Source organism: Globicephala melas, chromosome X (assembly GCF_963455315.2).
Source record: "Globicephala melas chromosome X, mGloMel1.2, whole genome shotgun sequence".
NCBI lineage: Eukaryota > Metazoa > Chordata > Mammalia > Artiodactyla > Delphinidae > Globicephala > Globicephala melas.
In genome coordinates, this window is record NC_083335.1 from 106,089,865 (window position 1) to 106,192,987 (window position 103,123).

At 39.0% G+C, this 103,123-nt stretch overlaps 2 protein-coding genes and 1 pseudogene across 2 annotated transcripts; 2 read left to right on the forward strand and 1 right to left on the reverse strand.

Annotated features, from left to right (window-relative positions):
* Positions 1-24,868: 24,868 nt before the first annotated feature.
* On the reverse strand, positions 24,869-40,884 carry EIF2S3 (eukaryotic translation initiation factor 2 subunit gamma). Its single transcript, XM_030851416.3, has 12 exons — positions 40,749-40,884; positions 40,133-40,196; positions 39,011-39,138; positions 38,799-38,920; positions 36,594-36,688; positions 35,155-35,313; positions 34,065-34,199; positions 32,466-32,560; positions 31,901-32,045; positions 29,818-29,987; positions 29,267-29,439; positions 24,869-25,284 (listed from the first exon to the last, which is right to left on the reverse strand). The coding sequence occupies exons 1-12, from the start codon at positions 40,815-40,817 to the stop codon at positions 25,221-25,223; spliced, it is 1,419 nt and encodes a 472-aa protein (XP_030707276.1). The 5' UTR covers positions 40,818-40,884; the 3' UTR covers positions 24,869-25,220.
* Positions 40,885-45,520: 4,636 nt separating this feature from the next.
* LOC115849814 (guanine nucleotide-binding protein G(I)/G(S)/G(O) subunit gamma-5 pseudogene) lies at positions 45,521-45,835 on the forward strand (annotated as a pseudogene).
* A 6,980-nt stretch (positions 45,836-52,815) lies between these two features.
* KLHL15 (kelch like family member 15) lies at positions 52,816-88,597 on the forward strand. Its single transcript, XM_060293084.1, has 4 exons — positions 52,816-52,859; positions 53,430-53,621; positions 64,852-65,563; positions 80,020-88,597. Exons 3-4 carry the CDS (start codon positions 64,859-64,861, stop codon positions 81,127-81,129), a joined length of 1,815 nt encoding a protein of 604 aa, XP_060149067.1. The 5' UTR covers positions 52,816-52,859; positions 53,430-53,621; positions 64,852-64,858; the 3' UTR covers positions 81,130-88,597.
* The last annotated feature ends 14,526 nt before the right edge of the window (positions 88,598-103,123 follow it).

The following is a 103,123-nucleotide window of genomic DNA, read 5'->3' on the forward strand; positions in this document are numbered from 1 at the left end:
TCCCTGGTCAGGGAACTAGAAAAAAAAAAAAAAGAAAGAAAAGAAAAAATAGGAAAAAATGTATGTAAGAGCACAAATTAATAACAGAAAACAAAACAGTAATCAATAAAACCAAAATCCTGTTCTCTGACAAAACTACTAAACTAGAAAAAACTCCGGGAAGTCTCCTTATCAGAAAGACAGGAGAGAGTGAGAAAATAAACAATATTAGGAACAGAAAAGGAAGTATAACAAACAGTAACGGCAGATATTTTAAATAACATATGAGAATACTATGAATAACTTTATTCCAGTACATTTGAAAACTAGGAAGACATGGAGAGATTTCAAGAAAAATATAAATTACCAAAACTGGAACTGACAATCAAATGTCTTCCATGATAAGAAATACCAAGCCCACAGTTTCACTAAAATGTTTTACCAAATCTTCAAAGGAAAAATAATCTTTCTATATTAAACAACATATTTCATAAAACAGAAGAAGTGGAAAAGTTACTCAGCCCATTTTATGAGCTAACATAACTTGATATCAAACCAACAAAATAGTAAAAGAAAATAACATTTTAGATCAATCTTGCTGATTAATATGCATGCAAATCTTCTGGATAAAATAGTAACAAACCAAATTTCAGCAGCGCATTAAAAAAAGTAATGTGCTCTGACCAAGTAAAAGTTTTTGAGGAACGCATCAAGAAGAGTTCAACATCAGAAAATCTAGTAATATGATATTTTATAGGTTAAAGGCAAAAATATAGTCATTTCATGAGATAGAGAAGAGACGATGAACAATTATTCCCTACTTAAAATAAAACAAAATAGGAAATTCCCTGGCAGTCCAGTGGTTAGGATTCGGTGCTTTCACTGCCGTGGCCCGGTTTCAATCCCTAGTCGGGGAACTAAGATCCTGCAAGCTGTGTGGCGCAGCCAGAAAAATAATAATAATATAAAATAAAACAAAATAAAAACCCTTAAGAGAATTAGAATTAAAAGGAAACTTCTTTAACCTAGGAAAAGAAAGTTATGTTTTAAAAAAAGACTACAGTAGAGAAGGGAAGGTGGAAGACAAATCCTTTCCCAGAAAAGCAACCATAAAGTTGGATAAAATTGACAAAAGCCATTTCAGTGTTCTAGAAATCGACCGAAGAGGGGAAAGGGAGGGAGGACACAAACTACCAGTATCAGGAATGAAATGGGATATGATTACAGACCTTGGAGACACAGAAAGGATGATAAGGGATACTACAAACAATTCTACACACAAAAACTTGACAACTAAGAGGAAATGCACCAATTCCTCAAAAAAAAAAAAACCTACCATAATGCACCTAATATGAAATATATAATTTTAATAATCCTGTAACTCTGAAAGAAATTGAAATTTTAATCTTAAAAATCCCCCCAAAAGAAATCTTGAGGACCAGATGCCTTGATTAGAGAATTATACCAAACTTTTTTTTTTTTTTTTTTTTTGCGGTATGCGAGCCTCTCACTGGTGTAGCCTCTCCCGTCGCGGAGCACAGGCTCCGGACGCGCAGGCTCAGCGGCCATGGCTCACGGGCCCAGCCGCTCCTCGGCATGTGGGATCTTCCCGGACCGGGGTACGAACCTGTGTCCCCTGCATTGGCAGGCGGACTCTCAACCACTGCGCCACCAGGGAAGCCCTTATACCAAACTTTTAAAGAAGACTTAATATCAACTACATACAATCTCTTCCAGAAAACAGAACAGGGAACACTTCCCAATTCATGTTATGAAGCTAGTATTTCCCTGACTAAAACAGTACAAAAAATGAAAACTACTGCCAATATCTCTCATGAATACAGATGTAAAGTCATTAATGATATTTAGCAATATATAAAAAGAATTACATAGGTTCTAGTATCAGAGTATATTTAAAAACCTTCTACAACTCAACAACAAAAAGACCCACTTAAAAAATGAACAAAGGACTTGAATAGACATTTCTCCAAAGAAGATATACACATGGGGACTTCCCTGGTGGTGCAGTGGTTAGGAATCTGCCTGCCAATGCAGGAGACGTGGGTTCGAGCCCTGGTCCAGGAAGATCCCACATGCCGCAGAGCAACTAAGCCCGTGCATCACAACTACTGAGCCTGCGCTCTTAAGCCCGTGAGTCACAGCTACTGACCCCATGTGTCACAACTACTGAAGCCCCCACGCCTAGAACCTGTGCTCTGCAACAAGAGAAGCCACCGCAATGAGAAGCCTGTGCACCACAACGAAGAGTAGCCACCGCTCGCCACAACTAGAGAAAGCCTGCGCGCAGCAACGAAGACCCAACGCTGCCAAAATTAAAATAAATAAAGTAATTTAAAAAAGATATACACATGGCTAACAAGCATATGACAAAATGCTCAACATCATTAATGATTAGGAAATGCAAATCAAAACCACAATGAGACACCACTTCACACCTACTAGGGTGGCCATAACAACAACAATAGCAAAACATAAAATAACAGGTATTGATGAGGATGTGAAGAAACTTGGACCCTCCCTCATAGATTCCTGGTGGGAATGTAAAATGGTGTAGCCACTTTGGAAAAGAGTTTGGCAGTTCCTCAAAAAGTTAAAACGTTGAATTACCATATGACCCAGTAATTCCACATCTAGGTATATACCCAAAAGCACTGAAAACAGGTGTCCAAACAAAAACTTGTACGTGAAAGTTCACAGTACCACTATTCACAATAGCCAAAAGATGGAAACAACCCAAATGTCCATCAACAGATGAATGGATAAACAAAATATGGCATATTATTCAGTCATAGAAAGGAATGAAGTACTGACATGCTATGACATGGATGAACCTTGAAAACATTATGCTAAGTGAAAGAAACCAGACACGAAAGGCCACATACTGTATAATTCCATTTATATGAAATATGCAGAGCTGGCAAATCCATAGAAACAAAAAGCAGATTAGTGGTTGCCAGGGGCTGGGGGAAATGGGAATGGGAAGAGATTGTTTAATGAGTATGAGGTTTCCTTTTGAGTGATGAAAACGTTCTGGAATTAGACAGTGGTGATGGCTGCACAACACTGGGAATGTACTTAGCAACAACTAATCGGGCTTCCCTGGTGGCACAGTGGCTAAGAATCTGCCTGCCAGTGCAGGGGACACAGGTTCGAGCCCTGGTCCGGGAAGATCCCACATGCCGCGGAGCAGCTAAGCCCGTGCACCACAACTACTGAGCCTGTGCTCTAGAGCCCGCGAGCCACAACTACTGAAGCCCGCGAGCCTAGAGCCCATGCTCTGCAACAAGAGAAACCACGGCAATGAGAAGGCTGCGGGCACCGCAACGAAGAGTAGCTCCCGCTCGCCGAAACTAGAGAATGCCCACGTGCAGCAACGAAGACCCAATGCAGCCAAAAATAAATAAATAAAATAAATACATTTTTTTAAAAATGCATAAGAAAAAACATTAAAAAAACCAACTAATTGTACACTTTTAAATGGCTAAAATGGTAAATTGTATGCTATGTGTATTGAATATTTTACCATAATAATTTTTTAAAAAAGAATCATACACCATGACCAAGAGGTTTATTCTCTGGATGCAAATCTAGTTTAATATTCAAAAATCACATCAACAAGCTAAAGATGAAAAATCACATAACCATATCAATTGATGCAGAAAAAGCATTTGAAAAAAGTCAACACCCATTCCTCATTAAAAAAATCTCAGAAAACTAGGGATAGGAGGTAACTTCTTCAACTCGATAAAGAAAATCTACAAAAAAACTTATAGCTAACATTATACTTATTGGTGAAAGACTGACTGCTTTCCCCCTAAGAACAGGAACAAGGCAAGGACGTCTGCTCTCATCACCTTACTCAACATAGTACTAGAAGTCCTAGTCAGTGCAACAAGACAAAAAAAAAAAAAAAAGGCAACTTGTTTGTACACAGAAAAATAAAACTGTCCCTATTTGCAGATGACATGCATGTCTATGTAAAAACAATCTATAAAAGAACTCCTAGAACTTATAAGTGAGTCCAGCAAGGATGTAAGAGAAAAAATAAATGTATAAAATCAACTGTATTTCTACATATTAACAATGAACTCATGGATACCAAAACTTAAAAGACAATACCATTTACAATCAGTCCAAAAAAATGAAATGCTTAGGTGTAAACCTAACAAAACATATATAGGACTTGTATGCCGGAAACTACACAGCACTGATGAAAGAAATAAAAGACAAATAAATGGAGAGACATTCTGTGTTCATGGATTGGAAGACTTAACAAAGAAAAGATGCCCATTCTCCCCAAATTCAGATACAGGATTAACATAATTCCCATCAAAATCCTAGCAATATTTTTTATAGATGTAGATAAGTTTATTCTAAAATTCATACGGAAAGAAAAAGGAACTACAATAGCTAAATTAATTTTGGAAAAGAGGAATACAGTGGAATGAATCAGTCTTATTAAATAGCTACAGCAATCCAGATTGTGTGATATTTGCAGATAGACATAGATCAATGGACAAAATAGAGAACCCAGAAACAGACCCACACAAATATGCTCAAATGATTTCTGACAAAGGTGCAAAAAGTAATTCAGTGGAGGTAGGAGAACCTTTTCATCAAATGGTGCTCGATCAACTGAACATTGATAGGCAAAAATATGAACCTCAACCTAAACCTTATACCTTACACAAAAATTAACTCAAAATGGATCATGGACTTAAATGTAAAACATAAAACTATAAAACTTTCAGGAAAAAAAATAGAAGAAAATCTTCAGGACCTGAGACAAAGTGTTCATACACTTAACACCAAAAGCACCATATAAGGAAAAACGGATTAGCTGAATTTCATTAAAGTGTAAAATTTTCCTTTGTGAACAACTTTAACTAGAAGATGAAAAGTCAAGCTACAGACTGGGAGAAAATATTTGCAAAGCACACATCTGACAAAGGATAGTATTTCAAACTCAACTGTAGAAAAGTAAATAATCCAATTACAAAATGAGGAAAAAACATGAACAGACATTTCACCAAAGAGGATATACAGATGGCAGATAAGGCCATAAAAAGATGTTCAATATCATTACCGTAAGAGATGCAAATTAAGACAACAATGAGATATCACTACACACTTACCAGAATGGCTAAAATAAAAAACAGTGACAGGGGCTTCCCTGGTGGCGCAGCGGTTGAGAGTCCACCTGCTGATGCAGGGGACACGGGTTCGTGCCCCGGTCCGGGAAGATCCCACATGCCGCGGAGTGGCTGGGCCCGTGAGCCATGGCCGCTGAGCCTGCGCGTCCGGAGCCTGTGCTCCGCGACGGGAGAGGCCACAACAGCGAGAGGCCCGCGTACCGTAAAAAAAAAAAAAAAAAAAAAAAAGGGACAACATCAAATGCTGGTGAGGATATAGAAAGACTGGCTACCTTCCTGGTGGGAAAGTATAATAGTACAACCATTCCAGAAAACAGTTTGGCAGTTTCTTGAAAAACTAAACATGCAACTACCACATAACTCAGCAACTGCACTCCTAAGCATTTATTCTGGAGAACTAAAAATTTAAGTTCACACAAAGACCAGTACATGAACGTTTATACCAGCTTTAACTGGAATAGGCAATAACTGGAAAAAACCAATGTCCTTCAATGGGTGAATGGTTAAACTATGATATATCCATACCACGAATTATTCAGTAATAAAAAGAAATGAACTACTAAACTATTTTTTTATAATTGCTTTACAATGGTGTGTTAGTTTCTGCTTTACAACACAATGAATCAGTTATATATATATATATATATATATATATATATATATATATATATACATATGTTCCCATATCTCTTCCCTCTTGCGTCTCCCTCCCTCCCACCCTCCCTATCCCACCCCTCCAGGCGGTCACAAAGCACCCAGCTGACCTCCCTGTGCTATGCGGCTGCTTCCCACCAGCTATCTACCTTACGTTTGGTAGTGTATATATGTCCAAGCCTCTCTCTCCCTTTATCACAGCTTACCCTTCCCCCTCCCCATATCCTCAAGTCCATTCTCTAGTAGGTCTGTGTCTTTATTCCTGTTTTACCCCTAGGTTCTTCATGACATTTTTTTCCTTAAATTCCATATGTATGTGTTAGCATACGGTATTTGTCTCTCTCTTTCTGACTTACTTCACTCTGTATGACAGAATCTAGGTCTATCCACCTCATTACAAATAGCTCAATTTCGTTTCCTTTTATGGCTGAGTAATATTCCATTGTATATATGTGCCAGATCTTCTTTATTCATTCATCCAATGATGGACACTTAGGTTGTTTCCATCTCCGGGCTATTGTAAATAGAGCTGCAATGAACATTTTGGTACATGACTCTTTTTGAATTATGGTTTTCTCAGGGTATATGCCCAGGAGTGGGATTACTGGGTCATATGGTAGTTCTATTTGTAGTTTTTTAAGGAACCTCCATACTGTTCTCCACAGTGGCTGTATCAATTTGCATTCCCACCAACAGTGCAAGACGGTTCCCTTTTCTCCACACCCTCTCCAGCATTTATTGTTTCTAGATTTTTTGAAGTTGGCCATTCTGATTGGTGTGAGATGATATCTCATTGTAGTTTTGATTTGCATTTCTCTAATGATAGTGATGTTGAGCATTCTTTCATGTGTTTGTTGGCAGTCTGTATATCTTCTTTGGAGAAATGTCTATTTAGGTCTTCTGCCCATTTTTGGATTGGGCTGTTTGTTCTTTTGTTATTAAGCTGCATGAGCTGCTTGTAAATTTTGGAGATTAATCCTTTGTCAGTTGCTTCATTTGCAAATATTTTCTCCCATTCTGAGGGTTGTCTTTTGGTCTTGTTTATGGTGTCCTTTGTGTGCAACAGCTTTGAAGTTTCATTAGGTCCCATTTGTTTATTTTTGTTTTTATTTCCAATTCTCTAGGAGGTGGGTCAAAAAGGATCTTGCTGTGATTTATGTCATAGAGTGTCCTGTCTATGTTTTCCTCTAAGAGTTTGATAGTTTCTGGCCTTACATTTAGGTCTTTAATCCATTTTGAGCTTATTTTTGTGTATGGTGTTAGGGAGAGATCTAATCTCATACTTTTACATATACCTGTCCAGTTTTTCCAGCACCACTTATTGAAGAGGCTGTCCTTTCTCCACTGTACATTCCTGCCTCCTTTATCAAAGATAAGGTGACCATATGTGCGTGCATTTATCTCTGGGCTTTCTATCCTGTTCTATTGATCTTTCTGTTTTTGTGCCAGTACCATACTGTCTTGATTACTGTAGCTTTGTAGTATAGTCTGAAGTCAGGGAGCCTGATTCCTCCAGCTCCGTTTTTCGTTCTCAAGATTGCTTTGGCTATTCGGGGTCTTTTGTGTTTCCATACAAATTGTGAAATTTTTGTTCTGTGAAAAATGCCATTGGTAGTTTGATAGGGATTGCATTGAATCTGTAGATTGCTTTGGGTAGTAGAGTCATTTTCACAATGTTGATTCTTCCAATCCAAGAACATGGTATATCTCTCCATCTATTTGTATCATCTTTAATTTCTTTCATCAGTGTCTTCTAATTTTCTGCATACAGATCTTTTGTCTCCTTAGGTAGGTTTATTCCTAGATATTTTATTCTTTTTGTTGCAATCGCAAATGGGAGTGTTTTCCTGATTTCACTTTCAGATTTTTCATCATTAGTGTATAGGAATGCCAGAGATTTCTGTGCATTAATTTCGTATCCTGCTACTTTACCAAATTCATTGATTAGCTCTAGGAGTTTTGTGGTAGCATCTTTAGGATCCTCTATGTATAGTATCATGTCATCTGCAAACAGTGACAGCTTTACTTCTTCTTTTCCGACTTGGATTCCTTTTATTTCCTTTTCTTCTCTGATTGCTGTGGCTAAAACTTCCAAAACTATGTTGAATAAGAGTGGTGAGAGTGCGCAACCTTGTCTTGCTCCTGATCTTAGTGGAAATGCTTTCAGTTTTTCACCATTGAGGATGATGTTGGCTGTGGGCTTGTCATATATGGCTTTTATTATGTTGAGAAAAGTTCCCTCTATGCCTACTTTCTGCAGAGTTTTTATCATAAATGGGTGTTGAATTTTGTCGAAAGCTTTCTCTGCCTCTATTGAGATGATCATATGGTTTTTCTCCTTCAATTTGTTAATATGGTGTATCACGTTGATTGCTTTGCATATATTGAAGAATCCTTGCATTCCTGGAATAAGCCCCACTTGATCATGGTGTATGATCCATTTAATGCACTGTTGGATTCTGTTTGCTAGTATTTTGTTGAGGATTTTTGCATCTATGTTCATCAGTGACATTGGCCTGTAGTTTTCTTTCTTTGTGACATCCTTGTCTGGTTTTGGTATCAGAGTGATGGTGGCCTCGTAGAATGAGTTTGGGAGTGTTCCTCCCTCTGCTATATTTTGGAAGAGTTTGAGAAGGATAGGTGTTAGCTCTTCTCTAAATGTTTGATAGAATTCGCCTGTGAAGCCATCTGGTCCTGGGCTTTTGTTTGTTGGAAGATTTTTAATCACAGTCTCAATTTCAGTGCTTGTGATTGGTCTGTTCATATTTTCTATTTCTTCCTGATTCAGTCTTCGCAGGTTGTGCATTTCTAAGAATTTGTGCATTTCTTCCAGGTTGTCCATTTTATTGGCATAGAGTTGCTTGTAGTAATCTTTCATGATCTTTTGTATTTCTGCAGTGTCAGTTGTTACTTCTCCTTTTTCATTTCTAATTCTATTGATTTGAGTCTTCTCCCTTATTTTCTTGATGAGTTTGGCTAATGGTTTATCAATTTTGTTTATCTTCTCAAAGAACCAGCTTTTAGTTTTATTGATCTTTGCTATCATTTCCTTCATTTCTTTTTCATTTATTTCTGATCTGATTTTTATGATTTCTTTCATTCTGCTAACTTTGGGGTTTTTTGTTCTTCTTTCTCTAATTGCTTTAGGTGCAAGGTTAGGTTGTTCATTCGAGATGTTTCCTGTTTCTTAAGGTAGGATTGTATTGCTATAAACTTCCCTCTTAGAACTGCTTTTGCTGCATCTCATAGATTTTGGGTTGTCATGTCTCCATTGTCATTTGTTTCTAGGTATTTTTTTATTTCATCAGTGATCACTTCGTTATTAAGTAGTGTATCGTTTAGCCTCCATGTGTTTATATTTTTTACAGATCTTTTCCTGTAATTGATATCTAGTCTCATGGCGTTGTGGTCAGAAAAGATACTTGATACGATTTCAATTTTCTTAAATTTACCAAGGCTTGATTTGTGACCCAAGATATGATCTATCCTGGAGAATGTTCCATGAGCACTTCAGAAAAATGTGTATTCTGTTGTTTTTGGATGGAATGTCCTATAAATATCAATTAAGTGCATCTTTTTTAATGTATCATTTAAAGCTTGTGTTTCCTTATTTATTTTCATTTTGGATGATCTGTCCATTGGTGAAAGCGGGGGTGTTAAAGTCCCCTACTATGAATGTGTTACTGTCGATTTCCCCTTTTATGGCTGTTAGTATTTGCCTTATGTATTGAGGTGCTCCTATGTTGGGTGCATAAATATTTACAATTGTTATATCTTCTTCTCGGATCGATCCTTGATCATTATGTAGTGTCCTTCTTGGTCTCTTCTAATAGTCTTTATTTTAAGGTCTATTTTGTCTGATATGAGAATTGCTACTCCAGCTTTCTTTTGGCTTCCATTTGCATGAAATATCTTTTTCCATCCCCTTACTTTCAGTCTGTATGTGTCTCTAGGTCTGAAGTGGGTCTCTTGTATTCAGCATATATATGGGTCTTGTTTTTGTATCCATTCAGCCAATCTGTGTCTTTTGGTGGGAGCATTTAGTCCATTTACATTTAAGGTAATTATCGATATGTATGTTCCTATTCCCATTTTCTTAATTGTTTTGGGTTCGTTATTGTAGGTCTTTTCCTTCTCTTGTGTTTCTTGCCTAGAGAAGTTCCTTTAGCAGTTGTTGTACAGTTGGTTTGGTGGTGCTGAACTCTCTCAGCTTTTGCTTGTCTGTGAAGGTTTTAATTTCTCCATCAAATCTGAATGAGATCCTTGCTGGGTAGAGTAATCTTGGTTGCAGGTTTTTCTCCTTCATCACTTTAAATATGTCCTGCAAGTCCCTTCTGGCTTGCAGAGTTTCTGCTGAGAGATCAGCTGTTAACCTTATGGGGATTCCCTTGTGTGTTATTTGTTGTTTTTCAGTTGCTGCTTTTAATGTTTTATTTGTATTTAATTTTTGACAGTTTGATTAATATGTCTTGGCATATTTCTCCTTGGATTTATCCTGTATGGGACTCTCTGTGCTTCCTGGACTTGATTAACTATTTCCTTTCCCATATTAGGGAAGTTTTCAACTATAATCTCTTCAAATATTTTCTCAGTCCCTTTCTTTTTCTCTTCTTCTTCTGGTATCCCTATAATTCGAATGTTGGTGCATTTAATGTTGTCCCAGAGGTCTCTGAGACTGTCCTCAGTTCTTTTCATTCTTTTTTTTTTTTTATTCTGCTCTGCAGTAGTTATTTCCACTATTTTATCTTCCAGGGCACTTATCCGTTCTTCTGCCTCAGTTATTCTGCTATTGATCCCATCTAGAGTATTTTTCATTTCATTTATTGTGTTGTTCATCGTTGTTTCTTTCGTCTTTAGTTCTTCTAGGTCCTTGTTAAATGTTTCTTGCATTTTGTCTATTCTATTTCCAAGATTTTGGATCAACAGGAACTTTGATTCATTGCTGATTGGAAGGCATAATGGTGCAGCCATAGGTAGACTGCCTATTTCCTCTTCATTTGTTAGGTCTGGTGGGTTTTTATCTTGCTCCTTCATCTGCTGTGTGTTTTTCTGTCTTCTCATTTTGCTTATCTTACTGTGTTTGGGGTCTCCTTTTTGCAGTCTGCAGGTTCGTAGTTCCTGTTGTTTTCGGTGTCTGCCCCCAGTGGCTAAAGTTGGTTCAGTGGGTTGTGTAGGCTTCCTGGTGGAGGGGACTAGTGCCTGTGTTGTGGTGGATGAGGCTGGATCTTGTCTCTCTAGTGGGCAGGTCCACGTCTGGTGGTGTGTTTTGGGGTGTCTGTAGCCTTATTATGATTTTAGACAGCCTCTCTGCTAATGGATGGGGTTGTGTTCCTGTCTTGCTAGTTGTTTGGCATAGGATGACCAGCACTGTAGCTTGCTGGTCGTTGAGTGAAGCTGGGTGCTAGTGTTGAGATGGAGATCTCTGGGAGATTTTTTCCATTTGATATTACGTGGAGCTGGGAGGTCTCTTGCGGACCAGTGTCCTGAAGTTGGCTCTCCCACCTCAGAGGCACAGCACTGACTCCTGGCTGCAGCACCAAGAGCCTTTCATGCACACGGCTCAGAATAAAAGGGAGAAAAAGTAGAAAGAAAGGAAGAAAGAAGGGAGGGAGGGAGGAAGTAAGGAAGGAGGGAAGGAAGGAAAAACAGAAAGAAAGAAGATAAAGTAAAATAAAGTAAGATAAAATATAATAAAGTTATTAAAATAAAAAAATAATTATTAAGAGAAAAAAGAAACGGATGGATAGAACCCTAGGACAAATGGTGGAAGCAAAGCTATACAGACAAAATCTCACACAGAAGCTTACACATACACACTCAGAAAAAGAGGAAAAGGGGAAAAAATCATAAATCTTGCTCTCAAAGTCCACCTCCTTAATTTGGGATGATTTGTTGTCTATTCATGTATTCCACAGATGCAGGGTACGTAAAGTTGATCGTGGAGCTTTAGTCCGCTGCTTCTGAGGCTGCTGGGAGAGACTTCCCTTTCTCTTCTTTGTTCTTACAGCTCCCAGTGGCTCAGCTTTGGATTTGGCCCCGCCTCTGTGTGTAGGTCGCGGGAGGGCGCCTGTTCTTTGCTCAGACAGGACGGGGTTAAAGGAGCCGCTGATTCGGGGGCTCTGGCTCACTCAGGCCGGGCGGATGGAGGGGCACAGAGTGCGGGGCGAACCTGTGGCGGCAGAGGCCGGCGTGACGTGGCACCAGCCTGAGGCATGCTGTGCGTTCTCCCGGGGGAACTGTCCCTGGATCACGGGACCCTGGCAGTGGCGGGCTGCACAGCCTCCCCGGAAGGGGGGTGTGGATAGTGACCTGTGCTCGCACACAGGCTTCCTGGTGGCGGCAACAGCAGCCTTAGCGTCTCATGCCCGTCTCTGGGGTCCGTGCTTTTAGCCGCGGCTCACACCCGTCCCTGGAGCTCCTTTAAGCAGCGCTCTTAATCCCCTCTCCTCGCACACCAGGAAACAAAGAGGGAAGAAAAAGTCTCTTGCCTCTTCGGCAGGTCCAGACTTCTCCCCGGACTCCCTCCCGGCTAGCCGTGGCGCATTAGCCCCTTCAGGCTGTGTTCATGCCACCAACCCCAGTCCTCTCCCTGCGCTCAGACTGAAGCCCGAGCCTCAGCCCCCAGCCCCGCCCACCACGGCGGGGGAGCAGACAAGCCTCTCGGGCTGGTGAGTGCCAGTCGGCACTGATCCTCTGTGAGGGAATCTCGCTGCTTTGCCCTCCGCACCCGTGCTCTCCTTCGTGGCACCGAAGCTCCCCCCCTCCGCCACCCGCAGTGTCCGCCCGCGAAGGGGCTTCTAGCATGTGGAAACCTTTCCTCCTTCACAGCTCCCTCCCACTGGTGCAGGTCCCGTCCCTATCCTTTTGTCTCTGTTTATTCTTTTTTCTTTTTCCCTACCAAGGTACGTGGGGGGTTTCTTGCCTTTTGGGAGGTCTGAGGTCTTCTGCCAGCGTTCAGTAGGTGTTCTGTAGGAGTTGCTCTACGTGTCGATGTATTTCTGGTGTATCTGTGGGGAGGAAAGTGATCTCCATGTCTTACTTTTCCGCCATCTTCCCAGAAGCCTGACCTACTGAACTACTGATACACACAACAACTTAGATGAATCTCCAGAGAACTATGCAGAGTTAAAAAAAAAAAAAGAAGCCCATACCCAAAGGTATGATTCTATTTATATAAACATACTTGAAATGACAAAATTATGAAAACGGAGAATATATTAGTGGTCACCAGGGCTTAAGGACTGAGGGGGAGGGAGAGCAGGAGGAAAGCAGGTATGGCTGCAAGAGGGCAACATAAGAGACCTTTGGTGATGGCAAAGCCCAGTATCTTGTCTATGTCAATGTCAATATCTTGGTTGCGAAATGGTATTATAGTTTTGTAAGATATTACCACCAGGGGACACTGCATAAAGAGTATATGGTTATCTCTCTGTATGATTTCTTAGAAAAGCATGTGAATTCACAATTATCTCATAGTAAAAAGTTTAACCTTAAAAACAGGATGCTATGGGGCTTCCCTGGTGGCGCAGTGGTTAAGAATCCACCTACCAATGCAAGGGACACGGGTTCGAGCCCTGGGCCAGGAAGATCCCACATGCCGCGGAGCAACTAAGCCCGTGTGCCACAATTACTGAGCCTGCGCTCTAGAGCCTGCGAGCCATAACTACTGAGCCTGCGTGCTACAACTACTGAAGACCACGCACCTAGAGCCCATGCTCTGCAACAAGAGAAGCCGCCGCCGCAATGAGCTCGTGCACCGCAACTAGGGAAAAGCCTGCGTGCAGCAACGAAGACCCAACGCAGCCAAAAATAAAATAAATAAATTTATAATTAAAAAAAGGATGGTATACAGAGAAAACAGTGCTTACAGGGAAATTTATAGTTTCAAATGCCTATATGAGAAAAAAGATATCAAATCAATATTCTATCTAATATTTAAAGAAGAAATATTACCAATCCTTCACAAACTCTTTCAGGAAACAGAGGAGGTTAGAACACTGACCAATTAACTCTATGAGCCTAACATTATCATTGCCTGGTATGGACCAAACAAAGCCATCACAAGAAAAGAAAACTAAAAATCAGTACCCCAGGAATTCCCTGGTGGTCCAGTGGTTAGGACTCTGCACTTTCACTGCTGAGGGGCAGGTTCAATCCCTGGTCGGGGAACTAAGACCCTGCAAGCCCCTTGATGCAGCCAAAAAAAAAAAATCAATATCCCTCACAACATAAATGCCAAGAATCCTTAACAAAATATGAACCAAGTGAATTAAGCAACATAAAAAGGATCACACACTATGACCAAATGGGATTTATCCTGGGAATACAAGGTTGATGTAACATCCAAAAATTAATTAATGTAATACACTGTGTTTAAAAAGAATAAATGACAACACATATTCATCTCAATAGATGCAGAAAAAAGTATTTCACAAAATCCATCACCAATCCATGATAAAAACTATCAACAAACAAGAAATCAAAAGGAGCTTCCTCAACCTAAAAAACCCACAGCTAACATCATACTTAATGGTGATAGACTGAATGCTTTCTCTCTTAAGATCAGGAACAAAACAAAGATGTCTGCTATTGCCACTTCTATTCAACATTGATCTGGTCATTCTATCCAGTATAATAAAGAAGAAGAAAAAAAGTTAAAGGTAACCAAACTGGAAAGGAAGATGTAAAACTGTCTTTATTTGCAAATCATATGATCCTATTAGTAGAAAATCCCAAGGAATTCCCCAAAAAAGATTAGAAACGATAAACGAGTTTATCAAGGTCACAGGATATAAGATCAAAATATGAAAATCAAAAATCAAATAACCCAATTAAAAAAATGGGCCGAGGAGCTGAATAGACATTTTTCCAAAGAAGACACATCGATGTCCAACAGGCACGTGAAAAGATGCTCAACATCAAGAAACATCAGGGAAATACAAATCAAAACCACAATGAGGGGGCTTCCCTGGTGGCGCAGTGGTTGAAAGTCTGCCTGCCGATGCAGGGGACACGGGTTTGTTCCCCAGTCTGGGAAGATCCCACATGCCGCGGAGCGGCTGGGCCCGTGAGCCATGGCCGCTGAGCCTGCGCGTCCGGAGCCTGTGCTCCGCAGCGGGAGAGGCCACAGCAGTGAGAGGCCCGTGTACTGCAAAAAAACAAAAACAAAAACAAAAACCCACAATGAGATATCACCTCACAACTGTCAGAATGGCTATTATCAAAAAGACAACAAATAACAAGAGGTGGCAAGGATGTGGAGAAAAGGGAACCTTTGTGCACTGTTGGTGCAAATGTAAATTGGCACAGCCACTATGGAAAACAGTATGGAGATTCCTCAAAAAACTAAAAATGAACTACCAGACAATCCAGCAATTCTTCTCCTGAGTATTTATCTGAGGAAAATGAAAACACTAATTAGAAAAGATAACATGCATCCCTATGTTCGTTGCAGCATTATTTACAATAGCCAAGATACGGAAATGACCTAAGTGCCCATCAATAGATAATGGATAAAGACAATGTGGTATATTTTTAAAATGGAATATTACTCAGCCATAAAAAAGAATGAAATCTTGCCATTTGAGAAAACATGGGTGAACCTAGAGGGTATTACATGAAGTAAAATAAGTCAGAGAAAGACAAATACTGTATGCCTTACATGTGGAATCTAAAAAACAAAACAAACAAACATAATAAAACAGAAACAGAGTTATAGATACAGAGCACAAATATGTGGTTGCCAGAGGGGAGAGGGGTAGGTGGAGGAGACAAATAGGTGATGGAGATTAAGAGGTACAAACTTCCAGTTGCAAAAAAAATGACTCGCAGGTATGGAATGTACAATGAGGGGAATACAGTCAATAACCATGTAACATCTCCATACAGTGATGTAGCCTAACTAGACTTATTGTGGTGATCATTTTGAAATGCATAGAAACATCAAATCAAATTATGTTGTGTAACCAGAACTAACATAGCACTATAGGTCAATTATACTTCAGAAACAAACTCTTAAAAAAAAAAGAGATCAGATTTGTGGCTACAAGAGGTGGGTGTTGCGGGGAGGGGGAATTGGATGAAAGCAGTCAAAAGGCAGAAACTTCCAGTTATAAGATGAATAAGTACTAGGGATGTAATGTAAAGCATGATAAATATAATTAACATTACTGTACATTATATATGAAAGTTGTTAAGAGAGCAAATCCTAAGAGTTCTCATTACAAGGAAAAATATTTTTTTCTATTTCTTTAATTTTGTATCTATAGGAGATGATGGATATTCAATGAATTTATTGTGGTAATCACTTCAAGATGTATGTAAGTCAAATTATTATGCTGTACACCTTAAACATGTCAATTATATCTCAATAAAACTGAAAAAAAAAAAAGTAAGATCAGGAGTTTCCTGGTGGCCTAGTGTTAGGATTTGGTGCTTTCACTGCGGAGGCCTGGATTCGATCCCTGGTCAGGGAAACCTCCCACATGCTGCATGGCGCAGCCAAAAAAAAAAAAAAGATCATATCAACTGCAAAAGAAAAAAAAAATTTTTACATATGAGCAACAAACAATCCAAAATTGAAATTAAGAAAATAATTCTATTCACAAGCATCAAAAATAACTAAATATAAATTTAACAAAAGAAGTGCATGACTTGTACAGTGAAAACTAACAAAACATTACTGAGAGAAATTAAAGAAAATTTAAATGGAGAGAATTCAATATTAACGAAATGGAAGAATCAATATTATCAGGATAGTAATTCCCTCCAAACGAGATCTATAAATTTAATGTGATCCCTATCAAAATTCCAGCAGGCTTTTTGGGAGAAATTGACAAGCTAATTTATATGGAAATTCAAAGAACTTAGAATAGTCAAATCCATTTTGAAAAAAAGAACAAAGTTGGAGGATTTCTCTTACCCAATATAAAAACTTAACTGTAAAGTCACAGTAATCAAGACAGTGTGTCATACAGATCAATAGAAAAGAATTCAAGAAATCAACCTTTACACCTATGTCAACTGCTTTTCAGTAAAGGTACCAAGACAATCCACTGGAGAAAGGATAGTCTTTTCAACAAATGGCTTGGGACAACTGGATACCCATATAGAAAAAAATGAACTTAAATCTTTACCTCATACCATAAAAATATTAACTCAAAACAGATCAGATTTAAACGTAAGAGCTAAAACTGTAAAACTTCTAGAAGAAAACATAGGAGAAAAAAAATCTTTGTGAGCTTGGGGTAGGCAAAGAGTTCTTAGATATGATGCCAAAAGCATAATCCATAAAAGAAAAAAGAAATAAATTGGACTTCATCAAAATCAAAAACTTCACTTCAAAAGATACCACTGATAAAATCAAAAGACAAGCCACAGAAACAGAGAAAATATCTGCAAATCATATATGTGATACCAGATTTGTATGGAGAATATACAAAGAACTCTTACAGCTCCGTAATAAAACAATCCAATCAAAAAGTAGGCAAAAGATTTGAATACACATTTCACCAAAGAAATATGAATGGCTAGTAAGCACATGAAAAGATGCTCAACATTGTCATTAGGAAAATGCAAATTAAAACATTGAGATACCACTGCATATCCACTAAAATTGCTATAATAAAAAACAGATAATACCAACTGTTGGAAAAGATGTGGAGAAACCAGAAGCCCCCATACATTGTTGATGGGAATATAAAATGGTACAGCCACTTTGGAAAACAGTTTAGGAGTTTCTTAAAAAGTGGAACACAGACTTACCATACAACCTAACACTCTATTCCTCGGAATCTACTCAAGACAAATGAAAACAGGGCTTCCCTGGTGGCGCAGTGGTTAAGGATCCGCCTGCCAATGCAGGGGACACGGGTTCGAGCCCTGGCCCGGGAAGATCCCACATGCTGCGGAGCAACTAAGCCCATGTGCCACAACCACTGAGCCTATGCTCTAGAGCCCACGAGCCACAACTACTGAGCCGATGTGCCACAACTACTGAAGCCTGTGCGCCTAGAGCCTGTGCTCTGCAACAAGCCGTGACAATGAGAAGTCCACGCACTGCAACAAAGAGTAGCCCCCACTCACTGCAACTAGAGAAAACCCGCACACAGCAATGAAGACCCAACACAGCCAAAAATAAAAACAAACAAATAAATAGAGAAATGAAAACATATATCTACACAGACTTGAATGCTAATGTTCATAGCAGGTTTATTCTTAACAGCCAAAAAGTGGAAATAATCCAAATGTACATCAACTGGTGAATGGATAAACAAAACATGGTTTTATCTTTACAGTGTAATACTATCCAGCAGTAAAAAGAAACAAACTACTGAATCTCAAAAACATCCTAATTAGAATTCAGATGCCAAAAGACTATGTATTGTAGGAGCATGAGAGAATTTTCTGAGGTGATGGAAATGGTTTATATTTTGTTTGGGCTGATGGATACATGGGTGTATAAAATAATCAAAATTCATCAAACTGAGCACTTGAGATTTGTGCATTTTATTAAATGTAGATTATACCTAAATAAATAAAGATTTGTTTGATTCTGCTATGAAAGTCCCAAGTGGAAAATGCTTGGCCTTCAGTGTTTATATTAGAAAGAAGAAAAGCTAAAAGAAAATTAAATAGTGAAATAAATCCAAAGAAAGTAGAAGAAAGGAAATAATAAAGGTAAGAAATCAATGAAATAAAAAGCACAGGAGGGCTTCCCTGGTGGCGCAGCGGTTGAGAGTCCACCTGTCGATGCAGGTGACACGGGTTCGTGCCGCGGTCCAGGAGGATCCCACATGCCGCAGAGCGGCTGGGCCCGTGAGCCATGGCCGCTGAGCCTGTACGTCCGGAGACTGTGCTCCGCGACAGGAGAGGCCACAACAGTGAGAGGCCTGCGTACCACAAAAAAAAAAAAAAAAGAAAAACGCACAAGAGACTCAACAAAGCCAAAAACTGGTCCTTTGAAAAGGCCAATACAATTTTTGAAAAAATAGTCCATGAGGCATAATAGTAGTTGATGAGAAACTTTTGAGACAAAAGATTGTTGGAATAGTGCTTTTGAGAATAAAAACCACTGGACTAATGGATTTTGTTGTATTATTATTATTATTTGTGTTACGCGGGTCTCTCACTGTTGTGGCTTCTCCCGTTGCGGAGCGCAGGCTCAGCGGCCATGGCTCACAGGCCCAGCCGCTTCTTGGCATGTGGGATCTTCCCGGACCGGGGCACGAACCCGTGTCCCCTGCATCGGCAGGCGGACTCTCAACCACTGCGCCACCAGGGAGGCCCGGGTTTTGTTGTATTTTATACAACCCTTTGGAGAAGTTTGAAGATGATTTACAAACCATAAAGTCCCTAAGACTTACGAGAATTTGAAAGGGATAAAGATTTTCTTTAAGTTTGAGCTATAATCTGCATCTTGCCATCATTAAATGAATTCCTGGTTAATTGAAGCTCCTACTGCGATATTCTTGACATACCTATCATTTATAAAGGGTTGATTTTTAACTCTTTTGGAGTATACTACTTAAAACTATGATTTCTGCTTAGTCTTTTTATATGTTTGTTGTAGGAAATATATTAGTCACTGTATGCTTGTAATAGCAAATTATATTTTATAGAATGTATTTATTGTAGGAATATAGATTACAACGGATATACCAGCCTGATAGTGATAAACTTTAATGTATAATTTCACTATTATGTAAGTGGCATGAATTCACTTGCTGGTCTTGGCTTTCCCCAAAAAAACTTGTTTGAGAAAATAAACTTGTGATTCTAACAGATTCAGTGCTATCACCGACAAGGAGCGTGTTCCTTTGACACTCCTCTCGATTCTTTTTGCTAAGGTGGGCAACAACCAATACTGTATTATGAATTCTCAAAGCACTTTAAGTCAAAGAGATTATTCCCTCTCAGGATTTTCATAAAATACCTTTGGGGCCAATATTTTCACCTTTCATTTTAACCAGGGCTGAATCAAAGGTGGCTTAGAGTTTTATTTCATAACAGAATAAATGTACCACAAAAGCTACTTCATGATCCCCTTTTAACTAACATTTCAGTGTCCTACAATTGCTGCCATACTAAACAATGCTGGAATAAACATCCTTCTACATAGGTCTTTGTGAACATGAGCAAATATTTCGTTATGATACATTCCCAGATGCGGAATTCTGGGTCAAAGGGTGAGATATTTTAAATCTCGATAGATGTAATCAAATTGTCCTCTTTAGAGAATGTACCAGTTTATACTTCTCACCAACAATATATCCTCACCAACACTGGCTGCTATAAGTCCTTTTAATTTTCGCCAATTTTAATGAGTGAATCACATTGTTCACGTTTCTTATTACTAGACAGGCTGAACACTTCATAAATGTGTATTGGGTACTTGCATTTCTTTTATAAACAGTCTATACATATTTGCGAGCTGGATTTTCCCTGTTGCCAAAGAGCTGAAGTCAGACATATTGTTCAATAATGGTGCTTTATCCTCCAGAATAGTGTGATTACCCTGCTGCTCAATGTTTGTAAACACTCCCTTAAATGCAAGAATTAAGAGGAGTATTTGTCTAAGTTCTTCCTGAACAGTGATATGATCCCTGAGTATGAAAGTCAATGGCTCAGCACAGAACTAATTTTCTCTGCTCTGGCAAGACCCTACCTTATAAGAGTCACTGGCAGCAGCACAGCCCTTCCCTGTTGTGGAGCCTGAGGCACAAAGAAAACTCTATGGAGATGAGATGCCATGTCTGCTCCTGCCTGTGGGACTTCACTGCCACTAACTTCCATCTTTGCCCAAATCAAATCAGTGGCACTCAGTGTGCTCACGAGTCTACATGAGTCCTCTTCCTGCTAATCTTTAGCCCATCTAAACTGATGCAATATGTATTTTGTCCCATTTCTATTCTATCTTACTGATTTGTACTAGGAATATTAATCTTTCACATTTCATGTAAGTTTTAATTATTTTCTCTCAACCTATCATCTTTTAAATCTGTAATCTCCATGGCTGTAAGTTTTGAACTTTTTATGTTATCATCAGATCTACCAACTTTTCCTTTAGGCTTTTGGGTTTGTTTTGCCTTCCTCATCCAAACTATTAAAATAATCCCCTAAGATTTCTTTGTTCATAATTTTGTCTCAATAAAATATCTTAAATAAGGTTTTAAATAAAAGATCTTTTATCCCCAAATGGCTCACGATTTTGACTAAAAAAGTCTATTCTTTTTCTCACTGACATAAAATGCTGCCTATAGCATGTATTATTAAAATTTTATATCTGGTTGTAAAGTTTGTTCCAATGATTGATCTACTTCTGCATCAATACCACACTTCTTATATTGTGGCTTTATCATATGTTCTAAAACATGTCAACTCTCCCGTCATATTCTTTTAAACGTTTATTTACTATTCCCCCCAAACCCCGTCAAGAACGCTTACATTTTTATTCATTCACTTATTTATTTACCTGTGCTGCGTGGCTTGTGGGATCTTAGTTCCCCAACAAGGGATTGAACCCGGGGCCTCGGCAGTGAGAATGCAGAGTCCTAACTAATGGACCGCCAGGGAATTCCGGTTTATTTACGATTCTTGTGAATCTTACTTTTCCAAATCTTTAATATCAACTGGACAAGTTCTTTAAAAAACCTTATTGAAATTTTTATTCAGAATGCACTGAATTGGGCTTCCCTGGTGGTACAGTGGTTAAGAATCCGCCTGCCAATGCAGGGGACACGGGTTCGAGCCCTGGTCTGTGAAGATCCCACATGCCACGCAGCAACTAAGCCCATGCACCACAACTACTGAGCCTGTGCTCTAGAGCCTGCATGCCACAACTACTGAGCCCGCGCGCCTAGAGCCCGTGCTCCACGACAAGAGAAGCCATCACAATTAGAAGCCCGCACACCACAAGAGTAGCCCCCGCTCGCCACAACTAGAGAAAGCCTGTGCACAGCATGGAAGACCCAACACAGCCAAAAATAAAAATTAATTTAAAAAATAATAAACTATAAAAAAATACACTGAATTTATAGGTGGAAAAAAAGGAGTCATCTGTACAATACTGAGTATTCTCATCTAAAGAGTATTGCCTATTTTCTCATTACTCATATGCTCCTCTCGTCCTTCAACAAATTAGTTTTATTCATGTATAGTTTGCATAATCTTGTTAAATTTATACCCGGTAAGTTTATACCCATGGCATTTTCTGATTTGTGTGTCTGTGTGTACATGTGTGTGGTATAAACTAATTAGTAAATTATTTAGTAAACTAATAATTTTTGCATGTTTATTTTGAACTGTCACCTCACTGAACTCTCACAGCAGTTCAAGTTTTTCAGTTTCTGGGTTGTATTTTCTAGGCAGACAATCTTATTCTACCTTGTAAGTAACGTTCTGTCGCTTCCATTTCTATCTCATTTGCTAAGCCCCAGAGAACAATATTGTAGAATTCAAGCGGTGGCTGATATTCTTGACTTGTTCCAGACACTAATGAGAATATAGAGAAGCCAAACAATAATATGAATTCTGGTGCAATGCAATTGATGACTACTTCCCAACCCTCTGAATTTACCCTTGTTATTTCATTAACCTCACCACCCCACATTTTACCCAGTTGAAACTTTATCCCACCTACAGCATTACGGAAGGATGTTACTGTGCTCCAATGTTTCATCATTAAAAATGATTCCGATAGTTCTCTAAGTACCTTATATCAAGTTAATAGGGTCCTTCTCTACATTACCTACTTTTAAAAAATTTTGAATTGTATCAAATACATCTTCAAGGTATGCTTTTTCCTTTCCACCTCTAAAAGCTCCAGGTACATACAAGAATGCATTACTCTTTCAATAGAATGCTGGACTTAAGTTACTAATATTTTAGTATGGATTTTATAACTGTGTGAGAATGGTCTCTAGTGGTTTGCTTTTGCTTTGTTTTTGGTAGTGTTCTCTCCACGTTTGGGCAGCAAGGATATAATAATTTTGAACAATGAATTAGAATGTCTCCTTTTTTGCTTCCTTTTTTTGTCCTACATTCTGGTACAAATTAAACAACAGGAATTACCCATTCCTTGTATTGTGAGTTTGTGGAAACTTCTGCAGAGGAAATTTTTTAATAACCTCAGTTTCTTGATTATCAATATTTTAAGGGTATCTGCTTCATCTCTGGTAATTTAAAAAATTTTTATGTATTTCCAGAGAAGCATCCGTTTCCTTTCACCATATTAAATTTTTCTAGAAATAGAATTTCAGAAGTTTTATGGGAGTGCAGCTATTTGCACACTCTTATTAAAAGAAAAATTCTTTTTTGCTCTGCAAAAACCAAAAACATACACACACATCATCATCATCATCTTTGGAGGTTACATACAAAGAGTGAAATAGTAGAGTGAGCTTTCTAGGTCAGCCTGGAAATCATTTGGAAGATGTCAAAGCTACTGTCCTGATGCCCCCCATTCCTGTGAGATGAACTTTATAATTTATCAGAGTGGTGCATAGCATTCTCTCTTACAAAAAGGTTAACTCTGGCTGTGTTGAGAACAGACTGCAGTGGAGCAAGTGTGGAAGTGAGGAGTTGTTACAGGGCTATTCAAGGTGAGAGCCACTGGTGGCTTGGACTAGGACAGTAGCAGTGCAGATGGTGAGAACTGGTCAGATTCTGAAAATACCTTGACAGGAGAGCCAACAGGATTTACATATATAGTGTACTTTCATCAATAACCTCGCATTACAGGCAGATTCTCAACCAGGTACAACTTTTGCTGAGAATCACTGTTCTATGAAAACAAGGCCCACTGTTTTCATATTTGCATATTCCCATTTACACTAAGCACAGTGCTTTGCAAATTTGTTGAAATTCATGTGGATGTTTGAAATAGAAAAGACTTCTGGTTTCAGTTCTGACGTGAGATCAATTACAATAAATTAGTGAACTTGGGTCTTATGTTACTCCAGAATTTCTGGTAGAAGGTGCTTACAAAACACATGGGGACATGTTAGACATAAAATTAATGTTTGGATTAAAACCTTGTTTCATTTAAGTGTGTTCTCCATGCTATAACACAACCCTTCAAAGTCAAGGAAGTACGTAACATTAATATGTTTCCCCAAAACTTATAAACTTACGTAACAACCAGAGCCACAGCTTTTAAACGTCTACAAGGCAGCATGTCCAATGCCCAAAAGAGCACAAGGTTGCAACTGTGGCATCAAGTCCCACATTAAATGAAAATTTAAGAAAAGCAAACAAGAGTATTATCAGACTACCAAACCTTAGTAAGATTCTGTTATTTGATACTCCTACTTCTCAACTCTCTAAATTTGTTACTCAACACAGGGGAGCTTTAAAAATTAATGCCTGGGCTCCACCCAAAGCCAATTAAAATCAGAATCTCTGTGGAGCATCTATCGTTTTTTAAGCTTCCCCAACAATTCTAATGTCAGCCAGAGTTAAGACCCACTGCTTTAACAGAATTTTATGAAACAAAAATAAACAAAAATTAAAATGCATAACACAGGAAAAGTGCAGGAACACGGAGAATAAGTTAAAAGCGAAAGGGCTCACCCTTTTGCTGTATAACATTTTTTTGCCTCCTGAAAGTTCCAAAGATTACTAATATTTGAATCTACATCATAACCTTATCAATTAAGCAGTTAAGAAAAAACATAAAATAAGGACTGGAAAAGATCTTTGTTACTTAACTAAAATCATCTGGTGTTAACAGTACTTTCCAATGGGGGAATGCTGTAGGGCTTCGGGCATAAAGCAATGCAGAAACAATCGCAGGGCATCACGGGGAGAGGATGAGAACTTCGGGCTCTAGCTTCCTGTGTTCTAGTCCAGAAAAAGGGGAGAGAAAGGAATGTCCATGGGAACAAGCCCCCATGCCTGAAAGGACAATTTTATTTGAACCTATTAATTTGTCACTCAAAAAGATAAAAGCAACATAAAATATGAGGTAAAGGGAAGTTGGTCTTCAAGAATTTGTCTTCAAGTTTTTACTGATAACAATAATCCTTCAAGCCTGGAGCTACTCAAAGACGAATCATGAAAAATAAGAAGAAGAATTTTATTTCAAACAGATTCAGTGGTATGTGTGCTACAGCAAAGGCTGGTTGTAGCAGTTTCCTTTCAAACCTGCACTGATGTATAAATTAGATGTTATTTGGGAATGGTTAATTTCTGGTAAAATGTAGATTCAATCCAACATTATGCCAATTTTTACATTTATTGTAGACCCTATTTTAGTACTAGAGGTTAAATTTTCATCACCAAAAAATGAGAATAACCTTACAGCTACTCCTAAGGTAATGAGCTGTGAAATTAATTCCTCACTATTGCTTTGAAAATATACCCCTAGGTTGTTAAGAGAAATTCCGACTTCATCCAAATCTGTTATTTAATTCTTCAGTCATCATCTACTGTTGGCTTGATTGTCACTCCTCTTCTTATTTGACCCCAACCAATTAAACTGCAAAATGAAAATAAAAGAAATCATGAATTTTATATCCATTTCATTATCATTACCACATAATCACATGACATAACTAGTTTTACTTGCCTATCTAAGTCTAAATTTGTTTACAAAACCTGCTCCTCCAGAAAGAAAGCTCACATTATCTTCTTAGACCCAGAGAGATGGGCTCTAGCCAGAAGGAATGATAGGAAAAGCAAACAAAAAGGTGCTAGTATAAATATGCTCATCTTCACTCTTATCAAAATATACCTGCCCCTCAGAACCACTGATGAAGCAACTTCCAGTCCGCCCAAGGAACCATGCTCATACACAAACCACCTCAGTCTGATTTTTTTTTTTAAATTTCATTCTCTTTTCCTCTTTGAAAAATGTTTTTATGTTTTGTTCTGTTTTGTTTTTTAACCATTCACAGCACTTCAACAGATCACCATGGCTTGCTTTATCATGACTTTAGCTAGTAAAGGAAATTAAGAGAAGACCTAGAGGACTAGATAATCTATAAACAGATTACTCTCAAGAGCAGAGGGATTTCTGCTCCTTCTCTCTTTCAATGTCTGCTCTAGTCACTGGTCAGGCCAGACTGCTACCTCAACTGTAGCTTCTAGAACAGAACTTACCTAAGCATGGGTTAAAAACAACAAATCTAAAGAATGTAAGGATCATTCAGATGCTTCCATTTCTTTTAACATACTTGCTAATTTTTAAGCAACGTATAAAATTTCATTTGGGTAGAATCCTCTTACAATATTAGTAGACAGGGACCTCACTGGTGGTCCAGTGGCTAAGACTCTGTGCTCCCAATGCAGGGGGACCGGGTGCGATCCCTGGTCAGGGAACTAGATCCCACATGCTGCAACTAAGAGTTCACGTGCCACAGCTAAAGCTCCCGCACGCAGCAACGAAGATCCTGTGTGCCACAACTAAGACCTGGCGCAGCCAAATAAATAAATAAATATAAAAAAAAACAGTACACAGACACAAAAAGATCATTCCTTTCTTTTAAAATACACTGTAAATCAGTATGTCTATAACAGCAAATAGTATAATCACACAAGAGAGTAAAATCAAGCAGGCATAAATCACCACAAAGCAGAAATGATTTACTTAAAAGAGAACAAAAAGTTTAACTCTGTTTAAATTAGAGAGTAATAATTCATATCTTCTGAACAGTAAATGGTGAGAGACCATCCTGAGGCACTGTACCAGGGAAGCCTTAATAAGGGAGGTAGGTAATGAGAAAAAAACAAAGCCAAGGGTGATTTGAGTAATTATGGGGACAATCAGGACACAGAACAGTCTAATTTAGAGGGTTTATATGAGACAAAGCAGGAGAAACTTAAAATTCATTCAAGCAGGCTTCCAGAAAGGTCCTGAATATCAGAAAGTAGTGGGAAGCTACTAAAAATTACTGAGTACAGCATGAAAAAATGTTTTACGGAGATTAATTTTGACTGAGTACTTAAGTAACAGCGGAAGAGGCAAATTCGGAATTTTTTGCAATAACTTTTATGTGTGAAATGATGGTGGTATGGGCTATAATGAGGTCACACAGAATAGAAAGGAAACAGTAGATTCAGTAACTAACCAGGAAAAGAGAAAAGAGACAGGAGTCAACAATATGTGCATGTTTCCTAGCTCTATCCACTCGAAGCGTCCCGAAGCAACAGCACCTTAGGAGCAGCAAGCACACCTAGCACCCGTATCTGCATTTCTAATACCATTTTCCACTAAGAGGAACCAGGGCCCCCTCAGGAGAAATGACCAATTCTAAACTGGAGCAGGGGAGAGGTACAAGATGATTCCAGAACATCTTGTGCCACAAAGTAAGGAACTGTCAAAAAAACAAAAACAAACCCAATGGGGAAATATTGAGGCTTGCGCAAGTCCCAACCTGTCCATGGGGTTGCTATCTGCTTCGTAAAACAAAGCAGAGGGTTTGTCTTCTAAGAAAAGTCATCTTCTCTGAAAAAGCCTCTTATGTAGTTGGCCTTGGCATCTTCCCAAGGTAGGAGGGCAGGGACTGATTCTGGGTTTTCAGTTGAGGTAGAGAAGACAGTGGCTATTACCAGAAAGTCCAGAGCGGGATGCAGTTACCTGCAGAATGCATCACTGCTAACCAAGCCTGGGTTTCATGACAGTCATAGAAATGGATTCCTTAATAAAATACTAGGTTAAAAAAAAAGAGGAGAAATGTCAAAAGGACATAGGAGTCACCTAAAGGGTCTCTACTGGACAAATCCTCGACAATTTGGGTATCAAAATAAATAAAAACAGGTTATCACCTCACACCAGTCAGAATGGGCATCATCAGAAAATCTACGAACAACAAATGCTGGAGAGGATGTGGAGAAAAGGGAACCCTCTTGCACTGTTGGTGGGAATGTAAATTGATACAGCCACTACAGGTAGAACAGTATGGAGGTTCCTTAAAAAACTAAAAATAGAACTACCATACGACCCAGCAATCCCACTACTGGGCATATACCTGAGAAAACCATAGTTCAAAGAGTCATGTACCACAATGTTCATTGCATCACTGTTTACAATAGCCAGGACACGGAAGCAACCTAAGTGCCCACTGACAGACAAATGGATAAAGATGTGGTACATATATACAATGGAATATTACTCAGCCATAAAAAGGAACGAAATTGGGTCATTTGTAGAGACACGGATGGATCTAGAGACTGTCATACAGAGTGAAGTAAGTCAGAAAGAGAAAAACAAATACGTGTATTAACGCGTATTCGTGGAACCTAGAAAAATGGTACAGATGAACCAGTTTGCAAGGCAGAAATAGAGACAGAGATGGAGAGAACAAACTTGGCGGGGTGGGGAGGTGGTGGTGGGATGAATTGGGAGATTGGGATTGACATATATACACTAATATGTATAAAATGAACAACTAATAAGAACCTGCTGTATAAAAAATAAATAAAATTCAAAAATTCAAAATAAATAAATAAATAAGAACAGTAATGAATCATAACCTACTGAATAAAATAGGATGCCATGAGTGCGTATTATAACTAGATAAGTAAATAACGGGGCAGAAAGAATGACAAATGATAAATGAGGAGTGGTGGAGCTGGGGGATGGGGATCACCATTTTGTAAACACTATAATCAAGCTCAGTTCAGACAAAAATCATCAGTGGATGCTAAATCCAGCGGGGTGGGATTTGATGAGGAGCAGGCTATTTGCATAGAGTCGCCCCACAGAACGCTTATTTGCAAGGGTAAAAAAGAGTAACCATATAGTGGAGAAACTGGCTAACACCTTAACTGCATGATCAAAATTAACCTCAACAAGGAGGAATCAGATATCACGTGTCTCTGGCTGCGACTCCCTAAGGAGAGAATCACCACCTACACGAAAGTATTCCAACCAAGAATACGTAACCTAAACCTAATCTTAGGAAATACCAAGTAAACCCAAACTGAGCAGCAGTCTAGAAAGGAACTAGCTTGTATTCTTCAAAATTGCCAATGACAAGACAAAGAAAGGCTGAGGAAGTTCCAGATTAGAGATCAAGAGACATGAAAACTAAATGCAATGCGTGATCCCAGACGGGGGACACAGAGGACATTACTGGAAGAAGTGATAAAACTGGAAAAGACTGTAGATTTCAGTATTTTAACAATGTTAAACTTGTTAAGTGGTCATATAAGAGAATATCCTTGTTTTTAGGAAACATTCACCAAAGTATTAAGACATCAAGGGGCAACCTATTCCTCAAATGGTTCAGAAAAAGATAAGGGAGATATTAAACCTAAGTTCACTGGTTTTCACATAGGTTGTGTCTATCACAAATCAGGCCTAGAAATACAGATTTCTAAGTCAACTGAATAAACAGTTGAGACTTGAAACCACAGTATAGTAACTGTTGCGTTCAAGGTAAAGTGTGTTTGTGCATGTGTTAAGAAAACTGATTCTGTCTTTTTTATTAGACACTGACAAAGGCTAATAAACTTACCGCCAGTGTTTCTCAACTCTTCGGCTAAGTGCAATTTTTTCTCCTACTTCTGTGCACACAGGATTAGTCAAAACAATTTTGCCCAAATCAGCCTTGACTGCACTAACTCTTCCTCCTGTCGACAGGGATCCTATGTTCACCATAAGCACTTCATTCTTAGACAGCTTTTGCACCTAGGGAAATCAAGGGGGGAAAAATAAACCCCAAAATCAAGAAAATGCTTTCCAAATAACTGCTTATTTTCCTACCACCTTGCCAACAAAAGATGTCAGCAATTTTCCATCTCTGCCAACCTGAGCTCAGCAAGACTTTTTAAAAAAATCACATGGATAATAGGAATTATCATGTCACTGTCATACATGACATGCTGTTTCCTGTTTTGTTTTACTTTGAACTGACTGCCATACAGAAGTTCTCAATTTTCAGGAAGTCAAATTTATCTACCTCTTCCTTTTTCTTAATCCCATGTTAAATGAAAAGAAATGAACCTCGAAACTGGTCTTAACTTCACTGTCACTTTTTTTGGAACAGGAATTACAGAAAGCACTTACTTTTGCTGCTTTCTTGTCTCCTTCAGTGCGTACACCTAGAAGCCGTCTAAGCAGGAAATAGGAAATTTCCAGTTCTGTGAAGATCTCAGGTAAAGCTCCAACTGCACCAAGTACCTGCCCCACCATTCTGTCAGCTCGGCACAAAGTGGGGTCAATTTTCGTTCCAACTCCTAATACAAAATAAGATATACATTTTATTGTTCAACATTTTATTTCCTATAAAGCTGTTTACCCAAAAGACTTAGTCAAACAAGTACAGCATATACCTATACATTTTAATACACACTTATATTTTCATACTCATGTATTAGCTACATAGATGTGACAAAATACCTGTTTTATCTGAAGAAACAGAACTGTAAACTCATGGGTTAGTTGGGCATTTGAGAACAGAAAGATTCTCTTGATTTAAATTCTAAGCAAAGGACAAAAAGAGCTAAGAGCCTAACAAAAAGGAGCCTGAATATCCTTAATGAAGGTTGAAAAGATACGAAATTCATAATGAGTAGTTTTCAGGATATTTGCCTGCCATTTCTCCCCTGAAAGGCTGATCAAAAAGACAGCTTAAAGACTTTATATGATTCCTGGGATCCACTTCAAAATATTTTATCTGTATGTCTTTCAAGGAGAAGAGGGAAGAAGATACAAAGATGAGGCAAGAATAGTAAAGTAGGGTTTCCCTGGTGGCGCAGTGGTTGAGAGTCTGCCTGCCGATGCAGGGGACATGGGTTCGTGCCCCGGTCCGGGAGGATCCCACATGCCGCGGAGCGGCTGGGCCCATGAGCCATGGCCGCTGAACCTGCGCGTCCAAGCCTGTGCTCCGCAGCGGGAGAGGCCACAGCAGTGAGAGGCCCGCGTACCGCAAAAAAAAAAAAAAAAAGAAGAGTAAAGTATTGGGAATTCCTGGCGGTCCAGTGGTTAGGAGTTGGTGCTCTCACTGCCATGGGCCCAGGTTCCAGGGAACTAATATCCCACAAACCGCGTAGCGTGGCCAAAGTAAAAAAAAAAAGAGTGGTAAAGTATTAACTGTTGAACCTGGGTGGTGGCTACATGACCACACATTACACTACATTACACTATTCTCTCTACTTTTATGTTTGAAAAGTTCCGTAAGTTAAATTTTAGAAGTCTCCAGAGTTTCCTTGTTTACAAAACAAACAATAAGGATAAAATTATACATGGTAAACTCCTGATTACAAGATACAATAGAAAAATGAATTATATAGCCAAACACCAGAGAACAAAAAGACAAACTCCTTCACCAAACGTTTTCTTCTTTAATCCAAAAGTTATAATACCTCTAATTCTCACTGTATCTTGCCTTTTCCTGGGTATCTGGTAATACACTATTGTATGAGATGAGAATATCCATAAATTATCTCAGTAATACCAACATAATGGAAGTTATCTTCTTTAATTCCCACCTTAGTGTAACTATGATCTGACATGATCCAGCTGACACTTGTGGGTAACTCTCCATTTGCAAAACATACATTGAAAAAAACAAAAACAAAAAACCACCACCACTCTACCCCCAAAACCATGTAGGCTAAAAAGAAAAGTATAGTTAGGTATTTTAAATGATAGGACATAAAACTTACTTTGTTACTGCTAAAAAGGAGCTACTTTAAAAACTAAACCAAGGGCTTCCCTGGTGGCGCAGTGGTTGAGAGTCTGCCTGCCGATGCGGGGGACACGGGTTCATGCCTCAGTCCGGGAAGATCCCACATGCTGCGGAGCGGCTGGGCCCGTGAGCCATGGCCGCTTAGCCTGCGCGTCCGGAGCCTGTGCTCCGCAACGGGAGAGGCCACAACAGTGAGAAGCCCGTGTATGGAAAAAAAAAAAAAAACGAAAAGACAAAACTAAACCAAAATTCTCCTTTATGTTTAAAATTAATTTTTACAAACACATGAAACCATCTTATGACCTAAAATCAACAGCTTAACCACATATCTTCCTCTACCCCATTCAATTATTAAACATCAAATTAAAAATCTATACCTGTATGAGTAATATGTTTCTCATGAAAAGTACCATGAATATCCACAAATTAAAAACGTAGGGATGAGAGAAAAATCTTTACCAATAAGACCTCCTGGAGCAGCATACTGAAGATCATTATGCTCTGCGAAAAGTGATACAATTTTGGAAAAGATGGGTTTACACATGAGCTTTCCTTCACTGTCTTTGGAAACAATACCAGGTCTGACTTCTATCTCCTGGCCCACCTGTAAAAATATAAATTAGTGATTAGAATTTGTGGGACAACACGATTTCCATTACATACAAAAAGTCCTAACAGGAAGACCACAAAACTGAAAAGCAATCCTTTCTCTATTTCGAAGATCACTATTTAAAAAAAAAAGATATGGGAGAGATCTTCAAAACCAGAACCATCCAAATGTTTCAAACTACCTACCACACAGGCCTATCACCATATAAAATGTGCTCCATATTCACAGAAGCCTATAAAGTTAGAGGTCAAACACACTCAAAAGATATAATAGTAAACAAAGAAGTCTATATCAAGTACTAGACACCATGAAGAAAAAAATTATTTTTCAATTTGGAGTGTTCATACTATTTTCCTAATTAAGACAAGAGAAAAACAAACAAAATAAAAACACAACAACCAAAACCTAGTTTACCTTTAATACTCCTTTTAGAATACTACCACCAGCTACACCCCCCTTAAGGTCATCAACTTCACAGCCAGGTTTGTTGACATCAAAGGATCTAATAACTAAAAAAAACAAAACAAATTAAAGCCAATTCTATTCACATTAACTTCAGAAAAATCTGATTAAGTTAACTTCTCTAAAATAGTAGACACGTAAGATTTATACAAGGGGGACTTTGTGACAAAATCTAATATTATTCCAACTAAGTATACTGCAACCTTAATTACAATGGAAAAAGTGGAAATAACTTAAAAGTTCATTGATAGGACGCATATTATGGTACACCCATAGTATGGAGTATCACGCAGCTATTAAAAAAGAACGTTAGAGCACATGTAATGATGTGGAAGGATAACCTTCGTATATTGTTAAGGAAAAAAGAAAAAACTAGCTATGCATAGTATGATCCCACTTCCACAAACAAAAACTAAAACAAGAAATGTGTATATGTTTATACATGATGATATGAACAAAGAGAAAGGTGCGGGAATAGTACACACCAACTGTTAACTTTGGTTACTTCAGGGCTAAGAGGCGAGGCAGGGAGAGTGTAGACCTTTGTCTTCATATACCTCTATATTATATGATTTCTGCATTAAAAATGTAGTTTTAAAACTTCAAAACAACCCTAGGATTGGACTTCCCTGGTGGTGCAGTGGTTAAGAATCCACCTGCCAATGCAGGGCACAAGGGTTCAATCCCTGGTCCGGGAAGATCCCACATGCCACAGAGCAACTAAGCCCGTGCGTCACAACTACTGAGCCTGCACTCTAGAGCCCACGAGCCACAACTACTGAGCCCACGAGCCACAACTACTGAGCCAGTGCGCCTAGAGCCCATGCTCCGCAATGAGAAGCCTGTGCACCACAACGAAGAGTAGCCCCGGCTCGCCGCAACTAGAGAAAGCCCACACACAGCAACAAAGACCCAACACAGCCAAAAGATTAATTAATTAATTAATTAAAAACGAAAAACAAAAAACCCCACAACCCTAGAACTATGTGACCTGCACTTCGGTCCTGAGAGCAGTGATCATTAACAAGGGGTACACATCACAATCACCCAAGAGAACCCTTCCCACAACACACAGAGGGGAGGCCTGGATGAAGGGAGGGGTTCAAATGTCTGTTTTGAAAAGGCTCCTATATCTATGTAGAAATCATGAGTTTAGATGATCAAATTATACCAATATTGGTACTATGCACTTAAATAAGTTGAAAGAGATGAAAATCTTCATTAATGGTACAATGAAATAATTTGTATGGAAATTCTAATATCCTGCTCCTGACTAAAACATAATTCCATACAGAATAATGCATTACTCCATCTCAATCACATAACATATCACATACCAAGCACAAAAAGACCAGAAGTTCCTTCTGTATTCGAAACTTTCTCTCATCAGTAATGCAATCTAGTACTGCTAATACAATCTCAGAATTAACTGAGTTCAAAAAAAATTTTATGGAGATTGTAATTTATTATCACCTCTGCAGAAATCATTGCTAATTCCCTTAAAGAGGAATCACCAATGTGGAAAAGATGAGACAAAATCCTACCACTTACCAATAAGTCGGGGTTCTGAAGTAAAGTCTCTTGGGGGTACTGGAATTTTCTTTACTATGTACTCACAGACAACTTCAATATTGTATTTTAGCTGAGCAGAAATTGGAATAATAGGAGCTCCTTCTGCTACTGTACCTATAAGACAAAATTCAGAAAGATCAAAATTCTTGTTTTACAGAACTTGTTCTTTACATATTATAGGAAACAGTTAAGATTACTAAAATAGATGCCTAAACATCCCCAAATACCAGCAACAGGTAGAAAATGATAATTCTTTTTAGAAAAGTGTCAGTATTCTATGTGTTTTTGCTCCTGAAAATGAATACTATTGCATTTAAGGGGAAAAAAAGTCAAAATATATTAATAGATATATTTAATACACCAAAATGATAAAACTGCTCAAAAGAAGAAAATACTAACACTTCTAAGAAAGAGCACTTTACTAGTTGAAAGATTTCTGATAACATGTAATTAACTTCCCAATAAATGTCAAGATAAATTATAGACTCTGCTAATCAAAGACTGATGGCATATATAGTATTTGCTCCTTATTAATTAAATGTCAAACAGGCTGGTGAAAGAAACGGACCAAACACAATGAGGTTTTAATCAAAATGATTTATTCTTTTTTGTTATGAGAGAACTGGGTGCATAGGAAATCAACCTTTCTAGCAAGAAAAACAAGGCTAAGAGAGGATCAAATGTCAATAATAAGATGTCTTCCCTGAAATGAAAAACACTGCTGTTAGAGGAAAGGAACACTAAAAGATAAAATAAATCATTGTCAGTTTCAATTCTAAAAGTAGCTACTCAGTAAGAACAGTGTAAGACTGAAGGTTTTTTTTAATGGATTTTTTTAAAAATTAATTAATTAATTATTTTGGCCATGTCGCGTGGCTTGCGGGATCTTAGTTCCCTGACCAGGGATTGAACCCACTCCCTCGGCAGTGAAAGTGCAGAATCGTAACCACTGGACCGCCAGGGAATTCCGAAGACTTATGGGTTTTTTTTGTTTGTTTGTTTTTTTAAATGCTTTTGTTTATTTTACTATCACTGAGGAGGATTTTTATTAGATATTATGGCTTCTTACCTTGTACAAATGCAAGGATCTGTTCATACTGTTCTTTAGCCTGGCTTTCTTTTACCAAATCAATTTTATTTTGTAGAATCAAAATATGTTTCAGTTTCATGATTTCTATAGCAGCCAGGTGTTCAGAAGTCTGGGGCTGAGGACAAGACTCATTACCAGCTAAATGATAAAGAATAAAAAAGATGCATGAGAATTAACTAGAAATATCTGTCAGAATAGGCAAATCCATAAGAGACAGAAGGCAGGTTAGTGGTTGCCAGGGACTGAGGGAAAGGGGGATCAGAGTGATTGCTTAATGGGCACCGGGTTTCCTTTTGGGGTGACGAAAATGTTCCAGAACTAGACAGTGCTGACACTTGTAGAACACTGTGAATGTACTTAATATCACTGAATTGTATACTTTAAATGGCTAAAATGCTAAATTTTGTGTTATGTGTATTGTACTACCAAAAAAACACTAGCTGACATCTAAAAAAGGAAACGCTTGAATGCCCTAGCCCTACTCAAGGCAAAAGTCCTGGATCGTTGCCGAGCATCCACCTTTGCCCCTGCTTCATCCACTGTGTCTGGATTCACTGGAGCCTCCTGATCATTTGGCTCTCTTCCCTGGTCCTAAGCCAAAAGCTTGGACTCAACAAGTTTGACATCTCAGGGTCTGCCCTTAGCTTTTGCTCAGGCATAAGGAAGAGCCCTCTGGCTCTGTCTAGTCTTAGAGACGTTCTGGCCCAGTCAAGCTCCTGAGAGGCAGAGAGTAATTAAGGGAAGACACTTAACACAGTCCATGAATTTCAGCTACTATCAGAGGCTACTCCCTAACAAACCGAGGGAAGAACACTAAAAACAACCACTGGTATTATAAAGAAATAGGTATGTTTTTTGGGCATCTTAATGACCATCCTAAGTGATGATGTTCAGGTGTCCTGTACTATATCCACTCGGCATACTTTTAAAAGTTATATCCCATAGCAACAAAATCTCGACAGCCCACATAAGGAAGGTGGCACAACACCAGCCTTGAAAACCCCAATTCATCTAGACTTCAGCACTTATTATGAATGAGATTTGCATCTAAATAAAACCATTATACACCAGTGTTGCAGTAGACAACTCAAAGATGCACACAAAAAAATACATGCACTTTTACATGTAAATATAAAACTAATAAATCATTTCATGTGATCTAAGGGGAGAAAATGCACTATTGATTTTTTCAAATATATACTACCAAAAGAATTCTCACAAGACATCTGCCCTAGGTCTATTTTTACTATTTTGTGATAGTTGGTAGACAAGGATATCATCCTGGTTGACATGTTAGTTCCCATTTCCGTCACCTTTAGGTACTGGATGTGGCCCTTAAAGGCCTTAGTTTCCCTTTAAATAGTCCATCTTGGATTTGCTCCACAATGATTTGTCCAAACCAGTTCTGACGTATTTACCTATCAACAGAAGAGCTGCATCCATCACTGCGGCACCATTCAGCATAGTAGCCATCAAAATATCGTGGCCAGGACAGTCAACAAAGGAAACATGTCTAACAATTAAAAAACAGCAATCAGTCCTAAGATCAATCAATACTTCAACATTCAAGTTACAGATTTCCTAAAATTAAATCCCTTTATATATAGAATATGAATATTACATATAAATATGAAATAAGAATATGGAAATAATTTTTATTTCTGTAAAGTCAAGTGGTTACAGGACTTGGTGTTTCTAGACCTCAGAAATAAGATTACCTACTGGCTCAATTATACTTCAAAAACAAACAAACAAAAAAACTCATAGAAAAAGAGATCAGATTTGTGATTACCAGATCTGTGGTTACCAGAGGTGGGGGATGGAGGAAGGGGGAATCAAATGAAAGCAGTCAAAAGGTACACACTTTCAGTTATAAGATAAATAAGTACTAGAAATATGACATACAATATAATATAGTTAACACCACTGTTTGTTATACATGAAAGTTAACAGAATAAATCTTAAGAGTTCTCATCATAAGGAAAAAATTTTTTTTCTACTCATTTAAGTTTATATGATGATGGATGTTCACTAAACTTATTGTGATCATCATTTTACGATGTATGTAAGTCAAATCATTATGCTGTACACCTTAAGCTTATACAGTTCTGTATGTCAATTATATCTCAATAAAACTGGAGGGAAAAAAATATGAAAAGAACAACAACAAAAATTACCTACTGGCTGAGAGTAAAATCACTGCAGATCATTACAAAGCAAATGAAATTAGCTATGTGTAGAAATAACTGGATACAAAAACTCCCAAATCCAATTAAAGTGAATATGGTATAAAGTATATACTGGGAATGTCATTGATTTGAATGCTAAACCAGTGTTAACAGAATGGGCAGTGCCATCTGAAAAAATTTGCCAAAAACTTCTCTAGCATCTTGAAAAGCTGGAATTGCCCATCTGAAGTGCAGATGGCAGCACCATTTAAACAAAATTATGCTACTCATTCGGAATCATTATTTTTAATAATTGTATGCTCACACTCACGATCTAAAATAGGGGCAGCAGACTGGCCCACTGCCATAACCACTCATGCACATCATGTCTGCTTTCACAACACAATAGCAGAGATGAGTAGTTGCAAAGAGAATCTATGGTCTGCAAAGCTGAAAATATTTACTATTGGGCCCTTTGCAGGAAAAGTTTGCTGATATCTGATAAGGGCCACAAGTAGGGCGAGGCAAGTGAGCCACTCGCCCTAGGTGCAAAATTTAAGGGGGTGCCCAAAAAAACCCAGTAATCAAAACAAACAATATTTAAACTTAATATTTAAAAAAAACAAAGTTCATGCAAAACATCCATGATGAACAAAATATCAAAAATTTAAATGAAAACAGGATCAGCAACAATGCCACGCCAAAAGCAAATCAACCAAAAAACCCCAAGTGATAATGAAAAGGAAAACACTAGTAGTTTGAGCTGTCAAGGAACTGAGATCCCACAAGCTGCACGGTGGGGCCAAAAAAAAATTTTTTTTAATTTAAAAATAAATAAATAAATAATACTATTTATCTTGATTACCGAGGCTCTTTTTCTTTTCTTTTCTTTTTAAAGCTTCTCCCTCCCCTTAAACTTTGGGCTTCATTCACCTCTCCCTAGTCCCAGCTCTGCCCCAATCTACAATTTCTTTGTGGAATATCCCCAACCCCCATAAACATCGCTGGGTGGATGACAGTATCCTCTAATAAAGAATAAGTATACGCAATCATATTCAGAAAACAGATGGGTAACAAGCCCATGTATTTAAAAAACGTGATTAAGAATGGCTTTGTTCTCCTCTAAGAAACAGAAACAACACCGTTTAAGAGAAATTTATGAGGTCTGGCAAAAAGAATCCTTTAAATCCAATGAGCCGTGTTTCCCTCCATTTCATTCTGCTTATGTGATACTTTTCCTTTGGAGAACTTACATGTACATCTCTTAATGTAGGTTTAAATACTTGACTTTTCAAATTATTGTCATTATGGACAAGAAAAACAAAATAATGCAAAAATAAAGCCATTCAACAATTAGGTTCACTGTTTAAAGTCTCAGTTAAATATTTCAAAAAGCACAAATCACACAACAACAAAATATGAAGTGTAAAGTGTTTTTAGCAGAAAAGAGGTCACCTGACTAATTTGAAGTTCCCTTTGGTCCCTGGAATATCTGTAGGAAACTCATCGGGTGTACTACTTCCACAGGATCTGTAACATTCTGGCCGAGGACAACTTGGGTCGTCAAGTTTATAAATCTAAAAGTTCCAATGAAAAAAAGACTTGGATTTGTTATCTGCACATTCAACAATTAAAGTTAGTTTCTAATTTCACTGTACACAGCTCACCTTAGCATTAGCATAGCCAAGTTTGATTGTAATATTTCTTTCTAGTTCATTTTTGAACCTGACAGTGTGAACTCCAGAAATAGCTTTTACAACCGTAGACTTCCCATGAGCTACATGACCAATTGTACCTATAGACAAAGTACAAAAAATTAATTCATGTGCATTCAGTTACACAACATATTTTTCAGTTTTAGAGTAGAAAACCCAAAGCCATAACTCACTGTAAACATCAATGGAAAACTAATAGTGACTTCAATTTCTCCTCCTACACATCCTCGATTACAAAAAACTTACTCTGATACAGGACTGAGGAGAACTTTCCATGTAACCGACAACCTTGTTTTAAACCATACTCAGCATAATAAAAGCCATCCATCTTATGTTTTTACTCACAGAAAAGAATGCCTTCATTTAAAATAAACACTTGGTAAAAAGTACATGAAATCTTGTATATCAAGAAACTTTCCAGCATTTTCAGAGTGAAGTAAATAGGTATGAGGAGCCCTCACACAACAAAAAGGAATCCATGAAAACAAAGAAAACAACTCAGGTATCATTACGGTAATGCTGTCAAGGGTAGCACATATCTTATAAGTTGTTTTTTTTTTATCTTATAAGTTTTTAACAGCCTCATTAGTAGAGCCTTACTTTTAACTAGGCTTTACTGTGTTGTTTGTGCAGACTCTCAAATACCCCAAATTTACAATCAGTCAACATAACTTCTTCTCTAAAGTTCTATGTGCCAATTAAGAAAAAAAATTATCTAGTTAGTAATAGCTTATATATCAAACAAAACTTCCGCAAACTCTGCCCTTGCAATAACCCTGTGTGGCAAGTACAGTCGCGTTTCCCTCTTTTCTTTAAAATGCTACGTGACTACAATCACCTTATGCTGTTAAACTTTTCTTATGTATTTATCGCTTCTTCTCACCTAGTCTGTAAGCTAGGCACGCGCAACATGGGCTTCCCAAAAATATCTAGCAGGTGCTTGGCTCGCAAGAGCTGAACATGTTTATTGAATATCTGCATCTTCATGTAATTCAGGCAATCACACAAAGGGAGAGGTTAAAATTAGTGGCCCGAGATCAATTAAGTCAGGTCTCCAAGTTATTCTTATCTTACCTATATTAATTGTGGCCTGTCTGCTGATAACTTCATGTGAAAGTGGCGTCAACTTGGTAACATCCTGCAATCAAACATTTTTATTTTAAATCGCTGTACATAAGACAAATCACAACTTTGACTTTACATTTGCTACCTACAGCTCTCTACCATTTGAATAGCCCTCTTCTACTTCTAAAGCGCTTTTTCTGTACAAGCAACCTTGCATTCTGATGACTGGGAAGCCCTAAAAGTCCTTCATCGTTACACACTGCCTATGGGGGATGTGGAAGCTTGAGGTCCCCCAACCTTGAGAGCATTAGCACTAAGGACAGTGTAGATACTCCCTTCCCAGACCTTCCGAACTAAAAAGCCTTAATGATACTTAACACTGTGACTTTCCAGCCGAATGATTCGGGAGGCTCGGGGTCTCACAACCGCATAGCCTCATTCCCAGCTCGCATACTAGCAGAGAAGCATGGGGCGGCGCGAGCACGACTTAGGGCGCCGGGCTCCGGGTCTCCCTCCTAACCCATGCTCCCGACAGCCCGGCACTGCCTCGTCTCAAAGCCTCCCGGAAGGCCCGGTCATCCCCACTCCTGAGCTCCTTCAGCATCCTGCCAGAGCGATGACTTACCAAAGTGTTGAGATCTTGCCGAGACAGGTGCGGCTGCCCTAAAGTCACACCAGCCTCGCCCCCCGCCATCTTGCCCGGAGAGGAAGGAAGTCGTCCGGGTGGCTGCCTGACCGTTCGCAAGCCCCCTGGTGCAGGGCGGGGCAGCGGAGGCGGGAGGGCCGACTAGGGCCCAGGCCTGGGAGAGGAGGATGGCCGGTGCAGCGGAGGCCTCACTGCTTGGACTTTTCTCCCCATGGATTTGTACAGTGCCTGCCGGCAGGCTGACTAAAATACACAAGGCCAGTTTCAGGATCTATTCGCGACAGACCTGTTGCATATTTGTGCAGGCAACGATGAGGGCAGCCCTAAAAAAGGCCCCTTGCTAGGCAGGCGATGCAACCGACGCGCGCGCTGGGGAGGGTGTAGCCATTTCCGCTTCCCGTGGGGCGGGCCAAAAGAATTTCCCGAAACCTGGGATTCTTATCTGGGGTGTGAAGATAGACGCTGGGAATGTCGTTCTTTACCGATTTCTATAATTTAGTAAGGCGAGATCAGCTCCGGGTTCGGCCGGGGCCCTTGGCCGGAAAGTGGCCGCGCACCGAACTGGCGGTGGGGAGGGCGCCCTCACGCGGAGGTTCCGCGGCCCAGGGAGGGCAAAAGCAAAGTCTCTAACTTGCTCTCGGAGAGAGCTTTCTAGAGCCAGGGAGGTGGTCCATGGTGGCGCTAATGGAGCTAGCACTGGATAGAAGTTAGGTGTCGTGAGAGCGCCCCAATTTTTTTTAAGCCGATCCGAATTTCCATCTCTATTTTCTTTACTCTTTCTTGTTTCTAAATATTCAATGTACTTTTTCTGCAGCTAATGAAAAGTGAAGGTCTTCAAATGTCATGTTTGAGAGTACAGATAGTATTCAGTGGAAATTGGGAGTCATCAAATGCTTTTTTATCCCAAGAACATAAAACAATCTGTACATACATATTTTTTGTAAATCTTAAATGTAAGAAAATATAGTTAAAAATCACCCGCTCTAAAATCAAATGTAAAATTATTCTTTGGGGATTTGTTTTTTAAAACAGTGAAAAAAGCAAAGAGTAGTGAATATACTAAAGAAATTTATAATCTCTGACTTATTTTAATGTACTTGGAATTTTGTTTCTGGTAAGAGCTATTGCTTTCTTGTTTGACTTCCTGATTTTCAGTAAAATGTGCATATAATAACAAAAAACTATTCTGTATGAAAAAAACAAATCCGAGAAAACCCACTTTTTCACTCGAACGATTACCAATAAATCGGTATTTTAAAATTTAAAGATTTTTGAGACTTTATTAACCCCTTTTTCATCGTGTTAAAAAGAATTACAGTAAGTTTCATTTCTCTTCACGCATTGCTACACTTTACAAATTTTCTATCATGTACAGGTCTTCATTTCTAGCCAGAAAAAAAATGTAGGGAGAAATTTGTAAGTATTTCAGTTACCTGTGGTCATTGAATACTTAAGCAAGATTAAAATTAATATATGTTTTCTATCTGAGAAAGACAAATACCATATGATATCACATATGCGGAATCTAAAATATGACAAATGAACTTATCTACGAAACAGAATCACAGACATAGAGAACAGACTTCTGGTTGCCAAGGGGGAGGGGGAGTCAGGGAGGGATGGATTGGGAGTTTGGGATTAGCAGATGCAAACAATTATATATAGGATGGATAAACAACAAGGTCCTACTGCATAGCGCAGGGAACTATATTCAACATCCTGTAGTAAACCATAAAGGAATATGAAAAAGAATGTATATATATGTATAACTGAATCAGTTTGCTGTACAGCAGAAATTAACACATTGTAAATCAACTATACTTCAATAAAATAAACGTATTTTGTAAACATATGTTTACATATATAAAACATTTTTTTATATATATATGTTTTCTATCACACAAGTTTGGGGTACAACAGTTAACCTAAAATAGTAAGTTACATTTCAATAAATGCATTCATTGGTTAAGTGATGGTAGAAACTGTACAATATATTGTATTTGGGTGGAGGCATTTAATTCCTAAATTTGAACAAATTTAACTTCTAAATTTGTAAGTTCCTAAATTTCGAATTTATCTTACATTCTAAATAGTTATACCGTACCAGCCAATTCAGAAAACCCACTGAGGTAATAAAGATGTGGAATTAGTGGTGATGGTTACACAACTGCAAATATACTAAAAAACAGTGAATTGTACTGTTTAAAAGGGTGAATCTTATGGTATGTGAATTATATCTCAATAAAAAATATAAAATTTGTTGGTAATAGTATATAATATGCTTCACTGTCAGAAACTTTTATTGGAAGTAGAAATGTCACTGAAAATAATGCTATTAATAATAGTATTAACATTGGCTCCAACTTGGGGAATTCCCTGGCAGTCCAGTGGTTAGGATTCGGTGCTTTCAAGGCCCGGGCCTGGGTTCAATCCCTGGTCGCGGAACTAAGATCCCACAAGCTGCAAGGCGCGAGAAGAAAAAAAAAAAAGTATACAATTCAATGCTTTTAAGTAAATTTACAGAGTTGTGCAACCATCACCACAATCCAGATTTTGAACATTTCCATCACGCCAAAGAGATCCCTCATGTTAATCCCATTTGCAGTCAATCCCCGTATCCATCTCTGGCCCCAGGCAACCACTAGTGGTCTTTCTCTATATACAGATTTGCCTTTTCTGGACATTTTATATAAATGGAATTATACAATATGTGGTCTTTTGCTTCTGGCTTCTCTCACTTAGCATAATGATTTTGAGGTTCATCCATGTTGTAGCATCTATCAGTAGTAGTTCATGCCTTTCTATTGCTGAATATAATTCCGTTTTATGGACATACCGCTTTTGTTGATCCATTCACCAGTTGATGGATATTGGGATTGTTTCCACTTTTTGGGTGTTGTGAATAATATTGCTATGAACATTTGTGTACAAGTTTTTATGAGAACATATTTTCCTTTATGTTGGTAAATATCTAGTTGTGCATTTGCTGAGTCCTATGGTAAGTCTATGTTTAACATCTTGAGGAACAGCCATATTTTTCCAAAGTGGCTGCACCATTTTACATTCCCAGCAGCAACATATGAGAGCTCCAGTTTCTCCACACCCTTACCAATGCTTGATATTGTCTCTTCTTTTTATTGTAGACATTCTAGTAGATGTGGTTTTAATTTGCATTTCTCTAATGACTATGTTGAACATCTTTTCATGTACTTAATAGCCATTTATATCTCTTCTTTGGTAAAATATGTATTTAAACCCAGTTTAAAATTGGGTTGTTTATCTTATTATTGAGTTGCAAGAGTTCTTTATATATTCTGGATACAAGTCTTCATCAGATGCATGATTTGCAAATGTTTTCTCCCAGTCTGTAGCTTGTCTTTTCATTTTTTTAATGGTGTCTGTGAAGAACAAAAGCTTCTACCTTTGATGAAGTCCAATTTATTTCTCCTTTTATGAATCTTGCTTTTGGTGTCAAATTTAAGAACACTTTGCCTAACCCAAGGACACAAAGATTTACTATGTTTTCTTTTTTTTCTTTTTTTTAAAAATTTATTTATTTATTTATTTTTATTTGTGGCTGCATTGGGTCTTCGTTGCTGTGCGCGGGCTTTCTCTAGCTGTGGTGAGCAGGGGCTACTCTTCTTTGCGGTGCGTGGCTTCTCATTGCGGTGGCTTGTCTTGTTGCAGAGCACGGGCTCTAGGCGTGTGGGCTTCAGTAGTTGTGGCTCATGGGCTCTAGAGCGCAGGCTCAGTAGTTGTGGCGTACACAGTCTTAGTTGCTCCACAGCATATGTGATCTTCCTGGACCAGGGCTCGAACCTGTGTCCCCTGCATTGGCGGGTGGATTCTTAACCATTGTGCCACCAGGGAAGTCCCCTACTCGTATGTTTTCTTCTTAAAGGTTTATGGTTTCAGCTCTTACCTTTTGGGTCTGTGATCTATTTTGTGTATAGTGTGAGCTAAGGGTTTAACTCCATATTTTTGCATGTAGTTATCCAATTGTACCAGCACTATATATTGAAAAGACAATCCTTTTCCTATGGAATTGCCTTGGCACCTTTGTCAAAAATAAATTGACCAAGGACTTCCCGGGTGGTCCAGTGGCTAAGCCTCTGTGCTCCCAATGCAGGGGGCCCGGGTTTGAGCCCTGGTTGGGGAACTAGATCCCACATGCTGCAACTAAAAATTCGCACGCTGCAACTAAAAAAAAAAAAAAAAAAAAAAAAAGATCCCGCATGCCATAACGAAGATCCTGCATGCCGCAACTAAGACCTGGCACAGCCAAATAAATATTTTGTTAAAAAGAAATTGACTGTATAAATATTTATTTCTGGACTCTCTATTCTGTTCCATCGATCTACATGTCTATCCTTATGCCAGTACCACAATGTCTTGATTTCTGTAGCTTTATAGTACATTTTGAATTTGGAATGTGTAAGTTCTTTAACTATGTTCTTTTTCAAAACTGGTCTGGCTCTTCTAGAGCCTTTGTATTTCCATATAAATTTCAGGATCAGCTTGTCAATTTCTGCAATAAAGCCTGCTGGGTTTTTGATAGGGATTTTATTTTGGGGGGGATTATATCTTTTTACTCCTTTGGATGCTCTCCTCTTCCTAAATACCCCCAAATTCTTAGCATATATTTCTTAGGAATAATAATATAAATAAATATTTACTGTTTACCAGGCATGGTGCTGAGTGGTTTACAGTCCTTATTGCATTTGTTCCTTACAATTACCCTTGGAGGACCCACCACCGATCCACCGACGGATTGCCGATCTGCCCAGCTCTCGCGTGCGCCATGTCTGGTTCCTCCAGCGTCGCCGCTATGAAGAAAGTGGTTCAACAGCTCCGGCTGGAGGCCGGGCTCAACCGCGTAAAGGTTTCCCAGGCAGCTGCAGATTTTAAACAATTCTGTCTGCAGAATGCTCAACATGACCCCCTGCTGACTGGAGTATCTTCAAGTACAAATCCCTTCAGACCTCAGAAAGTCTGTTACTTTTTGTAGTAAAATGAATCTTTGCAAGGTTTTTAAACCACTTTTCATAAACCGGTGAATATTCAAAGGAAAGCCAAATTTGAAGCCTGTATAAAAGCCTGTCTCTGTAACACGTGCCATACTATACAAACTTCTACTTTTGTCAGTCTACCTCTCCGAATATTCATGAATTTCTGTTTCACAAGGGTAATTATTTTATATACACTGGTGGCAGCATACAATAAAATACTTAGTATAAAAAAAAAGAAAAACAATTACCCTTGGAGATGGTCCATATCCTTGGAAAGGTGAAATTAATTGACATGTACACACACCGCTATATTTAAAATAGATAACCAACAAGGACCTACTATATAGCACAGGGAACTCTGCTCAATATTCTGTAATAACTTAAATGGGGAAAGAATTTGAAATAGATACACGTCTATGTATAACTGAATCACTTTACTGTACACCTGAAACTAACACAACGTTGTTTATCAACTATACTCCAATATAAAATAAAAATTTTTTAAAAATAAATTGCCCCAAGGCATAAAGCAAAAAAATGGAGGATCTAGGATTTGAACCCACGCAGTCAGACCCAGACCCACATGTTGAAGCACTGTGCTGCACAGTCTCCTGCACTGCTCTCTGGTGAAGATGACCAAAGTGCCACAGGTACATGGTGTTTGCTTGTATAAGGAGAACACTTTTGATAGGGATTGTTTTAAATCTGTAGATAAATTTGAGGAAAATCACCATCTTCACAACCTTGAGACTTCCATTCCCAGAGGGCCATCCTGCCCCACTTATGTTTAGTATTCCAGTGTCCCTCCCAAGTCATGCTCCCAGGACAGCAGAAAGTTCAGCCATCCTTTCAGCCAGGCCTGGGCCCCAGTTGTTCACATGTACCTCCCCTGCTTCCACTTCAGCTACCCCCGCCCCAAGCTGAAGAGGCCAGAACTGACTTACCTGAAGTCCCTCCGTGCCCTGTATTGACAAAGACATTTTGTCCCAAGACGGCTATGCATAGCTGTTTTTTTTAAAGACCTTAGTTTTAGAACCAATAAATAACCTCAGAGCCTAGATTCAATCCCGTCTCTATCCTTAACCACAGTCCCCAAACCCTAAAGCTGTGCTCTGGCAACAGTAGTTACTGGAGGCTTTTCTTCACTTCTTTCATCAAGCAAACACCATATAGCAGCTCTTCATTGCTCCCACTCACCTCAACTCTGGTGTTCACATTTAGGATGTGTGTGTGTTTGCATGCAGATCTACTGAAGTGCAGTATTGATGAACATGCGGCTTGTGTCTTGAGGCTTCTAAAGTATAGTGTTGCTTTTCATTGGTTCATAAAGAACATAAAAATGATTAACTTTAGGGGAGGATTTGTTCTTTTTAACATTTTCATTTACAAAGGGGTATTGTCTACATTGTGTTTCAAAGTAAATACATTTCATTAAAATGATGGCATTAATTTCATCTTTGATTGATAGTGGGTGTTTAACAACTTACAGTACTTTTCTAGCCAGCTTAGCATACCACACTCTGTTTTACTCTTATGTCACTGGCTACTCCTTCTCTGTCTCCTTGACAGCTCTCTATCTTCTCCCAGATGACTCCCTAACGTTGGAGTGCCCCAGAGCCCAGCCCTTGCTCTACTTACCCTCAGCCCCTTGGTAATCTCCCAAACACCTCATGAATGTGTGGCTTGCATGTTGAGGCTTCTGAAACACAGGGTTATTTTTCATTAGCTTGTAAGGAGCACAAAAGTGGTGAATTTCTTTTAAAATTTTATTTTTTAATGTTTTCATTTTCAAGGGGGCATTGTCTAGACTGCATTTCAAGGTAAATATTTTCAGTTAAAATGGAGCTAGAGATTGTCATACTGAGTGAAGTAAGTCAGACAGAGAAAGACAAATATCACATGATATCGCTTATATTGTGGAATCTAAAAAAAATGGTACAAATGAACTTATTTACAAAACAGAAATAGAGTCACAGATGTAGAAAACAAACTTATGGTTACCAAGGGGAAAGGGTGGGGAAGGATAAATTGGGAGACTGGGATTGACACATACACACTGCTATATATAAAATAACCAACAAAAAACCTACTGTATAGCACAGGGAACTCTACTCAATACTCTGTAATGACCTATATGGGAAAAGAATCTAAAAAAGAGTGTATATATGTATAATTGATTCAATTTGCTGTACAGCAGAAACTAACACAACATTGTATTTTTTGTTTGTTCGGTTTTTGGCCGTGCCTCGCGGCTTGCGGGGTCTTAGTTCCCCGACCAGGGATCAAACCTCGGCCCTTGGCAGTGAAAGCACAGAGTGCTAACCACATTCCACGCCAGGGAATTCCCTAACACAACATTGTAAATCGACTACAGTCCAATAAAAATTAATTTTTAAAAATGGCGACATTCGGGCTTCCCTGGTGGCTCAGTGGTTGGGGGTCTGCCTGCCGATGCAGGGGACGCGGGTTCGTGCCCCGGTCCGGGAAGATCCCACATGCCGTGGAACGGCTGGGCCCGTGAGCCATGGCCGCTGAGCCTGCGCGTCCGGAGCCTGTGCTCCGCAGTGGGAGAGGCCACAGCGGTGAGAGACCCGCGTACCGCAAAAAAAAAAAAAAAAAAAAAATGGCGACATTCACCGTATCTTTTATTGACGGTGGATGTTCAGCAACTTACAGTACGTGTCTCCCCAGCTTGTAGTGTACCACACTCTAGTCTCCTAGACCAGTTTCTGATGTTCTCTGGGATGGCTCCCTACCCTTGGCACGCCCCAGGTTCTACTCCTTGCACCTTTTCCTTTTTCCCCCATTCCCTTCAAACCCACTCCTTGAAGTCTTCCAGATCTCAGGAAATGAAAATTCCATCCTTCTTTGCTACCTTTCTTTCCTTTATCCCTACATCCAGGAAATTCTGTTGGTTCTACCTTAAAGAATATTTGCAGACTCTGGCCAGTTCTCACCGCCTCCACTGTGGCCCCCATTCCACTCCATCGTTGGAAAAGTCTGTCTCCTTACCCATCTCCCTGCTTCCACACTTGTCTGCCTAATTCTTTTTTTTAACTGCTCATTTTATTTTTTTGTGTGTATTATCTTCCAGTGTATTTTTCCCCTTTCAGTTCTATTGAGATGTAACTGACATACAGCACTGTGTAAGTTTAAGGTGTACAGCATAATGACCTGACTTACATATATTATGAAACGATCACCACAATTAGTCTAGTTAACATCCATCATCTCATACAGATACAAGGGGGGAAAAAAAAAGAAAAAATGCTTTTTTCCTTGTGGTGCGAACTTTTAGGATCCACTCTTTGAGTAAATTTCAAATATACCATACACCAGTGTTATCTATAGTCATCATGTTGTATATTACATTATGCCTAAATTCTGTTCTACACAGCAGCCTGAGTGTTAATCATATTACTCCTCTTCTCAAAACCTTCCAAAGGTTCCTAATTTCTCAAAGGCCAAAGACCTTATAATGGCCAAAAAGGCTTTACACAATCTGGTCCCCCATCTCCTTCAAGTCAAGGTAAAATAACAGAAGAAAAAAAAAAAGGGACTTCCCTGGTGGTCCAATGGTTAAGACTCCGCCCTTCCACTGCAGGGGCGTGGATTCAATCCCTGGTAAGGGAACTAAGATCCTGCATGCCACACAGTGTGGCCAAAAAAAAAAAAAAAAAAGGCTAAAATGACTACCCTATCATCCCAGTTAAAACTGGAACACCTCTCCCCCTTGACACTCGTAATCTCTTTATCCTGCTCTATTATTTCCCATATGGTCACATTCTAAGAGAGACCATATAATTTGCTTATTTACTTTGTTTATTGCCGGACGTACGCAGTCTATAAGAAGGCAAGGATTTTTATGTTTTGGTCACTGATAGATCCACAGTGCTTAGAACAGGACTTGGTACATAGTAGGTACTCATAAATATTTATGGCATAAATAAATTAGTATAGTAGATTATAAGTGAACAATGTATTGAATTAACTAGGAGTAAAACAAATGCAAGTGTGAAGATCACTGAATATGTTAATCTGTAAAATAACATAATACAGTGGAAAGAGCATGGGGTGAGAGGCAACACAAGAGGGGAGAAGCCCTGTCTGCCAAGGTCTATACATGCCAGCCTTCCTGATTTTTGCTTCTTTTCTCTCTGCCCTTCGGGTCCTATTGTAACCCTATATAAATTTTCAGCAGTTCTCTAAATAAAGGTGCCTCGCTGCCTCTTCCAGGATTGGAAGGCACTGCCCTGTGAGTATCCTTTACTCTTTTTCCCTTTCCTCCTTCCCTTTGGACTGAACTTAGCAATCACTGCCTCCAAGTAACCTTGCTTGACACGCTCAAGCCCAGATTACATCACCCCACTTGTGGTAGGTCACACACCACCCCATGTTGTCTAAATGTGTCAGAGTGTTAGGGCCTCTGAAACCAAAGCTGAGTGTTTTTGAATCCTTGTTGGCTGGCCCCAGGTGCAAAGCAGTTACTCTAACAACTGCAGGCAGAGAATTGTTTGCTAGGGCTTTAAGGATGGAAGTGAAATATGAAGAAGCATTTGGTTCCTGGAAGAATTATAGTGTTGAGTCCCCTTGACCATAAAGGCATGTTATCAGTTCATTTTCCTTGAGGTAGCTCCGCACATTGGTGAAATAACACAAATGAAAATATTTCAGACACACCTGTTTCATGGGGGGAGTGCCCCGTGAAGGGCCTTTGCTTGTTTGTTTTTGTGTCCACATCCCTTTTGGATGTTTAGGAATTTCGTATTCTCCTAGCTGGGCCCAGGGGATTGGTCTGGGGGCTCATGAGACTGGGGAAGTGAGAAGATGGGAGAAACAATTGATATTTTTAAGAATGGGTTCCCACCAAATAGTACAGATCTGACTTAGAGATGACCAAAAAGAACATCCCTGTGTAAGGATCTCTAGAAGCCATGACCTGTTTAAAGAGATTGCAGTTTCCTTGTGATGGCTTTAGGTTTTTGCTTTGCTAGGGAAGTGGGGGGAGAATTAAGTTTGAGTCACAAAGTGCAAAGAGAGAGTTGGAGAAATATGGAGAGGTGGTGAAAGACCAGAAGGCCAGAGGTAATAACAGGAGAGAAGCTAAGAAGAGCCATTCCAAGTGACAGGTGACCAACGATGCCTAAGATGTGTAAACATTAACCAGGATTCCTCCAACATTCATGAAGACACCGATTTTTTATTAGTCATGCAACATAATATTCTGTTTGGCTGTTAAAACAACAAACTTTCAAGGCTGGAAAAGTTTGGGATCAAACAGGGGATCCTGATTGCATTTTGAAGGTTCCATCTGGGATAGGGACCCGGAAATAAGGCCTAGGACAACAGCCACCATCCTGTTGGAATGTGTCAGCGTACAAGTCTTGGCGTGGACCCGTAGAAGTTTGTACTGATTTGGGGGATACCGGTGTACCCTGAGGGGCTTAGAAAAAACCCCTGAAGAGCTACAGAGTGCTTGGCAAAAGTTTTCGAGGAAAGAAAATGCATAATAAAATATGCATTTTATATTTTATAAAATAACTTTAAAACATTACAGAGGGCTTCCCTGGTGGCGCAGTGGTTAAGAATCCGCCTGCCTAAGCAGGGGACACGGGTTCAAGCCCTGGTCCAGGAAGATCCCACATGCCGCGGAGCAACTAAGCCAATGCGCCACAACTACTGGGCCTGCGCTCTAGAGCCCGCGAGCCACAACTACTGGAGCCTGTGCTTCACAACAAGAGAAGCCACAGCAATGAGAATCCCGCGCACTGCAACAAAGAGTAGCCCCCACTCGCCGCAACTAGAGAAAGCCCGCGCACAGCAATGAAGACCCAACGCAGCCAAAAATAAATTTATTTTTTAAAAAGTTATTTATGGCTTACAGTTTTTTAAAGCTTGTTTTATAGTTTAAATCATAAAAGGGACACGTATTTCCCTATTTTCAAAAGATTAAAGTGATTCACTATTTTTTCCCACGGAGTAGTCTACTTCAGCAAAACGGTACACAGTGTGCTATTTTGGCCCCTTGGGAAACATGACATATTCAAGTTTGCTAGAAAGAGATTAATGATCGTTTTTAGCCATACATCTCCCAATATCTTCGGGATATTGGTGTAGAGAGAAAATGGTGGCAGGGGGTGGGGGTAGGAGAAATCTCAGTTTAGGATCAGAAATGGGCAATGGATGACTTAATTTAAGGTTAGTTGTAGAACCAGTGGCCTCCAACTGTGTTTTTCTGTCATCTACACTTTTCCCACAGAGAGATTTCACAACAATAAATTTACAAAACAGTCTTGTAATGTAGTTTTAAATTCTTAAATCAAGAAAAGGCGGTATGTGAAAAGCATTAGCTACAACTCTAGAACCGATTTGTCAAAAGCGAACAACAACCCCCAAAATCACTGCCCTCTGAATGTTCGTTCTTGCTATCTTATTTTGACGCAAATAGAAACAGAACAGCGTTTTTAGATCCGGCATTTCTGTGCGGTGCAGGCATGCCGTTTTCTATGAATTTTCTCACCTCTGGGAAATGTATTTCTGAAACGCGTAACTTGTGCAACTAGCCAAGTGGAGGTATGATGCAACAATCCCATGCAAGTTGCCTTTAAAACAATATTATGTGGCGTAGACGTAGTCACGTTTGTAACACAGGTACATACCGCAAAGCTCCCTCCACGTCGTCCCTCATTCCCCCACCCCTACCGTGTGTAAGATGCAAAATGACATTTCCCGGGTTTCCTAACCCTCAACTTGTCGAGGGTGGGCGCACCCCACTGGCTCGAGCCCACCGCTCGTGCAAACGAAGTGGAACCGAGGCGAGGGGACCAGCAATGCCGAGAGTTCCCAGCCCCGACGGCGAAGCCGCGCGGGAAGCCACGTCGGGTCGGGCCCGCGGCGGCAGCGTCGGGCCGCCTTCTTCCCTCGGTGAGGCCCGCTGGCGTGGCCTGCAGAACGTGGGGCCCCGTGGGCGTGGGACAGCCCTGCCCCCACCCCGCTCCCACACCCGCTCCCGCTCCCGCGGCGCCGGAAGTGACGCGCGCTGGCTGAAAGATGGCGGCATTGGCGCTCGACCAGGGGGAAGGTAAACACCCTCCGGGCCGCTCCCCGCGCGCAGGCCCCCTCGAGGCGCCGGTGGGGGCCGAGGGCGCCTCCCAGGCCTCCGTTCCAACTCTCGACTTCCCACCCCACGACCTCCCTACCCGCGTGGCAGGCTTCCGCTTTGCGACGACGGCGGACGGAACCCCATGCCGGCTGGCCCCGCCTCCCTGGGCGGGCCCCGGGCGGCTCCCGTGGCCCGCAGGGGGCGCGCGGCCCGGAGCGGCCCCTGGCTCGTGGCCCCGCACGCTCCGCCCCTTGCCCGCCCCTTTCCCGCCTTCCTCCACCCCCGGCGTGGGTGATCCTGAGGCTCGGCGCGCTTCGGAGCAGAAGCCCAGAGCCGCCGTCGTCGACGTCGCCAGTGCCTGCACCTCTGCTGCTGCCCGCGACCCCCCAGCCCCTCCGCCCGAGGCCCCGAGTCGGCCCTACCGCCGACCCCCGCTGGGCGCTGCGAGGCCCCTGGCGTTGGCAAGGCCGGGCCCGGCCCCGACGCCGCTCCGCCTCGCGCAGATCCCGACTGTCTCGAATCGCGTCTCAGCGCTGTCTTCTTTCCCAGGACTGGTTTCGTGGGGGCCGCAGGCGCGCAGACTCGCCCCCCGCCGGAGCGCCCCGGCCCGGCCCCGGAGCGGCCCCTTGTAGACGTTCGAGGAGCCAGCTGAGTGCCGTCCCGGCGCCCGACCGCCCACCGTCCGGCCCGCTTCTTCCTGATGCAGACTGCCGTCCACTAGAGGCTGGACGGACCCCCGAGGTGCGTAGCCGCCCCTGGCCCTCCGGCCTGCGGGAGCCCGGGCTTCGTCCGCGGCCCCGCGCTAGGCACGGATTCGGTAGCCCTTTCTGCACCGACCCGAATCACACATTTGGTTGACGCCGGGATCTAATTTGTCTTTGAGTTTACTTAAATTGTTTGAAATTTAATTTTTTTCAAGGAGAAAAAAAAAAAAAGGAAGAAGCATAATTCAGCCATTTTTTGCAGCACACAGCTGCAGGTACCATGACTATTTTCTCCCTAACCCGTTTCTTCCCTTTAAAAATTCTGTGTGTGCCTGAAATAGAACTATGCGAAATGCGAGGCATAAAACGCGGAATCAGAAGGTCTGGGTTCGACTGGGTGACTCCGAGAAAATCGCTTACCGAACCTCGGTTTCTTATCTATGAAATCTAGTCAGTTATAGCCACATCACAGGGTAGTGAGGACTGTATGAGGTCATATATGTGAAAATAATTTGTAGCTGTAAAGTGTTGTAAAAATGCAAGGCAATTTTTAAAGTAACCTTTGCCAGAGTGGTGAATGTTGTAGTGGCTAACTGTTGCTGCCTCTTTATTTCTATATTATAAGTATAAGGAATAAGTGCGGGATAGCGAAGCAGTGCTGTGAATCGACTAGATATATAATAGTCACGTTGCTTGGCCTTCTTCCTACGAAATGCTAACTGCTTATTTAAATAACGGTATTCTTTAATTCAAATTTAACGTTACTGTAGTGCTTTGCTTTTCATTTTTCTAGGCCGCTTATGCCCTTTTTCTTACTCGGAATATTAAGCACCTTGCATTTGTTTAGTCTTTTCTATATTTTGAATTTACATTTTCATTTGGTAATCTGATTAAATTGTAATTTAGGAAATGCTTTTAAGATATATACCCTAATTTTAATGCCTGATTTTCATATCTAGGAAACAAGATGCCTGAATATCTCTACTAATTTGAAAATTGTTTTTGGAGAGCTTGTAAATGCATTCAGATTTCTGCACTTAATCTAGAAATGTAGAGAAAATTTCAATTTTGGGACACTTAATTTCATATTTATGTAATTTAATTCCCTTTTTTAATCATCACAACACTTAGTAGGTGCTTAGAACCAGTTTTTCAGTGGTAAAGGATGTTAATTTGCACTTTTTATTGCCGATTAACTTGGGGGGGATACTAGGATATATAAGCCATAAATATTTGTGGTTTGAAAATTGGACGTATTTGTCAGAATTTATGATACATATGTGTAACAGATCAGTATGAAATCATTTTTATTTGGCACATCAAAAATGTATGGCTTTTTAAAATGGTCCACAAAAAGTGAAAGAGAAGCTTTTTTTTTAGTATATTGTTATTTTTAGCCAACAAATGGTTTTCTGAGTTTTTTTGTGAAATGTTTTATTAAATTTATAATCCAATACCAGTTGTCTTTCCGAATATGCTTTTTTTTTTTAAAGCAGAATAATATAAGGCGGGCAGGATTAAATTAGCAAAAGGAAGAGCCTATTTTAATGTGCTAGCTTTTATACATTGGACTTATCGCTTGTCCTGAAGATAAAATTTTGTCAAATCAGTGCTTCATTGGGAATTTCAAGGTTTGGCCTTCTCTCTGCCTTGATTTGGGTTACCTGGGGCTAAAACCTTGGAACCAGGGCTGGCGTGGCTTCATGGGTGTCCAGAAGGACCCCAAACGTGGTTTAATAATCTGCGCGTAAAACTGGCATTGTACAATATAAAGGTGAATGGTGAAATTCGTGGTAATAATGTAAATTTTTATTTTTCTTTACTTAGAATGCATTAAAGAGCAAATAAAAAAACACCATGACATGTCAAGAGAGACCTCAGAAGAAAGGAGAAAGCTTTGTACTTTACTACCTTTAACGACACTTTTTTCCTGCTTTTGAGCGAGGGGCCCCACATTTTCATTTTTCCCTGAGCCCCAAAAATGATGTAGCTGGCCTGTTCTGAAACTTGCCCTTTCCTATTTTAAACGTTTTCAGAGTGAATAACATTAACTGTGAAGAGAATGAATCTATAGCTTCTGAAGGGTCGGATTAATTTATTAGCATATATTTCCTCTGAATTGGAATGCTGTAGCTGTTGTGGGCTTTTTTATTGAAGAGAAATGAAAGGCAGTTATTGGTGAAGCATTGCAGGATAGTGGTTAAACTCGAAGGCTCTGAAGTCAGACTGACCCCAGCTTATGAAGAATCATAGCCTTGGGCAAGTTACTTAACGTCTGTGAGCTTTGATTTTTTTTTCATCTCCAAATCAGGGATGGTTACAGAACATGGAGGGTTGCGAGGGTTAAATTTATTTATTCATCCCACAAATATTTATTAAGCACTTATTATGTGCCAAGCACTGTTCCTAGAAAGGTTCTGGGGATACAACAGTCAACGAAACAAAACAAAAGAAAACAACAAAAAAGTAAACTGAAGAAAATAGCCTGTATCTCCATTTAATATACTATGGAGAAAAATAAAGCAGGAAAAGAACAGGAGGATATTCTGTTGGGTGGGGCGGGTGGGTGGTTTTCGATTTTAAAGAGGGGGTTTGGGGAAGGCCTCACTGAGATAAGACACTGGAGTAAAGACCTGAAGGGAGCCATGTATATTGGGATTAGTGGTCCAGGCAGAGGGAATGGCAGGTTCAGAGGTCTTAAGGCGGGTGTGTGGCTGTTTTTCAAGAAACAGCAAAGAGGCAAGTGGCAAGATATTTCCTCAGACTTTTTGTTTTTAATATAAGACCTTTAAAACTCATCTGGCTGAATCATTGAAGAAGATAAAAACAGATAGAAGATGTATTCTTTGTCTCTGATAAGATCATTGAATTTAGTTAATGATTCTGCATCATTTTAAGATTTGCAGGAAATCTGTATCATAACATCAGGACTTTCCAAAAGGTTCAGTTTAGTTGTTTATTTCTTATGTAAAACTAAGGTGTTAACATTATAGTATTGATGATTTCATGTTAGGAAGTAACTTAGTAGAAGATTTGGGGTTTTATTCCCCAATAGAGGCTTTTCCTAGAATTCTCACTGGATCCAATCTCTAAAGGCTAGGGAAGCTGTTTTCCATGACATCACTCTTGGACTACTTTTACTTGTAGTGAGGAATAAGCAGAGGAGCATTAAATTAAAATCTTCTGATGAAAAAATAGCATTGAAACAGGAGTGGCTTTTTCTTATAAGGTTTCTTTTATTATAGGATGACTAAATGCTAAACATACCTGAAAAGTGAAGTAATTTAGATATTAGGTGCCAACCGGGAGGCTGGAGGACCCAGAGCCTTTCTAAAAGCTTAGTTAATGGTCATTTGCAGTTTGGTACTGAGTTATAAAAACATTTTAATGGACAAGAAAGAATTTCCAGTACTAAACAAATTAGTTAACTTATGCAGCCTTTCCTCTAGTATTAGACTTAGTTGTTTCTCAATTTAAGTAGTATATCTCAGGGTAAAATGACTGCTAATAAAGTTAGTCTGTTTTGGGAATTTCTTTCCTTTTAGATTGAGAAGTTGGTTGCTTTGAGATTGTTGAATAAAAGTTTTACTTCACAGGTTACAGAAATTGTGAGAATTTTACGATTCAGGAATTAATTCTATTTTTATCCTTAGTAAGCTTTGCATTTTCTTTTTAGTATGCAAGTATGGCATTTTCTGCATAGGCATTAACATTGGTAGGCTAACAGTTTGAGGATGAAGGTAGTATGAAATAATTCACAGTTTTCATTGGAGATATGTATATCAACCTGAGAATCTAGCTTTGTACTGAATAAATTAGGGTTTAGTATGAATTTTCAAGCAGCTGTAGGAGGAATGTGAAAGCATTAAATTATTGCTTATGGCATAAACATGGAGGTTAGTTAATTTTGAAATATCTTCTACTTAATTGCCCAGAATTTTGCCTTCCAATCAGAATGACAGCCTTCTAACTGAAAAGGAAGCATTTAATTTCTTTGCTTTTAATTTCCTGTCCAGTTTTACCCCCACCAGACTTCTTTCTTTACTGGTCACTAGAGAGTTTGAACTGTTAGAAATTTCTGTGATACAAATAGCAGTAATGGTCTTCCAGGGCAGAGGTAGGAAGAGGTTGCTTTGTGTATGTGTGTGTTGTTATTTATCTCTTGTGCAGTCAGTGGTACTTAAACTTTTTGGTCTCAGAACATCATTATACTCTTAAAAATTACTGGGATCTCAAAGAGCTTTTATTTATGTGGGTTGTGTCTATTTATACTGACCATATTAGAAATTAAAATTGGGAAGTTTAAAAAAATACTTGTAATTCATTCTAAAAACACATTACATGTTAATAATTAAAATTGGGAAGTTTAAAAAAATACTTACTTGTAATTCATTCTAAAAAAACCCATTACCTGTTAATCTAAATAACATTTTTAATGAAAAATAAATATTTTCTAAAACAACAAAAAACTTGGTGAGAAGAATGGCATCGTTTTACATTTTTGCAAATCTCTTTAATGTCTGGCTTAATAAAAGACAATAGGCTTCTTATTGGCTTCTGCATTCATATCACATGTAGTATCTGGAAAACACTGAGAGAATGAAAGTAAAAAAGAAAAATCGCTTTTAAAATTATTATTATGAGCTTCCCTGGTGGCGCAGTGGTTGAGAGTCCGCCTGCCGATGCAGGGGACGTGGGTTCGTGCCCCGGTCCGGGAATATCCCACATGCCACGGAGCAGCTGGGCCCGTGAGCCGTGGCCGCTGAGCCTGCGCGTCCCGAGCCTGTGCTCTGCAACGGGAGAGGCCACAACAGTGAGAGGCCCGCGTACGGCAAAATAAATAAATAAATAAAATAAAATAATTATTATGAAAATTGTTTTGTTCTCGCGAAGTTCTCTTAGGGGACTAAGGTCCCAGTTATACCTGGACCACACTTTGAGAAATGCTATACCAGTCATGCTGATGCATAGAAAATGTGAGGCTTTCTTTTTTCTATAGTCAGTGCCAAGTTTATGGAACAGGACAAACTCCAGTATTTTCTTTCCTCGTAGTATCAGTATGCCTTATCATTTAGTTTAAGTTGGTTCATCTTTTGAAAAACCCTACCGTTTGAAATTCTGAAGGCCAGGTGTAGAATACAGAAGTGTAGAAGGCCAAGGGTATACAGGTTTATAAACCATGATTTCTCTTAACCTGATGATGTGTTTTGAAAAGTTAGGATACATAATTTTTGTACATTGAACATTTTGTATGTCAGTAAATATCTTTTCTCAGAGCCCCTTAGCAGATTATTTTTCTCCAGCCCTCACTGATTTATAGTTATTTTTGTTTACTTTTACAGTGATTAGTTCTTGTAATTATTAATTTATTCCTTAAATTCCTATAATTCTCTATCTTACACTTAAGATTTTGTATATTTTTCTTTTTGTATTCTTCTTACACTTACCTTTTTCTTGTTATTTATTTTATTTGCTTACATGTGTGTTTCGTGTTATTTTTGTTTTATTTTAATCTAAATCTCACTTTTTTTCCTTTTCTTTATAGCTTCCAGGGTATGGATTGTGAACAAGTTGGTTTTGTTTCACATGTTCATTTGTAAGTTTGGTTGTTTGACACCTTAAACATTTATGTTATAGATCTGTGCTGTCTGACAGAATATAATGCAAGCCACAATATGTAATTTAAATTTTTCTCATAGCAGCAGCTTTAAAAAGTAAAAAACAGGTGAGATTAATTTTAATGTTTTATTTACTCAGTATATCCAAAATATTACTTCAACATGTAATCAGTATTAAACATTTGTATAATGAGATATTTTACTTTTTTTTTTTCTAAGTCTTCAAAATCTGGTGTTCATTTTACACTTAAAGCACATCTCAGTTTGGTCTAACCATATTTCAGGTGTTCAAAAGCCCCATGGGTAGTGGCTTTCATATTGAACAGCACAGATACAAAGAGTAGTTACTCTTGTTAGGGCAGAAAAGCCTAAGGAGCCCAGAAAAGCTAGAAAATTATACTTGTGTGAAGAGAAAAAATGGAAAACAATGCCATTGCAAATGAGGTCCAGTGTTTTGACTACCAGTACATCTCCTGATCTCTTATAAACTTGCATTGTGATAAACCTTAGGGAGGTATGGCGTCTGTAGAGGGAAGTTTGAAGGGTGTTAAGTTCCTGTGGTTCTGTGGGTGATAAGGAGCATTAGGTAAGAGCTGGACAGGGAAGGCAGCATTGATTGACCTCTGCTGGGGTGCCTCCCTCTGGGCTAGACATGTAACTTACGTCAGTTTATTTGATCATCACCCCAACTCAGTAATAATAGATGATGATTATTCCTAATATATGGATGGAAACTGAGGTCAGGAAGTTAAATTTCTCCAGGTCACACCGATGGTAAGTACTAAAAGTGCTCTGATTTCAAAGATTTTGCTCTTCCTAACCACACTATTTTGTGCTTCTTGCAAATCTAGTCTTAACTCTATTTCTAACTAGTTGTATGACTTTGAAGAAAAATTTCACCTGTGGACATTAGTATCGTCATCTCTCAAGTTAGAGTTGGCCTGTGTCCTAAGAGACTTGACTGAGAAAATGAGCTGGGATTTGAAGTGCTGTTGCTAAGGAGAAGGGTTTCTCCAGAATTAAGAGACTCCAGGTCTGGAGTCCTGTACTCGGAACTCACTACCATTTACAGACTATATCATGTTGGTCAGTTAATCACTGAGTATCATTTTCTACTTACATACATGCTTCCTATAAAAGTGTAAGATACTGCTGCTTCTCTAAAGCTGTCTTATTGATAGATGCACCAAGCTTTTTCATGTAGAAAAAAATTACTGCAAATTTCCCAGCTATTACAAATTAGTTTTAGAAGAACTTTAGATCAGATAAACTTCAGAAATGCATTGCTAAGACTTAAAAAATAGCTATAGTTGATTTACTTTGCATATCTTTACACGTGCTTTACACATCTGTAAAATCATATAAAAAGTAGAATAAATAAGAGTTTTATTACTAAAAATTTTTAGAGATCATCGTGTTGAATGCTTTTATTTTATAGGTGCAGAGATAAGGCCAGGAAAGTTTGAGTAACTTACTCAAAGTATAGCTATTTCTGCTCTAAAACTGTATTAGTTAGGGACCTTGGTTATATGTAGGAAAAACCCACCTGAGGTAGTAAGGGGGGGGATCTATTCTGAGCATGTAAGGATTTCTCTCAGCACCCATGGGTAGGAATAGAGCTGGGCCTAGGAAGTGGAAAAATGAAGGAGTTAGGGAGCACTCCCTGTCCTCTTGTCTTGGCTTTCCTCTTCTTTCTCAGTTGACTGGCTTTCTCTGATACTCAGCCCACATGGCAGGCAGAAGTTGGTGCCCACAGCTGCTCCTTGACATGTTCTAGTTCCAGTCATACATAGTCGGTGCACGTCTCTTTTTCTCTTTCTCTCCTCTTCTTTCTAAATTCTTGACACAGGAGCGTTCATCTTGATTCATATTTCCCACCCCAGTCTGACCATATGTAACAGGACAAGATCACAGGGTAGATGCCTGTCTGCTAGGAATCCCACTTGGTGGGCTGGGTGCCCAGAGGAGAGTGGGTGCTCTCCTTACATCTTTAGGGTCTTTTGCCTCACAGCTTATCAATCCTCCTCATTCCCCCCACCCACCCCCCTGGCTTCTTTGCCCTATGATGTTACCACCATATTAAGTATCTGGAACCTAGGTTACTTTTTTTGAGAAAGCATAGTATCTCCTTTAAAATCTTTCCTTTAGGGCTTCTCTGGTGGCGCAGTGGTTGAGAGTCTGCCTGCCGATGCAGGGGACATGGGTTTGTGCCCCGGTCCGGGAAGATCCCACATGCCGCGAAGCGGCTAGGCCCGTGAGCCGTGGCCGCTGAGCCTGCGCGTCCGGAGCCTGTGCTCCGCAACGGGAGAGGCCACAACAGTGCGAGACCCGCATACCACACACACACACACACAAAATCTTTCCTTTAGATGGAATCTTTGTCCGAAAGGTGAATATTAGCTGTTTGAGACCATATCACATAGTGATAACTGTTGAATAGAGAGGGTTACTTTGAAAAGAAGTGAAATGTATGGTATTTTAGGCACTGTCAAAATAACAGATTAATGAAACAAAGCAGTTTCCTCTCAAGTATATGAATGCTCATGCCCAACCTTCTACTATTAAATCCACATTAACTGTGACCAATAAATCTTGATGAGTCAGAGTGATAGTTGGTGTCCCTAATTATCCTGAGAAAGATAATGAAATATCAAAATATTCACCTAGTTTAATTTGTTTTTTATTCTAATTATTTTGAAAATTGATAATTAGTGTGATATTGATAGCCTTCTACTGGCCAGAATATTTGATTATTCCGATATGTTCCTTTTGTTCGCAGTATGCATTTGTGTACATGTGCCTTATATCACTTGGAAAATTCTAAGTTCATTCATTTTACCTTTAAAAATAATTCAGGAAATAAAATCTGATAGCTTACTTTAGTCTTGAATGTGTTAGTAAAGTAGTTCTGCCAAGCATTGATTACAGTGTCTAAAATATTTTATATCTGTTTTCCAAATTATAGACAGCGCTTTTGTGTTCTACCTTTCCAAAATGAAAGTATATAGCTTTTGGATTAATGGAGTGCTGATAAAAATTATGATATTAATTTCATCTTGTGCATACTTTGCTGTGTTAGGTAAGTGAACATGTTATGTGGGATAATCAGTAAGACTTACAGGTAAGTTAAGGACAAAGGGGGAGAAAGAGGCACCTAGAATGCCTCTTGATAAGATGGGGAATACAAAAGAAAACTGATTGGGGAGAGAGTAGAGTTATGATTGTTTAGACACAATTTTGAGATCCCTGTGGGGCACCCAGAGGTATCTAACAGGAGATTTGCTATGTATAGTACTAGTGTAAGGATAGAGGTTGGGACAGTGATGGTGAAGGTACTGATAAAGGTAGGTAGTAGTAGAAACCATGGGTTTAGATGTGATCGTTGAAGGAAATACAGTGTTTAGATGAGAGGAGAAAAGGTGCAACAATAGAATCCTGGGGAACACCAGTGTTTAAGGGATAGCTCTCTTAGATAAAAATCCACCTTCTATTGCTCCTTGTTACTTATCATATACACATATCCTGATCTCTCTCTCTCCCCTCCATATTCACTGATGACTGTGGTACCTGGCTAAGACTCATTTTCTCCACCTCTTCAATGTTCACATAAGACCACTCATCCAAAAACTGAGAGGCAAAGTTCCCTGACCACCTAAACTCTTATAACCTCCCCCCCTTGCTCCATTTTAAAACCTTATTCTCAGGCTTCCCTGGTGGCGCAGTGGTTGAGAGTCCACCTGCCGATGCAGGAGACACGGGTTTGTGCCCCGGTCCGGGAGGATCCCACATGCCGCGGAGCGGCTGGGCCCGTGAGCCATGGCCGCTGAGCCTGCGAGTCTGGAGCCTGTGCTCCGCAACGGGAGAGGCCACAACAGTGAGAGGCCCGCGTACCGCAAAAAAAAAAAAACAAAAAAAACACACCTTATTCTCAAAGCTGCTGGGCCTTGCCACAATCAGGAACTGATCCATACCTGAAATCTTTAACTGTCGGCTTCCCAGTCTCTGGCTTAATCTCCTCTCTTTTCATTTGGTCTGTCATCTCCAAACTTTACCTCTGTCCTTCTCCAGCTTAGACCTTCTTTCCTTTCCCTGGTTGAGTGTTTGGGTGGACCACGAGCCCTACAGTGAAGCCGCTGGTACCACAGTCACTGCTGGCACCTGCTCTACCTCCTCCTTCAGGGAGGCCATCCTGGCAGCCTCACCACTCTATTACCAGTGCCTTCCCCTTTGTTAACCAAAAGAAGAGCACCTCTGTGTGCCAGGCATTACATTAGATATAGCGGTGCGGTATATGCCTTTCAGGAATCCCCTCTGCCACATTTTAGAAAAAGGACAGTAGAAAGCCAAGAGAAGGCTTATTAGAAGGTAGGTCGTAAGCTATAGAAGAGCATTTTGTTCTAAAAAGAACATAGAAGAGGGTTGTTTTTCTTGTTTTGTTTTTAAATCAGAAAGCCGAGAAAACTCTCTGTGACCTGCATGAGCCTGTAGGGGAGTTTGTTTACACTGAAGCAAGGTTCCACAGGGCACAGTGGAAAGGGTTGGGAGGGAATTCGTGGATGAGATGATGTGTCATTGTGGAGGAAGCCTGGAGCTGTGTGAGGATGAGAGTTGAGGAGAGGATAGATAGTTGGCCTGGGGGGCTTGTGTGGAAAGAAAATTACTTTGCTTCATAAACAGTCTAGTAAGCTGAATTAGTTTATTCTGCTTAAGAGATCTAATTATAATCCCACTATTTGGCTTCGTTTCTCTGATATGCAAAAATGCGGCTTAATTTCCTTTAAAAATTATGTATTTATGTTTTAAATATATAAACAATACATGGTCATTGTTTTTAAAAATAAGGTTAATGAGGTAAGTAAGAAGGAAAAGATAAACCTCAAAGTTTCCTGAAGTCCCACTACCCCAGGGACATCATTTTGGTATATATTCCTCCAGACTTTTTCTCATCTAAACATATATATATATATATATGTATATTTAATTTTTGAAAATATACTGAGTATACTGCAGTTGCCTGCTTTTTTTCCCACATAACAACAATACCTAGTAAATATTATTTCTCAGAATAGGTAGATTGCTGCCATCATTTTTAGTTGTTATAGTAATCCATTGTAGGACTGTACTGTATTTATTTCTATTGTTGGGCTTTTGAATACTTTCCAGTTTTTTATTATAAATAAGGTTAGAAAGAAAAACCTTGTGGGTGCAAGTTGGCATATGTATCTGATTATTTCCTTTGGGTAAGTTTCTAGGAGTTTTCAAGGTCAACAGTGTACTTTTTGGTTTAATTTCTTATCTCTTTTTCTCATGATTTAGTATTTAGCTGAGAAATCCTTTTTGGTTGATAATTTGGGGACATGTTTAAATATATTTGGTAAACAGTGTAAAATCACTGGGATAGGCATATATTTGTAAGTTAACAATTTACCATTGTTGAATAGATATTTAATAGATTTTTTCCCCCAGGTAGGGAAGCCAAAAAATTAGCCCACAAACCTTTAAGTTGTTTTCTCCCAAAGGGTTTGTACATGTAGGACTTAGGCAGTGGAATTGAGATAATTATAAAAACTTTTTAAGCTCTAAGTTAATAATGTCTTCAGAATGCATGGAAATGATTAACACAGTTTTCTTTGATTACTTTTTTTCCAGGTGATTCATGGCAGGGGACGTGGAAGGATTCTGTTCCTCCATCCATGACACCAGTGTCTCTGCTGGGTTCAGAGCACTGTATGAGGAGGGATTGCTTCTTGATGTCACTCTGGTTATTGAAGATCATCAGTTCCAGGCCCATAAAGCACTCTTGGCCACCCAGAGTGATTACTTCAGAATTATGTTTACCGCAGATATGAGGGAGCGAGATCAGGACAAAATTCATTTAAAAGGTCTAACTGCTACCGGTTTCAGCCACGTCCTTCAGTTTATGTACTATGGAACTATAGAACTGAGTATGAGTACTGTTCATGAGATTCTTCAGGCTGCCATGTATGTTCAACTTATAGAAGTGGTGAAGTTCTGCTGCTCTTTTCTATTAGCAAAAATCTGCTTAGAAAACTGTGCAGAAATAATGAGACTCTTAGATGATTTCGGTGTAAACATCGAGGGAGTCAGGGAGAAGTTGGACGCCTTTCTGCTAGACAACTTCGTACCACTCATGTCCAGGCCTGACTTCCTGTCTTATCTGAGCTTTGAGAAGCTCATGTCTTACTTGGATAATGATCATCTGAGCAGGTTCCCAGAGATAGAGCTGTACGAGGCTGTGCAGTCTTGGCTGCGGCATGATAGAAGACGCTGGAGACATACCGATACCATCATTCAGAACATCAGGTTTTGTTTGATGACCCCATCCAGTGTTTTTGAGAAGGTTGGTGCATTTGAAAGCAATAGACAGGACTCATCGTTTAGCTAATAAGGCAGTATGTCTTTATAGATAAGATTCTCAGGCTTGGTCAGGAGCCAGAAAGAATAAATAGTTTTTAAGAATAGTTATGTGTAAGAAGTCTAATTTGTTGTAGCTTGTGTATTTAGGTTTTTTAAAACACATTTTGTGGGTGAAAGATGGACCAGGTAGGTGGTAGAATAGTTTCATTTTGAAAGTACTTTTAAAGTTGAAGCATAATTATTTAACCCCAAATATTATAAGTTTGCTTTAGCTTCTCTTTCTTTTCACAGAGTAATTAAATTTGAACTGGGTCCGTCTAGCTCTCTTTTCAAAAATGAATTTAAGTGAATCATGCTGAAATTAGAGTTGAGAGGAGTTTTGTAGTTCTGAATGATAAGTATTAACACAATTTCGTATTCCTCTAAAATGTAGTGAGGAAACATAAAATAGCTCTTGAAAACCAGTAGGCCCTGGCACTGATTTTCTTCCCTACTCTTGCCTAGTTCTGCGCCTCCCCGTCCGTCTCCCCCAGCCCCCTTCACTGTGAATACTAACTAAATTTAATCTTGAAAACATATGTTTGTCTAAAATCGTTGTTTTGGCATTTCTAAACAAGTAGACTATAGATCCTCTATCTACATTGATCAAATATCCCTGTGTGCATTTTACCATGTAATAGTTCTGCTGTCTTAAAATTGTCTTTCTCCAAAACAGCCTTGGCCTTTTTGCATGTAAGCATTTTTCATTTTTATATCAGAGTCTCAGTTGTGATGCTCTCTTGCCCAAAGGAGAGAAAGCAGTTTCAGTAATTGCTTAACTTAATTGGTTTCTAATCACATGGTTACCTCTGGCGCTCTGTTTACCTCTTGCATCTTTTCTTCTTTCTAGAAAGCACACTTAAAGCTTTGGTCGACACCCTTCATGTTAGGTGGTTCCTCAGCTTTAGTTACCAGACCTGGTGATAAAAATATAATATTTGCAAAGGAGGGTTGTTTACACCATTTGAAAAATAAACAAATTTGCGCCTTCGAATAACACTCAGCAGCCTGGCATGTCTTTTTTTTTCCCCTCTGAAATGCTGTGAAATATCATTAACTTAAACTTTTACTAGATAACTCAGTTTTGTAGGATTTTATCTTTATTCTCAGAATGTACTGATATGACAAATAATTGAAACTAAAGAATACATTTCTTAATTATTTTTTGTTCAGTGATAATCAGCCCACATCAACAATGTAAATCATTTTTCTCTGATGTTTTGATTTTTTTCCTTACTATTGTTTTTATTGCTCTCTTTTCCTGGGGAATCCTGTTTTGTCTTTACATGTTAGATGGAAATGCTTTCCCACTATTAAAGCAAACAAACCCCCCTCAACTTCAGTCTAGATGGAAGTGCTCATGAAATAGAGAATAAAATTTTCCCTCTTGTAGGACATTATGATGGGTAATTGATAGCAGTAAATGATTAAGTGCTGAGCTGCAGAGCCTTTTTATATTCCAACTATCAGTTCAGGGTGGTCAATAGTGACAGTGGCTGGAAGTTAATACCATCAGGTAATTTTGTAGGTTTTTTTTTTTCATCATCTTCTTTCTTTCTTTCTTTTTTTGTTTTTTTTGGCCGCACTGCACGGCTTGTGGGATCTTAATTCCCCCGACCAGGGATCGAAGCATGGAGTCCTAACCACTGGACCGCCAGGGAACTCCCAGTTTTGTAAATCATATAAAACACCACTTGTACCTTCTGATGGTTCTGTTTGCATATATAGCGTAGGATGTGGTTATTACTTATTGGCCAGGTATTGGGAATCTCATCAGAATAAAAATGTTGTTAAGGCTTCCTTCTTGAATTAATTTCTTACAAAAACTTAATAAGGCCCTGGCTACAGAGAAATCTTTCTGTTTTTTATAATATAAATCTTCCAGTTTTATTTGTGATACTGGTAAGGTAAATGGAAGGGAAGGTAGTTGGTGATTCTTGTCTTAGCAGTGTGTGAGAGATAATGTTTATCAAAGGAATGTGTTGTAAAACACTAAGCAGATTTGAGAACTTATCTCTAGAAATTAAACTTCAGAAACTAGAATGGAAAATTTGGTTGGGAAATAAGAATTTGGACTATTTTACACCATACTGTTTTGAGCTCCTTGAAAATAGGGCCCATCTATTTTTCCTGTACTCAGCACTCTGCAGGTCTCAAACAAGGCCATTTTAAAACCATTATATATGCATGGAACCAGAAAGGGCACAGAAATAAAGACATAGTACATCTGTGCTGGTCCTTTTTTAGTATGAGGATCTACATGGGGAAAAGTGTAGGCAGTTTTGATTTGTGGTTTTATCCTATTTGCTGAAATTTAGAAAAATGGAATGTTAATATGCACTTTTTAGCTTTCAATTTTTAAAAACTATTAGACTTTGTAAACATACAAAAAAGCTGAAGGAACAGTAGAATGATCACCCATAAACATATCTTGTAGGTTAATAGTTGTCATTTTGCCACCCTGTTTTTAGATAGAGAGGAGAGTGTGTGCCTTTATGTTAAATTTTTGTTTTTTGCTAAACCATTTCAAAGAAAGTTGTAGATGTGATGTTTCCTCCTTAACTACTTCAGCAAGCATCTCATCTCCCAAGAGTGAGGAAATTCTACATAACCATAATACCATTATTGAAATTAACAGTCATCTCTTAATATCTGTAATATCCATTTCATTTTCTGATTTTCTCAGTTTTCCCAAAAATGTCTTTTTTAAGCTGTTTCTTAAAGATTGAATCGAGGTTCATACAGCACATTTGTTATTACGTCCCTCTTTAAATCTGAAATTGTCTCTCCTTTTTCTCGTTTATGATGAGGATGCTCAAACATACAAAAAGTTGAAAGAATAGTATAATGAATACCTATATAGCTATCACCTAGATTCAAGAACTGTTAACATTTTACCATATTTTCTTTATGTAGATTTTTTTTCCTTTGCTGAACGTTTGAAAATAAGTTGAAAACATCATGACATCTCGTCCCTTAATACTTATTAGCATGCCTCTCGTAAGAATAAGAACTTTTTCCTACCCAGGTTCAATACCATTCCACCCAGGAAAATTAACAATAAGACCCTGATAACATCTAACAGCTAGTTCATATTCAGAGTTGTCCCCCAAATGCCCTAGAATCCAGTCATGGTTTACACATTGCTTTTGGTTATCATGTCTGTTTAATCTTTCTTAAAGAATCTAACACAGCCCCCCACTTTTTTTTTTTTTAGAAAGATCAGATTACCAATTGTCCTAGTGTGTCCCCACATTCTGGATTTATCAGATTATTTCCTTGTGTTGGTGTTAACTTAGTTCTTCTCTTCCTTATATTTCCTGTTAACACACCTACTTTTTAGCATCGTGTATTTTCAGGAACAATTACAGGAAAATATTGTTGTAATGCCAGAGAAAGTCTTGGAAAACCACTTAGCAACTCTGATCAAACTTAGAATTTGCCATTCTTTTTTGTATTAGGAGGCTAAGTAGCCCAATCCTATGACTAAAATCATCAAGGACTTTATTCACACTACTCTGCATTAGGTTCCTTTTAGATTCATAAAATTTCCCTCCCTTTAAAAAAAAATTTGGAGCCCTTCCATTCAATTTATTGGAATTAAAACTAGCTAAAATGTCAAAATTAAAAGATTATTCTTTCTTATTAAAAAAGTAGTGTATCTCTAGAACCATGCTGTTCAATACAATCACTGCTTGTGGCTTTTGAATACTTGAAATGTGACAAGTCTGATTTGAGATTTCAAAGGTTAAGATGACAAAAAGGATATAAATTACCTCATTACTAACTTTTATATTGATTATATGTTGAAATGATATTTTGGATATATTGGGCTAAAATACATTATTAAAGTCAGTTTCACCTTTTTGCTTTTTAAACTATGGCCACTAAAAAGTGTAAAAATTACATCTTTGGCTCCCATTTGTGGCTCAGATTATATTTCTGTTGCACAGCGCTGCTCTACAAGTTCAGGGAGTAAGTTGTGCTCTAGAAACTCTAAATATGCATACATTAAACAGCCTTTCTCACTTATTTAACCCTCTCCTGGATCCTTAGCCTTTAGAAATGTTCTGTACAGTTTAGTGTTAAGTGAACCTTCCTACTTAACTATTCTGTGGAATGGCTGATGAAGATAACTTAAGTATAGCATCTCTTTGTCAGAATCCTTTCCCTGGCCTCAGGAAAATAAAAAGTGATTGAACAAAGCTTCGTGAAGAAACCTTTAGAGATTTTAATTCTTCCTTTGGTAGTAACGATCAGATCTGAGCAATGGCTTTGTAAGGGGCCATTCTGCCTCTCCCTAAGGAATAGCCCCCACTGATTCCAGGGACCCGAATCATGCCCTCTAGCTGTGTCGAAATCTTTGGGTTTATTCTTCTGTGGTATCTTTTCCCCTAGTCGTCTACTGGATTTTCTCCCCAGCTGAAAACAGACTGTCTTAACTTTTGTACTGACTCTGGGACAGGATCATCACCCAAGAGACCAAGACTTTCCAGATTTCCTCACCCAGTTCCTTAGAGGCAGTGATTCTACTTATCTGAACACCTAACACTTATATGCCAGGCCTTGCACTGAGTGCTCTACACATAGGTAGAGTCTGCAGGTTATCTCTGTTTTGTAGGTAAGAAAACAGGCTCAGAAGAGTTAGGAGTCTTATCCCAGGTTAAGTGGCACTGTCCAGACTGGAACCCGGGTCTGCTTGCTTCTCAGTCCAAGCTACTAGAGTAGGGAGAGGACCCTCATGTACAGGAAGCATGTAGTTAACCCTGTGGGCCTGCTTGGGTGGTTTAGAAGTTGTTACAGAGCTGTGAAAATTCTAACATGTTTGCATGAACAAAACATAGCCTAAGAATTTTAATGGCACTGAAAAAAGTGTAAGATGTGGGAACACTGTAAGGTGTGAAAGCAGAATTCTGGAGTTTTCCCTGTATAATCGAGGAAAGCTGAAAATTAAGGATCTTGTCCTTTTGACATAGTTGGTTAGGAGTATGATTCATTTTAACTATAGTCCATTCTCAGTTTTAATACTAGACTTCAATCTCAGTTTTTACGTAATGCAAATGTCTGCGTCATGTATTTTTACTAACTCTAATGGTCTTTGCATCTGTTAACAGAGATAAGGCCTGACATTTGTCATTCTGAATTTCAGTGATGTGAAGATTTAAATAGTTTAAACTTTGCTCTCTTTGGTCTTCTGGTTTTTAAAAAACAATTATTGCTTTATTGAAAACATTTTATTAAGTAAATGTATATTTGGCAAAATGCCTCTTTCACTTTTTTGTACAGAAAAGATCTTTTTAGCAAAATTGTTAAATTATTCATTAAAATACCCATATGTTGATTTTTTAGTAAAGTGACATTTTAATATTTTTGAACCCAGGGCATCTTCAGTATCATAAATATGCGTAAGGTAAGATCTAGCATATTAATGATCCCCTTAGAAATTATATTAATCATAATCATAAGATCTTACAATTTTTCAAAAGGAAAGAAAATTATTTTTTAAGGAATCAGATTATATAGATGAATTCTGCTTTATTCCAAATATTTTGTTTTATAAACTAGCTCATGATATTCAGATACCCTAATGTGCTTTTTTCCCCCTAACCTGTTAAATGTAATTCACCATATCCCCCCAAATTAGGTTTATTTAACTTTTGAAGAGCAAAGCTAATGTTTTAATGAGAGAAGATGTTAGTTCTCCTTCACTGAGAATATATTTGGATTTAGCAAATCATATCTGCATTTTATAAAAGTTTGTTGTTATAAGGATATTTACAGCCTTGAGATAATTTCGATAGTCCATTGAAAAAAGATAAGTTCATTACTAGTGAGTATTAATCCTAGGATCAGAGTGAAAATGCTTCAGAAAGGCTAACACTTTTTTTTTTTTTAATGTCTTTTACTTAAGGACCAGAATTTGTGGCTTTAAAAGCTACAATTTAAAATGGGGTAAGGTGTCCTGGACTCACCTTGAAACTGATAGAATTTAAGGATTACAAATTAAGTATCCAAGTATACCTTACTAAGACCCTTAGTACCTTCCTAAGAACATGGTAGCTCTCAGAACTGGTCTTCACAAAGCACTGATAATCTTCCAAATATTTCTCTATCAGCATAGTTGGTTTATATAGCATTAACAATGGACTATGACACATAAGGAAATTTATTCTTAATGTGTCGTGCTTGGGTGGTGTGATATCTTGGTTGAGGCACAACCCACTTGGTAATGAAATTGCCTGGGCAAGGACACATCTATGTAAAAATGTAGGGGCTGTGTACCCCTCAGAATTCCTTCACTTAGGCACTGCAACATGATTTGATTAATCTAGCACTTGACCAATCCAAAATTTCTGTCCAGAAACCAAACCATTAACTTTAGTGTTAAAACAGTTTAGCCCCAAAACTCGAAAAAAGTAATTATTTCTAATGACTTAAACTACAGCCAGACAAATCTAGAGGAAAAAACAAATTTCCCTCTAACCCTCACAGTTTTAGAAGAAACAAGCAGTGCTGTATTTGACAATAAAAAATATTTTTTAGAAGACAGTAACCTGGATTTCCAATGTGAAATTTGATTAGAATTTCTAATAAGCTTGAGTTGTTTTTGAAAAAGTTTTAAATCCTCTTCATATATTAAATAGTACTTATACAGCTATAAACTTGAAATTACTTAACAATCAGCTCACTTGCCCCTTGGAGTGAAAGCACAGAGATTAGCAGGTTTTTGTTTGAAACTAGGTCAGTGGGTTAAGCGTACTTTCTCAGTCAATGTCTTTTTCTGCATCAGTCTCTTTTTTATCGACCCCTCCCTCCCAGCCCCATGGACTTGGATGATTGTAATTAATACATGTGCACTTCTTTAAAAATCACCCAAGGTGTTTTTCTCCTCTCCAGTCTTCTGCCCTTTGTGTATAGATATGGAGTGCTCTTATTTTCCACCTTTGACTTGCATTCACTCCAGGTTCCTGGAGTTGACTAGGTGTTGACTGCTGTGAAATCCCCTGGGAAAGAGACTATTAGAAGGTTGTATTAAGCTGGTAGGAACCTACTGAAAATGGGAGTTAAAAAATTCAACCTAACTTGCTGATTTTCCTTTTAAATAAAAGGGAGATGAAGACAAAAGCATAGAATTGGAAACTGACTGTGGAGTAACAGGAGAGGAAGACATGGAATGGGGACAGCCACATTTACTTGTAAAAGGAGAAAATCTTTTTAATGAATTGGGAAATAAAGAGAGGGAGAGAAACCAAATGATACGCAGAAATCGAAAAGGATCAGAGAATTCAGAAAATGACTGGAGAAAAGGTTAGGAGCAGGAAAGGAACCACGGGGGTATATTAAGATTTTAGGCTTTAAAGTTTTAATTCTCAAATTTAATATTTACCCAGAAAATGTTACATGTGTCATAGGTAAGCCTTGCTCATTCAGAAGTTAGTTCTAGGATTAAACCTTTTATTTGACTTTCCTTCTGCTCTTCCGTATTTATAAATAAAATATTGACGTAGTTGAGGGTATTTCCATAAGTAGGGAAAAATTGTGTAAAAAAAGTTGTGAATTCTAGAACTTAGTTGTACTATCTACATATTAGTGTAATCAGGTGATAAGATATTCTTAAGTCTTTTACATTATTTTCTACCTTTTAGGCTTGTGCACTCATTTAATTTCTAGTGGTGCTCTATTACTGTTGTACCAAAATTGGAAGGAAATTAGACTTTCTAAGCCTATTTAGTTATCTATCTGTTTATTTATTTTTGGCCTTGCAGCGCAGCTTGTGGGGTCTTAGTTCCCCGACCAGAGATCGAACCTGGGCCCTTGGCAGTGAAAGCGCCAAGTCCTCACCACTGGACCCCCAGGGAATTCCCTAAGCACATTTATTTATTTATTTATAATTAATTTTTATTGGAGTATAGTTGATGTACAATGTTGTGTTAGTTTCTGCTGTACAGCAAAGTGAATCAGTTACACATACACATATATCCACTCTTTAAATTCTATTCCCATATAGGTCATTACAGAGTATTAAGTAGAGTTCCCTGTGCTAAACAGTAGGTTCTTACTCGTTATCTATTTTATATATAGTAGTGTGTGTATATGTCAGTCCCAATCTCCCAGTTTATCCCTCCCACCCGCCCCCCTTTCCCCCTTTCCCCCTTAGTAACCATAACTTTATTTTCTACATATGAAGCACATTTATTTTTGAGTTAAATATTTTTCACTATCTATAGAAAAGTTGAAGGGATAGAGGACTCATCAAATTGTGCTGAAACTCTTATAAGAATATTGTCGTGAGGGAGTCCTTTCCCTTTCCCCCATTTGCCCTGGTCACTGCCTTCTGAAGCTGTCAATACTTTAGACTCTTGCCTACTTGGAGAAGACAGGATGTGTAATCCTTTTTAAAATTTGTTTTAACTGTTTGGTATTTGACTGCAATTATAGTGTTACTGAGAGGATTTGTGCTTAACAGGAACTAATTTTTTAAAATAGCCTTATCCCTGGTCATTATTCAGTTTTTCAGGACAAAGGGATTAATTAAAGGTACTTTGTAACTAGCTTTTTGTGTGTCACATAAATCAATACAAGCTTCAGTTCTGAGCATGATTTTTTTTTTTTTTTTTTTTTTTTTTTGCGGTACGCGGGCCTCTCACTGTTGTGGCCTCTCCCGTTGCGGAGCACAGGCTCTGGACGCGCAGGCTCAGCGGCCATGGCTCACGGGCCCAGCCGCTCCGCGGCACGCGGGATCCTCCCGGACCAGGGCACGAACCCGTTTCCCCTGCATCGGCAGGCGGACTCTCAACCACTGCGCCACCAGGGAAGCCCTGAGCATGATTTTATAAGTAAACCTCTGATATCAGGGTAGATGCTTTTGCAGTACAACATATAAAGACTTCCACATTTTACTGAATATCAAAATTAATATCAAATGTAGCTGTGGTTCCCAAAGACATAATTTGTTTTCGCACTAAAGCTCCATGACAGTAACTGCTTTATTTCTGGGTATTTCTTTTGAGAATACTGAATCATGGAGGAAGAATGATAAAACTGACAGCCTGGACTCAGTCTTCCTTCCACATGACACCTTATACTCATCATTGCAAAAATTAGGTTAGCAGTTTTGGATGTAGGAGGGCCAGAGAGATGTCTGTTCATGCAACTTACACCTTTTATAAAGGGAAAATACCTAAACTGGAGGCTCCGTGGTCACACAGTGACTTGGGGACAGTGTCAAGTCTAAAACCTGGGATCTTGAGTTCAGAGATTATTCTAACCCTCAGTCCTCACCCCTCCCACCTCCCTACAACTGGATAAACTAATCAAAGGCCTTTTGTTTCTTTGGTTTAGTATATTGGGCATTTAAAAAATCCTTTTGAAAGGTGAAACAGCTGATAATACCTTAAATTGGCTGGCTGAAAGCCTAAAATAATTTTTTAAACTATAGCCTGTTTTAGTAGATACTTTTAAATTGTAGATTTTTAATCAAATAAAGGTAGTAAGCTCTATGGAAATGCCTGTTTTAATTATATTGCCTGCTTCATTTTAATTCTTTCAAAATTAAGAGCAGTATAAACAAATTACCTTGAAAAGTTAAAAAGTTAGTAAGTGGATTATATAACATTTTGACAATGAGAAGAGAATCATGGAATTTTTACCCAGTGCTAATGGCTAGCTATTATTTCTTTGACTTAATAAACATATTTAGAGGAATCACATTCAAAATTATTAATTTCTCACATTTTCTCTACATGCATATGTGCATGCACACAATTTCATTAAACCAAAAGATTAGAGGAGGAAATGGCCAATTTAAAATGTTCAGATCACTGTTTTTAAGAGGTAATAAATACTTTCACTTCAAAATGCTTTTCATAATACAATTTTTTAAAATATCAAAGCAAGAAAAGTGATAATCTTTCCAAGTTTTAAAATAAGACAGCTTTTTAAATCCTAGGAAGGATAAGGAAAGTAATTCAGAACATGAAAGAAATGTCATTCTTTCCATATCTTTCTTTTGAGAGAGCCTGATACACAGATAGTTAAACTGTTATATGAGGAGCAAATGATGAGAGAAATGGTTTCTCTGTGAAAAGATGAGCCACATGTTTCTTTTTGGATAGCTCCCTTCATTAATGCATTTTAAGTGATTCCATTCACAAAGAAGCTTTTGGCCCTACACTTTTTGTTTTAAAGCAGAGTGTATCTGTAACTGCTTTGTCCAGGATTATCACAGATTCATTAATTTCCTGTTTCTATCATGAATGGAGAAGCTAGTTATGCTTATTGATATTGTGTGGTTTTAGAGGAAAATTGCAGCAATAAGTAGCCCTGGGAAAAGGCAAGGTAGGTCTAGAACTTCTAGCCTTGGCAGAGAGAAGTAGGAGCTAAATTTCTTTGGTTAGAATATCTCTTAGGGTATAATAGCTATCTAAAAAGGCACAACTTCCATTATTGTGGGCTTAGAGGTAGAACAGATCAGGTAAAGATGTAGCTTTGACTGGGACTTCAACATAGTGCTGAAGTGATTCTTGTAAACTCATTGGAACCCAAATATCAAAGGAGCATGATAGAATGAATAGGGAGAGGACAAAGGGACCAGAAGATTGGGTATATAAAAAAAAGAAAAGGCTAGGAAGTGACTCTAGGAAGCCATTAAGCTGGCCCAGTTTGACATGATCTGCAAGAACCTGGGGTTGGAAGGTGGAAAGCCATTATAGTCCATTCTGCCTAGTCCTCGTGTGATGCTGGAATTCCTCTCCAGCCCTCCTGTTAGGTGGCCACACCTGCACTACCTTCAGTGGCAGGATGCTAGACTCCAGAAGTAGACAGTTCTTCACTTTGGGAACATGTACCTGTACCCTTTTTACTGTAGTCCCTGTAGAAAAGCCCAATACAGACCTATTTCGAATCTCAAAAGGGCAAGCCCCTCACGAGCTCACTGGTAACTATATGTTGTACTCGTATTATATACATTTTTCCCCTGCATATACTGCTGACTGTGCAAAACAGTCCATTTTTATTTTTTGAGAGTATTATATATACAGTTCTGCAGGTTTTGTCATTTTGACATTTTGAATGTCTGTGTTAACTGCATGTGGATTAATCTCATTCCTTTTAACGATTGCATGTTATATACCAGAGTTTGGTCAACCAATTTCATATTAATAGATATGTGAGTTGTGCCCAGTTTTTGTGCTCTTACAAATAATAATGCAGTGAACATCCATTATGTTGTCAGTCCTAATTGCAAAGCTTTTCCTTATATTGGCCTAAAGTCTTTCTCTTAACTTCTACTTATTGGTCCTGAAAACAGTTGCCATCTTTCTCTCCTGAGTCTTCTCGTGGATTGAAACATTCTTCATCTGTTTGACCACTCTTCCTGTGATTTGGATCTCTTTGCTGTCTTCTCGACATGATCCACTTTGTTGTCTAAAGTACACTGGTGGAGTTGAACACTTAGTTGTGGTTTCACCTGAACAGAGAGGGTGGGACTGTCTAATTCAGTCCATGATTTTATTCTTAAGACTGTCATATCACATTGTTGGTTCGCAGTGAGGATAGAGTCAGTTAAAGCTTTACATTTGGAGCTTGTGGATCCCTGGAACATCTGATAAAAGCTTTGGACTTCCCCCCTCTCCCCCAAATGCATTAACATAACTACTGTTGCAATTTCAGGTGGTTCGTGGGTCCCTAGTGTTTCTGTTTTCTTTATGACTAAGCTTTGTTGATTACTTTGCTGAAGTCATAGGTTCTCTCATTCTGTAGCAGTGTTGTTACATCATCAAAAATTAAACCAGAAATGGTCAGTCTTGGCATTACTGGGTGAGTATGTGTTGCCTCCTAGTTTGTAGTGCTTTCTTATATGCAAGTGCTAACTAGTTTTTAACAATGCAGGATCAGGCTCAAGCTAACCAGTCTTAGTTCGGAAATCTGTCTGGTTTCTAGTCCTCTGCCATCCTTCATGATTCCACACACATTACAGAGAGCAGTTAAGCAACCTTATCTGTGAAGGCTCCTAGGATCCCAGGACGTGATTTGTGAGATCAGATGACTTGAACTCGGTGAGAATATCTGCCTGGTTTTTCTTTTTTCTCAGCCATCTTGGATTTAAGTTTTTTCTTAGTTATTGTGTTTGATCTTCAGATTGGAAAGAATATAATATTCTTAGCCGAGAATGGGAATAAGATAGGAGGCTGTTTCTCTTTATCTTTGTTAATATTACATTAACCACCTCCTCCAGGGGGGAATTCACTTTTTCCTCTACTTTTTTTTTTTTTTTTTACTTTAACCCCTAAAATGCCATTTATTCACTATCTGGCACTTTGTAAAGTCACAATTCCTCCTAAGGCTTTAGCTTTGTTCACAATATTCTTACAGCTCCATTTCACTCTTTATAATACTTGTTTTATGTGCCTGTTTTTTACCATCTGTCGTAAGTGGTTTTTTAACATCCGAATTCCAGAAAGCTCTCTGCAGCACATCAGATTTTTTAGATACTTTCTTCCCCTCATCAGTATGTTTTGCAATTATGTAGTCAGCATTATGCTTTTGAGAGCCTCCAAGCCTTCTTGAGCTTCTTTACACAGTTTCTGATCTTGGAATTGATCCTGTTTTTCCTTTGAAATCTTGAAATCTGCCTATCCATTATGGGCAGCATTCCCCTTCCTTTCTTTCTTGATCTCCAAACAACACGGCTGCTTCCTCTAAAGCTTCCTCCTACTTGCATGTCATCAGTCATGCTTTTCTGGTGAGGATTAGGTACAGAGTAACAGTTTTTCTCATTTCTCCTCTACTTTCTGGAAGACTGAATATTTACACAAACAAACGCACATCATCAGATGCATTAACGTAAATTGAGTGACACTTCCACAGATGTCCCCTGGTCAGTAATAATAGCTAATAACAGCCGTAATTTTTTCTGCACTGCCACATGACAGGCACCATACTAAGTCCTTTCCGTGTAGGATTATCTTGCCTGTCTCCTACCTTAGGGTTATGAGGTGTAGGCGCTATTGTCCCAGTAATACAGATGAGGAAACTGGCTTAAAGATACTGAGTCACTTGCCCAAAATCACACAGCTTGTGAGTGGCAAAGTCAGATATTTCCTAAATCGAATTGTTAATCACCATACTGGGCTGCTTGATGTCATGCTTAATTACTATGCTGATTCTGTTACTTCAAAACCTGTGAGGCAGTCAGACTACTGGCTGTGCACAGTAGGCCCTTAAATATTTAATTTGTTAGCCTAATGACCCCTCTAAGAGGAAAGATCGTATAATTGTTCTTAATACAAAGAATTAATCATCCGATCACAATGATTGGACATACAACCTAATTCCTCCTAGCAAAATAACTGTGAAAGAAATCAGCAAATAATAATAGTGAACAATTTCAATAAAGAGAAAAAGTATAAAATCTGTTGATTTTATCTCTACAGGATCCAAATGGTAACCATCCAAATCCTAGCCCTCTTATCTCACCCTTGTCATTATGATACAGGCTGTTTCTGCTTGGTTTCCAACTTCCTACCTCTTTCACAAAACATCCCTTGAATGTTTTGGACCAGTTTGATATGTTCTGTATCTAAAGTTCATAGCACTCACAGATGAGCTATACAGCTTCATACCTAACTGTCAATTGCCTCATTTACTTAAAACTGGTAGATGTGTATTTGTTTTCATTTCCTGAAATATACTCTAAGTTCTTTGAGGAAATGGACCACATCTTATACTTTTTTTTTTCATCTCCCCACAGTAGTTAGCATGATACTTACAAGTGCTTCATAAGATGTTAGCAGTCATTATAATTAGGTAGTTCCAACCCCAAAAACAAAAAGGAAAAAGTTTGACCTTTTCTTGTCAACTGAATTATTACTATAGGAGTTAATGATATCACACCAAGTTTTTATGTCAAAAACCAACTGAGAATTTTGTGTGTATTTAAATTTTTACTAACTCACTAACTTAATTCCCCAAATTATTCAGCCATGGGTGTTCTTACAGTGTTCCTTGTGGTTAAGAAAACCAAGGCCAACATTTCCTCTACTGTGAAACCTCTACTTGTCCTCGTATAGCCACCACTTGTAGCCCAGGGCCCGACATATATTAGATGATTAATACATTTTGTTAGAGGAATTTAGCTTGTGCCTGGAAAATAACTTGTTTACTTTTAAAAAGATTGGGAATGTGCATAAATTAGTACAAATAGAAATTACAAAAACAAATATGATAAAAGCTTTGTAAAAAAAATAATAAAAAGAAAGTATGTGATCTTAACAGGAAATCAGTTTTAGTAAAGTAGCTTAAAATCATAAGCTAATCATCTTAGTGGGCTTTGATATTTTGTTTGCCATTGATGTTTTGTTTTTTGTTTTTGTTGTTAAATTCTTTTACTTGTATTCTTAGGTTAAGACATCAGAATTTTATAGATACTCCCGACAGCTGCGCTATGAAGTTGACCAAGCCTTGAATTACTTTCAGAACGTTCACCAGCAGCCTCTGTTGGACATGAAATCAAGCCGCATCCGCTCTGCCAAACCCCAAACTACAGTATTCCGAGGCATGATTGGACATAGCATGGTTAACAGTAAAATACTTCTCTTAAAGAAACCAAGAGTCTGGTGGGAACTGGAGGGCCCACAAGTACCTCTGCGTCCGGACTGCCTTGCTATCGTGAATAACTTCGTGTTCTTGTTGGGTGGGGAAGAACTGGGCCCAGATGGCGAATTCCATGCTTCTTCCAAAGTGTTCAGGTATGACCCGAGACAAAACTCTTGGCTCCGGATGGCAGACATGTCTGTACCACGTTCAGAATTTGCAGTTGGTGTTATTGGAAAGTTTATTTACGCTGTAGCAGGCAGAACCAGAGATGAGACTTTCTATTCAACAGAGAGATATGATATCACCAATGATAAATGGGAATTTGTGGATCCTTATCCAGTTAACAAGTATGGACATGAGGGGACAGTGCTCAATAACAAGTTGTTTATCACTGGTGGAATCACCTCATCTTCCACCTCCAAACAAGTGTGCGTGTTTGACCCCAGTAAAGAAGGGACCATAGAACAGCGGACCAGGAGAACTCAAGTAGTTACCAACTGTTGGGAGAATAAGAGCAAAATGAATTACGCTAGATGTTTTCACAAGATGATTTCTTACAACGGCAAGCTTTATGTCTTCGGTGGTGTCTGTGTGATCTTGAGGGCCTCTTTTGAGTCTCAGGGATGCCCTTCCACAGAAGTGTACAACCCAGAGACTGATCAGTGGACCATCTTGGCGTCCATGCCAATTGGTAGAAGTGGCCATGGTGTGACTGTGCTGGACAAACAGATAATGGTTCTTGGAGGCCTTTGCTACAATGGTCATTACAGCGATTCTATTCTCACTTTTGATCCGGATGAAAACAAATGGAAGGAAGATGAGTACCCGCGGATGCCCTGCAAGCTGGATGGTTTACAAGTATGCAACCTGCATTTTCCAGAATATATACTGGACGAGGTCAGACGTTGCAACTAATGGCATCTTTCTCCCTTCAATAAAGCCAAACAAAAAATTTGTTTGAGACAAAGTAGTTAATTAAAACACATAAAGAAGAACCTCACTAGTTTTACTATCAAAGCCATTGGTCTAATACATGAAAATGTTTTCATTCTGTTCTCGCATCCTGTTTTTTCTTTTTAGTGGCCTCAAACTCATGCAATAAGTCAATTCTAAGCACTAGCTCTTGAAACTACTTCCAGAAGCAGTTTAATAGAACGATTCACTTATCTGGGAAGTTGATGTTATGCTTTAAACATTTCTTTCAAATGTCAGTGTAGGAGTCATGCATCTTCTAAGAGAAGACCTGATAAGTGTCACTGGATGTAATTTCAGTTCCTATCTCTATCTGAAATCTTTTTGAACATTTATTTCGGTGTATTGCAGTCTGTTAGACTTTTTGATTTTATTTTTTAAGTTTAAAACTCTTGACCTTTTTGCATGGCTTTTTGCTGAAAATGCAAAAATATAAATTTTCTACAAATTTAACTTTTTTATATTCAGAACACTATTTCTAAGCTGCCTTCTCTTATCTGCATTGTGTTAGTGAGAGCATATCCATACTTGCTTACATCTTATGAATATATAAGGCACATCCCCTTTTATGCGTGGTTAGGATTCTATATTTTTAAGCTAGTGCACTTGCACACATGGTTTGCCATACTTGTTGTATTCTAGATGTAACGTCTTTTCATGTATTAACATTTTTAGAAAGTTAAAAGAACTGGAGTCCTCGTTTGGTATCAGAGTAGCCTATCTTCAGTCCATACTGATTCAGTAATATTCAAACTCCTTATATTCCTGAAACATGTATGGTTTTATGAAAACTAACATTTTATGTTTTATTTTCAAAAGTAAACGTTAGTGTTGCTTATCGATGTATGTCTTCTTTTTGAAAATGTTTTTCTTTGCAGTCTGTTTAATGTTACCCTGTTTTTAGTGAGAATCGGAGTGGTATATGACAAGCCCTGGCCCTGCAGCGTGCAAGCACTTTTAAAGAGAATTTAGGTAATACCAGAGTCCTAAATAAAGGCCCCTTAAAAGTAAGTGCAACTCCCATTCTTTACATTCAATAAGGCTGCTGCATCTGTTATTGAATGGAAAGTAGCAACTTGTGGAAAATTTGAGCTCAGTTTTGACTTAGAGGTAAGGAATAGAATTATAATCTTAACTGGTCATATCTACTTGTTTATTTAGTACAAAATATTTAGTGGCACTGGGGATGTAAGCCCTCAGCTTTTGTTTTATTTACTGAAAGCTACTAGCATGAAAGATAGTAACCTCAAAGTTCAGAATGGATCAAGAATAACTGTTTAAAAGCATTTATAGTAAGTGTTTTAGGATTAGCCGCACCTTTCAACTCTTTAAACTCGAAGAAAAAGCATATAGTTGTCAAAATTAAGCAAGAATAACCAGGGAGTGGATCATTCAAACTGATGCCATTTTCTTCTGAGTAGACTCTATATATGATACAGACTAGATCTACACTGGCAAAACTTGCCAGATCTTAGGATATTGGTGCAATATTGCAATGCCTTCTATATGGCTGTTGTGTAAATTTTCTAGTTTCACTTTTTTTTTTTTGCTGCTGCCGCCACTGAATATAAAATGGAAGAGTGAAATCATGGAAATGTGAAGACTTGTTTCATTTTTGCAATTAAAATAGACAACTATGAAAAAAACCTGATTTTAAAACTCTACAACTGGAGGCTAGAAACAGTCAGGTACATAAGTAGTTTTTTAAAAAGCGAAACATTGGGATTGGCTTTAGAAATCAACTTAATATTCTTTTGTATATGAGACTTAAATTTTTATTAAGTGGTCCTATCATTTACTTTCAGTTTCTAAAAATGAAATTCAGTATCCTGTTTCCCATGGTAATATGGGTAAAAGCCTTTTTCTACATCTTAAAAATCATTTTTAGTCATTTTACTTTTGAAAACTAGGAGTTAGATTAGCCGTTTAATTCTTTTTCTAATATATTAGTTGGCTTAGTGTTTTATATGTGTGCCGTCTTGCTTTAAAGAAAATAACAGTAACGTCTTCATTATTTTCCTCATTGTTGTCTTTTGCTGGAAAAGACCGAGACAGGGAACCCCATCAGGCTTTTACACTCCAGTGGTGGTTCTCTTTAATTGCTTAGATATGACTTCGTAGTCCTAGTTAAAGTAAGATCTGGGCAAACAATTGAATATTCTTGGTCTTCATTGTAAAAACACAAGGCCAAGATCAAAGTTCATGTTTTGGAAAATTTGTGAAATCTTTTAACTTGAACTAACTCTGGGTTAAGCTTCACACGTAAGTCATGTCTGACCTGATGTCAGCTGTAATCAGTTTTGAGCTTTAAGAATAGTTGTTATTGCTTGGGTTCTGAATGTATGAGAAAACTCTTCTGTTTATATGTAGTGCTAATTTAGCTTATTTTAAATCCATGATTAACTTACATTCCCTTTTAAAATTATGGTTTAATTGCTGAAAGAGATTTATTTTTGTTATACTATGGAAAATTTTTTCATAGAATTTTTTTCAAGTTTATTTTTTGTGTGCTTCATTTGGAACCATTTTTGTTTATATACATTATATGTGCTCAAAATAGTTTTTTTAAAATTCAGTAAGATTTAAAACTATACAGTGTAATTGCTGTGATCTTTGTGTGTTAATTTTCACTTTACATTTTAAATGCCAGACTTTACAAAAATAGCTGATTTTTGTTAATTGCATCTTAATTAGAAACGTTTGTTCTCTTCCATGTCTTTGACCTTCTAAGTTTTTATTTTAATCTGCTTAAAGAAAATCCTTGCACTACAACCTTTTCATAAAATTCAAGATTCTCACGTTGAAGGTTTTGTATTGGAAGAAATACTACTGGTTTTTAAAAAGTAAAGCTTAATTAATAGAATTATTAGCTTTTCTTGAGACAGCTTTCTCTGTGTCCTCGTTACTCTGTGTGAGTGTTACTATAATTTGTGAAATATCGACTGAGCCCTTCACTTATCTTTCCTAAAGCAGCACCTTTGGACACCTCATTCTGGGAAGCCTGCTCGAGTCATAGTAAAGGACACACATTTGTGTGGGGAGAAGTGGTAAAAATGGTTTTGTCTTAATTACATGAAACTAAGCTTTAAAGTATTTTATAACAAATTATTTGAGCTGCATTATCTAAACATGTCAGACGTTCAGTGGGACTATTTTTATATATGTATATGTGGTTGTAGGTCATAACATTTCAGTTTATAATATAAATTGTTATTTCAGTTTATAAGCTATCTCTCAGAAAAGACTAGCTCTTTTGAGAATACGTAATTTAAAATTTTAGACTGAAGTAAAACACAACATAGATAATAGTGTAAATTAGATATAAATGAGGGCTATATGGCAGTAAAACTGCTCGTGCCATTTTTCCTGTTTGCCTATTATACATTTTTTATTTTTTTTTGTACTCTGAACATTTTTAGGGATCATACATTCTATCAGATTAGAGTTGGTTTGGGGATAAATATCTTCTAAAAAGAGATTTATCTTAAAAATGAAAGTCCTGAAAAATTAGTTTATCAAGAGTTTATAAAGTCAAATATTCAATAGACATAGACTGGAATAGGTAAACTCATGGAAGTCGTTTCCTTTCAGTATACCAGTATAACTTCAATATTACACGAGTAACATTGAGAGAATGCTGTCAGCTTTGTTTGTTCCTCCTTAATGTTCTTAGATTTTCTTTTTACATCTTTGGGAACAACTACATTAAAAACCTTATTAATCAGTATATCAGTAAGGATTAGGTGTTTGCTTTCTGAAGGAATGTTCCAGTGAGGTGATCAGAGAGGTTATTTTCTATCTAACTTGTATATGCCCTATACCCCTTGGGCATATTTTGTCTATAGAAAAAATATTTTGACCTTTAGGTACATTTTGGGCCAGTAGTCAAATAATCCTAGGGCCGATTTAAAAATCTTAGAATAATTTAAGGTTTGCCTTTTATACCTGTTTTGGAAGCCTTTACATTTTTGTCAGGTAATTTTTCCCAAGCCGTGAATATAATCTATTCAAAACATGTTTATGCTATCCATTCTGTTTTTAAATTGAAAAAAAATGTTAAAAGTGTTTATGAAGAAAAGTTTAAATAAAATATTTTTAATCTTTAAAATATACTTCATCTCTTATTATTTTCTATCTTGATATAATCTATCACTTTCAAAGTCACTCATGACTTGATTAACAGTATACATTTTGTTTTCCTTCAATGTGCCAAGGAAGTGCCACAAAAATGTAATTTCTACCGATGCTTTCAGCCACAGATTGAAATGAGAGCATTTGAGTGAAATTATTTACACTTACATGCAATGGAAATTTTATAGTGAAGCCAAGTAATTAAAGTTCCACTAACAGAGTTTTGCAGAATGGAAATAGAGAACTGAGAAAAAGCATTTATAAGCCCTCAAGCCTTAGTTTGGTGATTTTTAGATTTCCTTAGCATTTTTGATTCATTGTTCTTAAAGGCATTTCTGAAATTAGGGAATCTGGTAGAAATGAATCTGCTACAACACAAGCACTTGGATATATTTAGGCACATGTATGCCTTCTTTAAAACGGACTCCTGAGAAACATGGACAGGATTCCCTGGATCCTGGCCTCAAGCCACCTTTCCCGCCTCTTTCTGTCACTTCCCGCACTCTATTCTGTTGTGATCTTTGCTAATTTCCAGCTTCAAATCGCTTGCCTTGTTTCCCCTTCCCTGCTTGCAAAGTCCACTTATTTTGCAAAGCCCAACTCAAATGCGCTCCTCCCCTCCTGAAACCTGTTTTATCTCTTCCATTGAATTAACTGCCTCTTCTATGCTCAACACATTTATAGCTCTTATTTCATTTCATTTTGCATACTAGTTGGGTGTAATTCCTTCCACAATTAGATCATAGTCTCCTTGGATGAAGGGACCTTCTTTTATTCCTCTTTGTACCCTCATATCTAGCATGATACTTTTTGTACATAATAGGCACTGGGCTAAATGTTTATTGCTATATGAGTTACAAAAAGATTCTGTAGGCATTTGGAAGAGGGAGATAATATAGTTCCTCAGGGTTTTTGTCTCTGCTTTTTTCTCAGTCTATACATTCCCTGTCCAGTTTCACCCACATCTATGGCTCCACCTACCACTTTTATTCTGATACCTGTTAAATCTATTTCTCAACCCAGAGTTCCAACCATCTTCTGAACATCTCTCACATGTTTTATTGGAATCTCAAACTGGACAAGTGCAAACCTCAATACATTATCTTCTCCCCCCCAGACCTGCCCCTTGTCCTGTATTCCATGTATTATTATGTGGCGCTACCTTTGCCTTTCTCCCACTTCACCCCAACGTCTTCACCCACTCCTATCACTTTAAACTCTCAACTGCCCTCACCTTGCCATCCATGCTGGCCTCCTGGAGCTTTCTCTCTGATCTTCTACCTCCACAATCCATTTTCTACACTGCTTCCAGAGTGAAATTTCAAAAGGTAAACCTGATCCTGAGATTCAACAGCCTTTAGTAATCCCCCTTCACCGTGAGAATAAGATTCAGACTCCCTAGCATGCCGTTCATACCTGTTCAGTCTCTCTTGTGCCCTATTCTCTAGCTATGCAAGCTGCTGGGAGTTCCCTGAATATGCCATGTTCTCTCCAGCCTCTCTGCCTTCACACATGATCTTTCCCTCTTCTTTTCCTGGCTAACCCTTTCTTGGCCTTCAAGAACCAGCCTGGGCATCATGGCCTTTGTCATCTTTTTTAAATGTCCCCTTGGTCTTACCATAGCACCTTGTGGATACCTAGACCCCACCTCCTCTAAAACTTGATTATAAATGTCTTCTTTACCTTACCTTTAACTGTACTCATTGAGGACAGATGCTGTCTTTTTATTTTCCAAGAGTCTGACTTAATGTCTGGCAGATGATAAGTCTGCCTTAATAAAAATAGAACCCAGAAACTTGGAAGATCACCAGTGAAGTACTGCTGGTGAGGAGGGGCAGCTGTATTAGAGAGCTAGATTGTCCGCCAAAATTGACCTCCCAGAGGAATTTCCCTCCATTCAGTTTCCACTACCATCCCTCCTATGTCTAAAAGGTTGATGCATACAGCTATCACAGTTGTCAACAGATAGTTCTTCCCTTAATATCCAGTATTTCTGACCCAGGCTGAAAATGTCAAATAAAACAAGACCAAAGGGTGTTTTGCAGATCATTAATCCCCTGAAATGCTCTTGGGGTGGGGGGGGGGATAGTGTTCAGTGGTCACGATAATCTGAGGAAACCCTACATATCATTTCTCTTTCTTAGAGAATCTCAAACATTAGCATGTTAAAAGCCTCTGAGAAGTCCTTATGTAAATTCCTTTGATTTTGTTTAGCTAGGTGTAAATCAAACATTTGACCACGGAGCTCTTTTTTTCATGGAATATATATGATCCATGAATGCTCTTGAAAAAACCTGGCTAAGGAGTAACTGAAAGAAAACAAGCACAGAGGACCACTGATTCAGGCCCTCTGGTTTACAAAGTAGGACTTAACTCCTGCAGCTCCAGTTAGCTTCCAGGCTTGAAGTGAAAATCTTGCCAAGGCAACATTACCCTGGGGATTTCACATCCCAAGGAAGGTCCCACCTTCTCCCCCCAGGAGTAAGATAAGTTTGTGTGATTAATTTGTACAACTTGTATGATTTAAGGAGCAGGACTTCCAGAATGGCCAACTAAGGAGCTCAGCAAATCCTCTCCCTAAAAAAAAATGATAAAAGTGAACAAACTTGTCAAAAAAAATGTAAAGACTCTGGAAATTGACCAAAGGCATCCAACAACTTGAGAAGCACTTATTCAAGAAAATGTACTGAACCTCAGTAAGGACAGTGGGAGTCTGATGTCTTAGCCTGGGGCTGTTCTCATCCTAACTCCTTGTTCCCCAGCTCTGTGGCATGGAAATTCTACCAGGACCATTGGAGGGGTCAGCCTTTCTCTGGAATGGAGTGTGGAGAATTCCATGTGTCACTGTGGCCGACACTGCAGCTAGCCTGAGGTCTCAATAGTGATTGGGTTTAGCAATAGACTAGTGGACAGACCAGGAGATCTTGTGAATGAGCTATTTACTTTAACCCTGGTGGTCTAGGAAGCTGTGCTTATGGACAAGTCTGTGTGTAACTAAGGGGAGAACTAAGAGGGCCCTAGCAAGCTACTTGTCCCTGGCTGGATGTGAGGCCTTGCAAGCACAGAAAATAAAAGCTGTAATAGACTTGGAAACTGCACAGACTTTGAATGCATTCCCCAGGCCACACACAGAGATTGCTCAGCAAAGGGCAGAAGCTTTACTGGCTCAAGGTGTTTAAGTGTAACTTCTGACCAATCATTGGCTGACCACAAAGCTATGATGACTCCGGTGATCCCTGGGCATCCCAGTTTAAAAATAAAAACAAGAGTTAAAAAAAAAAAAAAAGTGAGCTGAGACATCAGTGGTTGTACATGGGTGGGGGAGGGGGGCGGGGAATAGCCACCACAATTCCTCCAGGCAAGTCACTAAACTAACAAACAACAAACCAAAAAAACAGCAAAACAACCCCACAGGATCCAGAGTTGCTACGATATATTATCTAAAATGTTTCTAATGAAAAATTGTGAGACATGCTAAGAAACAGGAAAGTGACTCATACCTAGGAAAATAAGGAGTCAATAGAAAGCTGTCTCAGGGATCAGAGTGTTATGGAGATGAGTGAGATTAGTTTTGTATCCTGTATTCCACATAAAATTTTATTAGAAACAATTTCACAAGTCATTAAAATTTCGTTGAAAATATTTGTAGTGATTGCTTAGTGTTACATAATATGGCTGTACCATAATTTATCTAACCATGCCCCTCTTGTTCCTATACTACGTTTAAAAATTTTCTTTCATTTGATATGTTCCAGACTTACAATTGTTTCCTAAATGTAGTTTTGTAAGATGGAATAAAAAAATGAACTGAAGTCCCTGACAAATATTGCTAGGTTAAGCTCCAGGAAAGTTGTACAATGTTAAACTCACATCAGCAGTGAATTTGAGTTTCTCTATTACCATACCCTGTACTTAGAAATAAATAAATTAGCAATTTAATAGATGAAAATTGTATTTTAATTACTATTTCTTTGATTATAGTGAGTGTTGAGTAATTTTCACATGTCTATTTGTCATATATGTTCTGTGAATTCCTGTTCATGTCATTTATGCATTTTTCAATGATATTTTGGTGTTTTATTATGGATTTTGAAGGATTCTTCATCAACTATGCTTTATCACTCTTCAGTATAGTATTTCAAATGATGACTAGGTATCTTTAATTATTGGCAATTATTAAAAATCATATCACATTTCATTAAATATGGAAAGCAAATAAAACAATTTAGAGAAAACAAAGGGATGGAAAATATACTAATGTAACAAAATGATTAAGAATCAAATAGATTTGAGAGACGAAATACTGAGAAAAGCATGTTATACATTACAGATTCAAAAGAAACCCTAAACAGCATTCTCCTTAGATCTGGATTATGAGAATTTTCTTTGTAGGGTTCCATCTTCTGTAATGAAAACATACATTCAAACTCTTATTGAATACCTGCTATGTGGGTGCTAGTGGGAGTGAAAGAAAAGACCTACTTTGCTCTCAGTCTAATGAGGAAACAGAAACACCTAAAAATCACTTAAGACAGGGTGCCAAGTAGAAGGAAAAACAGGAATGCTGTGGGAGCTCAGAGTTATAGTTACTATTGATGAGAATCAGTAAAAGGTTCATGGAGGAATTGGCATTTCTACTTGGTCGTGGAGATTAAGTTGGATTTCTCTAGGTGGAGAATATGAAAAAGGCTTTTTAAGAAAGGATGTGCAAAAAAGCACAGGATGTCACATGAGGCAGGAGGTTCTGACCCAGGCATGCACCCAGATCCAATCTATCAGTTTTCTATTCAAGTGGATTCTAGTTCTGGTAGAAATAATCAACATAGAATAGCTCCTAGTAAAATTTGTTAAGATGAAAAAATGGCTCATTTTTATTTAGGGGCTCATTTATTTTAACTCATTAAAAATTTTTTTATCGCTGGGAATTAAAACACCAACCATGGAAAATTTAGACTCCATAAAAATAATCAACACAATATAACTGACAATGGCAAAAACTTTATACAATTATATTTGTAATCTTAGGTTGGACTCCCTGGAAGCTGACTCCATCTGAGACTAGAATGAGAGTATTAGAATGATCTAAGAGGTCATTCCAGAAAGCATCAGTAGGGAGGTGGTAAATAAGAAAGGGCTGGGGATGAGCCAGTAAAGGGTATATCAGCAAGCAGTTTTTCACTGGGGGTGACTGGGGGTCAATCCCACCCCCTTCCCCGGGGTACTGGGAAAAACTGTGTAGAGCTCACCTGAGTCATCTCACCAGAGGACAAGGAAGCTAGGATATTTATCATCCAACTGCTGTCCGTCATTGGCTCAGGGTTACTCCCAGGTAGACAAAATTGCCATAAAAGTAAACTCACTTGTAAGAGGTTAAATTTTTTTATTGGGACAAATTTTTTTTTTTTTTTTTTTTTTTTTGGTACGCGGGCCTCTCACTGTTGTGGCCTCTCCCGTCGCGGAGCACAGGCTCCGGACGCGCAGGCTCAGCGGCCATGGCTCACGGGCCCAGCCGCTCCGCGGCATGTGGAATCTTCCCGGACCGGGGCACAAACCTGTGTCCCCTGCATCAGCAGGCGGACTCTCAACCACTGCGCCGCCAGGGAAGCCCTATTGGGACAAATTTTAAAAGAGGTCTCCATGGTGACATTTTTATGAACAAGAATTTTCCAGATGAAAATAATTTCAGTAAAATAAAAGCAAATAAATTTAAATATATACTAGAAACATTTTACCTGCATTATACAGAAAAATGATATCAAGGAATTAAATTGATTTGAGTTTGCTCAGGAAAATATGTTCTTCATTAAATTTCATCAATGTCGGCATGATTCTGATTAGAATGTTTGTACTCACAAACATGGAGTCACAGTGTCCTCGGCTCAAAAGAAGAGGAGGATCGAAACATCCTGTTCTTGAATTGCTAGAGGCCAAAAAATGAAGAGGATTTGTGCCAGGGGAAATTGCATGGGTAAATGCAGAGTGGAAAAGCATATGGAATGCTTTGGGAATGATGAATTCCTCACTGACAGAGCTATGGGAGCAGATGTTAAGAAAAAAAAAATCATATTCATGAATATTCTGTGGATCTGCAGAGTTCTTTGTTGAAAGCGGATAAGAGAAAAATTGGATATTACAGTCCTCCAGTGAAACTCCTCACAACTTTTCACTAATATCCCATGACCTTACAGAAAAGAATAAAAACCCATTAAAATAATGAAAGATTGACAGGCAACATAATATAAAATTGTGAGCAGCCCTGAAAATAATTTTAAGGCAGATGGAGAGAGACTGAGAAAAATAGATCCATACTTCACATTATGGAATACTCAGGCTTCCCTTCATGAAAGAGAGCAAGTGGAGAAATATATTTTTTTAAGGTATATTGTTATTGCTCCACCAACTGTGTCCTGATTCAGAGATTCGGGCCTTTACTAGCCAGAGAACTGGGCATTCAATTCTCTTGATTCCAAAGAGCTACACTGTAAGTGAGGCAGTTTTGTTCCTGAGTTTTGCCCCTTGCCTTGAAACCCGTCACCCCCACCAGCGCCCTCTGACCCCTCCAGCCCCCATCCCCACCCCTCAGTCTACCCAACTGTCTTTTTACATTTTCACATTGAGACAGAACAAGCTCAGCAATCAACTAGGCAGAAAGTAAGGACCAAGTGGCCGTGGTGTAAAGCATATCCTCCCCCATTACTCAGTGTAGGCGACCACAGATATAGGAAGAACAGTTTCACTTACTGCCACTGGCTTCCAGTACCAGAGAAGGAGACAATGAGAGGAGGGCAATAACCACCAGAATTCAACAGGTGCAATGAGAGAAAGCCTATTAGAAGCTGAAATGTGGACTGGAAGCTGTGCTCATCAACTCACCCACTTTCCAACTACAGATGTATCAAAGGGATGGGACTGCTACCCAAACAGAAGTTGAGACTAAAGGCAACCCATGCATTCTGTTGACACACTGAGTCTGGAAGGGTCTTCCCTTATTTGTGTATGACTTAAGTGAAAAAACAAGTTGGGTGAAAAAACAAGTTGGGGTTTACAAACAAAGACTATGGGATAAAATAAGTAGTTGGAAGACTCGGAGAAAGGAAATATTTGTGGAAAATTATTTGCTTTCAGGTCCTGAAGAAAGAAGTCACACTACTTGGCATCTTCAAAAGATTGCAAGTAATCATAACCTCTGTGCGTGAGGAGCAAAAGGTCACAGGAAGATGAAGAGTAAAAGACGAAAAGGTAGTTGACTCAAAGACTAAGAAAATTCCAAAGGCAACAAGAGAATTAAAATCCATATGAAGTCAGTAAAGAATAGAAAGGATGTGGTAGAAAATTCACCTGCTCATGTGAAAGACATCTTTGAGATGCTTTCCCAGAGTGCAGAAGACAATGACAAGGAGATTCAGTTCTTCACCACATGCTTCATGAACACCTACTACGTGCCAGTCACTGTGCTAGGTGCTAGGATCTAAAGGCTTTCATATTCTCTATCTTCAGAGTACGAGAGGCAGCCATTAAACCCTTAAACACAAATTAACATGTAATTGCAAATTGTGATGGCTGCCACAATTGGCACTATAAAGATTACTCAGGAGAAGCCAGTTCTGATTGGGTGGTTAGGAAAGGTCTCTCTAAAGAAGGAATATATAGCTGGAGATATAAAGGATGAGTAAGAGAAGATCGAAAAATAGAGAGTGGGCAGGGGTGTGTAGCTCTGCAACAAAAAAGCAGGTGGGGCAGCAGAGAGACTAAAAGAGGACTGAGGAGAGGAAGGTGGGAAATGTGGTGCAAGATGTGATGGGAGAGGTACTAGGGCCAGATCACACAAGGCCACCTAAGGCTGGGTGAGGAGTTTGTATTTTATTCTAAGGGAAATGGAAAGTCATTGAAGGGTTCTGAATAAGTGGCCGATGTGATTTATATTTTAAAGGGTCGTCTGGTCCCCAGATGGCAATAAGGATGGAGTTGGGACTCTCACTGAGTGGGTCAGGGAAGTGTGAAGGGTGATGATGACTTGGAAAACAGTGGTGGCTGACACTGCAGACAGAGAAGCGAATGGTTAGGACATCCTCTGGAGGTTACAACCGGCAGAACTTGGTGATGGGTTGGGTACAAGAGGTGCTGGAGAGGGAACCATCTTGAGTACAGGACATTTGATGATGCCATAAATTACAATGGGAAGGATGGGTAGAAGAGCGATTTGGGGAGGAAGTAGCGGGAGTGCAGGTTCAGTCCCATCAGGTCTCAAATGCTTGTGAGGTGTTCACAAGTGTAAAGGTCAAAAAAGTCCCTAGATATAAATCTAGATGAAGTTTAGAAGAGAGGTCGGAGCTGGAGAGATACACTGGACAGTCATCCACTATTACAGACAGTACTTATTTATTTTGCTTTTACATACCTTTTCCTGATGGAAATATGCAAAGGTACACAAAAGTAGACAAAATTGTATATTGAATTTCTATATACCCATTATAGTACACATAATATTTTGTCATGAGAATGGAAGCATCCTAAAGAGAGAGAGAAAGATCCCAATTCCAACTCATCCAAAAAATGGGAATATTTGAACCTACCTGATGGAGTTACAATGAGATTAACCATGTCTACAGTGTGTGGTAACCAATGTTAGCCATTAATATTTTGTTACTGTTGGGTGGGCAATATTGACCCAGTACTGGAGAAAGAAAATATATCAGGGTTAGTGAGTGGAAACAAATTAGTTTCTAAACTCCAGGAGAAAGTATTTCAAATCATTGAGCTCTTATGGAGTGAAGAACAAAACAGAAGCTGCTGACACAACTATGGCAAGGTGAGGCGAGCCAAGGACACAGCAGGAATCTGACCTAGTAAAGTTAAAGTTTCAGTGAAGTGTGGACCGTGCATATAAGACTCCTAGTCCCTGGCACTGGAGCCCCCACTTTATGATAATAACATTACATTAAGGGAAAATTCACATGAAGATGAAGTAAGCAATAAAGAGAACATGATGTGATCTGGTCTGGTGATAAAGTCCCGGAAGGTTCTTGCTGTAAAGAATGACTTTGTGAGTAGACCAAAAAAACAAAAACAAAAGGATCATGAACAAAAGGGTTAAAGTGGCCTGTGCTCTGGAGCAGAGCTTCTCAAAGGTTAATGGGCACCAAATCGCCTGGGGATGTTGTGAGAAACCTCCTTGTGATGCAGTGGGTCCTGAATGGGGCCTGAGATTCTGCATTTCCTCTGAGCGCCCAGGCTAGGCCTGTGCAGCAGTGGTCTGTGGGATCCTGCAGAGCTGCCGCTCCTCCGCCGACTCTGCCTGAAGTCTGTCACTGAGAAGTCGTGTATGGCAGGTACCTGCCAGCACTGCTGCTAGAAAGACAGAGAAGCCCTGGCCCGGGAAATGGCCGAAGCCCATCTCCCCGGGGACCCCTCCGGATAAAGGGGCTGCCTCATGGCAGCCAGGGGCTTCGTCCTCCCAGGCCTTCTGTGGCCCAGGAGGGTTGGGGGTAGAACAAGGAAGGAGTCAAGCGCTCTTGGGATTAACACTGTCACCCACGTGCACGCCCCCAGGAACTCATCAGGCAGAGGTGGAGGAGAAAACGACGAGAGAGATGATCGATCGATACGGAGAACAGAGAGGGAGCGCCAGCACCCAGGTACTCGCTGTTCCCAGCCAAGACACGCAATGAAAGATCTTCGAGAAAATGGTCTTCCTAAGCTTGAGGAAGACCTGTATCTGCAGACCGCAAGAACTTGCCACACTTCAGGGAAGATGAACTACCTACACACAGGCACATTTGGCAACAACTTTTAACAAGGGGAAGACACCCTGTGATCGTTACGGCAGGAGAAAACAAGTCATCATTAATTGAGGGCTTACCTTGAGTTCCACACGCCACTTGGTGCTTTCCGTGAACGCTCTCACTGAACCCTCAGAGCATTCCAGTAAAGTGGCGGTACTGGCCTTTAAGTGGACTGGATTCAGAAACTCGGACGATCTTGTCAGGATCCCTGTGCTCTCCAGCTGCCTCAGCTCTCTCACTCCGCGTGGGAGCAGGCAGGCTTCCCCCAGAGCGGCACACGCAGCTCCGGGCTCACGTTGTCCCAGCTCAGTTACCCCGGAAGAAAGGCAGGGTCCCTCTTCTGATTTCACCACGGAAGAACACCGGTTGTCTTTATGTTCTGGGCTTGCCCTTGGATCCACCGCGGTGGCCAAGAGGAGGGAGGAAGATACTTGGCCAGGGGCTGAGGACACTGTGATTAGAAGTCCCAGAACTAACAGATTAGAGTGAGAAAAAAATAGACAAATAAAAGAGAGGAAGGATGGTTTGGCTAACAAATGCAAAGGGTCCACGACAGGGAGGTCTAGGAGCTGCCCCACTTTACAGATGACGACAGAAAGGATTAGAGAGGTCGAGTAACTTGCCCAAGGTCGCACATCCCGGGTGAGTTGAAGAGCCAGGACACAAACCGAGGCAGTCTGACCAGGGCTCTTAACCACTCTGCTATAAGGCAACAAGACCAGTTTGGTTTCAGGCTTCTCTGCAACCTCAGCTTTCAGAAGAAAATGGAGCAACAGCTAGACTTTGTGGAGAAAAAGATTGTAACCGAAGATTTGCGTGCTCTGCCAAATTGTCTTTCACAATAATACGGAGCAGATATTAAACACACCCTGTGTGGACTTCCCCAGTGGTCCAGTGGTTAAGTCCATGCTTCCACTGCAGGGGGCAGAGGTTTGATCCCTGGTCCGCATGCCACGCGGGGCGGCCCAAAAAAAAAAAAGAAAACCACACCCTGTGTGACAGGCACTGTTCTAAGTGCTTTATATATATTGACTCATGCACTCCATGGGCAACCCTGTAAGACAGAAATTCTTATTATCCTCATTTTACAGATGAGGAAACTGAAGCCTAGAGAGATTGAGTACCTTATCTAAGAGCCAGGATGGTGCCTAGGCAATCTGATCTTCTAAGCCCATGCTGGGAACCGCTCTTCCACACTGTCAGGGTTCAAAAGCATATCATCAACACACACTTTTTATTTTATTATATTTGTTTTGGCCATGCTGCGTGGCATGTGGGATCTTAGTTCCCCAACCAGGGACTGAACCTACGCCCTCTGCATTGGAAGTGGGGAGTCTTAACCACTGGACCACCAGGGAAGTCCCAACACATACTTGTTGAAAAAAAAATTTAATAAAAATATATGCCACAATAACGAGAGTAAAGAGAGAGTTCAAAAAAATTACAAAATTGTGGGCTTCCCTGGTGGCGCAGTGGTTGAGAGTCCGCCTGCCGATGCAGGGGACGTGGGTTCGTGCCCCAGTCTGGGAGGATCCCACATGCCGCGGAGCGGCTGGGCCCATGAGCCATGGCCGCTGAGCCGCAACGGGACAGGCCGCAGCAGTGAGAGGCCCGTGTACCGCAAAAAAAAAAAAAAAAAATTACAAAATCGTGTAAAAACGACAAAATTTTTAAAAGTCTAAATGATTAATCTGCATCTAAATGTAAGATTTTATTAACGTAGAGGGAGGAAAGTAATAGTGAGCTCAACTTGGCTGAATCAGGAGAAACTAAAAGATTACTATTTCATTTAAAAAATTCTGATAATTTAAGAAATACAGGCCACAGACTGCTTTTTTAAAAAATTGTTGTTCTGCTTGAATATTTTATTTAGCAGTTTTCCAAATACAGCTGGGGCCAGAAACATCTCTTTTAAAAAAAAACTGTAAGTTTTTTTAAAAAGGTAAACAGTAAAGGTTTTTTGGTAATATGAACTCATGGATTCAAACATATTTGATGTGTTTCACACCACTGCAATTATCTTTATTGATGCTAAAATTATCCCCACTTTAGCTAGAGGGAACTTGAAGTTGGCTCCTGAATCCTTTTGACATGATCTAGTAGTCTCTGATAGTTTTATTGCTATCAAAACACCTTGTATGTGTCCTTCCCCAGATCCACAGAATACTTAAAGGTCATATTTACTAGTCCTAAAAGGAGTATATATGCCTTCCAAAGCATGAAGAAGTTAAAGCAAAGGATATACTCATAAGAGAAAAATCATAAACCAAAGGAAACGGCAAAAAAGCCCATTAAAAATAGCTTAGAAAAAGATGAAACATAATAAACTAAATGTATTAGCGATAATGATAAATATAAATGCAATCTGCTCCCATATTTAAAAATAAAATTTCCCAGACTGGATTTTAAAAAATCATTTCTATGTTATTTAAAAGAATCACACAATGGCACAAAAAGAGAATTGGAAAAATATGCAAAACAGATACAAATGAAGGGAAACCAAGATCAAGATACTTGAATTAGTAGAATTTGAGACCAAAAACTCAATGAAATGGCTTGGAAATGTATAAAACTAAAATATGAAGGATAGAGCCTTAATAATAACAGTAAGTCTTATTTAATAGCTTAGTGGAAAGAAACATGTATACCAAACAATACATCTTTTTTCCTAGTGCCCATGGAACACTTACAAAAATTGAATATGTGCTGCCCTAACAGTGACACTTAAACAGGGTTCAATTGCTGAAGAAGACTCACAGAACCCCAAATGGCAAAGATTACAAATGTACAGTTTATTACAGGGAAAGGACACAGTATAGCAAGAGCGTGAAAGTCAGAACATACATCAGAGCATATGACTCACAGCAGGGGTCTGGAGAGGCCAGGTGCAGGCTCCTATTGTCCTCTTGCTGGAAAGGCCAGGCCAGATGTCTTGTGGATCGGGAACCACTGATGTATGCACAGAACACTTCAGAACCAGGGAGACTAAAATGAAGTCTTTGCTGAGGTTGTTTACATTTTGCTCACCACCTAGGCATAGCCCTGCTGCAGAACCAGCAGAACTCTGGGGCGGGGGCTGGGGAGTATCACACCAAACCAGGTGCAACTCTTCAATCTCACTGTTAATAAACAAGGCAGACAAGCTGGGCCAAACTACCCTGAAACTCTTTGGATTCATGGTTACATAGAGACACTATACATCAATGTTTCCTGCCGTGACCAGGAGTCAGTGTCAATTAGGAGGTTTAATTTTACCAAACAGCTCAGGTTAATTGCAGATCTGCTGTGATTAACCTTTATAGCGCAATAGCAAAGCACAAAGTATAACTCAATAATTTCCAAAATGCTGAAACCATACAAACCCTATTTTTGGACCATAATTCAAAAAATGAATAAATATGATGAGTACAAAGTTATCAAAAATGCAAATTATAATAAGGCACATTTTTGAGAATATAAGTCTGATGAAAAGTCACAAGAATGTTAACATCTAGTGTCAGTAAGGATCCAGGGGAACTAGGCTTCTACATTTACTGCTCCTGGAAACATACATCTGTAGACCCTTTCTCAGGTACATCTTGGTATCTATATCAAAATCCTTAAAAAGGATTCTCTTGGCCCAGAAGTTACATATTTGGCATTTCGAGTAAATAACTGAGGATATGGGCAGGCAAGGATGTTTACTGCAGTGCAGTGTATAATAGCAAAATACTGGAAATAATCAAAATGTCCAGCAATATGGGGACTGCTTCACTGAGTTATATACATGTCTAATTATTCAAAATAATTTTGTCGAGGTCTATTGTGGCAGGCTTTTTTAATTGCATGTCTAAAATCCTTTCCCCTCTTCCTCTATAGTGACAGAACCCAGATATTTTTCAGGGCAGCAATGCTCACTTCGAAGGCAGAAAATCATGACAATCCTGTTCCCACTTTCCCAGCTTCCTTTGCACCTAGGAGTGGACATGTGATCCGGTTCTGGTCAATGAAATCTAAGGAGAAGTCTACTGGGGGCTTTGAGGAAGTTTGTTGCTTTCCTAATCAAAGGGAAAGATTCAGTTGATGCCAATAATCATCTACTGCAGACCTTATATTAAGGGAGAAAATTTTAACTATTTGTTAAGCAAGAGTTGCTTGGGTTTTCTGTTGTTTGGAGCCCAAAGTGTCTCTAACTTGATGGATGTTGTGATGTGCTTCCTCAGATCTCCCTTCAGGGCTCCCAGATACTAGGAGTGCTCCAGGCTGCCAGTCTTCACCTGCCAGCTATCTCCAGGAATTGCACTCAGTTGAAGTTGGCTGCCTTGCTCAATGTCACATTCCCCCTCCCAGGAGGCAGCCCACATCAACCTGTCCACAGAAGTGTAAAGACCCAGCCTTCCTGCTTCGATTTGCAGGGCCCTCCCAGCTCCAGAGCTGGAGCCCTTGCGACTACTGCACCATTGCCTAACTTCCCCTTCTTCCTAGTCCTACTTTATTCCTTTTCCCGATGGTGTTGATCTTAAGAGTTGTCCCAGATAAACTTCCTGCACTCAAATCTCTTCAGAGTCTGTTTCCTGGGGAACCCCGCCCACAGCACTGCTGACACATTTATTCACGTGAAAAAGATGTTCAAAATATATTGCTAAATGACACAACAACAAGTTATAAAGCAGTATGCATGGTGTTTTCTTATTGTACAGATGACATATCTGCATGGAAAAAATTTCCATAACGGAAAACACTAATAATTTAACAGCAGAACTTGTGTTTTCTAGCAATATGCTGAACTAGATATTTAGAGAAACTCCTAGTCCAGAAGCCATTAAATGCCAAAAAAAGAAGTTTTAACATTTTATTTTTTGGCCGTGTAGCGTGTGGGATCTTAGTTCCCTGACCAGGGATCGAACCTGCAACCCCTGCATTGGAAGCGTGGAGTCTTAAACACTGGACCGCCAGGGAAGTTCCCTAGTTTTAATATTTTAATACATAGGGTAGTGGTGGGAAAGTAAGGGAATTCCTGGGGTGGGGGCAGGAATGATAAGAGAGCACAAATCCACAAGAGTTAGAGATCATATTACTCTGGAGGTATCTGCTGATTCCTGATGGTCTAGAGCCAGCTTTTAATGAGCCATTGCTGTGGGGGACAGGAGACAAATCCTAGAGCCCAAGCAGTGTGAGAGGTCAGGATGAAGACGCTTGCATAAAGGCCGGAGAGCCAAAGAGCAACAGCCTCAAGAAATTCAGCTAGAAAAAGCCCACCCTGCAGATGGAACCGGGGGAAGTAAACTTCATGGGAACAGCCACGCACAAGCGAACTCACATGAGTGTGGGCCAGACCTAAACGTGAATCACTGTGGCCAAAATAAACCCCATGCCCAAAACAGAGTTCAAAGTGGTCCTTGGTAGTGCCCTCAGAAAACTGCCAGAAGAAAACAAAAATTTTTCTTTGAAGGAACACGTTTACCAGCTTTAAAGAATTACCATAAAGTTACTAATTCAGAATAATAAGTAAATCACTAAATCCATGAGAGTCAGTATGAACATCAAAATTCAGACTCAGCTACATACACACACAAAACAATAGATATGGGATATTCATGTACCAATTATAAAATAGCAATGTTTGTTGTATATAAAGAATTAGGGACTTCCCTGGTGGCGCAGTGGTTAAGAATCCGCCTGCCAATGCAGGGGACACGGGTTCGAGCCCTGGTCCGGGAAGATCCCACATGCCGTGGAGCAACTAAGCCTGTGCGCCAAAACTACTGAGCCTGAGCTCTAGAGCCCGCGAGCCACAACTACTGAACCCCAAGCACCTAGAGCCCGTTCTCCGCAACAAGAGAAGCCACCACAACGAGAAGCCCGCGTACCACAACAAAGAGCAGCCCCCACTCGCTGCAACTAGAGAAAGCCTGCACGCAGCAACGAAGACCCAACACAGCCAAAAATAAATAAATAAATACATTAAAAAAACTTTTAAATAGGCTTGACAATTAAGGGCAAAGAGACTATCAAAACTGACTAGGGTAAGTTTGAAAGAAAATCAAATAGGAGTTTATACAATAAAAAGGTAATAATTTAAATTAGAAACTCAAAGGATGTTATAAACAGCAAATAGAACTAAAGATAAAATCAGAGAATTAGAAGATAGATCTAAATAAATTACCAATATAGGAAAAAAGACAATGATAGAAAATATTAATTAGAGGTTAAGAGAAATAGAGCGTGGAAAAGGTCCAATATATGTTCCAAGTGGAATTCCAGAAGGAGAGAAGAATGATAATAGAGGAAAACACAATATATAAAGAGATAAGTTTTCAGTTATTATGAAGGACACCAATCTTCACATGCAGAAACCTAAGAATTCTAAGCAGGATAATTAAAATAAATTCACACTTAAACACGTAGTAATAAAACTTCAGTATACCAAAGACAAGTAGAAGACTTTCCAGTAATGGTAGCCATAAGGCAATAAAATAGTATATTTGAAGCAGCAAGAGAAATAACTGTGAACCTAGAATTTTATACCAGCAAATAAACTTTTTTTAAATTAATTAATTTATTTTGGGCTGTGTTGGGTCTTCGTTGCTGTGCGCAGGCTTTCTCTAGTTGCGGCGAGCGGGGGGCCACTTCTCATTGAGGTGCGCGGGCTTCTCCTCTTGCATAGCACAGGTTCCAGGTGCGCGCGAGCTTCAGTAGTTGTGACACACGGGCTTAGTTGCTCCGCGGTATGTGGGATCTTCCCTGACCAGGGATGGAACCCATGTCCCCTGCATTGGCAGGCAGATTCTTAACCACTGTGCCACCAGGGAAGTCCCACCAGCAAATAAACCTTTATGAATTATGGTAAAATAGAGATATTTTCAGACATAAACAGACATCATTAAAAGAACTTTTAAAGAATATGTCCCAGAAGGATAAAAATGATTCTAAGAGGAACATCTGGGACATTGCCAGTGAAAAAAGGCAAGAAAAAGAAATAAACAGCATACATATCAGAAAAGAAATAAAATCATTTATATTGACAAACAACCCTTCCATGTATAAAAACCCAAAGAGTCTACGAAAAAACTACTAGAAACAGTAAGTGAGTTTATCAAGGTCATAGGACAGGAGGTCAATATGTGAAAATCAACTGTATTTCTGTATACTAGTAATAAACAATTGGAAATTGAGAATTGAAAATAGTCCTATTTACAAGAGCACCAGAAACATGAAATCCTTAGGTATGATTCTTATAAAATATGTGCAAGATCAGTATGCTGAAAATTACAAAATATCAGTGAAAGAAATCAAAGAAGACCTCAATACATAATGATATATTATCTTCAAAAAGTGGAAGACTCATTGTTAAGATGTCTATGGTAGGCAGCCTTTAAGATGGCCCTTAAGAAGCAGTTGCATAGCACAGGGAGAACAGTTAGGTGCTTTGTGACCACCTAGACGGGTGGGATAGGGACAGTGGGAGGGAGATGCAAGAGGGAGGAGATATGGGGATATATGTATATATATAGCTGATTCACCTTGTTATAAAGCAGAAACTAACACACCGTTATAAAGCAATTATTCTCCAATAAAGATGTCGGAAAAAAAAAAAAAAGATGGCCCTTAATGATCCCTGCCTTCTGGTACTCATGCCCTTGCACTAACTCCTCCCCTTGAAGGTGGTCTACATAGGATCATGCACATCTAATGAACAGAATAGGGCAAAAATGATGTTGCTTCCTAGATTAGGTTGCAAAGATTCTGTGGTTTTGTCTTGAGCACTCTCTCACCCTGTTGCTCAGAGGAAAATGAGCTACCATGTTGTGAGCTGCTCTTCAGAAAGGCCCATGGGTAAAGGAACTGAGGGAGGCTTCCAGCCAACACCCCAAAAGGAACTGAATCTTGCCAACAACCACATGAGTGAGTTTGGAAGGAGAACCTCCACAAGTTGAGCCTTCAACCAAGCCCTGGATGACAACTTATTGCAAGCTGGTGAAAAGACATGAGGCAGAGGCACCCTGCTAAGCTGAGACACCTAATCCACAGAATCTGTGAGGTAA

Excerpts from the sequence above, each read along its gene's own strand:
- EIF2S3 (XM_030851416.3), bottom strand. The coding sequence starts at position 40,817 with ATGGCGGGGGGCGAGGCTGGTGTGACTTTAGGGCAGCCGCACCTGTCT. Across the intron at positions 40,197-40,748 it reads GGCAAGATCTCAACACTTTG|GATGTTACCAAGTTGACGCC; the intron begins GTAAGTCATCGC and ends GTTTGATTGCAG. Across the intron at positions 29,988-31,900 it reads TGCTCCAGGAGGTCTTATTG|GAGTTGGAACGAAAATTGAC; the intron begins GTAAAGATTTTT and ends ATTTTGTATTAG.
- KLHL15 (XM_060293084.1), top strand. The coding sequence starts at position 64,859 with ATGGCAGGGGACGTGGAAGGATTCTGTTCCTCCATCCATGACACCAGT. Across the intron at positions 65,564-80,019 it reads CATCCAGTGTTTTTGAGAAG|GTTAAGACATCAGAATTTTA; the intron begins GTTGGTGCATTT and ends TTGTATTCTTAG.